The 144179-nt window shown below is 39.8% G+C and overlaps 1 protein-coding gene across 1 annotated transcript; it reads left to right on the top strand.

Annotated features, from left to right (window-relative positions):
- Positions 1-38615: 38615 nt before the first annotated feature.
- On the top strand, positions 38616-119976 carry GPR139 (G protein-coupled receptor 139). The gene is made up of 2 exons (XM_063428860.1): positions 38616-38727; positions 118839-119976. The coding sequence occupies exons 1-2, from the start codon at positions 38616-38618 to the stop codon at positions 119771-119773; spliced, it is 1047 nt and encodes a 348-aa protein (XP_063284930.1). The 3' UTR covers positions 119774-119976.
- The last annotated feature ends 24203 nt before the right edge of the window (positions 119977-144179 follow it).

Genomic DNA, 144179 nt, shown 5'->3' with positions numbered 1-144179 from the left:
TCAAAGGAAATCTAGAAGCACCATACCCCCTACTGAGTGCTATAGTGGTTATGGTGCAACAATGTAACTAGTCAAAGTGTTTAGTAACAACCTAACTTTTTACCTGGGGTCTAAAAAAAAAGGTACACCTCCCCATCTTCTCTCTGTGGGAAGGAGAGCTGTAAACTTCTGCTAGGAGCTTTAATTATCTTTCCTGAGCTAATTCTTGCAGTGCAGGGCTAGCTCGTTGGCTGAGATGGTCAGATAATCATTGTCAACCAATGAACAAAGTCCATCACTACTTAGCTAAATGAAGAGAGTTTCTGGTAGACAGAATGTAGACAGGGCATTTAATGGGAGAGCAGTCATGGGGGGCTGTGTGGCAGTACGTTTCAAGCGATAGAACATGGAGAATCAGTCAGGAAAAGTGGTCTGCTTTCTGACGAAATATAAGTCCAACTTTTTTAGAATATTAAAATAAAAATAACTGAAATTTCTAAAACAATACACAAAGCATAGAAATGTTTACTTGTTTTGTGCTTAGTTAATATAATTTTATTTTTTCCAAATAACGGAGCTACTATAATGTGCTTTGCGGTGTGAAGAGAAGGAAAATAAATTTGCAGTGACTTTATGTTACACTAAAATGATTGGTATCTAGAGCAGTCATTCATTCTGTTCTTGAAAAGCAGATGTATTAGTATTCATGCCTTCCTGACCTGATGGCACAAGCAGAATATTGAGATTTGTGGGGAAAAAATGCTTTTGAGAACCATATTACAGGAGTTGTAGTGATGAAACAGGTTAGCTAGTAAATATGACTGACTAATACTATCAGTTATAAAGTCAAACTTGAAATCTAGACAAGCTTCAGTAATTTATCATTATAGTGAATACAGGCTGTTTGGAGGAGGAAGTTTTTAACAGTAATTTGTTTAGAAAACTTTTTGTCATTTTCAGATAACATTTGAACCTTTAAACCATATATAGAAATGAAATATATATATATATATTTTTTTTAAATTAGACATTTTATCACGTAAGGGTCAAGTAGGTAAATTACTAAGAGTTTAGATTAAAAAGGAATTATATGCAAATTTATACGATGTGATTTTATTTCCCTATGTCATTAATGTATGCAGATATGATATGATCTAAACAGAAAAATGTAATCTTAAAAACTAGTCTGCAAATTCTTACATACAGACTAGGGAAAACAAACCTTTGCGGTCACTAGTCCTGTGCTTGTCCACCACTAGAGGGCATGTTGATAATATTCTTTTCATATAAATACTTGCTGCTGATAATTCATTGCTGTGTGCTCCCACATTATAAATCATCTTAATGTCTCATGTCTCGATCAGGTGGTCAATAGGAGCTATGCAGACTTGATCACTGCTCTTAGTCTTTTATTGTTGTTGATGTTGACACATGATTTGTGCTAGCAATCAGGTTGTGTCCTCAAGTACTTATTATATTTTTTTATTTCTACTCTTTGTTATGCATCTCTCCACAAATATCTGCAAATCGTATTTCTTGAGAGACTATGCTGTGATTGCCGTGCTAAAGAATAACAGTTGTACATATGCTATCTTCTAAAATCAGTAGGTATCTCATGGTGGCCTTTCTGGAATTTCTTCTGCCTAGGATAAGTCCAAACTGTTCTTTAATGTTCTTCATTCCAGGTGGTCGAATATCAACTTGCAGAGGTCCTGTACGTTTTCAAGCAGTTCTGTTTTGCCTCTTGTGTTCATAGATTTAAGGTAATTGGTTTTAACAATACATATTAACCCCTTAAGGACCGGACTGTTTTTGCGATGTTGTACATTTGCGACCAGGAATCTTTTTGACACTTTTGTGGTGTTTGTGTTTAGCTGTAGTTTTCCGCTCTCTCATTTACTGTTCCCATACAAATTATATATAGTTTTTTTCAGGACAATAGGGGCTTTCTTTACATACCATTATTTATATAATCTCATGTAATTTAATTTTAAAAAAAAAATAAAAAAAATATGATGAAAAATTGAAAAAAATACATGTTTTTTTACTTTTATGTGAAAAATCTTTTACTCATCTACAAAAGCGAATGAAAAAACTGCTAAATAGATTCAAAATGTTGTCCTGAGTTTAAAAATACCCAGTTTTGACATGCTTTTTGCTATTCTTTTGCATGTTATAGGGCTATAAGTACAAGTAGGATATTGCGGTTTCAAAACATACATTTTTAAAATGTATCAATAGTGACATTGTAACACTATTATCTGTCATAAATCTCTGAATACCACCCCACATGTACATATTTTTTTTAAAGTAGACAACCCAGGGTATTCAATATGGGGTATGTCCAGACTTTTTTAGTAGCCACTTAGTCGCAAACACTGGCCAAAGTTAGCGTTCATATTTGTTTGTGTGTGAAAAAAGTAAAAAACTAAATTGAACGCTAATTTTGGCCAGTGTTTGTGACTAAGTGGCTACTAAAAAAGACTGGACATACACCATTTGCAATACATTGGGTTGTCTTCTTTTGCAAATGGTATGCCATCATGGGGGTAATTCTCATTCCTCGGCTACCATAAGCTCTCAAAGGCAACGTAACCAACCTGGCCATTTTCAATGTAAAAATATTTGACCCATATATTTGACCCTGTAACTTTCAAAAACGCTATAAAACCTGTACATGGGGGGTACTGTTATACTCAGGAGACAAATATTAGTGTTTCAAAACTGGAAAATGTATCACAACAATTATATCATCAGTAAAAGTGCTGTTTGTGTGTGAAAATTTTTGAAAAAGTCACTTTCACTGACAACATCATCGCTGTCATATGATTTACTGTTTTGAATCACTAATATTTGTGTTCAGCGAAGTCTCCCGAGTAAAACAGTACCCCCCATGTACAGGTTTTAGGGTGTCGTAGAACGTTACAGGGTAAAATACAGTGCTAACAAATTAAATTCTCTGGACTTTCGACCTGGGTTGGCAGGCAGGTCCCTTAAATTGCAATCAATAAAATTACTTAATTATGTAAAAATATTACATGAATACACATGTAGAATTTAAATATATATACATATTTATATATTTGAAGTCTACGTGTATATTTATATAATTATTTATGTAATTTTGTATATGGACATATGTATATTTCGTATTCTTTTTATTTATTTATATATACATAGATATATATACAATTTCATTCTAAGTGTATTTTGATATAAATATATATATATATTAATATCAAAATACAGTTAGAATAACATTTCATGTAGAAAAATATATTTTTTTTAATTTTTATTATTATTTTTAAATGTTTTTATTTAATTTAAATTACTTATTATTTGTATTTTATAATAATATATATATATACAATATATATAGTTATTATATATATTATATATATACACGTGTGTAATTTAATTATAAGTGTATTTTTATATTAATATATGTACATATTAATATAAAAATACACTTAGTATGACATTATATATATGATATATAGACATATATTATATAGGTATAATATATGTCTATATATCATATATATATACACATATATCATTATTATTTTTATTTATTAACTTTAACTTTTATTTTTTTTAGGATTTTACACATGCAGGGATACTGCCTGTCAGCACAGACAGTCCCCCTGCAGGCAGACACATGGACACCTATTGTGACCATGTGGTCGCCCTGTTGGGCGATCACATGGCCACAGGGGTCCTAATCTGCCATGGGGAGACTGTCTGGGCTGCAGGCAGTCTCCCCACACCGGGACCAACGCCGATCGCCGCCGGGGGAACGACGGCGATCGGGTAAGTACATTGGACCGTTAGGACGGTTCAGGACCGTCAGCGGTCGGCAACGCAAAAATGCCGATGACGGTCCTGAACCGTCCTGCGTCCTTAAGGGGTTAATTGGGAAAAGGCATGGAAAAGTCCTTTAACATTTTGCTCCAAACAGCAAAATATTATAGAAAGTTATAGGAAGCAAGTCCTAAAGTGTACAAAACAAGTTTGATTAATATGCAAGCCTAGCTAGCAGCATAGGGCAAGATCAGGTGTATTCAGACCTTTCCTGACTACAGGACTACATTCGGAGCTTCGCCACATCTCCTGCAACTAGATATTGAAAGTGGAAAGATGTGTTAAGAAAACCGAGGGCAGAACAAACATTCTGAAGGGTTCAGAGACGTATTATGCACAGTCACAATTTACAATAAGAACTACAAATAAGAACAAGCAAAATGTAGAATTGAGAACATCTAAAATATTCCTCTGGTGGCATGTCATGTGTCTCTATAGAATATGCCAAAGTTATTGGAGGATGTCTAAGTAATCCTTAGCTGTGACAATCCATTTGGTCACCGATCAATCAAAATAGCTAATCTTATTGACCTTTAATTACAATGAATAATGCTTCTCTTTTAACATAAAACATACAACAAACAAACAAACAAATAAATAAATACACAAACCATTATTCACAGGGCAAACATGTGGCTTAAAGGACCACCGTAGTCACCCAACCACTTTATCTCAATTAAGAGGTCTGGTCCTGTCACATTATTCACTTAGCAAATTTGATACTTAAAGGACCACTTCATCTCAGTTAAGGGGTCTGGTGTTGTCATTTTAACCATGCAATGTAAAACATTGCAGCTTTTTTAGCAGCTGCAATGTTTACCTTGCAGTGTAAAATCCACCTCTACTGTCTGTCTGTCTGACAGCCTTTAGAGGCTCTTCCTCTGCCATACCAAGCCAAACTCAGTCTGGGAATTGGAGGAGCCCAGTGTTTGGCTGCGCATGCTTAGTTCCATTGCATCTTCCCCTTTAAACATAGATTTAGGGTGGTCTGATCATCGGTGCGAGCAGTGGAATACCTGCGGTGCTTTGGACCCACAGCGGTGAAAATGGCTTGTCAAACGTTGCAACCGACTGTTACCCAACTTTTTCTTGACTCCTGCACCCTGCAACATCATAGGGAAGCGGACAGATAAATTCAAAACCCACTCAGGCAAAGGTACTATGAAGATTGGGGATCTCTTCTTAGTGTGGCCTACACCTAAAATGGCAGCAATAACAGACTCCCAGGCTACTTCCTCGACGGAGGAAACTCTGGATGCCCCAGACAAAATACCGGAGGCTGAGGATCCCTTCTCTGCACTGTGAATCTCGTCAATCAATGGGAGACCTAGGGGCTCCAGCTACTAAAAGGTGATATCCTGGGCTTGCTAAAAAATATATGTACCCTATTTCTCACTGATATTGCATTGCTTGGGGAGGCAGCAACAGCCATCACAGATAGGGTGAGGTTCATCGTAGAAGACATCTCCTCTCTGGCGCAACCCCCAATGTGCACAGGTAAAAGGTTAATTTGTTCTGTTCAACAAGAATAAACACTCGAATTAAAAGTAGGATATGTCAAACTGACAATTTAATATTAAAACCTTTAATTAAATTCTGGACTCACTTTAAAAATCAAGTAGATTTAAAAGACAAAATCTTACCGGCATTACCATTTACAAATTTAAATAGATGCATCGATAATCTGGATATAAGGGAGTGGGCACGATAGGGCATTAAGACAATTTCAGATCGGGGCGGAGCCTGACCGAGCAAGGAAATGGCAGCATAATCCCTGAGCTCTGCCAAGGCCTAGCCTCAATCAATAGCCATCACGAGCACCTGAGCCCCCTGACACCCCAAAAACCTCCTATCACCCACCCCAATACCTCCACTCACCCCCTCAATGGGCGGAGGCAAGAAAACGCGAAACTCTGCGGTCGCACCAATCTTCCAACAGAAGGCCGGGAAGGCCCAAGCGCCATCTCTGGAACACTCACCGTCTGACTCCGACTCCGAGATGAGCAGCCAAATGGTCTCGGACCGAGCAGAGGCACCACTAACCCGGCGGGACATGCGAGGGTTCCTCACCGACTTCCGAAAATCGGTCGCAGAGGAGCTGGACAAGAAGTTGGGCCCGATCATGGAGGGAATGGCGGACCTGACAGCCCGCACGCAGGCCACAGAATCTAAAATGGCGGAGGCAATGGAAACCGTGCAGGCGCACGGCGGGGTGCTACAGGACCTCCGCGAGCAACTGCGCTCCCTAGAGGAATCAAATGAAGACCTCAACAACAGGACCAGAAGGAACAATATTAGGGTGAGAACCAAACCGGAGACTGTATCCACTGAGCTTCTTACCAAGACCCTCACAGAGGTGTTTCAGAACCTCCTGCCAGAGGCCTCAACCGCTGACCTGCTCATGGACCGGGCACACCGGGCGCTGAGAGCCCCCAGCACCAACATAGCCACCCCAAGAGACGTGATAGTGCGGCTCCACTTTTATCATATAAAGGAGCGCATTATGAGGGCAGCAAGAGAGACCCCCATAGAGGTGGAAGGCGTCCCGGTCCAGCTATACCAAGACCTGGTGCCGACCACCCTGAAAAGAAGACGGGACCTGCGCCCCCTCACGCAACACCTCACCCAGCATGGCCTCAGGTACGCTTGGGGCCATCCGTTCAAACTCATCGTCCGCAGGGAGGGCAGGTTCCACTCCATCTCGCACGCTGCGGAAATCCCCACCCTCCTGGACCACCTGGGCCTGCCACAACTCCCTGAGCCTCTCCAATCTGCCCCGGGCCTTCCAGCATCACAAGCAGCAAACCGCAACCTACCGGCTAGACACAGAGACAACCTGCAGAACCACACAGGCCTGACGCCGCATGCAACTAAAACCAAGCCATTGACGCAGCGGGAGCACCGACCGGACACTGCACCAGCACTCGAACCACACACCTAACCAGGCCACAGACCGACTCCACTCCGCTTGCTTGATCCTCAACAGAGAGCACCCGCCAGAAGGTACCCCATGACCATGGACACCACTACAGCGACGGAGAATACACCCTGCAAACCTGACTACAGCACTCGCCCCCCCACGGAACCGGAGAACCCCAGAGTCCCTGCCATCATGGGAAGATTTAACATCGTGCAGGATGGAGAGTCAACATGGACTGACCAACCGGACACTCTCTCCTTACAAACAATGGTCTCAGGGCTGCAAGTATTAATAGGGAGTCACATTTACACGCACAACACTTGCAGCAACAAAATACCCTCGAGGGACATGGACAGCGGGAGGGGGGAGCAGCGTGGGGGAGGGAGGGGGAAGCGGGAGAGGAGGAGAGGGGGGAGCGGAAGAGGGAGGGTGGGGGGAGCGGGAGAGGGAGGGAGGGGGGATGAGGGGGTAGCGGGGATGGGGGGACGGACGGAGGGGGTGGCAGTCAAGAACACAGGGGACAAGGCACACCTAACAGCCACACACACCACGGGGGACATAGGACACTGCAACTGGCCCACCATCATCTGGGGTGCCAACTACACCTGACAGTGCACGGACCCCCGATAAGCTCCACGGCAACACCCAAGCACAGGTAGGCGCCCCTACATACCTCAAGCCCCACTAGACAGACCACGCCTTTAGAGGGGACCACTGACACCACAGCAAAGGGCCGAGCAAACTGCCTAACGGACCTGGGACCACACCATGGGGACCCCGGGGAAAGGCAACAGGGAGACACCCCCACACGGAGACCATAGGCAACAGGCGGGGAAGACCCCACCAGGGACCCAAATAGAAGGACCGAAACTTGCAAGCCACCAACGCCCAATACCCTCAAGACTGGTGACCACAGATCCCCTTGTCCCAGCAACCTTCACGGCCCATACTACTCACAGAGACGGGCCCAGTCCAGACGCAGGCTGACTAGACATACTCCACATAGCCCGACCTCAACCACACCAAAGGGACACTAGGGGATGAACACGCTGACCCCACACACACGCCCCAGAGGGACCATAGACGGCCCTGAGACACCAACAGACCAATACACAACCAGCTCCTGCCCCAAGGACGGGACCCACACACGCCCGGCGCATCGCTGACACACTACGGCACACCTGGCAACCATGGTCATAAGAGCAGGTGACCGGTTGACAACCCACCCACCATACTCTCATCCCACCCACGAATTGCATAGACACGCGACATGGGACCGAGAGACCACGCACCCTGACACAGATACCAACATGACCACTTGACACCGGCAGGCCTCACAACCACGGGCGTAGTCCCATCCAATGGCTCCCAAAGGCCCCAGACCACAATAACAAAGATAGAGATGCACAGGATCCCACAATGGGCAGACACAGGACCCCGGCCGAATAGCAAATGCAGACAAACATACATAGGGCCCAAAACCTGCCCTCACACGGCCACTCACATGATTAAGAACGCCATCACTAACGGGCCAGGGGGACACCATGAGGTTGCGACACACCGACTGGGCTGACACAGCGGACTCTTACCAGCACAGGCACAATCGAGGAGCCTAACACTTAAGCAGGTTGGACTGGAACCAACGCAACGACACCACCAAGGATCTGACCATAGATAGGGGGTACCACAGAGTGGCAAGACTGTCAAGCAGCAGACCACTGATAGCGAGCACATACAGATATATACAAAGCGGGACCGGACAGAAAAACTAATACACCCCAGGTACCACAAGATTACCAAACACCACAGCCTACCTACAGGAGAACACATGACATACACTGTGACCCGTTGGTTGCTCACGCATGCTTCAACACTTATAGTTCTTTGTTTATATCACAAATGCTATGAAAAGATATTTCTCAATGATGTTATAACAATGTTACGCATACAATGTTGAAAAGTTGCCAATGTAAAGCCTCCATGTTACGCGTTACCAAATGATGCACTTACATCCTCCAAAGTTTGTGGGACAGACGCAGGACAACCACCATAACCGGAGGACGTAATCTTTCACACACCCCCCCCCCAAACCACAACACACAACACACAGAACGACAACAGGCACGTGGCTGCCCCCACACGACACCCCTCCCACACACGATGGATCACCACACACCCACCTAAGACAACATCGCGGATGAACACACCACATGCTCCACACGGAACAAGGCAGGGCATACCGCCAAAGCGCAGGCGGGGGAGCGCCGCTCCCAGGCGGGCCCACCGCTAAGGGGCGGGCTTGCCCCCCGTCAAGCACCAGTCACACAGGAGACTAACATCACACCACGCATGGCAGCCACAATTACCACGGACTCACACCCCCTCCCCATCCCACCCCAAACCTCCATCTAGAGCTCAGCCAACATAGCCCCGATTTAGGCAGGCCGATGGCAGGACCTGCCACGACTTGCCAACAACCTTCCCTTAGGACTTATAAATTCTACTCCCACTACGCGGATAGGAGATCGAGCCCTCCCGCCGACCAGACGACTGGCCAGATTGATAAGTCCAGTTATCCCCCACCACACTCTCAGCAACTGCCCCCCGGCCCGCCGCGCCCGCGCACCCCAGGTCCCACAAACTACAACCCCTCCCCGCTACTCATCCGCCCAGCCCCGAATACCGCCAACCCCCACCCGGCAGACAAAGACTTCACCTTTTACTCCCACATGCACCGGTCATATTCGCGCATAGATTGCTTTCTCGTCTCGCAGGCAATCCAGCCCTGGACTACCCACACACACATCGCAAACATAACATGGTCGGACCATGCGGAGATCACGTTAGACCTCCAAATCCCGCGACTATCCCGCCCATGGCATTGGCGCCTCAACCCGTGGATCCTCCGGGACAAAGAAACAGTACACACCATAACCGATCACCTCAAAACCTACTTCGACATAAACGTCACGGACGACATGGCACCGGCGACAGTGTGGGCAGCCCACAAAGTGACAATCCGAGGCCAACTGATAGCAATCGCCACAGCCCACAAAAATCGACGCCTCAAGGACCTCACGGAATCGCTAGCCAGCCTAACGAAGCTGGAAACACTACACAAACAGAACCCTTCTGACAAACTGCTAACGCAGCTCACCTCCATACGAGAGCACCTTCGTCGGCTCTCCACAGCAGATGTAGCACGAAACCTTATGTGGACCAAGCAACGCTTTTACGAAAAGGGGAACAAGGCGGACTCCCTCCTGGCACACTGTCTTAAAAAACAACAGGACAACAAAAGAATCTCCAAGATCAGAACCAGCAAGCGGGAGATTACGAACAACCCAGACAAAATAGCCCAATAATTCCTACAATATTACACAAAATTATACAACCACCCCGACCCACCACCACCAACAGGGGAAACAACCCAAAGGGAACGAATCTCATCCTTCCTGCAACCACTTAATCTGCCCACCCTACCCGCACAGGCACAGGCACTGCTAGAATCACCCATAGAGGGTGAAGAACTCGCCCAGGTTCTTAAAACGCTAAAACCAATGAAGAGTCCAGTTCCAGACGGCTTCACCGCCCTCTACTATAAAACATTCCAGGCGACACTTATACTACACCTGTGCAAAACTTTTAACTCCCTACTCCAGGGCCAACATCTCCCTCCGGACATGCTCACAGCCGACATCTGCCTCCTGCCTAAACCAGGCAAAGAACAACAAGAACCAGGTCACTATCGGCCCATCTCACTCCTGAACACGGATCTGAAAATCCTCACAAAAGCACTGGCCAACCGTCTCAACGCATACCTCCCCAAGCTGATACACCCAGACCAGGTCGGTTTCATCCCAAAACGACAGGCAGCGGACAACACCAGGAGAGCTTTCAACACAATCTGGTATATCCAGAATCGGAACATCCCGGCGGTAATGCTCTCGCTGGATGCAGAGAAGGCATTCGATCGCCTTCTCTGGCCATACATGTTCCAAATATTAACACACCTAAAATTGCCGACCGGATTTCTGAATGTTCTGGTGGCAATCTACAACCGCCCCACAGGGAAACTTCTCCTACCCAATATTGAGGCCCAAACTTTCACCATCACAAATGGGACCAGGCAGGGCTGCCCTCTCATCTTTGCAATCTCGTTGGAACCACTCATACAGGCCATACACAACCACCCTGATATTCTGGGCATCCAAATTAGACGAGAGGAGTACGCGGTGGCGGCGTATGCGGACGACGTCCTCCTGACCCTTGCGGACCCGATACCATCCTTGCACGCCACTCTGGACGTGATATCCGAATACTCCAGCTTCTCCGGGTATAAAATTAACCTGACAAAGTCCGTCCTCATGCCCATGGCAATGAACGCACAGCAAATCCACCTCCTTCGGCACTCGTTCCCCTTCAAAATCGCCACGACACACCTCACATACCTGGGCACCTGACTGTCCCCTAAATTGGACGATACATACGACCTCAACTACAAACCACTGCTGACAACAGCTCACCTGGACCTCCAACGTTGGGTCAACTTAGGGATCTCTTGGCTGTGCAGAGTTACAACCATCAAACACTACACTACCACGCTTCCTATATCTCTTTCAAACACTACCCATCCCCATACAGAAAAAAGATTTCAGAGACCTCCAGGCCGCCATCGACAAATTTATATGGAGGGGCAAAAAAACACGCATCCGCAGGGTGACCATGTACGTCCCCAAAACTAGCGGGGGCCTCGGGCTACCCAACTTCCAGCAATACTACAACGCGGCCCAATTGGCCCACATACAACAATGGCACGCCCCCCCAAGCACCAAAAGATGGGTAGACCTGGAGCATGACATCATGGGATGGGATCAGCCATCATCATATATGTGGGTGCCCCCTGCACCGCCCGCTTCTCCCACCCACCTCCCCAGCAATCACCCACACGCTAGCCCTCTGGGACAAACTCAACCCTAAATATGAGCTGTCCTCATTCATCTCCCCGGTAACGCCTATATACCGTAACAAACTCTTCCCGCCAGGGATGGTAGCAAAGCACGTCCGCGCATTCGACCAAAGGGACATCTCCAGACTACTCCATCTATACCACCAAGGAGACATCATTGACTACAAAGACCTCCCAGACAGCGAAACACTAACAACTGCAGACTATTTTCGCTACATACAGCTTATGACAGCCAATGATCAAACAAGCGCGAACCTCACCCCCGATGCCATTTGAGAAGAGGTGCTTCGACGCACCCCTACGCTCAGGACAAATCTCTGGATTATATACCACCCTGACAATAAACACCTCCCACATTAATCTCACCTATATCGCCGCTTGGGAACGAGACCTTGGGCCACCGGAGGAATCGAGCGACTGGGCAGAAATCTGGGAGGCAACGAACTCCCTGATAGTATGCGTGACTCATAAGGAACAAGCATACAAAACGCTATTCCGCTGGTACTTGACACCGCACAGACTCCACAAAATGGGCCAAAAACCCGACAATCTATGCTGGAAACTATGCGGCGAAACAGGTTCCTACCTACACTGCTGGTGGAACTGCCCTAAAATTAAACCACTCTGGACAGAAATCAGCAGCCTCATAGAACATATTCTCGACAAGCCCTACACGGCGCAGCCGTGGACGATGCTACTTAACAAACCGCTAGACTCCCTCACCAGGAAACAAATTAGCCGCCAGAATAACACTGGCAGCCCAAAGGGCGATTGCGGAGTGGTGGGCAGACCACCAAACCCCCACAACCCCAACCATCATCAACAAGATCAAAGAAACCCGGGACCTGGACGAACTAACCGCACAGATACACGATTCATACAAACCGTTCCACCGAACCTGGGACCTCTGGGACATGAACTACCGAAGCTGACCACAATCGCAGTGTCCTAACCACACCATTTAACAGGAGAATACACTCGAACCATCACATTGATAAATTGATGACTTGATTGGGGAGCATACACCAGAATAACCAACAGGCACTTTCCACACCCTCCCTCCCCTCCAGCCCCACAAACCCCACCAATCCTCCAACACCCTACCCCACTACACACCCCCTCCCAAAGGGGACCCGGCGGGCGCGGGGGGACAGCCGGGGGGGACAATATCCACGTCCCCACCACCCGACCCTCCCCAGACGTTAGAGAGGGAGGAGCGCCCGGAGGAGAAGGGGTCAAGACAGGAGCAATCCCACACCAGTCTCTGACCCTAACCCACGGATTGCCACTGCTCCGCGGACTGAAACAGACCGAAGGGCGCTACCCATCCAAGACGGACACCCGCCTAGAGACAAGACACTGGACCATTAGGACCCCAACATAGAGTAGCCTCACAGAGCAAACACTGCAACCAACACGGTAACAGACCGCCAAGGCCCGACACCAGGACCTGAGGCGATATACCAAACCGAACGAGGACGGAACGCACCCCCGAGGACATTTGGCCTCTACCCTTTGCCCCCGGCCAAACAACCGAAACCCGAAGGAGGGCGCATACAGAGAAAACACCCCTTCCCCCGCACTTCACACCACCAAGCCCAGACCATCCCAACGGAGCCACCCTCTCCCAACCCCCCCAATGCACACTCACGCCAACATCGGATCACAAAATCACAACGGCTTGCCCTCGAGATCAGTACACGGCACAGACCGAACTTAAGAGGCCCCTACACACAACGGGAGACAGGAAGCTCACCACATAGAAAAACCTAGGGCCCAACCGGCAATCTGACACGCAAGCGACAATAGACACTGATCTACAAAATCTGAAACAGATAAGCAACTTAAACACAAAACCACAACAGAACGAACGCAGAGGGACAGTTGGAACCCCCCTCCAGCTCTCCCAGACAAACCTATCCCCCCCGCCCCCACTCACCAAACCACATAGGCGACAAACACAGCACACTGATCACAGGGCGACCATAACCGAATTGAAAAGGTTGGCAGCAAAGCCCACCAAACGTAACCCACACCCACCACTGAAACCACCCCTCCACTCCCTTCTTCTCTTCTGTACCCCCTCTCCTCCCAAACCCAACATGAAATGGAAAAGCAAACATCAAAAATAAAGAAGCCTGAAAACAGGGGAGTAGAAAACACACCTCTACCCCTCCTCCCACCCAACAGACCTCATGACCGCGCATCTCAGTTCACCCCTACCCGATATAAAAATTGTGCAAAGGGACATACATGTTGGACACGAGATATATCCTGAACCGTATGTAAACAGAAGCTAGCAACACTACTACTATTGGGAACACAGCGACTATGCTAAGGGAACCACTGTATATGATGTACTAACATGTTGTCTATCTGTATGTTACATTATCTATGCACCATTGAAAATAAAGAATTTATAAAAAAAAAGACAATTTCAGATCTATTCAGATAGTCAAATATGTCCTTTGCTGATTTACGGAGTGCATTTGGGCTCTCTGTAACACAGAATTTTAACTTTATTAGAATAAAAAGCTTTCTATATAGCTCTATATATTATCTGAATGGGACATCTTCAGTCTTCAAATTAAATGAGGTAATTAAAAATGATATATCTGCAAAGTTATTAACTAAATGTGTAGATATTATAAGAATGGCTAAAATTCTGATTCTTCCCCCTGCTAATTGCAGATGGGAAAATGACTTACATATTAAAATTGATATGAAAGAGTGGAATGCGGCTTTACAATCCGTATATTCTTCAGTTCATTGTTTAAATATAATGAGGCACATTAGAAACTGGTGAATAGGTGGTATTTGACCCCTGCCAAATAAGGTAAATTCTCTAATTCTGATACTCAGAAATGTTGGAGGTGCGGATCAGAAGGGGCAGATGAAATACATATATGGTGGAATTGCATCCTGATTAGGAGAGCTTGGGATCAGATTTTAGTAGAAATTCACACGCTATTGGGTATCATACAACATTGGACACCTAAAACAATATTGTTACATCTAAAACTACCCCAAATATCAAAAGAGAAGAAATGTTTTTTGATTCATGCATTTATGGCTTTTAAAATATCCATAGCCAGAAATTGGAAAAAGACAACAATAGATACCTGGCCGCAAGTTAAGGAGGTTATTAGATTCCAATGCAAAATGGAAAGAGGCATTGTCTCGCAATTTTGTATTAGTCTGTATGGATACAAAAATTGGGACAAATGGATTAAGATTCTCGATATGCCCACTATAGATTGTGTCTGAATATCGCCACTACCTTTCGTCTCACGTCACCAAATGAAGCTGACTCCTTTCTCAAGAGCTTAGGTCTGGATATACTGTATTCCAGTGACATCCCCAACATTGTCCCCTTTGTGCTTCGCTCCGCAACAGATACAGGCTGAGGCAGAAGCAACAGGACTAAGCCATACATCTACTCAAAGGAGTACACGATTACCATATACGCATGATTACAGTTTGTGTGTTTTTTTCCGTTTTTTTTTATGTTTTTCTTACTATAAGCTATTATTTCACTGTTATAATAGCCTATTTATGGCCTGTCTCCAGATATTTACTGCTCAGATGGGCTGCTCATCCCCCCTCCCCCCTCCCCTTATCACTCAGGGGTTATTGGGTGCTTTAATTGCTTACACTCCAGACCTAGTAGTTTAATGTACACCTTTATTTGAGTGTATTGGTATTACCGTACATACTACCCTTTCCTTATGAGTCCATAGTTTACATTTTTTATGCACATTTTGTTTTTAATGGTACCTAGGCTGTCATGTATTTTTAAAAACCACTTGACCTCAACTAGTAGGGCCTCCTCTCCCCACAGTATGATTACCGTAACACACTGTCACACCAATGGCCCGTTGCCTAGCTCATCAGGACTGCCTGGAATACCTCACACATATCTATCATATATATAAAGAACCCTCGCTCCATCCATTCCTATCGATGTTTGCCGTGCTTTGATGTTTTCCGATGATTAATATTGTCTATTTTATGGTATATTACATGTTGAAGCGAGACAAAAATAAAGAATTAAAAACAAAACAAAACATAGATTTAGATAATAATTGAATACTTCATTATAAAAAACGTATTACTTTGCGTTACTTCAAGTAGGAATATTTTTTGAAGATACCAATTGAATTCAATAGCATAATATCACTCTCTAGTCAGTGAATTTGTTATGTTTTTTCTTCTTACTGTGTATGACATTTTCTATTGCCAAAAGAGAAATTAGAGAGTGATGTGTCACTAGTGCAGATCACTTAAATATAAGCCCCAGAGGTTCTACTGAGGATTTTTCTTCTTAAATTGTTCTCAGAAGTTAGCAAATCGTTACTTTTTGAAAAAGAAAAGGTTTAAATTTTGTTAAAATGGGTGCATTGTGAATAGTTCGAAACCTACCCTTTGTATAAGATTCAAATGGGAAAGCATGTGATTTTAATCCTGACATCGAATGCATTTGGGCGATTGTTGCAGATTCACTCAGGGAGACCGAATTGCAACTGAATTTGGCTTTAGTAAATATGAGAATTGCCATTGCAGTTGGAATTTGGTAATTTTGTCTGTTTTGTTTGTTGAAACTGAATGCAATATATTACATGATAAAATGTAATATATATGAGAAAGGATACATAACAATTATCTCTATATTATGGGAGAATAATGCCATGGAGGTACCAAAGGTCAAATATATCAAGAAACCTTAATATTGTATTATTTTTTTTTACATACGCTTTTTAAGACAGATCTGTTACCTGTTCAAGCAGTTTAACCCCTTAAGGACCAAACTTGTGCAATAAAAGGGATTCATGACATGTCACATGTGTCATGTGTCCTTAAGGGGTTAAATAGATGGTTAACGAAAAACTATAGGGTCAGGAACACAAACATGTATTCCTTACCCTCTAGTGTTAAAAATACTATCTAGCCCCCCTGGCCACCCCATTGCCCCTCTAAATATTGTAAAATCTTACCTTTATTTCAGTATGCTGGTACTGTCTCTGCCCCTGATTTGCCTCCTTGGCCGAGATCATCAGAAGTCCATTCTGCTGGTCATAGCTCTGATCCTGATCTGCCTCCTTGGCTGACATCATCAGAAGTGATGATCTCAGCCAATCACAATGCTTTCCCATTCTGATTATCTCAGCCAAGGGGGAGCGGTGGAGGTGAGGTCAAATGCCACCCTAGCCAATCAGCATCTCCTTATAGACATGTATTTAATGTATGCATCTTTATTAGGAAAGTTCACTGTCTCTCATAAACCAATACTTAAACTATCACATCAATATAATGGCACTTATGGAAACAGACAATCTGATTTGTAAACAAACCTCAGGGTCAACTCAGACATTTTACCCATACATCTTCAAAATTAACAACATTTCATCACCCCAAATACGTACTCCACTCTTTATCCCCTCTAGGAATCATCCCAAATTTCATCTTGGTTTTCTCGACCTCTTGGGGAAGGTCGCCTCTCCATCAGGCATCGACCTGAAAAGTTTAGGAATTTCAACCAGGACACAGAGAATTTGATTTAAAAATACTTAAATTGTGTTAAATCTCAATTGTATATAGTTTCAATGTTGTTATAAATATGCATCAACTATACCGAAGTTAAACGAAGACGACCCCTGTTGAAAGACAAGTCTACAAGAACTTTCTACCTACCATAATCTTCAATACCTTAAGAACTTTGTGAAACACACATTGTTATTACTTTCTGTTGTCATTTGCTTTTCCTGCATTGTCTAATAGTGTACAACATCATTATTGTTCGCTACTTCTAACCGATGTTTAAATATGTATAATATATAAAACAATAAAAAGATAATAATAAAAAAAAAGTTCACTGTCTCCATGCAGAGGGTGGATACTCTGAATGTCAGTCACACTGTGCAGCACTACCCTAGGAAACACCTATAGTAGCCATCTAAGGATTGGCTACTGGAGGTGACCCTAGGCTGTAATGTAAACACTGCCTTTTCCTTGACAATATAGTGTTTACTGCAAAAAGCCTGCAGCGACTGACTATACTCACCAGAACAATTACCTTAAGTTACAGTTGTTCTGGTGACTATAGTGTCCCTTTAATGTAAGGGTAGTGTAAGAATTAATGTTTAGTGTTAGTGTAAAGCAGGTGTTAATGTGTAGTGTAAAGAGTTAATATTTGATAGTGTTGTGTATTCGGGTAAGGTAGGAGTAAATGTGTAGTTTAGTGCAGCGGGTTGGGGTTATGGAAGGGTTAATGTGTAGTTTAGTGCAGTGGGTTGGGGTTATGGAAGGGTTAATGTGTAGTTTAGTGCAGTGGGTTGGGGTTATGGAAGGGTTAATGTGTAGTTTAGTGCAGTGGGTTGGGGTTATGGAAGGGTTAATGTGCAGTTTAGTGCAGTGGGTTGGGGTTATGGAAGGGTTAATGTGTAGTTTAGTGCAGTGGGTTGGGGTTATGGAAGGGTTAATGTGTAGTTTAGTGCAGTGGGTTGGGGTTATGGAAGGGTTAATGTGTAGTTTAGTGCAGTGGGTTGGGGTTATGGAAGGGTTAATGTGTAGTTTAGTGCAGTGGGTTGTGGTTATGGAAGGGTTAATGTGTAGTTTAGTGCAGTGGGTTGGGGTTATGGAAGGGTTAATGTGTAGCTTAGTGCAGTGGGTTGGAGTTATGGAAGGGTTAATGTGTAGTTTAGTGCAGTGGGTTGGGGTTATGAAAGGGTTAATGTGTAGTTTAGTGCAGTGGGTTGGGGTTATGGAAGGGTTAATGTGTAGTTTAGTGCAGTGGGTTGGGGTTATGGAAGGGTTAATGTGTAGTTTAGTGCAGTGGTTTGGGGTTATGGAAGGGTTAATGTATATAGGATTTAAAGGAAGACTTTACTTTAACGGCAGCATTGGTTTATATCTGTCCCAGTGTTGTCTGTGATTAGTGGGAATGACTGTCCTGGGCTACAATTTCAGATACTGCACATGAGTATAAGTCCCATTTATCTCAGGCAGACTTGGACAAGTATATCCTCTAGAAGGAAATACCTAGCATTGAAAATGGCTATTTATGAATACTACTGCCTGGCTAGATTCCAGCATGTTTTTATTAACAGATTCTGAGCTTTTTGTGCTGCTGTGCTGATAGTCCAAAATGTGCAGTCATAAATAACTTGTACTTCAAACAAATTATAAAATCTAAGTCCTGAAGAAACAGCTTTTGAGCTATTTATTCTATTTGCCGCTACACACCATTTAATCTTGTTTCCTCAGGCATAAATGTGTAGAGGTATACTTGGCTGAAAAACAAAAAGTTAACAGTGCACATAAAAAGTCCTTATATGTCATAACGGTTCGTTGTCATTGAACTTGCGCTGACAGAACACAATAAATGGCAAATCAATGCAGCTATGTGATTGGTTGGGGGAAAAAAAAAACACCCAATCACATTACCTCTCCTGACCAAGAGTACAACAGTCCTCGAATGCTAGAATGATATATTTTAATGGGAGGGCACTACATCCACAAACCTGCAGCTTTTCATTTGACTTTTAAATAATAGCTGAGCTATGTATGGACGCAAACAATCCTTTATCTGACTGTTTACATCCAGTAGTCATTTGAGTCACCAGAAGACCCAGGGTAAATAATATTCTGGGAATAGCGCCTGATCATTTTAGCCTCGGCCATGGAACAATAAAACGATCAGACGCTATTCCCAGAATATTACTATGCCCCCTGACTTCTTATTGCCTGATCATTTATTGCACTAAACCCCTGATCTAATGAGGCATCCTGCCCTGTTCAACATCGTGAACTTATAGACTTACGTATTTGGGAAGCAACAACCTCTTTAAAAAATTCTACTCCACAATATGTAGGCCTGTCATTTTAGGGCGCTTGGGATCTGATAGCCCAATGCAAAGCCAATGAGTGATGTTCCAATTCCTTAGAGCTGACTAATTATGCCTGGAAGGTGTATACCCAAGAAATTTGACTTTTTTTCCACCAAAAGATCATGACATAGCAGCTTAGCCACTCATCAGCATCTCCAGATAGCAATAGGGGAGGGAGAAAGGTGCAAAACAAATCATGGCACTGAATTATATATGTATGATACAAAATGGCAGACAAAACATTTTTTGTAACATACATATATTATTAGTCTTACCATGAGATTAGGTTTATTATGTTTTTTTTTTGTTTTGTTTTTTTAGCAGAAACTAACATGTTGCTGCCCTTTATTGATCAGCCTCTACTGAGATCCAATGAATAAACTGGAGTAAATTAAATTAGTATCTTATCCTCTGGGCTTCAATAATGAGGGGGTTGGTGGATGTGGGCTAAAGCTTGACATATTCGTCAGGTATGTGTAGTCATCATAGTCAGCCCACAGTGAAATATAAATTGAAAAGTAATAATAAGAGGAGATGTAAAGAGGGTGTGATATGCAAGGGTGTTTGGTAGTCAAGGGAGGTGAAAAAATGTGTAGGAGGACTGTATGTGTATTCCTTTGGACCATCACACAATTATAATTACCTTTCTATGTAAGCCTCCTAGAAATTGCAAATGTAAAAAATGATGCTAGAATTGTAATGTAAAGCAGAAATAATGTATTTACAAGCTTTTTTAAATATAAATTGCATGTTGTTTACAGTGATTGCATAAATGTGTCTCCTTTCCAAAGGGAAAAAAAATGGGAACAAAAAAAATCTTTGAAATGATATATATTACAAATTTCCTATTTCAACTCTCTGTATGCCAAAGCAATCTGTTGCTTTGTCTGCAGTGGTAATAATATATTACTATAATTACCACATGATATGAAACTCAATACATTGCTTAATTCTTTGATGCTTTGTTCAGTAACATTTCACTCAACAAACTGTAAAATTGACAATCATGAGATGAAAGTTATGAGAATTTCAATATATCATTATTTATATTTTGGTTTGTTTCAGCCCTTGAGTAATCATATTTTAAAGGAATTGAACATAAAATATTAATGATTGAAACAGATCTGTCACCTGGGGTGTTCTCAGGAATGTAATTAATTATTAAAACTCATTATTAGTTGAGTTTGTTATTATTTTTATTATTATTATTTTTTAAGGTGCACTTCATGCAAAGCATCTTCAGTGCTTCAGTAGAAACACCTTCTCTAGAGGCTCATATTATATGTTTTTGAAAACCCAACATCACAGCTCTGGGCAAGTGTAATGGGTGGGAAAGATGGTTATGCAGAGAAAATTTAAAAAAATAATGATGGTGGTGTCCTGATTGACACTGGAGACATGTGCTCTTGCTGGGCTCTATCTGTCCTCTAAATATGCTCACTATCCTATATGATAGAAGGTTGAAGCTAGACTTACACATGCCAGTAAAATTTGGCTCAGCCATTTGTCCAAAAATAGAAAAATGTGGTACAGAGTTTACAATTCGGAAACCAAATCAGAAGACCCCCCTGGACCACCCCAATACAATAAAACTGCACATTTTAGAGTGTCCTTTTATTGTGGCTAGCCTAAGGCACATCTTTGCAATAATCATGCTGTCAAATCAGCATCTTGATATGCTACACCTGTGAGGTGGATGGATTATCTCAGCAAAGGAGACGTGCTCACTAACACAGATTTAGACAGATTTGTGAACAATATTTGAGAGAAATAGGCCTTTTGTGTACATAGAAAAAGTCTTAGATCTTTGAGTTCAGCTCATGAAAAATGTGGGCAAAAACAAAAGTGTTGCGTTTATAATTTTGTTAGGCATGTGCAGTTCGTTTTGTTCCGATGTACATTCGGACGAATTTCATGCATTTCGGACATTCGGATGTTTAGGAATGTCCGAAGTACCGAAGTTCGGTAGTTCAGAAGTGCCGAACCGAATCGAATTACCGAAGTTCCGAATTGCCGAATTTCTGACGTGCCAAAGTTCAGAAGTGCTTCGGATTTCTGAAAAGTGACAAAATAAGAGAGAGGGGGGGAAAATTACATGTATGATGACAGGAATCTTGACCAATAAGCTAATTCCAGTGCTGCCATCCCTGGTGGTCCTAGTGGTGAGTGAACTCTAGCCTGTGGGGCTAGAGTTCCCTCTTGCGAGATCTGAGCGAGATCTCACGAGATCTTACCCCGGCAATGCTCCAACCTTGCAAGAGGAACCCGGCAGAGTTGCCAATGTTCCGAATTGCCAAAGTTCCGAATTGCCAAAGTTCGGTAATTCGGTAGGGTCGAACCAAACCGAATGCCATTGGTTCGAATTTCTGAAGCAGAATCATTTTTTTACTTACCCGAATTTCCGAACCAAAACGAATTTTTTGCCCATGCACATACCTAAATTTTGTTCAGTGTATATATAGATTTGATTTACTGATCCTCCATTTTTTCCCAATATTGATCTGTGAATAAAATCAACATTTAGTGACTGTCCCTTACTCATCAATCATTTTTTCCCCCATCAGTCATCATTTTTTTTGTCACCACTGGCAGAATCCAGAATTACAAGTTTCAGGTGGTCTGCAATTCAGAAACATTTTGGCTTGGAGCTCTGGAGTTTGGCCATTACTTCAAAGCAGCTCTCCTGGCCACCCTGCATTGATTGCTGCCCTTGCTGCCCTGTGGCAGGAGAACACAACTATGACCTACTTTCTCCATAAACCCACTATTGTACCTGCTGAATTCGGATGACTGCAACAGCACCGAGCAGCCTCACTTTGGAGGCCATCTCTGATGTCCCTAGTGTACCCAGAGCACCATATCCCAGTGGCCCAAGATTCTGTCTCTGAATTTATAAGCTTTTACAAGATTTTTATACCAACTTGGAAACATGACCTACCTCACCACACACAATACTTCAACTTGAAAGGCATAGTTGGTTTTGCCAGTTAACTAATTAGAGGGTTATAACTTTAAGTGCTGGACTATCACTATACATTATATATTTTGGCTCCCAGCATTAGTTTTCTTACAAATTCTTCTTCTAACTGCACCTATTGACTGCCTTCTATCTGGCTTTCTCAGGTGCTGCTGCCAACCAAAACAGTACTAGACATATCGATAAACTGCCTTACCATTAAATTTTCAGCATAAAGGCTTGTGCGAAGATTTACATCAAGTGAGTGAGTGTGCTACCTCCCTGGAGAGAGAGAACCAGCATACACAGTTCTGGTTGACAAGCCCTGAATATATATCTATATCCCAGCTGGCCTTTCTTCAGAGGCTACATGACAATTTGGAGAACAAGGACAGTGTAGTGATATTACAGAAAAGATGCAGGTGTAAAAATAAATTCCTCACTAGATTTTACAACCACGTTTTGGAACGTCCTCCTGCCTTTCTGTTTGACACTAGAAAAGCCCCAAGAGGCCTCAGACCTGAGTCAGAATTCAGCACACCTAGATACATGACTCATTTTCTTCTCAGGTGTCCACTAAAGGAAGAGACCAGGGTAATTAGCTAATTCAGACTCTTTTTTTGAAGCACAGGATCTTTCACAGCGCCCACACTAGCAATCGTTGACAGATATGTCACGAGACACAGGCTGTCTTCTTCACCCACTCCTCTTTTTTCCCAAGGTCTTGAGAGAGGACCAGGGATTGGTCCAAAACATTGATGGTACATAAACAAAAGGTTTTTGCAATTTTATTAATCAAGACCTGCGAGTGCCCACTATTTCTGGATATATTTGAAGGTTATAGATTACTTTATATACTTGAGAAAATAAAAACATAAAATTGTTTTTAGTGGATGTATATATTATTTATTTGTGTGACTATTGTAATCCATTTAATAAATAGGTGTGTAAGTATTATAACATACTCATAGCAAAGCTAGGCAGATAGCTACATGATTATAGCTCAGTTTGCAGGATCTTAAGCTCCCATTTCAACAGTACCATTCTGTTATTTAATGGTAAGATCAGAAGCACAGGATCTTCTTAAAATCTAAATTGACTCATTCTGGTTAAATACTACATTATTCCATTTGACTTCCCATTTAATATTGTACATCACGTACAACATTATTTTTACAGGCAACCATTTCTGTCTCTAAAGAAGATCATTAAAGTGGAAGTCTAGGCTAGACATTCCTCATTATTTTTGTATGTATTGTATAGATATTACATTTAAAAATGCATATATAGGGGGCTAGGCATGACCACTATGTTGAGAGGACACAGTGGGCTTGAGCTCCCGACATAACTTATTGTTTAACTGCTTTTCAGCCTGTTCAGTTATATCTGGCATCTCTTGGGCAACATTAATACTGATTCTGGGCCCAAATACGAGTATCGTGGTACAGCTGCATCTTTAATCCGGTTATGGCCTGGTGCATCTCCTCCGTGGGGGAAGTGGCCGATCTCCCTGACCGGGACTGCACAGGCTTTCCTGTGAGCACTAGAACACCATTCTCCTCCCTCTGGGCTGGTGGGGTTTATCCCGATTCCCACTGGTGAGTTGCAGTGATCTTGGCAGGCTGGGGCCTAACAGTCAATATGGCCACCTCACCAGGACCTCCATATACAGAATTCTCAATGCGACTAGCTACTTATGTGCACAATTTCCTCCTGGCTTTTGATAATCTCTGAGCAATTTTGGGCAAAGCTTCATAACAATGAACTTACCTGTACTTTTGCAGGCTGAGCCACAGCACTCTAAAGCAATCCTCCAATCGATATTGCCAGTTCTGAGAGAGCGAGGAATGAAAGCAAGTCTGGCTTGCAGATGGACTCTCTGATGTGGCCTTCTTGTGCCATAGGGTGATTACTAGCTAGTGACATATTTGTGTATTCTTAGCATTCACTCTTTTCGCATTTTCTCACCTTTTTGTTAGTACCCAGTGGCACTTTAATTTATTTTGTTTGAGCTTTTTTGATTTAGCCTGCTCCCAATAACCTAAAAAGTGCAGATGCATATTGCTTCACTCATGTGTACCTACTCTGACACACTATTACTAGTACAATTTTCTATAAAAATACAAAACAATCAATCCCAAAATAGGATAGTGTGGCGAAACCGACCTCGCCACGTGTCCTTGGAGGGGGCTGATTGCCCGCCTCTTGCCTTTGGACTATGGACCAGACTTTATGGGAATGTGATACCCCAGATAGCCATACCATGGAGCCTATTCATATAATGAAAGACTATGGGAAAGACTTTAGCTCCATGGCAATTGTACTGTGTGAGTAGGATCTGCGCGCTATTCGGTAGTTTTGTGCGTGCAGATCCCAGCTATCTGGGGATAGGTGAAATGTCTGTGTGTTATGTGTAAATGTGACTTTATGTATTTTAAAGTGTTTTATGTTGTTTTGCAACCATGTGGTTAATGGAGTCTGCCTTTAGTCCTGGGTAATTGGATTACTTCTCCAATTAACTCCAGGGCAGAAGGGAGGAAACCAGGGTGCATTGTGGGGATGTTTTTCTGCCAGCCAGAAAGGAACAAAAGATACTTTTAGTAACTTTTGAACCCCTGGTCGGATTCATGCCATTTTTTAATATGTTGTTCCCCTAAATGGATTGATTGTGGATATGTATTTTTATGTGAATGTGATGTATGGTTTTAAAGTTATGAAAGTTGTGTAAAAGTATATTTTACACTGTATGCATAATGGGATTATGTGTTACACTAAGGGGAGGGGATGTGTGGGAGGTAACATCTATGTCATTGGTTCTTTTATGCCTCCCCCTGGGTGTGGCCTGTATGTGTGAGTTGGAAATAAAAGCCAGGCTGGATGAGCCAGTCCAGAGTTCCTGTTTTACCCTCAAAGTGATGTGTCGTCTCATTATTGGGGGGAAGGATTTATTGCATGCTGTTCCAGTTGACTGCTAGGAGTACAAGCCTATTCGTATGGTTCCTATTCAATGGTCTACAGCGTTCATATGCTTGGGAGAATTTAAAAGGTTTCTCGGATTCGGTGATTATGGTGTCTTCCAGAGTGCTTGGAGTCCTCAGGAAGCACTAGGAGCATCCATTAACGGAGGTACCAAGTCAGGGTGCCAGGTGATCCGTTACAGATAGAATATGAGTGGATTGGCACTTGATAACACTTTAATGCAGCTACCCCCAGTGTCTAAAATCACTCACAAGATACGAAAAACACATATACATCAAAGAAGAACCTATGCACCTCCCATTTCTTCTTTGATGACCATATTCTATGTTTAACTTAGCACTCAACATGATATGTACCATATTTTTCCATGTATAAGATGCCCCCATGTATAAGACAACCCCTATTTTTTGAGCCCAAAATTAAGAAATAAATATTTTAAACATCTATAGCACTGAAGTCCAATTTGGCCTATCAGGATCTGTCAGTCCCAGGCACCCTCACACTCTGGTAGGTCGCTCCCCGAGGTCAGGACACATCCGGCCATTGGTTCCCTGGACCACCGTCCTGCTGTTGGTGGCATCGATGCCCTCTGCCCCGTGGTACCCTACCCCTATGGGGAATGTGGACGTGGTCCAGAGTGATGCGAGGAAGCATGCGGTTGCACAAGATCTCCCAGACCTGTGCACACAATTGATCAAATTCACAGAGAAGCGCTTACTCTGCTTCAAGCATGTCAGCAGTTTGTAGAGGTGTACGACACAGCCTATGCCCACAGGAACCTGGCAGTAGCAAACAGTCAGCTGAGTGTTCTGTCAGCAAGTAGCCAAGTTTTGTTCCCAAATTGCGCTGAATAACTACATAAGTATTTGGCTTAATAATTAGATTTTTGAAGGAGCTCCATACACATGCGACTAGCTTGGTTGGCTGTCAGGCGTGCACAAGTTTTGTTTTTTTTAACCTTTTTTTAACCCCTGCAGTGACATTCCGCGTATAAGATAATCCCAAATTTTACATAACAAAAATATAGAAAAAAAACATAGTCTTATACACAGAAAAATATGGTATGTCTTTGGCTACAATGAACACATGCACAACAAAAATAAAGAAAAAAATGTGTGTAAACAATCATGATAATAGATTAAAAAAAAAAAAAAAGGTAAATACATTTGAAGTTGATGCGTATTCAATACATTTCCAGGATTTGCACAGCCCAGACAAGGAAGGATATTGTACTGTTCAGACAATGAAATGGTTTGTTGATGAGGATACGCCAGTACTTATTCATAACAGTGTTCAATGTGCTGACATTATCCAATTAACTCAGTTGACATTCTCAGCCAATGAATTTCATACAAAGACCAACAGAATTGATGTCCCAAGTGCAGAAGTAGGGACTTTGACGATATTTATAATGGAATAAGTAGCCAGACCAATGACACTTGAAGGATGCAGGTGAGTGTCAAACTGATGGCAAATGGCTTGGCTATTTGTCATGGCGTGGCACAAGAAAATACTGACACGTTAATCATTGCAATGCAATGTAGTGGTTATTGTACTTTAATTTCTGTCCATCGGGTGTTTACGAGAAAAGTAGGGGTTTCTGGAAATTGTAGATTAGTTATGATCTTTGTAGTTGATTAAGAATATAGAATATAAGATAAATGAGATATAACTAGAAGTAGCTGAATAAGAATTAGTATAGAGGGCTTTATATCTAGTATGCAAGTGAAAGACTGAGAGCAATTTAGAGGGGATGGAAACGGCGTGAGTAATGAAAGGAGAAATTAAATTAGGATGGGTGGTGTGGGAGCTTATAATTGAAAGCAGGAGAAGTCGAAATGGCTCCTGGAGATTTAGCAGAAAGGATTGCAATATAAAACAGAGATAAGTAAAACCAAATGAGGTAAGTGGGTGATGCAAAAATAAAAAGAAGATAAACGGTATTGAAATAAGAAAAGGAGAATGAAAAAGTTGTTTGGACAATTTCATATCTTTTACTATGAAAATATAATATATAATATTACACTAACAAGGACAAATGAGCAATTAGTGGCATTTTCTTATTACCACACATGATTAAATAACTGTAGGCTACAAATAAATATATTACCTTTTGTTAAAAACCTAAAAAATGTACTTTTTACCAAAAAAAAAGGAAACATTTTTTTTTTTATAAAGACAAGTGAGCATAGGCATAGTGTGTTCAGAACAGAACAATTGGCAATACAATGAATCGCAATTCACGTAATGGTTCATTTATTTACAAAAAATAATAATGCTCAGGTGTGAACTAAGCATCAGAAGTTACAATAAATGCCGATATCCTGTGCTGAGCATGGGCGATCTTCCTTTTTTCTTCTTCAACAAATGATGCGGCCTCTCAATGACAATTTCTCGAAAACCCACTGCACTCTGAGATAACGAGATCCTTTACACTCTGTAACCACAGACACGGATATCAGACGCAACTCAATTATATGAGAAAAGAACAAGAGATTTAGGAGTTAAATATAGATTTTACCATTTGAAATTTTCAAGTGGTTTTTATTCAGTGACGTTTCATATATTTTCAGTTCAATTTTCAGTACAATCAAATTGTTTCTAGTACATAAGGTTATTGAAGAAACTGCATGGAACTATTAACATCAACAATTACTTATGTTGGTGTACTTTGTAAATAATGCACGTTTTTTTAGTTCAACATACTCTAACAATATCAAATATACTCTAACAATATCTCAGTCCAGGTTTATACTGCAATGCCTGTCTGATATACAGAGAGTGTAGGGCCCATTTCTCCTTCATCTTCCTCAGTTCTCTTCCTCTTTCCCATCCACTGATCTCACCTCCTTTCTTTGACTTCTTTTGTTACTTAAAGAAGCCAAATGCATCACATAACTCCAGTGTGCATAAACTAGTGGGCTCCACCATGCTCAGCCCCTTGTCCAGGTCATTTTGTAACTTGGTTTTCACCACCTTCCCAACTACCCAGAATGGTGCTTTTTGGAGGGAAGCACCGAACCCTTAAGCCCACAAACCGCTCCCTGAAACCACCAGGAAGCTCCCCTTCCTTGCCAGGATATAAGTCACGTTAATTCACAGAAGAATATGGCTCCGACCACATGGAACTCTTTGAAGCGTTCGGACAATACCCCATGCATCCGGGCACTATTTTCACAGATTGGGCACCTGTGGAGATACCTTGATGTTTAATGTTTTTTTGGGGGGGTATTTTTGTATTGCGCTCTCTGTATCTGGGAGATAATTAGGTTACCAAGGATCAACTTAATTATCTCTCAGACACAGAGATGTCTGGGCAGGCTTAAAAGTTCCTGAATAAAGACCCCATGCTGGAGGTCTGGGTATAAATGTGTGTGCTTCTGTCTAATAGAACTAGTTGTTGTACCCTTCATAAAGTCTCGACTAATGTTTGGGTATCTGAGAGTTATAATTCATTACTTAATTGCGGGATCTGGGAAAGACTACGGCAGAGGTACCACTCTGGGTATAGGTGCTCCATTACACTTCCTATGGCACCTATTCTCACGAACTCAGGTAAATCTGACAGCAGTTCACTTAATTAGTGTTCACACCATGAAGGAAGGTTGTCCAACAGAAGTTTGTGTGTGTTTTGGGGGGTTCAGGTTTAATGACATATTAATTCCTCTGTCTGTATCTACTTTTATTCTTGATCTCTTTACATCTCTGTATGATTCAAGAGTTCATTTGTTTATATTATATGATATATATGTTATATATTACTGTTTTTTAGGGAGTAATTTTGGAATAAAACCTATGTGAAAGCTGTTTTAGCTCAGTAAACAAGCTCTATGTCCCAGTTACAACTACCTTGTTCAACTATTTTTTTTTATTTTTTTTTTCTGTTAGCTAATGCATTGGCTTATTTATTAATCAAATTTACTTTCTAAAAATCTTTATTTAAAGTAACACTCCAAGCACCCTAACTAATAAATATGCAAAATGCTTGAATTGAAATTACTTTTGACTATGTGTTTATAGCAAATATAGTTTATGACATGATTAATGCATAATTTATGATATGATAAGCATACAATTGAAATCAATTTTTTGGTGTTAAGGACTTATCTGTTTGTGTTGATAGGCTGGGTACAATTACGAAATGTTTGGTACCTGACAGATTATTAATATGTAATGGTAATATCTCTTTGTAACGCCCAGCAATGTGGACTTAATTGATGATGCATAAAAGAAGAGGGTGTACACTGACGTGACAAACTCTGAAGAAGTCTATTCTATTGGGTGATACTGGTTAGTGATGTCAGTGGGGTGGAGTCATCACAAGGTCATCAATGATGGAACAGCGGCCACATTACATTAAATACATGGCCATTATTACTACAATTACTATTAATACTGCCCCAGGAAGCACCTCTAGTAGCCATCTGAGGAGTGGCCACTGGAGGTATCCCTAGGCTGTAATGTAAACACTGCATTTTCTCTGAAAATACAGTGTTTACTGCAAAAAGCCTTAAGGGAATGATTATACTCATCAGAACAAATACAATAAGCTGTAGTTGTTCTGGTGACTATAGTGTCCCTTTAACTACTACAGCCACTGTGGTTGTTATAATAGCAGAAGAGCCCTGGCATCCCCTCCCTATGGGGAAATGAGTCAAACCATTTAGGAACAGCTTGGCTATTTGGACTACTCTAAAGCCTGCATGGAGGTTCCATTAGCTCCACTGAGCTAACCCCGCAATACATTTGTTTAAAAAAAAAAAAAGCTTTGACTATAGACATTGATGGACTGCTAGGGCGCTCCAGCCACAATAACCACTATAGCAGTATGCAGTGGTGTTGGTGCTTTAAGTGTTCCTTTAATCATACAAGACTTATACAGTCCAGAACCTTCTTGAACTACCTTAGCTTTACTGACATCTACCACAATTACTGAAATTGGACTCCACGTGTTCAGTTCTTAAAACTGTATTTAGAGATATGTAGTTGTTATTAATACAGAGCAATTCCAGTTCAATTTTTTAAAAGTGGATTAAGCCATGTGGAAACTCACGGTATGTTCCTACTGATGACATGTAGAACGTTTCCTCGCCGTTGTGCTTCCATGCCTATTTCCCAAAGAATCGCAGATGAAACCAGTGTGACTAATTAGGATAATTTATCCCTTGCAGTTTTGTGACCTTGATATTTCATCAATACTCATCAAAGCTTTTTTTCTTCCTCCTTTGTAGGAGATGAATACTAGAACTCCATTAATTTAAATAACTCAGAGATTAAATAGAGGGGTGTGCTTCACTATAGCTTGTAGTTCCTCATCAAGTATTGTCATTAATTAAAGTCCTACATTTATGCATATATTTACTGTACATAGACTAAAACGAGTACACAGAAAGCAATCACAATATCACAATAATGATTAAACGTGTGTATGGCAGAAATTTAGATTCAGTCCCAAAAAAATTTAATTGGAAGGCCGTATTTCATCCATGTGATCTTTTCAGCTTTCATCCATGCAAATAATTCAGACACCAAAAGGGAGCAAAAATGAGCCTAAAACTATACTGCAAAAAATATATATAGTATTTATATGTATATATAGAGAGAGAGATTCAGGTCACATTTGGTCAGTACTCAGATTTTGAGTGTTTGGTTACTTTTGAGCATTTAGTTGCATATTTTAAGCGTTAAGTCTAGATGCTTGGTCCCTGGATTATTTCATTATTATTTATGTATTTGATTGATTGATTTTTTAGTGGCTATTCCCTAACAACAATCATCTTTTTGGAGGGCGACATGGGTGGAACTTCAGATCAAAAACTAAACTAACCACGCTGTTCATTGTCTGTTTCGGTTGTTACGTGATTCATTGAGTCAGAGTTACAGAATTTGGATATATTTGCACATGGCACATGGTCTCTCCCCCCCCCCCCCGTGTCCCTTAGTGCCATCTCCCATCACTTCCCTGTTGTGCCTCCTACCTCTTTGTAGCGTGGCCGGGCAGCACGGACCGCGGTACAGGAGCTTCTGTTTCCTGTACCTCACTGAGAGAGCACTTCCTTTCAGTACGGCCTGGTAGAGGAAGCTGTGGTCCATGCCACCCGGCCACGCCACAATGAGTGCAGTGTGCTTTCCTCCTGTCGGGTCACTCCAATCTTGCGCCCCCCCCCCCCAGGCCGGTGCACCCTAGGCGACTGTCTAAGTCACCTATAGGAAGCGCCGGCACTGGATAGATCGATAGCTAGATAGATAGATCGATAGCTAGATAGATAGATACAGGGCCGGTGCACAGATTTCTGTCGCTCTCGGCAAACAAAAATGTGCCACCCCCCCATCACAATGCCCCACCCATATGATCAGCCATATGAGCCAATGCCAGTGCTGCACACAGTGTATTTTCTCTGAAAAGGCAGTGTGTTTACACTAAAAGGCCTGCAGGGACAGGCTATAGACATCAGAACCACTACATTAAGCTGTAGTGGTTCTGGGGACTATAGTGTCCCTTTATTGTGAGGTAAATTAGGGATTAGTGCCACTAATAATATACTGGATTGCCTACTTACCACCAGACAAGGAAAAGAAGATGATGATGGGCTCAGGCTGCAGCCTGGCTCCACTGGATGCAGTGCTCACAAAAACAACGAAAAGCAAACCGCTCCATTTTTTGGGGCCCCTTACATAGACCACGGTCTGGGACCCCAGGGCCTGACCGTGAATATGCCTACAAGGCCTGCCCATGAGCCTGATGCATACAAGGCCCACCCATGAGTTCGCTCACATGGAGTGGAGTGTATGTGTGTAGGGGATGTGTTATTGTAGAGGATGTAATGTGTGTGTGTTTTTATGGAATGGAATGTATAGGGATACCAGTTTGTGTAAGGGATGTAGTGAGTGTGTATAGGGGATGCAGTGTGTGTTTGTTTGTTTGTGTGTGTGTGTGTGTGTGTGTGTGTGTGTGTGTGTGTGTGTGAATGAATCTGGAACGCATTGTGTGAATCTGTGTTTGTATGTGTAAGGGATGCAAGGTGTGTTTCTGTGTATGTAATGTAATGCAGTGTGTGTGTCTGTAGGGGGTGCATTGCATGTGTGTAAGTAATGCATTAAGAGAAGCAGTGTGTGTGTGTGTTTGTTTGTGAGGTATGCATTGTGTGTGTAAGGGATGCAATGTGTGTGTAATGGATGCATTGTGTGTTTCTGTTTGTGTATTGGCAGCATGGTGTGTTTCTGTGTGAGTGTAGGGATGCATTCTGTGCATGTGTGTTTCTGTGTATGTGTAAGGGTGCATTGTGTATGTGTGTAGTGTGGAAGAGAGGGTTTGTTGGGCAGGATAGGGGCTGAGAGGGGAGCAGCTCTTTATTTTTATTATTATTTTTATGTTGTTAATATAATTTTTTTGTATATATTAAGTTTTGTGTCTTGCACTCCCCTTTAGTGTATCTCTTACAATACCCTTGTGTGTGTCCTCTTTGTATGTCTCCTACATCCTCCCAACTCCTTTGCATGTCTTACTCCCCCGAGCCCCTTTGTGTCTTCCCAGCTCCAGGCCCCTCTGTGTGCCTCCCTCACATGAGATGCTGTGTCTCTCTCCTGAGCCCCTTTGTGTGTCTCTGTCTTCCCTACCAGCCCTTCTGTGCTTCTCATCACCCTTCCTCAGCCTCTCTTTGTGTCTTACACTCCCCCCATTCCTTAATGTTCTCTTCCACTTCCCCCATTCCTTAGTGGTCTAAACTCCACTTCTCCCCTTATACCTTAGTGGTCTCCTCCACCCCACCCCAGTATCCCTTTAGTGGTCTCCCCCCCCCCCATCTTGCCCTTAGTGGTCTCACCCCCCCCATCTTGCCCTTAGTGGTCTCCCCCCCCCCCCCAGTGTCTCTCAGTGGTCTCTCCTAGCCCCCAGTGTCCGTTAGTGGCCTCCCCCCATCTTTCCCTTAGTGGTCTATCCCCCCTTAGTGTCCCTTAGTGGTCTCCCCCCAGTGTCCCTTAGTGGTCTCCCCCCAGTGTCCCTTAGTGGTCTCTCCTCCACCCCCCAGTGTCCCTTAGTGGTCTCTTGTCCCCCCACAGTGTCCCTTAGTGCTCTTTTATCTCCCCACAGTGTCCCTTAGTGGTCCCTAAGTGGTATATATATATATATATATATATATATATATATATATATATATATATATATATATACTTATTTTGAGGGATTCTGGACCATAATTATCATAAGGAATATATATTAATTTATTCAAGAGCATTACTTTGCCATAGTAAACACTTGAGCAATATGGATTTTTTAGATTTAGATAAAAAAAGATTAATGCTTTTAAGTGTAGATTATGGTTTAGGGCCAGAGTTAGTTGTTTTAGGGTTGAGGATAGAGCTCCTTTAATTTAAGGGTAGCACCAAGATATACATGTGCCGGTCTGCCACCTATTCAACCCTTCTCAGGATGGTTACATATCAGGAGAAGAGCTAGGGAAACATAATTGTGATATCAACCATGGTTTTCTTTTTTATATCATTATTAGGAAAGAGATGAATTTAAAATTGTGACAATTGACAAAATATGTATGTCCCTCCCAGCTCTTCTCTTAGATTGGGGCCCTCTTCACTGTATGGTGTCAGGCATAATGTGGAATGACTAGAGCTGGATTAAGGCATCACTGGTACCAGTTTATGATTCATCCTGTCATTTATGCCCTGTATTTGCATCCTATAGTCTCATGGATTTAGTTTAATTATTTTACACTGGGTCGTTTGGACCAAAAAAATAAAAAGCACACAAACACATTAAAGTCTTAGTACTCCAACTGTTAGTGGACTGCAATTCCAAAAATTCTTTAATTTTCATAGATTGATAAACAATTGCAGTCTACTTTCACACGTCACGTTAGATTCTGATGATCTTTATCCGGGAGAAGTTTGGGTACAATGCAGGAGGGGACCCATCACTTCTTCTTATACAATGGTTACCGTGTTTCCCCGAAAATACACCCTACCCCGAAAATAAGCCCTAGCTGAATTTTCGGGGTGGGCTGCAATATAAGCCCTACCCCGGAAATAAGACCTAGGCATTGCACCTTTGCGGCCCGGCGGGACTTCCTTCTTCTATGAGGAGGAGGGGGAGGAGCGTTGCGGGCCGCAGCATCGCGCAACGTGATGACGACGCGCGCAGCGCCGTCAGTCTGCCTTCACGGATCTTCAGCGGAAGGATCCATTTCCGGGCGGTGAGGCACCCAGTGGTCGGACTCGGCGGGCAAGGAAGGCATCTTTGAAATGTGAGTGGATATTTTATGTCTGGGACTGAATTAATTAAAGGGGGTGGTGAATTAATTAAAGGGGGGGTTAATTAATTAAAGGAAGCGGTGAATTAATTAAAGGGGGGTGAATTAATTAAAGGGGGCTGGATTAATTAGAGGGGGGGTGGATTTATTAAAGGGGGTGGATTTATTAAAGGGGGGTGGATTAATTAAAGGGGGTGGATTAATTAAAGGGGGGTGGATTAATTAGAGGGGGTGGATTAATTTGAGGGGGTGGATTTATTAAAGGGGGGTGGATTAATTAGAGGGGGGGTGGATTAATTAGAGGGAGTGGATTAATTAGAGGGGTGGATTAATTAAAGGGGGGTGGATTAATTAGAGAGGGGGTGGATTAATTAGAGGGGGTGGATTAATTAAAGGGGGGTGGATTAATTAGAGAGGGGGTGGATTTATTAAAGGGGGGTGGATTAATTAGAGGGGGGTGGATTAATTAGAGGGAGTGGATTAATTAGAGGGGGTGGATTAATTAAAGGGGGTGGATTAATTAGAGAGGGGGTGAATTAATTAGAGGGGGTGGATTAATTAGAGGGGGGTGGATTAATTGAAGGGGGGGTTCAATGTACATACCGGTACCGTAAATAAATAAGCCCTACCCTGAAAATAAGCCCTAGTGTGTTTTTTGTGACTAAAATTAATATAAGGTCCGGTCTTATTTTCGGAGAAACATGTACTTGGGCTTCTGACCATGCCCCAAACGTTTCCCTGGGCCCTAGACATCTGCCCAAGATTGCTTTATTGATAGGTAATCCAACCACGTATACAATGTACAAATTCTATTACTTGCCATGTAGTATAGGGTATTGAAATATGAGCTGCCTTTTGCATTAACGAGTAGTTCCTGCAATGATTATATGTGTATTATGTATCACTCTTTCACAGAACACGTCTCAGTGTTACTTTATCTATACTTTTGGGAAGGTCTAAACTACATTTGAATCTTCCTTCCAAGTTCAACATTTTCTTTGAAAGTAGTTCCAGTGTTATGGGAACTGTACGCTCACCATAGCAACCTCTTTAATAAACCACTAAAAAGAGATATACGTTTCCTTGGTAACCATGCTAAGTCACATCGCATCTTGTCACTTCCTTTTCCAAGACGTAGGTATTCAATGGCCTTACGATGCTCCACCGGGGTGTAAATTATCTTTAACTTTATTTATAGACAAACTCTTTATATATTGTATCTGAATATATTGTAAAATGGTTATAATGGGTCTAACATTTTTTATCTTCTTCCATTACCATATACAAATGTAGTTTATAAAAAGACAAAATAATGCATCTATCAATAAATAGTTCTAAATTATAATTATATTTTTTATATATACAGATTATTATTTTTTTTACAATACTACATTAGTTTCTGAAATTATTTGCACCATATATAGATGAAGGAACTATTACTTAACCTACTATTTATTTAAATAGTATTTAGTTGTTCATTTACATTTGCATGACAGGAATGCTTAGGTAAGGTAATAGAAGACATGGTGAGACTGAGTTAAGTTTAAATGATGATGAAATGTTGGTAGGTGGGCAAATGTGATCATATGATAAATAGGTGTGTGACATTGATCAAGCCTTAATAAGTGACTGAGAAACCTGGAATATAGTAATATGTTTCTGAGGGGATAATATAGTGGTACTTGAGCAAGTAGGCTGGCATGTTTATAAGAAAGAAAGCCAAAATATTATAATGCTAATGACTTCAATGATACATAAGAAAAATTTAGAAGTGAGACAAGGAGAAATTAAAGAGAATAGCTGAATTTTAGGAATACAGGACTAGCGGTGAGACGGTAAGAAGGATATAAACGAGAGATAAAATAAGAGGTAAATAAGAAATAATATAACAAACAGATCTTGATTTTTATTCCAGATTAAGGCAGATACATACATCGTGGGTACATACATGTATATGCATGTATCAACGGGCGCTGCACTCTGGATTCCCGGTCTTGTATATTCCCTGGTGCAATCTCGAGTCACAATAAAATAGATGAGAGCACTCTGGGGTCCTTGTAGAAGGCATATCAATTGATTTCAGAGCAATCTACATGCAACAAAGTCACTGATCGATTCATCTTTCCTGTATCATTCCACACCCAGTCTAAAAAAGTGTCCTCTCTTATTGATAACAATTGGAACTTGTTGAAAAAGGACCCCTCATTGCCAGAAGGTTTCCATAAAGATCCAGTTATGAGTTACCGTAAAGGAAAAAACCTTCAGGACTATTTGGTACATACAGACCAATATAGTTTAATTCAATTTTGCTGCTTAAATTGCGCAGCGTGTAACTCTATGATAACTGGAAAACTCTTTTACCATCCCCGTACGGGAGAAACGTACCGAACTAGATATCGTATTACTTGTGCCACAGCCCATATGGTCTATCGTATTATGTGTCCATGTGGACTAACCTACATTGGGAAGACCTCCAATGATCTTCGAGAAGGCATGGCGGACACAGATCTGCAATACGATCAGCCTTGAATTCAGGTAGTACCAGTACATCAGTTGCTAGGCACTTCTTGGAAAATGGCCATACTCTACCGATGTTGCGGTTTATGTGGATTGATCATGTCCCCCAATCCCCGAGAGGAGAGGATAGAGACACATTATTGCTTAGAAGAGAAGCATATTGGATTTACCCACTGGGAACCATGGCACCCAGTAGCCTTAACGAGAAAAACCTGGTATACTGTTTTTTTACCTAAAAGATAATTGTCATTTAGTACGGACAATTGTATTTACAAATGACATAATTTTGTCTGTTTTGTCCTACTCCAATGCCTACGAGATATTGTAACATTAGATTTTAATACAAATATATTTGAAGTTATTAATTATGCAACACTGTATACTGTACATTGTATCCCCTTATTGTTGGTGGTTGTACTGATGCATTAAGGAAACATAGACAGTTCATACCGGTAAAACGTGATTGTCAACAGCCCAACGGGAAAGATGGGTAACCAGCAAAAGAGATTTGCTGGTATAATTATTATTGGAATCTATTAAGTTGGAAAAAGAAACTGACTTGGAAAATGGAGTAAATATTTAGAAGATGAAGAGAATAATTATACATACATAGGAACTTTGGGAAATGTGCAAAATAAATTAGAAAAATAGTAAAATAGAATGAGATAAAAAGTCTAGAAGAGAGAGAGAGAGAGAGAGAGAGAGAGAGAGAGAGAGTGTTTGTGTGTGTGTGTGTGTGTGAGTGTGTGTGTTAAAGCATAATGTTATGTGTATTAATCACCTAAAACCCTGATATTTCTTTGTCTCTAGAAAATGTTGGGGGAGGGGACTCAGTGGGTTATCCTCTGTCACCCATTTAACCATCCTTTTTGAAAAGTGATGTAGAGAGAGCATGTATAATCCCCTTCACTCCTCTGTATAGAGCACAATCACCGGTCTCTCTCCCTTTGAAGAGCTCCAGTCCCTCTGAATTGCAAGGAACTGCTCACTCATCCACATGTGAGCTTATAAGGTGGTGCGCTCAGCCAGCCCTTTTCTCCATCGAGTAAACCATGTAGCAAGCAGTGGAAGCAGTCACACTTTCTCTTAATTATTACAACAGCTACAGCAGCAGTAGCAGCAGCAGGTGGAGGGAGTCCTGGGATGCAGGATGCTCTGAGTCTGAAGGACAAAGCCTCTTGCTGGATGCACATCTTTGCCGAGAGAGGGACCAGAATCTTTCTATTCCTTGCATTTATGCTTTGAAGAAATAGGATTCCAGCAGCCGAGAAAAAGCAAGTAAATGGAGCATAATCACATATACAACAGTTCCCTTCTGTCTCTGAAGAATGGATGTGGGTTGGGATATGTACCAGTTATTTATTATAGTGTGCTGCTTTGCTTAGGATTGCCAGGTAAGTGCACCTCACACAAAGTCCTTATCAATGTAAATGTACAAGATATGGAATATTCTGTGTCAGATTCTGAGATAAAAAAAAAAAATGTGTCTGCTGTGTGTATATTTTATTATATAGATATATAAGTAAGTGTGTGTAGAAAGTGTGGGCACACACACCTTAATATTAAATGTGTGGGTTTCCTTGTGGTATTAACACTAGTGTGACAGTTTTCACTATAAGCAGATGAGCTGTGCATGTTTATAGATTTTACAAGATAAGAATCTAAGAGGCAAGGTCATAGACTGTAAGCTCTTTGGGCAAGTTGCCGGTCACTATGCTGCAAAGAGGATGTCTCTATATGATATAATTAATTTTAATATCTTGTTAATATCTAAAGTTCTAAATCACTGTCTCACATATCTGACTGTGTGCTTGACAAAACTGGATATCTTGATGTGTGTGGTGATCCAATTTGCAAATAAATAACTGGGAATGCCCATTACCCTACTGAAAAGTATTACTAGTGAATTGATGGATTTAAGTTAGAACTGCAGTGGTTGATTTATTTGATGTGGAAGACATCCAATTTTCACAACATTGTTGCTTTCACACAAGAATGTACATTAATATGTTAACATGTCATATTTCTGAATATTCCCAATACTCATTACAAAAAGATTAAAAGACAAAAAAAAAACTGCTTCTCACTTTGTGCTGTGTTCAATTTTCTGCCTCCATGCTCTGTGAATGATTATGGAGATGAATACAGAAAAAAACTCACCAACCTTGTTAAGGTTTGCAGAGATCCACTACAGCAGCAATTGAACCAATCTCATCTCAAGTCCAAATCTATCAGGCTTGCAGTGTTGCCATTGTAGGCTACTTTACCTCTATGCATTGATTATTTCACAAACAGAGGCTGAAGTTCACCTAAACCTGAACAGTTGCTAATGATGAGATAAGAAAAATAAAGACTTGTTCTAATAAATGCAGACATTCTCTAACAAAATAACAATCTCTGGGCTGAGTCAGATTATGTAGAATAATGTATTCATTTTAGAATCCTGAATATTTTTTCTTTTCTTACAAGCCTGTACATTCTCGTTTTCTCCAGGTTGTGTGTTGTTCTATTGAATCTGGGTTACAATGGGATATTAACCCAGAAAAATGCATTTTTGGTTCACTGTGTATAAGTATAGAGGATCACTGGGCACACATCTCAAAGCAACACTCCAAGCACCATAACCACTACACCACACTATACTGGTTATGGTACCAGGAGTGCCATGATGCTCTCCCAGGGTAAATAGTTAAACATTTTGCAAACCTGCATTCTGCTAGATGCTGGTCAACTCCTTTAGGAAAACCGGAAGCTCTCTGCATTGATACAGTGGTACAGTGTTACAGTGTTTGCTCATTGACTAAGAGTTCTCAGTTGATGCTTTCAGCCAGTGAGCAAGCTCTCAAAGTATAATATTAAAGGGATCTTATAGTGCCAGGAAAACTAACCCGTTTTCCTGGCACTATAGGGTCTTGAAGAGCCCCTCTCCCTTGGGCCCTCCTCCCTCGGGGCCCTCCTCCCACGGCGCTGGTGACCTCTCCTCCCCCGCCGACGTCAGCTCCCGAGTGGAGCTGAATGCGCATGCACGGCCAGAGGTGCGCGCGCATTCAAACCCGCCCATAGGAAAGCATTACTTAATGAGTGAGAGGCGGAAGCGGAAGCGTCCTCTAGTGGCCTCCACTAGTCAAAATGTAACCAGAAAGTAACCTGTTTAAATGTATCTTTTTTCACACAGTTTTCTGAATGGAGAGCGAGTGATAGGCTGGGAGGGTTTATTCAGGAAGCTTCAACAAAGAGAGTTCATGGTCAGAGTAATCGGGTGCCATCTTGAAAAGTTTGGGGATAAATTGATCATAAATAGTCTAACCCCTTACGGTAAAACAGTACTATGGTGCCAGGACCTCCTGGCACCATAACAACTTAAAAGCAATGAAGTTGTTATGGTGCCCAGAATGGTCCTTTAAAATGCACAGGAGAATTATTCAAGTATGAGCTTGCACATATCCAGGCCCAGCAGTATGCCATATAGGTGATGGAAGAACAACCAGTTTAGATCCAGCTAAAGCTAGTATTTTATCTACGTTAATGTAAGCCTGTGGTTTTATTCATTTGCATTTTTCCTAGCATAAGTTTTTTTCTGTGTTAACAGGATCTCACTCAGTTTCCATTTAAATCATATTAACAAATACATTTCTACTAGGGTGCCCAAAAGATAGATCCCCAGATGTTTTAAAACTACAGTTTCCGTGATGCTTTGTTATACACTAAAGGCCTAGAGGCATATAACGCATCATGGAAGTTGTAGTTCTACAACATTTGGTCACCAACCTTTTGGGCACCCCTGTGCTGGAATAATAAATATTCCATGTTAGGGCATGTAAAGAATAATTAACAAAAAAACTAAAACATTTTGCACATTTGTGAAGTTCTAAAATAAAATATATTGACGTTGCAAAACCCTAGTGATGGCGAACCTATGGCACGCCGGGCCCTCTCTGTGGGTTCGCCATTAATGCCAAAACGGCAGGTGCCTACTCTGCTTTCTTGTCGGGAGGACAGGAAGCAGGGGGAGGGATCTCGGAAGCAGCTCCCCTGTCCTCCCGCAAGCAAACTGTGTGGAGCATTGCTGTGTGTTACCATGGCAACGCTCCACCTAGCATTCTGCGCGCAGAAGGAGAGGAGAGCTGCAGGACCTGTCCTAGATACTTACCACCACCGGACCACCAGGGATGGCTGTGTCCCTGCCCCCTTCACCAAAGGTAAGAGGATGGGAGGCAGGGATACTGATTTAATATACTTTTTTTTTCAACCTCCCCTCACACAGAGCACCTCTACCCCCCCACACACAGCACCCTTATCCCCACACAGCACCCCTACCCCCCACACACAGCAACTCTACCCACAAACAGCACCCCTACCACCCCCACACACACAGCATCCCTACTCCCCAGACACACTTAGCATCCCTACCCCTACACATAGCACCCCTACCTCCACACACAGCACCCCTACCTCCACACACAGCACCCCTAACCCCGCCACACAGCACCCCTAACCCCCACACACTGCACCCCTGCCCCCCCCACACAGCACCCCTCTCACACACACACACACACACACACACACACACACCCCTTACACACAGCACTCGACACACACTCCACACTCTTACACACAAACACATACACTTCACCCCTCAATGCAGTATATGTGTGTGCATATTCAGCAGTGTGTGTATGTATTCAGCAGTTTGTGTGTATTCAGCAGTGTGTGTGTGTATTCAGCGGACTGTGTGTATGTTTTTGTGTGTGTATTTAGCGGACTGTGTGTATGTATTTAGCAGTCTGTGTGTGTGTATTTAGCAGTCAGTCTGTGTGTCGGTGTGAGTGTATTTAGCAGCCGGTGTGTGAATGTATTAAGCAGTCGATGTGTGTATGTATTCAGCAGTCTGTGTGTATGTATTGCATTTGTTGGAGATACTAATAAATATAAGCTTAATTTTATCTATTTATACCATTATAAAATTTGTATCATTGCACTCTCTGTTGTTGTGTTCTTCTTTTAAAACAAAAGATGTTAACTAGTTCGGAAAACTGTACGAGTTGTTTTTTCTAAACTTAAACCTCAGTATTCAGGTTTAATTGCCGTGTTGTCACTTTGGGGAAAAAAACGGTGGCATGTATTGCGATTTGGGCACTCGGGCTCAAAAGGTTCGCCATCACTGCCCTAGAAGTTGTTTAAAAAATGTTTTTTTTTGCTTTTTTTGTAACAGATGCATTCCTATTTTCAGTAATTGCTCTAGCACACCATCATAGAAAAGAATATTCAGCAGATTTATAATATTGTAATAAATGTATTGAGTAGGATACAAGGTAATAAACAGTCAACATTCTGTATGAAAATGTTGAAGTTATTTAGTGACACTTTATTATGACATTCTGGAAATCGATTCTCATTAAGCACTTTCCATGGGAGAGATCTGTTTTAATGGAACAAAGTCAGAACTTATCTGCCCCTAATGCCTATGGCATGTGTCACTCATATGACATCTTTGAAAATTAATTTTAGTAAAAATCCACCGTACTAGGTTTTAAGGTGACCCTCTAAGCACTATAACCACTGCAGCTAAATGGTGCAAATAGCCTGTCCCTGCTGTCTGACAATTGTAAACAATGTATTTTCTGAGAAAAAATTACATTTGTCCCTAAAGCCACTTCTAGTTGTTGTCACTCAGACAGTCACTACTCCCTTCCTGGCAGACACACTTAGCACCCCTACCCCCACACACAGCACCCCTACCTCCACACACAGCACCCCTACCCCCACACAAAGCACCCCTACCCCCCATACACAGCACCCCTACCCCCACACACAGCACCCCTACCACCCCACACACAGCACCCCTACTCCCTCACACACAGCACCCCTACCCCCCACACACAGCACCCCTACCGCCCCACACACAGCACCCCTACCCCCAAACACAGCACCCCTACCCCCAAACACAGCACCCCTACCCCCCACACACAGCACCCCTACCCCCCCACACACAGCACCCCTACCCCCACACACAGCACCCTTACCTCCACACACAGCACCACTACCCCCCACACACAGCACCCCTACCCCCACACACAGCACCCCTACCCCCCACACACAGCACCCCTACCCCCACACACACAGCACCCCTACCCCCCCCCACACAGCACCCCTACCCCCACACACACAGCACCCCTACCCCCACACACAGCACCCCTACCCCCACACACAGCACCCCTACCCCACCACACACAGCACCCCTACACCCCACACACAGCATCCCTACCCCCCACACACAGCACCCCTACCCCACCACACACAGCACCCCTACCCCCCACACACAGCACCCCTACCTCCACACATAGCACCCCTACCCCCACACACAGCACCCCTACCTCCACACACAGCACCCCTACCCCCCCCACACAGCACCCCTACCCCACCACACACAGCACCCCTACCCCCCACACACAGCACCCCTACCTCCACACATAGCACCCCTACCCCCACACACAGCACCCCTACCCCCCACACACAGCACCCCTACTCCCCCACACACAGCACCCCTACCCCCCCACACACAGCACCCCTACCCCCCACACACGCACCCCTAACCCCACACACACAGCACCCCTACCCCCACACACAGCACCCCTACCCCCACACACAGCACCCCTACCCCACCACACACAGAACCCCTACCTCCACACACAGCACCCCTACCTCCACACACAGCACCCCTACCTCCACACACAGCACCCCTACCCCCCACACACAGCACCCCTACCGCCCCACACACAGCACCCCTACCCCCCCACACACAGCACCCCTAACCCCACACACACAGCACCCCTAACCCCACACACACAGCACCCCTACCCCACACACACAGCACCCCTACCCCCCACTCACAGCACCCCTACCCCCACACACAGCACCCCTACCCCCCACACACAGCACCCCTACCCCCCCCCACACACAACACCCCTACCCCCCACACACGCAGCACCCCTCTCACACACACACACACTCCTTACACACAGCACTCCACACACTCTCCACACTCTTACACACTAACACATACACTTCACACCTCAATGCAGTATATGTGTGTGCATATTCAGCAGTCTTTATGTATTCAGCAGTGTGTGTATGTATTTAGCAGTCTGTGTGTGTGTATAGGACTGTGTGGCACATGTGTACTAGCCTGCCAATGCTTCTCTATGGAGAAGCATTTGATTGTCTGAGATCATCTGTAATGATGAGCTCAGCAAGGAGAGGTGAAACCAGCACACAAGAGAATAAAGTTATCTTCTTTATTTTACTTTTTGACCCTGAATCTAATTAGACAGGAACACATTCTAACGTTAGGAATGCATGTTTGTACATTACTAGTTGTTGTCACTCAGGCAGTCACTACTCCCTTCCTGGCAGACACACATAGCACCCCTACCCCCACACACAGCACCCCTACCTCCACACACAGCACCCCTACCCCCACACACAGCACCCCTACCCCCACACACAGCACCCCCTACCCTCCCACACACAACACCCCTACCCCCACACACAGCACCCCTACCTCCACACACAGCACCCCTAACCCCACACACAGCACCCCTACCCCCACACACAGCTCCCCTACCATCCCACACACAGCACCCCTACCCTCCCACACACTGCACCCCTACCCTCCCACACACAGCACCCCTACCCCACCACACACAGCACCCCTACCCCCCCACACACAGCACCCCTACCCCCCCCACACACAACACCCCTACCCCCCACACACGCAGCACCCCTCTCACACACACACACTCCTTACACACAGCACTCCACACACTCTCCACACTCTTACACACTAACACATACACTTCACCCCTCAATGCAGTATATGTGTGTGCATATTCAGCAGTCTTTATGTATTCAGCAGTGTGTATGTATGTATTTAGCAGTCTGTGTGTGTGTGTATAGGACTGTATGGCACATGTGTACTAGCCTGCCAATGCTTCTCTATGGAGAAGCATTTGATTGTCTGAGATCATCTGTAATGATGAGCTCAGCAAGGAGAGGTGAAACCAGCACACAAGAGAATAAAGTTAATCTTCTTTATTTTACTTTTTGACCCTGAATCTAATTAGACAGGAACACATTCTAACGTTAGGAATGCATGTTTGTACATTACTAACGTTAAAGTGTTCCTTTAATGGTTCAAATGCAATTTTCTGCATTATTTCTTCTAAACACCAAATATTCTCTCGGTGATTAAAAAGTCTAATCATACAACCTACATACATTAAGAAAGGACTTGTTTATTGAATTAATTATTTGGCATTCTATTCTGCTGGGAGTCTGAGTTAATGCAATATATTGCATAAAACATTAAGTGTCACGTAACAGTGGATCTAGAGCCTGAGGGGTATTAACAAATTGTTTAGTTGCTATGTGGTAGAAAAATATATTTTTATAGCTTGGTGTTACACAACACATACTCTTCACATTACTTATCAGTGATATATCAGTATAAGGATTCAGATACACCAAAACATATTGAACAAGATCACACGCTCGTACACACTCATACACGTATTATGGTTAGCCTCTGTAGCTTCTCTGTCCATTCTGTGTTATGTGTCCTCTCTCCTCCACATTTTCAAGTAAGCTTTGCCATCCCCTTCTCATATTAACTGACCTGTTCTGTTGGTAAGTACTATGGATGCTCCAGGAGGAAGTTGCGTGGTGTCACCTCTGTGCCACTAATCTCATAAAATGACTCTGATTTCTAATGTGCTTAATTAATTAGTTCTTGTAAGTGAATCTCTGGAAAATAGTGGAGAAATGATATCATTTTCTTTGGGCTTCACCTGAGGGTTGATTGCTATATTGTCCACTTACCCAGCTACTCCACAAGGTGACATGATTCTATACTTAGAAAATAGAAAAGAGGTCCATGCACTCCAACTGCTTCATAGAAACTTAGAAACATAGAAATGTAGAAACATAGAATGTGACGGCAGATAAGAACCATTCGGCCCATCTAGTCTGCCCAATATTTCAAAATACTTCTAATTAGTCCCTGGCCTTATCTTAAGTCTAGGATAGCCTTATGCCTATCCCACGCCATGGGATAGGCATATGCCTATCAGGCAAATTTATTGGAACAGTAGGTACACAGCAACGTTTTGACCCACAGCTGAGTCTTTGTCAAGCTTGGAATGCCTGGACCTTTTTTCCATTTTATGGGATCTACAATTGATGGTATTGTGCTGGACCATGGTCCAGTTTAGCACCCTCTGCTTTCTGTGGATTGAGTGCAGTTCCTATGAATATATTGCAAATGATTGTACACTCAGCCCAGATCCTTACTAATGTGACCTGAATGTTAGGTGAAGATCCTGTATATGATGTTTTGTTAAGGGCCTTATTAAAATGTTTTGTTTGAATTAGAGACAAAAATACAAACTCTCTGCAACTGAATGTGTATGTGAACACTATAAATGATAGTCCATAAAAAGAACTGCAGACAGGTTTCTTTTTATTATCATTAATATATAAAGTGCAGTATTAAAAACATTGACAAGGCTGTAAAATGAGAAAAAGTAGAGGTGTGTAAAGCTATAAATAACCTATTCCACATACATACAGTAATGTATTTATGGTTTCTGTTGTCCAAGGCCCAAGCAAATCTATGCAATCCACACAAATACATGCATGCATGCACTCTTTCAATTGTTTATTAGGATTCTAAAAATGTGTGTGCAGATTACTACGTATAGGTATAAATAAACGTGTGCAGAAGAATGAGTGTGATTTTGTTTTAAAGCTCATCTGTATGTGTAGTGACTGCAAATGTATGCATGAATATATGTTAAAATGTAATGTTTGTGCACTTTGTGCTTGCATATGGGTACACACTGTGCATGCCCTACAGCAGTCCTTGTTTTTGTGCGAAGTTACAGATTTCAGTCTCTCATCCCACAGTCCTGATTTTATGCTCTGGTGTCCCACATCTGAGGAAACTAGGCAACTAAGCTAGTCCAGCACAGGACGAGCGCACTATTAGATGTGCTCGCATTGTGCGGAGGTCACAAGGAACATGCAGAGAGTGTTTCAGTGGTGAGGCCCCTATCAACATTCCTGTAATCACCAGTGTTGCTACCACTGCACCACCGCTTATCATATCCTCATCAGACACCTTCTCTCCTGGCTAATTTCTTTCCCACACCCTCTTCACTGCCCTTCACACATGCTGTTGATGTGATCCTACACTTTTGTTTGACACAGTAGCTGCCTCTGGTTGTCCATTAATGATAAATAAGTCTTCTTGAGTTTTTAGCTTTGGCACCACTAGTGCTGGTGCTGATCGTCCTAGTATTGGAGGTGGCTAGATGAGTAATGAGGACACTGATCATATTGTGTCTCCTAGTGCTCTTAGACAAATGTATATGCTGGTGGAACTAATAAAGCTGAAGTAGAGTTAGGTGAAAATGCCTGCTGAAATGGAATTTGGAAGGAACTTGCACTGCTGCCTGGCCTTTGTGGTTTACTCTATCCACAGTCTTCTTAGGCATGTTAAGTACTTCCCGGTCCAGACTAAAGGCTACTTAGCCCTACCGAGAGCAGATATTGAGGACACTCTTTGAATTCCCTTCTCTCACTGACTACACAATGGACAAATGCCCAATGGAAATATCTACAATGCTGCTGCTACTCCAGAGTTCTTTTCTTTCTACTAATGCAGCTGTTGTTGGGGCGGTAGTGCTGCTAGTAGTAGTAGTGGGACTTACTGCGCCTTCATTCTTCCTTAACTTCTTTTTAAGAATTATATGGGTTTAGAAAAGGCAACATCTTGGACTGTGGTGGACCACAGTCTTATTCTTCTAAAAAAACATAGCAGGAATCATGGTGATTGTGGATCTGGCAGTAGATTAATTAGTGGTGAAATTCTCAGTAATACTTATCAATCTGTCACCTACAAGTTCAGATTCCCTCTTTGCTTAGAAAGGTGTACTGAGACTATTATCACTGCTAAAGGAGGTAGCCTACATATTTCATGCTACTGGGCCCACCTGGTTTTGATGCTTAAGCAGATGCTAATAATCCTTCTGCTGTTTATTTAGATATCTTAAGCAGACTTGCAGAAAATGGTCTGGAGATGACCACTTGACTCTTCTTGCTAGAAGGAGAATTAGAGGCAACAGTTCTTGTCCAACCTCCAGTCATTAGACAACTAGATGCAGACACAGACTGTGTGCTGGTAATGGTGGTGCATATGATTGTACTGGTGGATGACATTTGGGTGTGGAATATCAAGGTCAGAGAGCTGGCTTATCTAAATAGATAAGATAAGATATATAAGACATGACTACTAAAACATAGCTAACAAAATCAAGGAGTTTTACAATAGTTAAACAAGTAGGATCATATTTTTTTCCCAACCATAAGCAGTAGCCTAAAGGCAATGCACTGGAGGTGGTAGATGAATGTGTAATCAAGAAACAAGCTAAAAAAAGAAAGAAAAAAAGAGTTCTCAATTGAACTCAGAAACAGAACAAGTAGATGCACAGGCATATAATATATACCGTATATAAGACGAGTTTTTCTGCAATTTTTTTGTGCTGAAAAAGCCCCACTCGTCTTATACTCGAGTCAGTGTCTGTATTATTACATTGCCATAATACAGACCAGGACCGCCGGGCTAATTACAAGCCCGGCGGTCCTGTTGGGGGCTGGCAGCGACCTGTAACTTACCTTTCCTGCAGCTCCTGTCAGCTCCCTTCTCCTCCGTGCCGGTCAGCTCCCCTGTCAGCTCCCACTGTAAGTCTCGCGAGAGCCGCGGGGTCAGAGCGTTGCCACAGGTTACCGTGGCAACGCTCCCCGCGGCACTCACACCGCGAGACTTAGAAGAATAGTTGGTTTAACATTAAATCGTAATATTTAAACATAGCCAAGCAAGTCGTAATATTTAAACACAGCCTAGCCTATTAAAATGATTAAATACACAGGCAACAAAGCCTGAAGGGCGAAGCTTTTTTTCTGCTGAGACATATTGGTCAATTGATAAGCTGCAAGTGACTGCAAGGTACAGAATTGCATTTTGTCCAATATGTTCCTGGTCATAGTAGCAGTGATGCATTGCAGATATGAAACCCTCTCTGGACTTGCTAGAATATTAACAATAAAATATTGAACTACTCTGTGCTGAATTTCCTTTCAACATAATGAATTGCACTGGTAGAAATAATAGAGTTGCACGATAAGTTACTAGCATGTCGGTAGATTTTATTATAAAATATTCTGTTCTTTAAATTATCATATTCATCAAAAGTTTCTTAAACCAATTTCCAGTAAGAGTAAAATCTAAGTAAATTATGACAATCTTCAGCTAAAGGATTATTAAGCTAAAAATACTTTTAAAGCAACACGGGCACTTCTGAACTTGTGGACTACATCTCCCAGAATGCTTCTACAACCACAATATTGGCAAAGCATCTGGGGAGATGTAGTCCACAACATCTGTAGTGCCAAAGGTAACCTACCAGTGCTTTAAAGTACACATACACTGATTAGCCACAACATTAAAAACACCTGCCTAATATCATGTAGGTCCCCTCATGCTGCCTAAAGAGCCCTGATGCGTTGAGGCATGGATTCCACAAGACCTCTGAACATGTCCTGTTGTGTCTAGCATCAAACATTAGCAGCACATCCTTTAAGGCTTGCAAGTTGCGAGGTGGGGCCTCCATAGAGTAGATTTGTTGTCCCAGCAAATCTTACAGATACTTAATTGTATTGAGATCTGGGGAATTTAGAGGACAAGGTAATACCTTGAACTCTTTGTCATGGTCCTCAAACCATTCCTGAGCAGTTTTTGCAGTGTGACAGGGTGCATTATCCTGCTGAAAAAAGACACTGCCAACCGGGAACACCATTTCCATGAAGAGGTGTATGTGATCTGCAACAATATCTAGGTAGGTGATACATGTCAAAGTTACATCCACATGAATGCCAGGAACCATGTTTCCAAGCAGAACATCTCTTCCCCAGGTAAACGACACACACTCACCTGGCCATCTACCTGATCTAAAATAAAACATGATTCATCAGACTAGACATCCTTCTTCCATTTCTTCAAAGTCTTGTTCTAATGCTCATGTCTCACTTGAAGGTGCTTTCAGCGGTGGACAGTGATTATCCTGGGCACTCTGACTGGTCTGCAGCTATGCAACCCAAAACACAGCAAACTGCAATGTGCTGTGTGTTCTGACACCTTTCTAACAACAGTAGCTTTTGTATTTGTTTGGAACAGACGGGCTAGCCTTCACTTCTCATTTGCAGAAATGAGCCTTGGGATCCCATGACTCTAATGCCGGTTCCCCATTTTTCTTCCTTGCACCACTTTTGGTATGTACTGCCTCATACTTGAAACACTCCACAAGACTTGCCATTTTGGAGATGCTCTGAGGCTGTTGTCTAGCCATCACTATTTGGCCCTTGTCAAAGGCACTCAGATCTTTTCACTTGCCCATTTTTCTTGCTAACGACACATAATTCAAGAACTGACTGTTCACTTGCTACCTAATATACCCCACCCCTTGACAGGTGCCATTGCAATAATATTAACAATATTATTCACTTTACCAGTCATTGGCTTTAAAGGGACTCTCCAGCCAAGCCTCTTTACTCACCTGGTTCCAGCGCCGGGAGCCTCGTGAAGCTGCGCCCCCTATTTTGTCAAAATGACGAAATAGGCGGGCGCGAGCAGGGAGCAATCAGACGCTTCCATTTGGAAGCGTCATTGCTTCCTTGTGTGCATGCGCGACTTCGCCACACATGCGCACATACTTCAGAGGGCGGCATTCATGCCGCCCTCTGAAGTCCTGAGCGCACTACCGCGCATGCGCGCGGTGTGCGCGGCCGTGAGCTGCGTTGACTGACAGCTCAGCTCGCGGTCTTTGCCCGCCCCCCTCCTCTGCTGACAGGCTGGAGAGAGAAGGCGCGCACACAGTGCCTTCTCTCTCCTGCACACGTCAGACGTATTTTAATACGTCTGACGTGTACAGGGCCTTTTTAGGGCCCTGCATGATAGGAAGTCCCTCTGGTGGCCGTCTGAGTGACGGCCACTGGAGGTATTCCTATCAATCAATGTAAACACTGTATTTTCTCTGAAAATACAGTGTTTACATTAGATTGCCTGCAGGGAGCTATAGATAATACCTGAACAACTACATTAAGCTGTAGTTGTTCAGGTGACTATAGTGTCCCTTTAATATTGTATCTGATCAATGTAAAGTGTACATTAGAATAACTGATTTTGGTCAATATTAATTTCATTTTTGTTGCCAACCATCTGGTGACAAGGATTCCCTCAGTAAAATAGACCTAGCTGTGCTAAAGTAGTGGCTAAAAGTACTTTTGACAATTAATAAAATGGGTATATAATAGAAGTTAGAAGACTTTCTGAGTATCAGTAAAGACTGTGTTAGTGTTAGTAATAATGCTCTAAATGTTCTGAGAGGCTACTTTGGTTTGTGTACCTTAATATAGGATATCTATTGGAATCATTCTAGCAAGCACCAGATGAACCCTTGCCAAGAGGGCATTGCTATGTAGCAAAAAGACTAAGGGCATCAGCTCAAGAGTAAATTGCATGCCCCCTCCCACATTCATTGATTTAAACCCTTACAAAACCTCACCCTACATAATGTCCTGCCTCCAAACCCAAACATATTGAATGAACACATTTTGACACCAAATCTTTGAATTAATCAAGTGTATTATACTAACCGATATTTATAAACTCCATACGTGCAATATTAACTATGCAACTGTAACATTATCCCAAAAACATGCAGCAATAAACCTGTACTCACTGCATTAAAACCCAGCACAGCAATACCCTTACACTATTCTCTATTAACTCCAAATATGGGCCTTCATTTTTAATTTTTGAATAAGCTCATCAAATGATTTAATATTTTGAAAACGAAGAAAACTAAATATTGTAACATATTGTTTTTTTCATATGGGATATATTTTTTTATATTTTAATATTTTTTTTAAATATATTCTAAAAGCGTATCCAAAAACATTACATCATTTGAAATATACAAATATATTAAATAAAGATTTTTTTTTTTTTTAAAGTGGCACTGTCCCAAATTATATAATTGGAGCCGTTATTTCTCTCTCAATGTTGCAAAAATATCTGGTTCAACAATGAAAAGGTGACTAAATCACATGGGGCATTAGGGACACACTTGGGCCTCTAGCTTGAGTCAACCGCCTACCAACACTATCCCTGCCTGCCGAAATCCTGCATCCAATTAATTTACTTCCTAGCCTTGTATTTTACCTGCTGTTATCAGACCCCTGGCTTCCTACTGAACACAGCTGTCCACTCTTTGTCCAGATCCTGAGACCAGTTCTAAGTTAATCTCTGCCTACATTCCTTCATAACCATGACACTCCAGGATCTCATATGTCTCATGAAGTAGGCACAAAGTGCCACTTTTAGCATTTTATCGCATTTCACGGCGCTTGAAACTGCCTGGTCTTACTGATATTTACCGTGCATTATCTCTCCAAAAGGTCTGCAGTCTTTTCTGGTTCACCATCAGACGATTTATTCGTCTGCTTTAGCCGTTAAGCTAAGTCTCTGATGATTAATGATACTGTATTCCTAGTTTCTAGTTCAAATGATAGATAATGTTATGTGTCATCTTCAAATGCCATCACATTGGAATCAATGGAATCTGATAACCTTACCAAGTGGTCACAAGAATATGGAAGATAGCAATATTTATTTCTTTATTTAGTTAACAGCTTTTATATAGTGCTATTATCTAGAATGCTTTATATAATAAAAAAACATTGCTCACAAGTTAAGTTAAAGACAGAGGGATATATAATGAGACATACACGAGAGCTATGGTCTTTATCTAAAAATTGTATCCATGAGTTTATAATCTAAATGGACAATATGGATTTAGACCAAAGGCAGCAAAGGAGAAAATGTAGTTTCTAACTAAGAATATGAGGTACCATAGCTATTTTAGATTTAGGCCGTTTAGGGGGTAGTTAAAATGTATCAATCAAGAAATTGTAGGGGGACATAAAATATTCTTAAATAAACCATGTGACCTGTCAGTAACCAATGCTTTCATTTATTAACATCCAATAATTCGTATACAAATCCTCTGTGTCGTTAATAACTGATCAAATAATCACTCTTGTTTATTTTCATCAGAAGAATATTCAGGATGTTAGCTGTTTGATTGCAGTGACTTTTCTTGAATCTTAACAATAGAAACATAGAAACTTAGAAACATAGAATGTGACGGCAGATAAGAACCATTCGGCCCATCTAGTCTGCCCAATTTTCTAAATACTTTCATTAGTCCCTAGCCTTATCTTAAGTCTAGGAGAGCCTTATGCCTATCCCACGCATGCTTAAACTCCCTCACTTTGTTAACCTCTACCACTTCACAATGGTGAGTCCCACAATGTTTTTGTTATTAGAATGGACTCATTGACATATATATTTTAATTACACTATCCCATTACTTGGAGCATTACATGCAATTACTCACACTTTCTGGATGCAAAGAAAAATATTTTGAGGATAATTCTCACTACAGCTTCTTCGAAATCTATTGTTTGAGTCAAACAATTAGTCATTACAGCTAGGAAAATTGTCAAGTAAACTCTTGTATTTCTGCTGTTTCGTGGACCATCCATATGTGATGTAAAATTGTAGGAAATGCTCACTTAGTGATTGGACTGTGGTGAAGCAGCTTTGTTTGGTTGTTAGTCATTGAGCTTATCGAGAGGCAGTGATCCAGATACTTCATGAGCAATTACAAACTGATTGCTGTTGATGTGTTTGATTACGATAAGAAACCAAAACAACAGAATCCAAAGAAAACATGACAATTCAAAAAGCTTACATTTTGGTGGGTATCCGCTCCCTTCTTCGGGTGTTTTTGTTTTGTGCCTTTATAGAGAACCTAAACTATTTATTTTTCAGACTGATGCCACCCTAAAGGGTGCCCTTATCTAACAAACAGCAGGCTTTCCCTTCACGAGAGATCCAATAACCCCACATGATCATTTTGGTCTTGGTGTGTGTCTTTAAGGCACATTTATCTTAGGGAGCCCCATATGCAGCTTGTAAACAAACCAAAACAAGGCAAAACAAGAGAATACTGAGAACAGACAACATCTCAAATAACTTACCCTTCGGTGTGCCGCTGCTCAGTTATCAACCATTTCCACACACTGATCCCACCTTCAAAGGACAATGGAGGTCTGAAATACTGGCTGGCTTTCTCTGTACGAAAGGTGCAAAATAATGTTATCATTGGTACTGGGTGTCTTAGACCATCCTTTATCATATATGTTTTCCATAGTGTGTTTTATGAAGCCTACTATCAAGCTCAAGTTTTGATTTGTTGATTATAATTATGTGATGGCTTGTTTCAGGCTTTCTCCTTTTAAAGGGACACTGCAGTCACCAGAACCACTACAGCTTAATTTAGTGGTTCTGGTGTATACAGCATGTCCCTGCAGCCTTAGCACTTTAAACAAGAAAAGTGTGCAGCACCTATATTCAGTGTCTCCACGTTCTGCATGGACGTGCTAAAAGTTCCCCATAGAGGTGCATTGAGTCGATGCATTTCTATGAAGATATGCAGATTGGCTCAGCACAGCAGTTTGCCACGCATGTGCAATAGGCTCTGAATGCTTTCTTATAGGAAAGCATTGGGTTGGCTGAGATCATCAAAATTGATGATCTCGGCCATGGAGGTAGGACCAGGCGGGGCAAGGCATAGGCAATATGTTGAGTAAACTCCCCTTTCCACTACACACACAGTAAGGCCGGGCAGGGATCTAAACAGCCATACCAGCACTATAGTATCAGGAATATGTGTTTGTATTCTTGACACTATAGCGTTCCTTTAAGCTTTCTTTCGTTTTTTTACTTTTCAACACTGTTATAGGACTGTGATCAGATTTACATTCATACCTGTGGGGAATATGCTATTCAAGGTACCTCTTGCCCTTTTTTAATAAAGTTCCATTAATGAAGATTGTAGAGCCCATTAGTTGAGTTAAATTGAAATTTGACATAAGTCAAGCGGAATTCCAGTCTTCAATGTCCGATCAGTTGCATTGACCTTTATTAGGATTAATTGACGGGTAGCGGAGAGTTGTATGTAGTGATTATCTGACCATATAAATAGATTTTTTGATACAGCAGAGGTTTCCAGTTAAAAATGAATCACCTGGTGACTTTGTATTGAAGAATTAGTCATCTGGATTATTCTAGGATTAGCTTGTCACCTACAGCTACACATGTCAGAGATTTAGGTATATTATTGGCAGTGACCTGGAATTAAAGGTTGATTTTACACACATTGTTGCTTTTCTGTCTCCCTTGTGATTAAGTCTTGGACTGTATTATACTGAATAATTGATTGGAGTAGCCATTTCACTAATAAAAAAAAAAAACATGGTCTGCATTTGCATCCACCAAGACTTCAGAATTGTATAATAATTCTGATGTTTCAGTAACATAGAAACACAGAAACATAGAATGTGACGGCAGATAAGAACCATTCGGCCCATCTAGTCTGCCCAGTTTTCTAAATACTTTCATTAGTTCCTGGCCTTTTCTTATAGTTAGGATAGCCTTATGCCTATCCCATGCATGCTTAAACTCCTTTACTGTGTTAACCTCTACCACTTCAGCTGGAAGGCTATTCCATGCATCCACTACCCTCACAGTAAAGTAATACTTCCTGATATTATTTCTAAACCTTTGTCCCTCTAATTTAAGACTATGGGAAAAGTAAGGCTGGCAAAAGTAGCTGTCTGGTTCCTCGTTGATCTGGCTTTGTATAGAACAGATTTTTTAATGGTGACCTTGTAATATCGTATTCAAGTCTTAGTCCTTCAAACATCCTAAATTCTTAATTGGGGTGATGACTACTGTAATGCTGCTATATACTTTACTTGTATATGGTGTCAATATTTTTAGCTAGCCAGGTCGTTATCTGAGACCTCTAGACCACCTACGCCAAGTCTGTCTCTATAGCTCAAGATGTGCGTCTCTTAGGGGAGCGACATACCACAACCTTATAAACCTCATTGTGTTAAGCGTGTACCTTTGCTTTTTCCTTCCTTTCTTTTTTTCAAAAAATACTAATCACAACTTGTCAGATCCCCAATATATATATATATATATATATATATTTGTCAAACAAGTTGTGGTGACTTGAGAACTAATTTCTCGAATTAATATTGTTGGATAAGCTTTAAAATTTAGTTACCGTATATACTCGAGTATAAGCCGACCCGAATATAAGCCGAGGCCCCTAATTTTTCCCAAAAAAACTGGGAAAACTTATTGACTCGAGTATAAGACTAGGGTGGGAAATGCAGCAGCTACTGGTAAATTTCTAAATAAAATTAGATCCTAAAAAAAATATATTAATTGAATATTTATTTACAGTGTGTGTATAAAGAATGCAGTGTGTGTGTATGAGTACAGCGTGTGTATGAGTGCAGCGTGTGTATGAGTGCAGTGTGTGTGTGTATGAATGCAGTGTGTGTGTGTGTATGAATGCAGTGTGTGTGTGTATGAGTGCAGTGTGTGTGTATGAGTGCAGTGTGTGTATGAATGCAGTGTGTGCAGGGCCGGTGCAAGGATATTTGCCCCCCCCCCATATGTCCTGACCTCCCCTCCTCCTCCCTCAGTGGTCCTTACCTCCCCACCCCCGTGTTCCTTCACCCCCCTCCCCCAGTGGTCCTGACTCACCCCTCCCCTAGTGGTCCTTACCCTCCCCTCCCCTAGTGGTCCTTACTTCCCCCTCCCCTCCCCTAGTGGTCCTTACTTCCCCCTCCCCTCCCCTAGTGGTCCTTATCCCCCCCTCCCTCCCATAGTGGTCCTTATCCCCCCCTCCCTCCCATAGTGGTCCTTATCCCCCCCTCCCTCCCATAGTGGTCCTTATCCCACCCCCTCCCTCCCATAGTGGTCCTTATCCCACCCCCTCCCTCCCATAGTGGTCCTTATCCCCCCTCCCTTCCATAGTGGTCCTTATCCCCCCCCTCCCTCCCATAGTGGTCCTTATCCCCCCCCTCCCTCCCATAGCGGTCCTTATACCCCCCCTCCCTCCCATAGTGGTCCTTATCCCACCCTCTCCCTCCCATAGTGGTCCTTATACCCCCCCTCCCTCCCATAGCGGTCCTTATACCCCCCCTCCCTCCCATAGTGGTCCTTATCCCACCCCCTCCCTCCCATAGTGGTCCTTATCCCCCCCCCCCTCCCATAGTGGTCCTTATCCCCCCCTCCCTCCCATAGCGGTCCTTATACCCCCCCTCCCTCCCATAGCGGTCCTTATACCCCCCCTCCCTCCCATAGCGGTCCTTATACCCCCCCTCCCTCCCATAGTGGTCCTTATACCCCCCCCCCCTCCCACAGTGGTCCTTATACACCCTTTTTTTTATTTTATTATTATTTTTTATTATTATTTCTTATTTTATTTTTATTTATTTTTCGTCCCCCCTCCCTGCTTGATACATGGCAGGGAGGGGGGCTCTCCTTCCCTGGTGGTCCAGTGGTAGTTCAGTGGGGGAAAGAGGGGGGCTGGCAGAGCTGTACTTACCTGTTCTGCAGCTCCTGTCAGCTCTCTCCTCCTCTGCGCCGTCCGTGCAGCTCCCTCTGTCAGCTCCCAGTGTAAGTCTCGCGAGAGCCGCGGCTCTCGCGAGACTTACACTGGGAGCTGACCGAGGTGCTGAACGGACGGCGCAGAGGAGGAGAGAGCTGACAGGAGCTGCAGAACAGGTAAGTACAGCTCTGCCAGCCCCCCTCTCCCCCAGTCTGTATTATGGCAATGTAAATTGCCATAATACAGACCTTGACTCGAGTATAAGCCGAGTTGGGGTTTTTCAGCCCAAAAAATGGGCTGAAAAACTCGGCTTATACTCGAGTATATACGGTAATATATTTTGATAAACTTTTACAAGAATTTAATGTTATGAAAAATATTTTAATTGTTTATTTTTTTGATTTTTTTACATATTGATAGACTTTTTGATGCATGATATATTATTTGATAATTTAATATATCACAAATTAATTGTAAACATTTATCTGTTTGTTGCCAAGTCCTGTAGGTTCCAACTCAAAAACATAGCCCGCATCCGCCCCTTTCTTACGCAAGATGCTACCAAGGAGCTTGTCCATGCTCTAGTAATTTCCCGCATGGATTACTGTAACCCTCTCCTGATTGGTCTCCCCAAAAGCCGTACTGCCCCGCTACAGTCTGTAATGAATGCTGCAGCTAGACTGATTTTCCTATCCAGTCGGTCCTCTCACACCTCGCCCCTCTGCCAGTCCTTACATTGGCTCCCTGTATCCTATAGGAGTCAATTCAAAGTGCTAACCCATACATTTAAAGCACTGAACAATTCCAGCCCCTCTTATATCTCTTCACTGATCCAGAGGTATGCCCCTCCTCGTACCCTCCGCTCTGCCCGCGACCACCTCCTGACTGCTGCTCGCACCTGTACGGCCAACTCACGCTTGCAGGACCTCTCACGGGCGGCTCCTCTCCTATGGAATAACTTGCCTACTGCCATCAGACTCTCCCCTAGTCTTCAATCATTTAAGAAGGGCCTTAAAACCCATCTCTTCAGGAAAGCGTATGGCCTCCCAGAGTAATCTCTCCCTTACATACCTGTCTCTTGCTCTCCTATGGGATAGTGCTTTGCTCTCTCCTCCAGCTCTGCTTCACTCCTACCTGATATTTCCTATCCTAATGTTTCTAATACCCCACCTCCTATAGACTGTAAGCTCATTTGAGCAGGGTCCTCTTCAACCTATTATTCCTGTAAGTTTTCTTGTAATTGTCTTATTTATTGTTACATCCCCCCTCTCAAAATATTGTAAAGCGCTACGGAATCTGTTGGCGCTATATTAATGGCAATAATAATAATAATAATAATAATAATAATAATAATAATAAACCATTTGGAAAGTCAATCCAACAATATTAAATTGAGGCCTTAAATTGCTAGATTGTACGTACAGTTGGAAAAAATAGATGTTTTTTTTCCGATTTTTTTTTTTTTTTTTAGAATATTGTGAAACTCATTCTTTAAAAATCACCTCAACTCACTGTTTATTGATGAAACCCCACAAAACTTTTATTTTAAAATTTTGAGTTTTTTCTGGACTGCGGAAATTGTAGCCAATCAATGTTTCATTTATAGTTCATTAAAATTAAGACTTTTAAAGGTACCAGAGATTGTATACCCTGGGGGTGCATGAAATATACATCTGTCACCGGACAGACACTATATGCAGTATTAATAATAAAACGCAAAGTATCTTCCCAGATATAGAGAAGGATGGGTAAGACAGAAACAACAGAGGATCTAACACACAGGAGCAGTGATGAAGTGAACTGATCAAAGATAGCTAACAGTGAATCCAATTAAAATGCAAAGATGCAAAGGGTGAGAGGAAGCCTCTACAACCTCAGCTTAAATGTGCTATTTTCCAAAAATCTTTAGACAGATAGCATACGGATATGATGGGAGGGCGATAGGATAAGCTAGTTATCAATGCTAATTAAAATATAACGTTATGTCTTAAATGCTCGTGGTGTGCTATAAGTCTTATCATTTTCGACCTGCCTAAATATAAGGATGCCCAGAAATGACCGATAACCCGCAAACTGAAATGTGTACAAATAACCTAAATGCGTGAAAAGCCCTTGAATTAAATTGTCTTTTAAAGAAGAAATGGCAATGAAACACTGTCACTGCCCTTATAGCAGATTGTTTGTCAAAAAATGTATAATATTGGAACAGCTGATATTTTTTTTTTTACATCATATATTGGTCAGGGTTAAAGAACTATTGCTCCAGTCCTATCTTACTATCATAGCTGTAGGACTACTGTGATAGGCAGGTCCAAGAGCATTCTTGGTGGCCTAACTCTAGGAGCAAAAAAAAACTTTACCACTGATGAACTTATATCTATTCCTTACTCCTATAATACACTTCATTTAATTACAGACAGAGTACACAGAAGCAGAAATTAGCCATTTTTGCCAATTTATAAATTCTCTTGCTCCTGGTAAAAAATTAGGGATGTAGGAGATGCAGAACGTTATGGTATTCTGTTGTATTCAAATATTTCTGGGAGTTGTTTGCAATCAGCATCTGGTGGACAGAATTTAAGATCTATACAGGGTGGTCCAAAAGTAGGTAGGTTTACAGGTGAATCAATGAAATTCATCACAAAGTGGTGGTTACATTTCAGACATTTTAAATATCAGTGTGGCAGTTGAAAAGAATAGTGGAGGGCAGAAAAAATAAATATATTTTTCTTTTACTGTTATTGTGAATGATGACAATGAACTTGAGTAAAAGAAAAAAAAAGAGGATTCTGAAGCCAAACTGAGAGACTGAATATGCAGAGCGGCATATTCTTTTAAACTGCCACACTAATATTTTAATTCCTGAAATGTAACTGCTACATTGTAATGAATTGTATTGATACAATTGTATACCTCACTTTGGGCAATCCTGTATATATATTATATATATATGTGTTTTTCTCACCCCTCCTGGTTGGTATGTTTATTCCTCATTCTTGGCTCCTCTACCAGAAGCCTGGGAGTTACATAATAACAGATAGGGTTCTGTGCAGTATCTTAGCTGTTCCTAGAACTGCACTCTTCTGGACAATGATCTCAGATGTCCCACTTGGAATCTGTTGGACCCACTTCCCAAGCTTGGGAGTCACAGCCTCGAGTGCTCCTATCACAACTGGGACTAATACTGCCTTCACTTTCCACATCCTTTCTAGCTCATCTTTCACTCCATGGTATTTGTCCATCTTCTCATGTTCCTTCTTCCTAATCTTATAGTCACTTGGTATTGCCACGTCCACCATGACTGCAGTCTTCACTTCCTTGTCTACCCCCATGATGTCAGGTTGGTTGTCCAGTACTTGATTGTCTGTCTGGATCTGAAAGTCAAACAGGATATTAGCTCTGTTGTTCTCAACTACCCTTTGTGGTATCTCCCATCTGGACTTAAGCACGTCCAGCCCATATTCTGTGTAGATGTTTCGGTACACAACCCCAGCAATTTGGTTGGGTCTCTCAGTGTATACTAACATCTTGCAACTGGCCACTGTGTGCTGGATTTTCTCACAGGCCTCTTTGCACAATCTGCACCTTGGGTGTTGCCTGGTGTGGTCGACTCCCACTTCTGTTGATCTGGTGCCGAGTGCCTGTTCCTGTGCTGCTAGGATTATTGCCTCAGTGCTGTCTTTCAGACCTGCCTTTTACAACCACTGGTAGGATTTTGTCACGTGAGCCACATCCACTATCTGCTACTGGTACACCCCATGGAGAGGTTTGTCTTGCCATGGAACCACCTCCGTTTCTGCATCTTTTATCTGTTGAAGTCTCAGACATTCCATTGGCAGTCAATCTTTGGGAGCCTTCCTATATATAAATATAATGTATGATTACATTTGAGTGTTCCTTAAGCTGTTTAGATCACATATACATGAGGAAAACCCCCTGGCTGCCTGCTTATCAGCCAGGAGGTGTTACAAAGTGGATTTATTGAAGTGCTGATTTCTGTTGAACTCTGCATTTATTTAAAAAAAGCCAGAGGGAACAGCAATTATTTTGAAATGCACTTCAACGTGCCTTTTATGCCCCAAATTACTTTTGCACTTTTGAAAGAGCATCACGTTTCATCTTTACATTGCACTAGCAAATGTGTAGATTAAGAGAAAAATCCCTTAAGGACACATGACATGTGTGACATGTCATGATTCCCTTTTATTCCAGAAGTTTGGTCCTTAAGGGGTTAAAAGAGGCCATTCTCTCACTTCTAGGTCAAATCTGTTTTATAGACTCTATGCTAATGATTTGACTGACAAGGGAGAGCAGAAAATACCTCAAAAAGACATTCCTTCTACTTTCTCAAGTATAGTAACCAGAGTGCATGGGCTATGGAACCTCTCTAGCTTACACTGCTGGCACTGTGCAAGGAGTCAGTTCAGATGCCAGCATGCTGTCAATGAAGCCAGCATGTCGGCGTCACACAGGACGTTTGCACTGCTTGGTGAAGGGTCCCCAGCTAGGGCAAAGAACAGAAGACCCGAGGAGAAGCTGAGATTAAAGTTAAGGTGGGTGTCACATGGAGAGTAATATGCACGAAGCTCAGAAGAGGGAAGGGAGGTGAATATATTTCGATATTTTACATTGAATATATATTCAATGTATTTGGATCTAATTTAAGTTAAGTAAATTCATTAAAGGTTCACATTAAGGTCTAAATAGACAAAATGGAAAAACTCTCTACGTTAGCTGTGCTTATAGTTTAGCTACTCTGGCCATACATTTTAAATTCATTTTGAATTTGATTTTGATTCTCACTTTGGTAAATAACCCTGAATGTGTTTGTAAGTGTCCTTGAGAGAGAAAAAAATCCCCCAATATTAGACTGTGAATTGTGTAATCCTGATTATATAAATATTTAATAACAAATACAAGTTACTTTTTTTTATTTTGGATTAAATAAAATATTTTTATTTTAGCCAATTGTATTACATTGCTGGTCCACTGCAAGCCATAGCATACTCAACAGGAATAAATTTCTGTTCGATATGGCTAAATGTTCACTTGCAGTTGGCTTGTGGCTAGTGAAAATTTTGAGCCACGTGACAGTAAATATAAATGAAAGATTGTAAACCCGGGGCTGATGTTTTTTTTGTGCTAAATTACACCAAACGCTCTTGAAACATTGTATGCAGGTGGAAGGAACTATATTATATTGCCAGAGGATCTATTAACTCCTCTGAATCCTAGTTGTGATTTACTAAGCATGATTGGAATTGTAGTCTACAGCGGTACATATGATAGTAAGGCAGAGTGAGAAGGACCATTCCTGCACGTTGAACTTTTAAGTTGAATGAATATAATGTTTTGTTTTTTTTATTTTACCAATTTTACACATGCAGAAATTGTTGTTGCTTAATTAATTATAATTATTCTTAAAAATAAATTACAAGACTTGAGCAAGTCAAAGGATTCTGGCTGGCATAGACTACAATTCCCATTATGTTTAACCAACGATTGACTTCTTTCAGAGTTGTAACACAGACATTGTACATCGATGGAAGTTTAAATGTTTTTATTTATTTAAGGCTTTTGTTTATTTTTATTTTTTATCATTTTCTGGTTATGCATGCTGGGAATTATATTCTAGAGCATCTAGAACACCAGACACTTACTATTCCTGATTCCAGTGTTTTTCACTGGCCTTTGACACTCAAAGGGTTAAACCCATGCTGTTTTAGTTTTCACATATTAAAAGCTGAAGAGCCATCTGTATTATTTCCCTGATGTGATTGATTAGATGCCCCATGCTGATATTTTTTTAACCTTTCACAGATTCTGTTTGCCTGTTTGTTTCTTAGAGTATCTATTGCTCTATTCACTATGTGTTTACAGTGGGAATATTTAATCAAGGTTGTTAAAGTCTGTCTCCATCCAATCTTGGCCAAAGTCTGTAGGGTAACTATAGTAACCTGGGACAAGATTGATTATGCTAACCATGCATTTTAATCTTACCTCTGTACAATAACAGGAAATTCCTGTTGTTGAGACCAGCAGTTCAGGAGTTAAAGGACTTTAGAATATTGCAGGTAATTGGGCAAGCAAACTCTGCTTCTATTTCCAATGCAATAGTGTCATTGCTTTGATAGTTAAAGGGTTAAAGCTAGCAGTGGCATTTTGCTGTGTGTCTGAAATTGACAACCACCACCACATCCTAAACATATGTCCTAATATTCATCCCCCAGTACCAATAAAAACAAAATACATGAAGCTAACCAACATATAGAAAGCAGTTTTTTTTCTTATCTTGAGTAGTTTTTTTCTTTCTTAGGCAGAAAATCAATAGTAACAATATTGCAAACAAGAAAATCTCACACACGGATAATGCGTATCCCTGTGTGCTGTGGGTTCCAGATGTTTGTGATATCATCGAAAGGTGCTGCTACCTACCATATTTGGGCATGGACTTAAATTATAGGAGACCCTTGGTAAACTTAAAGGGTTCATTCCAGCAAGAAGACACTAGTTCCATGCTACTAATGTCCTTTCTGTGCACTAGACCATCAGCACTGGACCATCAATGGTGGCAACCTTACGCCAAAGTTCACCCATAGACCAGCCTTTGAGATGTTCTTCCCCATGTCCCTCCCCCTGCAGTGAGGGGGAGTTATGAACACTGAAGGAGGATTGGACTACAGAGAGAACATGTCTTTTGTCTTTCTATATTTTGTTGGTTTTTTTTGCATGGAGAGGCTCCTGCCTTCAAAGGTTACTATAACCAAAAGCACAGTTTTTTGCTTGGAGTAACCGAGCAACCCTTCAAGAGTACCACTCATCATCCTTGCTCATCATCTCTGCTCTATCGAAGAAAGAATTGTTCTATCAAATGCAATCCAATTCTGAAATTAAGACAATCCACATGTTGAGGAGCTCTGCCCTATGCCAACAATATATATGATATGATCTGGCCGTTATTTCAACTGTGTACGTACATCATTTGTGCAATTCTCCCCCATAATGACCATGAAATTCCGGGTGCTCTCATCGTAGGCTGAATATAGGCTGAAAAATGACTCAAGACCATTCAACCATTCCAAAATCTGTATTATAGTAGATAAAAAAAAAAAAAAAAACAGTTTGAAGCAGCGTCCAATTTTGCCACAAATTGGGGAAAATACAAACAAAAGTGGCAGTTTGATTTCGCTTTGTGTTAAACTGTTACTCCACATAACTATTATATCCTTGAATGTTCTGTTTGCCAAAAATGTCTTTCAGACATTCCAGGAAAAAAAAATCTTTCAAAGGCTCTTATAAAATAACATCTACGTGAAGAAAATTCTGCATAATTAGCGTTCTTGCTTTAAATAGCCTTTTCCTCAGCCAATGGGTGACTTGTCCTTTGTAGAGTCTAATAATGCATAGATTAATAAAGTGCTGTCTGGCATTGAAAATATTTGTATAGTGCTGTTATTATATCCCATTGGAGCAGCCTTTTCTTGGCATTTTATTGTTTGAAAGGTTTACAGCTCTGGATTTTTGCAAACATTAAAATATAGAAAGTTGTTAACCTGCATATATACACTGACATTGTCTTGCAGCTTTGTATGCCTTGCGGTATTGATGTTATCATTATCCATCTATTTTTATCAACTTCAGAATGAATACAGGATCAGCCACATAGATGAGATAAAAAATTGCACCCTTGACATTTAAACAGGCTCTGAAGTTGGTGCATTAACCAGCTGGTCTGTCTGAAAAAAGCCATCACCAAGGTTATATTTCAGCCTTATAGCCTCATAGCATTTATACGATGCTTCTAATAAGCAGGCCAATGTTCAAGTAAGGGTTTTCCCCAGTATGGCCCAAATTAGCCCTAAAGCACCTAAGTCACAGTAATCAGTAATTCTCCACTGATGACCAAAACTCTAGAGGGGGTGAAGAAGGTAAGATCCTCCCAGTTGCGATGGTGCAGCTTTTAAAATCATGTTTTACTGTTTAGGAAAGATGGGAAAAAAACTATACATATTTGTAAGGAGTTGATTATCATGTCCATTTAGCTTTTAAATCATTAAAATTTCAACATGAAAATACAAACATATAAGTGTAAAGGCTTGTATTGAATACATTATTTTTTGTGAGAAATTGAATATTTATATATATTAAAGGAACATTATAACGTTAGGAATACTAACATGTATTTCTTAGCTATATTGTTCTACTTGCTAATTAGATTTCTGGGCCCCCATATGCATTAATAAATGCAATTTACTTACCTCTTATCCTCTGTCATTTTATCCCCAGTTTTACCCTGCCTCTCTGGCTGAGATCATCCTTCTTGATGATCTCAGCCTCTCCAATGCTTCCCTATTAAGATGTAGTGGGTCTGGTGCTTAGCGTGTCCATTTAAAAAATGTAGTTAGGTGGGCCCTTAAGATCTATATATCATTCCACGAATAGATCTATATATCAATCCACGTATAGTCTCCCTAACTATAGTTATCATAGGTAGGCACATATTTGTTATGAACAGTTGTGCTCTTTTATTTATTTCATATGCCAATAATATTGCTTAAAGGGACATTATAGTCACCAGAACAACTACAGCTTAATGCAGTTCCCGTAGGTCTGGCATGAAGGGAGAGCTGCACTGTCCCTCTCCCCTCCTGCCTGTGTGTATAGTGGCCGCATGGTCTGACAAGAAATGTTTACTGTTAGAGCACTTCCTGTCAGACCGGGAACTGTGGCCAGTAAGGTACAGGAGGGGGGGGGGGGGGGAGAGAGGGTATGGGATACAGGGACGGGAGAGAGAGAAGGAATGGGATACAGGGAGGGGAAAGGGGAGAAATGGAGGGTATGGGACACAGGGAGGGGAGGGTGGAGAAATTTATTGTATGGGACACCTGGAGGGGAGGAGGGAGAAATGGGGGGTATGGGACACCTGGAGGGGAGTTTATCGAGAGGGAGAAATGGTACAGAGGGAGGGGAGGTGGGAGAGAAAGAGCAATGGCTCACAGGGAGGGGAGGGGGAGAGAAAAAACAATGGGACACAGGGAGGGGGAGAGAGGGAACAATGAGACACATGGTGGACAGAGAGAGAGGGCATGGGACACAGGAAGGGGAGAGAGATGGAGGTATGGGACACAGGGAAGGGAGGGGGAGAAATGGAGGGTATGGGACACCTGGGTGGGGGGGATAGAGAGAAATGGGACACAAGGAGGGAAAGAGGGAACAATGGGACACATGAAGGGGAGATAGGGGTGGTATGGGACACAGGGATGGAAGGGGGGGGAGAAATGGAGGATATGGGACACCTTCAGAGAAGGTGGGAGAAATGGGATACAGTGAGGGGAGGAGGGAGAGATGGAACAACGAATCACATGGAGGGGAGAGAGGGAGGGTATGGGACACAGGGAGTAGAGGAGGGGAGAGAGGAGGGAATGAGACACAGGGAGGGAAGGGTGGGAGAGATGAAGGATATTGGGCACAGGGAGGGGGGGGAGACATGAAGGATATGGGACATGGGGAGGGGAGGGGGTTCAGATGGGGGGTATGGGCCACAGGAAGGGGGATGAGAGGGAAAAATGGGACACCTTGAGGGGAGGGGAGAGGGAGGGAGCAATGGGACACATGGAGGGGAGGGCGAGAGAGGGAGGGTATGAGACACATGGAAAGGAGGGGAGGAGGGAGAGAGGGTTGGGATGCATGGAAGAGAGGGGGAGAGAGGGCAGAATTTGACACATGGAAGAGAGGGGGAAATTGAGGGAGGGTATGGGACACAGGGAGGGGAGAAGGAGAAATGGGCACATGGAGGGACTGGGAGGGAGGAGGGTATGAGAAACATGGAGGGGCTAAGGGCAGAGGGAATGGGAAATATGGAGGGGCTGTGGGACAGAGGGAATAAGACACACAGGGGGGGGGGCCTGGATGTGGGAATGAAACACAGAGGGGGGAGGGGGGCGAATGAGACACATGGGAGGGGGACTCCAGGGCAATTGGGGCGCAGTGGATTCTAGCAACGCCTCAGAATCCAAGCTCCTTATCCTGGCACTTGAAGCATCCTCTTTACTCTAAATTCCTGTTAAATTCAATAAAGTAATTTTCTCAGACGTCTCGCAGAATCTCTGTCCTTGAATAGTGTACTTGGCTGAAGCCAAACTTATTTATGTATCACCAGTTTTCTTAATAGTTTTAGCTTCCTAACTTGGTGACTTGCCACTAAGTGCATAAACCTGAATATTATCCTAAATATGCCTACACTGCATAATTGAAAATCATGAAAACTCAGTTAATGGCTTCTACAAAATAGACAAGTCAAATCATGATAATCAAGAAAAAAAAACCTGAAGGATTTCTTTATCCCTAATAATGTACTTTTCATGAGAACTCACAATGTATCCTGGATTGTATTGAGTTTTATTTTTCGTTTAAAAATTATATTTCTGTATACCTCCAAGAATTAAGCAAATATTTGTGTAGCAGATAACAAATATCTAATAAAACTATACAGGGATACACAGTGAACTAAATTGAACTGGCATATAAAAACATTTTCAAGGTTCCTAAAGGTCAGTAGTATTTCTTTGAGTCCATCGACCAAGAGATCAAACAGGTTCCAATACTTTCATCTTGTGATCATCAAATGACAGTCATCATCAACAGACGTAAATGTCATGTAGTAGGCCAAATAATTATGACATAACAAGATAACATAGTCTGTTCTTGGCTTTGTCCATGTTAGAAAAAATCAGTTTGGCCAGACCATTTTTTTCTGAAAAGAAATTTAGTTCTGGACCTCCGACACAGATTGTCATGTTCGAATATCATCTATGAAAAATGTTTTGGAAAACGACTTGCACAAACAAAAAAGGGCACCAAAATGGGGCCCAGCAGTTTATTGTAAAATGTATACATAATATAAATATTATAAATATATATTTTTCAGAATACTGATAGGTGCATTTTCCCACAATTTGGTTCACAGATCAAGTTAGAAATAGTGAACAATAAAGGGATAAAAAGTAGGAGTAGTAAAAAAAAAATAAAAAAAAATCAATATATATTATTATCATTATGTATATATAAACATTTATTTTTGTATTTATATATTAAATATATAATGTGTAAAAATGTAAATACAGATTGTTTCTACTGCTCCTCTATTTTGTACTGACCTCTATTGATCACTCCTCACTTGATCTGTAAATAAAATCAACTTTTAGTGCCTGTCCCCTAGCCATTAATCTTTTTTTCCCCCATCAATAATCTGTGTTTTTGGGCTCCATGAATAGAACTCCATGGATGAATACCAAAACAAAACGGGCATACGTGTTCATTGCACTAGTCGCTTACTCAGTTACACGTCTGGATGGCATTTTAAAGATACAGAATTTGGCTGAACTGCCAATCGCCTTAAATTCAGGCCCATTGCAATTCGGCTGAAATATAGTCTAGTCCGGGCTATATAGAGAGGATACTGTGATGAGTCTGTTGGTGCTCTTCCCACATTTTTTTTAATAAAACCATTTTGGGTCTCTCCCATGTATCTTCCCCTCCTTTTTTTTTAATTTGACAATTTTTATTAGTTTGTTTCCGGGGTACAGAATAGAAAGCAAGGGGAGGGGGAGGTTAATTTGCATAGCATAAATTTAAATATGGTGTTGACACCATGACAGCGTATATTATATTGCATTCCATCAGATACATTTCCTTTATTATGACTGACAGTGTCCTAGCAGTGCTATGTATCGTGCATTGAGTTATGCGCAAGTCTCCTGTTTTCTTTCTTTTCTACCTTTTGTGTGTTAAACCATTTTTAATGTGTTTTATATGTTTTAATTCTAAACAAGAGTCCCCGGCAGTCTATTCCCTCTGGGCTGTTTTGACTAATGGGGAAGTATTAGGAAGTAGGGGCTGGCTGTTGGTGGCCAGGGACTCTTAGGTTGTGTTAAACTGCTTGAAAATGATAAAACATTGAATAGAAGGACAGGCCAGGGAACGCCAAGCACCAAAACTAATTGTTAAATGGTTATAGTGACTACTTTGTCCCTTTAGATAACAAGATGTGGTGTGCAGATTATTACATAGTCTATGTTCCTACATATTTACTTTATTATAAACAGTACATACAGATTCACCTTTATATGACGACAGAGTACTAACTACTAGTGCATGCATGTTAGAGGCACCTCTACCTTCTTCATTAATCCATGGTCCACTACTGGCACATTACTCCATTAAAGGTGCTTTTGGCAGTGGATAGGGTTAATCATGGGCACTCTGACTGGTCTGCAACTATACAGCCCCATACGCAGCAGACTGTGATGCACTGTGTGTTCTGACACCTTTCTGTCATGGCCAGCATGACGTTTTTAAGCAATTTGAGCTACAGTAGCTCTTCTGTGTTGCCGGACCATATGGACTAGCCTTTGCTCCCCATGTGAATCAGTAAGTCTTGTGCCCCCATGATTTTGAAGAAACTTCACCAGTTGTCCTTCCTGGCACCACTTTTGGTAGGCACTAACCACTGCAAACGTGAAACACCCCGCAAGACTTCACATTTTGGAGATGCTCTGACCCAGTCGTCTAGCCATCACTATTTGAATTGTTTATTGTCAAATTCACTCAGATCTTTCCACTTGCCCATTTTTCCTACTTCCAACAGATGAAATACTAGAACTGACTGTTCATTTGCTGCCTAATATATCCCACCAGTTGATACGTTACATTGTAGCGATATAATAAATAGTATTCACTTCGCCTGTCAGTGGTCTTAATTTTGTGGCTGATTATTATATCTAGTACATTTTGTGTGTATCTAATTTTTTTATATATGTGTTTAAAACCTTTTTCTCCAAGCATAAAGCACCTTTGCTTCTTTAACTACCAGTCATTTTATAAACTGAAAACAATATTGGACACTTTTTCATTGCAATGAGACATAAATTGTTGGACAGGATTTGCACAATTAGGATCTATTGTCACATACTCACTCCTCTTGCCACAAGAGAAAATAGTTCTAAGAATGAAATTGCATTTAGTGCGAACAACACAAATCACTAAGAGCAATGCTTTTTTTTTGTTGCAGATACAATAGTCTGATGTTTCGAACAACAGAAACAAACACTGTGACAGCAGATAACAGTTCCCTAGAGCACATAGTCTGCCTATTTCTCCACTCTCTGTGTTTAATGCTTGCTTTTCCTTGTAGCTGTCTTTATATACTAAGTATATTTTAAATTCCCTGAAGTTATTATGCTGTCTAACATTTTGTGGGACTTCATCCAATAGATCTACAGCCCTTTCTGTAGTTCATCTTGGTTTTCAACCAAGGTTGACTGGTCCTGTATTTAAAGTTCAGCCTGTTTTCAAATGTCTCTGTCTATGAAATAATCCTTAACCCTTTCCATTCAAAAGTGCATATGCAAAGTAGCTTTAATTCTAATGTGAAATGCGAAATTAAATTTAGCCTATTAAGCTCAAATGGTGCTTTTTACCCTTCAGAGAAAAATACAAGTTTCCCTGCACAAACCTTTGCTTTGCGATCCTTTGTTTTATGGTGAGAAAAAAAAAGTAACGTTTTGGCCCAGAAGAGCCAGGTGGGCCCAAACGTTACTATTTTGTTTGCACCTTAAAACAAAGGATCACAAGAAAAAGGTTTGAGCTGGACAATTTGTATTTTTCATAGTATTCATTTGGGCTGTGTCTGTGCACCCTAGTTGGAACATTACCTTCATACTTTCTCTATTTATTCTTCAGAAAAACATAGTTCTCTGTTAGTGACCCTTCTGCCCTTATCTCTCTAGATATTGGTCCATCTATCTCTTTTTCTATCCCTTTTTCTATCCCTCTCGTATCTCTAGAGAGGTACTGTAAATGGAAACCTCTATCACGCTCTACATCAACTTTAGTAGGTCAAACTTTACGGCTGCATACTAACAGCCAGGGGGTCTGAGCAGAGGGAGCTCATTATATGCATATTTTAAAGGCTGATAATATTGTACGTGGTCATTGTTTCTGACCTTTCTTGTCATACCTACTGTGTGTGAAATATGTAGCTTATATAAGAAAATACCCCTTAAGGTTAATTTATTTTTATTTATTTTTTTATATATTTTTATTTCTTCAAAAGTTTTTTTCATATTACAATTATCAAAATACATACAATTCCTCTAAAACCGATCTATACATCAATAGATATGTTTCCATTCAGAAAAACAACATTACTAATATAAACCAGATTTGGATAGCCATATCCATAGATAACATAAGTAGCAGGATAGAGGTATAATAAAAAAATGATTCATACCATACACACACACACACACCGCCCGGAGGAACCAAGCCTGTACTATCCCGTTATTCCTATCCTTCATTAATAGGTACAGTATTGCTGGTGTTCTTCCAGAGTCAAACACACTGCGGGGCATCCCAGACACTCTATATTATAAAATGTTGTTTTTAGCAATAAATTTGTCAACTATTATTTCCCATTTGCTAGATTTCTTCAGACCAATAGAGTTACCTTGTGTAGCGGAGCTGCAATAGTAAAATCCACGATCTACTCTGGTACAATAGGTAATCCACAGTCAAGCGCTGAAAAGTAAGGCAATATCCCAAATCCCCCAGTAACCGGACGAAACACAGTTCTGGGAGTAAACTGAGGTCTTTATTCACAGCTTCCAGTATTTATGCAAGTCCCCATGCAAGGGGTTTCCTTACTGACATAGCAGGGGTATTACAGTAGGGGACTACATGGGGGACTTAACGTTTGGAGCATTTCTCCCATCAGGCACTGCTGCTTGAGAGGGACACTCCCACTGAAATACACCGTTAAGTGGATTATCCCTCCGTGCAGCAGAACCGGCAATTCACATGAAAATCTATAACTTCCATAATATTCACTTTATTTGCACGGACGGATGTTCGGTAGATAGCTGGGGTCTGAGTGCACATTTCGTGAAGGGATCGCTCAGATCCCAGCTAAAACAACCGAACGCCGCACGAAATACACTTTATTACTAAAGTCATCTGAAAGTACCGAACACCGATGGGGAACCACAATAGGGGAAGACCGGAGCTCCCGAACGGCCTGGAAGTACAGTGGTGTTCGTGCCGTCGAGTAGCTGTTTTCAGTTCCAGGCACTCGACGACAAGACACCACTGGGGAGACAAAGGATCCAAGATGGCCAACCGCCGCGTGGTCGGTAGTCAAACGACGGCCACCCAGGAAAGCACTTAACTACCGATTGCAACAATGTTGTAATCTGTTAATTGGTGCCACACGACCCTCAGTGTGTAGGCTTGGGTTCGGTACTTAATTTGTTTCACGAACAGCCGGTAAAGTAAACCCAGGACATACTTGAAAACGAGAGAAATCTCAATGTATCTTTCCTGGTAAAATATTTTAGAAATAAATAAATAAAATAAAAATAAAAGTTGCTGTTTGTGAAACAACCAGGTAAATGCTAGTGGCTTTCGGCTGCCTGCATACGAATGCTATAGGAATACAGGTAATCATACGGTTCAATACAGAAAGCAAATTACATTTAAACACAATATGGCAGCAGTGTGTAGGACAACCTTTAGAGCCACAGTTCTATCATCTGAAGTGGCTAGGTTTTGCCAAACCTTGGATTATTCCCATTTCCATTGGTATATTGCTTGTTTTTTAATTTCACTCCACTCTAGTACTTTATTACTTTTCCAATATCTGGCTAAAACTATCTTAACTGCCATTAAAATATGTATTATCAGCATACATTTCTCAGTAGGCATAGAAGGCCATCCCAGATGTAACAGGAAACTTTGTGGTGTAAAGGGTATATATATATCTGACACGTATTATGAATCTGCTGGTATACCTTCTTCCATATATTACTTAAAAATTTACAATGCCACCAGATATGGAGATAATCTCCTTTCCCTTCCTCACATCACCAGCAAGCAGGATTCTGATCTTTATACATTTTGTACAATTTTTCTGGGACCATATACCATCTGTTTAGGAGTTTATAGAAATTCTCTACTATATTCAAGCAATGTATCGATTTATTGACTTTAACTATCGCATTTATCATATCTTGCTCAGAGATCGCGATATGTAAATCTTTTTCCCACTTAATCTTAGATTTCCAGACAGAGAGCTTCTGAGAATCCTTTAAAAATTCATAACATCTGGAAATATGACCTTCAATTCTATATGTTCCCATGATCTTTTTAAGATTACTAATATTTTTATTAAGCTGGATATCCAGGAATTTTGCCAGATAAAACTTAATTCTTAAATATGTAAATATCTCCTTACTATCAATCCCAAACTCTGATTGCAACTGGTTAAATGGCTTAATTTCCTTTACATCAATAATCTGTTGAATATACATAATTCAATTTTGTGTCCATCCACTGATATTAATATCGTCAACATTACTTTTAATCACCTCTATAGGTAGAAATGGAAATAATCTGTGTTCTATTTAAAAATGTTTCTTAATTTTATTCCAGTATCTCCAAATACTATCAATAATTATCGAATTTTCTGGACGAACTGGATTATTTTTATTTTCCTTCCTCCTTGATGTCAAGAACAGAGCAGATAGGCTGTTTGTCTCTACTAATGATTGCTCTATTTGATACCAGGCTTGATCTTTTCGATCTATATTTAAAGTGTTAACAGTATGTGCCAGCATACATGCATTATGATATTCTATTATATTTGGGGCAGCAAGACCCCCATCTTTTCTTTTCTTAGATAATAGCTGTAAGCTTATTCTCGTTTTTTTTTTTCCCTTCCAAATAAATTTAGAAAAAGCTGCCTGTATCATTTTTAACCAGGGATTTGGAACTTGTATAGGTAACATTCTAAAAAGATAATTTAATTTAGGCAAAATATATGAGCGGATGGTATTTATATGCCCTATCCAAGAAATCTCTCTACTAACCCATTCTTTTAAGATCGTATTTGTATTTTTTATAAGAGGGAGAAAATTAACCTCAATGACTTTATTTATGTTTCTTGGTATTTTGATGCCAAAAAACAAAATATGTCCCTTAGCCCAGACAAAGTCGTAAGATATTTTAATAAAGTCCTTTTCTTCACAAGATAAATTAGTTGTCATTATTGTAGTCTTATTAGTGTTTATTTTATAGTTTTAAAATTCACTATATTGGCCTAGTAATCTTATCAATTCCGGCAGCGATGATCTGGGATTCGTCAACATAAGCATAACGTCATCAGCGCAGGGACGTTTTAGACGCGAGGCAAACAAGGCATTTGCCTTGGGCGGCATTTTCCAGGGGGCGGCAAAAAACGCCGCCCCCAAATGCCCAGGGCAAATACCTTGTTAGCCTTGCGGCTAACTGACATGCTGGGCTGCCGGTCAGGCTGCTGGGCTGGTTGCTGGGCGGGCGGCTGGTGAGGGAGCACTTCCACTGAGCGGTCTGCTCAGCTCCCTCGCGCGCCGCAGAGTGAGGCTGGGAGCCGGAATATGACGTCATCTTCTGGCTCCCAGCCTCACTCTGCAGCGCGCGAGGGAGCTGAGCAGAGTGCTCAGAGGAAGTGCTCCCTCGCCAACCGCCCAGCAGCCCGCACGCCAGCGCCGCCCGCCAGCGCCGCCCACCAAGCAGCCAGGGAGAAAGAGACCCCCCCCCAGCATTCCCAAAGGTAAGGAGGCTGGGGGGGGGTAAATAAAAAGAGTTATTTACATTAAATTATCTAGCCTGAAAAGCAAATGTTTCTAAATCATGTCTGTTTTATTGTGAACACATGCTAGACTTTCATATTCAATTTGAACAGGCCTAGTGAGTGTACTGGACCCAGATGACACTGGGGTGGGGTGGCAACTGCATAGCAGCCATCTTGTTGCATTTCCAAGCTTTAGTAGTGTCTGCTAGTGAGTGAGTGTGTGTCAGTGTGTGTGTCTGTTAGTGTGAGTGTGTGAGTGTGTCTGTTAGTGTGTCTGTTAGTGAGTGTGTGTGTCTGTTAGTGTGAGTGTGTGTGTCTGTTAGTGTGAGTGTGTTTGCCTGTGAGTGTGTGTGTCTGCTAGTGAGTGAGTGTGTCTGTTAGTGAGTGTGTGCGTCTGTGAGTGTGTGTGTCTGTTAGTGTGAGTGTGTTTGCCTGTGAGTGTGTTTGCCTGTGAGTGTGTTTGCCTGTGAGTGTGTGTGTCTGCTAGTGAGTGAGTGTGTCTGTTAGTGTGTCTGTTAGTGAGTGTGTGTGTATGTTAGTGTGAGTGTGTGTGTCTGTTAGTGTGAGTGTGTTTGCCTGTGAGTGTGTTTGCCTGTGAGTGTGTGTCTGCTAGTGAGTGTGTGTTTGTCTGTTAGTGTGAGTGTTTCTGTTAGCGAGTGTGTGTTTCTGTTAGCTAGTGTATGCATAACTGTCAGTGAATGTGTGTGTGTATTTAGAAGGCGGGGTGGGGGGGGTGCCTGAGTTTTGCCCTGCCTAGGGCAGCACAAAACCAGGATACAACACCGCATTAGCATATAGATTAATCTTGTGTTCTAAATTATTAAACCAAAAACCCTCAATCTTCCCATTTTGCCTTATGTCTTCTGCGAGGGGCTCGATGGTTAAAACATAAAGTAACGGGGAAAAGGGGCAACCCTGCCTGGTGCCATTCTTAATATTAAACCAATCTGCCTCTATTCCTGGGCCTATTGTCCTAGCCGAGGGAGCAGTGTATAACGCCATAATGGCATCATAGACTGCTCCCACTATACCATACGACTTCAGTGCGTTTCCCAAAAAATCCCATCTGACCCTGTCAAACGCTTTCTCAGCATCCAATGACAGTGTCAGAAGGGAAACGTTTTTCCTGATCGCAACATCGTGAATATCCAATATTCTTCTAAAGCCACCTGAGGCTACTCTGCCATAAATAAATCCAGTGCAACTTCATCATGAAAAGGATTCCCAATCCTAATAAATTTAAATTTACCTAGTAGTAAATAATTATTACTATCATTGATTCTATTAACTTATATTCCTCTTAATACTTTGCCTTACAGTGAGCTTTTATCACCAAACCAACATGCTAATTATATATCGTGATTCACTCATAAATCGCAAAAAAGTAATACAATTTCAATTATTAACCTCTTAAACCTTTCCCATTTAAGTATAGTAATTGTTCAATCTAAATACAAATCAAAGGGTAACATCTTACTAATTCCAATTATCTCCATAATTAAACCATTCTTTCCAACAAGTTTATAACACTCCCAGATGACCTTCCAAGAGATATAATTATTGCCTGTTACTCTTATTCCTTTAGAGAAAAAATTGGAAAAGCAGCAAGACAAACAGAAAGAGATCAAGGCAAATTTAACAATATAAAAGTTTTCCCGGATTTGTCTTTTCAGACAAGAAAAGCGAGGAAACAATTTTTACCAGCTACCTTGCGTTTGAGGGGAAAAAAAAAATATATCGATGGGGCTTCCCAACCAAACTTATAGTTACCAAAGATGGGACTATGCACATATTTGACCCTTAAGGTTAATTTCAAGATCAAGATCCATTATTATTATTATTATTGAAGCTGTACAAGAAGAAAGAAAGAAATCCTAATACACCAGTGAAATTAAGAAAATGAAGAAACTCTAAGGCATTACCTTGGATGTGGACTGTCATTCGGATAGGTTGTGTTTTCCATATTTAACTAATATGTGTTTACGAGGTGTGAAAAAATAAAATTCAATGTAGAAATTCATACCTCTTTATCATACAACTGGGTATGTACATTTTAGCTCCATGTGTTATTTTTTTATCTGGAAATCAGCATAGAGAATGCATCCACAGAGGTGAAATGAGGCAATATATTCTTTCTTAACTATATAAAATTAGTAATATACATTGAAGGCATTTGTATATAACAAATTACAATTAACTAAAGTTAACTGAAATATTAACATAACAAGAACTGTGAAAGGGGTTATGATTAGTTTACTACTGGTACAAGTATTTTTGTTTAAAAATAAAACTAAGCTGGAAAAAAGAACATTTTCTGTTTGAAGTGGAGATCTTATTGTGACCACATTTATACAAGTCTGTTGGCAACTCACCAGAGTGTTGCGTGTTCAGCCACCAGAGCGCGGCTTTAGGTAACAAGGCTGACAAGGGTAAAAGTATCAGATCTAGATGTAACTAAATTAAATAATTATTTAATTAATATGGACCTCTGCTTCTCGTCCGTCTGAACAAATACGTCAAGCTTTTAGTTAATTGGTTTTGTTCTTAAAGTTCTTTTAGTACTATGATTCATGACTTGTTGAGATATTTTATTCTAATTATGTTTTAAGGCTGAGTGCTAATTATCATTGTATTGTTTCTAGGTGACCTTACATAATCAATGTATCCAGCTTTAAAAGGTTTGTTGACTAAGCCTCGGACAGATCAGAGATTTTCTACAATTTAGATATTTAGCAATTTAGATATTTCCATAATGTCACACAATTTCTATCTCACAAGGTGTTTTGTTCCTGAACTTTTTGCCAAAGGAACTTTCCAAAAGTCAATGTAGAAATCTATGAAATTTTACCAAAGTTTATCCAATTTATGCATGATACCTTTGGCCTATCTTGTTCTCCTGTTCCAAGTCTCAATTAAAGACAATGAAAATAACCCATAGTGAGTTCTACACCTACACGTGTTGTAAGGAAAGCAACAAACGACCAGATCTTTATGAGAAAAATACAATTTGATACTTAATTTAAGCACATCAATAATACAATTTTATTTTATTTCGAAACGTTCGACATATCACACTAGGCAAAAAAAATAAGGTTCAATAGAAAATCAAAAGTATTGTTATAAAATAAGTTATGATGATATAAAATTCCAATATTTCTTATCAGTTAAAAAAATAAATTGTTATCTTTGTTATGTCAAGTTTGCTTGGCTATCTGTCTATGCTATATGCTGAAACCGTAAACTGCAGATAAAGATAAGAGAAAAATCGGTATCCTGCTTAAAAATGAAAACCCAAAACCTTTGACAGCTGAAGAAACTGTTGACAGCGATGGCAAAAATATGAATCATTTGAAAACTCTTTCAACTTTTAAACATACTGGGAAAATCTGCTGAAAGACCATTATAGTGTAATGCACATTATTTAATTCCAGGGGTCATTAGTTCATACTGATGATGTGCATCTTGGTTCATCTTTTGTTTTGGTAGTCAAATGTATTTTGGATGTGGATATTTTGTGGATTTATTACAGGAATGACTGGGAAATTATATAAGTGTTCCATGACATTATAAAAACCCTTTATGTCCTTTATATTTTATATATGAAGTTAAAGTTGCTTCCTGCGATGCAATGCTTAGCAGGTAGTAGGCTGAGCTATTTTTATGTACTGGAGGAAAGGCAAATGCTAAATAAATAGATATAAAGATAAAATAAAGTAAAATAAAAAAAACTTGCCTTATACTAGGGCTGTCCAACCTGCGGCCCCCCAGATGTTGCTGAACTACAACTCCCATGATTCCCTGGCCATCTGTTTAATTGAAAGAATCATGGGAGTTGTAGTTCAGCAACATCTGGGGGGCCGCAGGTTGGACAGGCCTGCCTTATACCACTTCATTCACTTGCACCAATAAAGTGAAAACCTATTCATTATTGTAATCAGACCAGTTCAACCAGACATGAAGACAGTCAAGAAACAATATGCCAAGCATGTCTCATCTGCATGAGTAATATTGCAAATCTAGACAGTGGCTTCTGCTAAATTATTATTCTATTTGGAGTAGAACACATACTAAGCAAGGGAACCACATCTAAATTATCATATAAACTTAGAATGAACCTTAAAAATAAATAAAGGAAAGAAAATGTTTTTTTAAGAGGACACCTTGTTCTTTGAGACAGTGCCACCTTTGGAATACTTCATCATCTACTTGTATATGGTTAATATATACCCCGCACATTCTCACATTTTCTCAAAATGTCTTTGTCTGTACCCAATAAATAATATAATTTGCAGCGGTTTAGGAAGTGGCATTTTTACTTCTCATTTCTCGGTTCAGCACCATGGACAGCAACTGAAATAGTAGAGCTTTTAGATTTAAAAGGACACTCCAGACCCCTAAAGCACTTAGCTTGCTGACATGCATTATGTTTGAACAGTGTGTGCTCTTTTTTTCATTTTACAAAAGTGCATATTTCAATAGAAATTTACAGTTCTATAAATTAACCTTGTTACACCCTCCAGGCTGTCAATCAAACAACCAGCCCTTTTACTTCCTGGTTTGGTTATCTCAGAGGAACTAAACTCAAGAGGCAGCAATTGCTCAGAGTGCCTGCCTTGCAAAGACTTCTCATTGAGCTGCATTGGGAAGTCTGTAATTTGACAGTAACAGAAAGTCTGGGCAGGGTTAGAAGCACTTCAGACAAGAAAAAAATGTATGATTAAATGCATGAACGTTTTCATTAGAGATATATACTAAATGGTGTTGTTGTGACATTGTATTAAAGGGACATGCCAACCACCATAACCACTACAGCCTTCACACTCAGGGCAGGCAATGTATTCAGATGTAAATCACACCTTGGCTTTTTCAAAAGCACACTCCAGCCTGGATCAGCCCAGCACTTACAATACTTATGGTTGCCTGTCACTAATACACCTCACACTTAGTGAAACCAACGTACCCTATGCATAACCAGCATAAATGGGTATAATAAATGTATAATTGTTTCTGTGCTATTATGCTAAATTATTCAGAATGTTTGAGTTTTGGTAAATCAAATTACTTTATTATATATTTAAAATATTTATTTTATAGGCTTCTTTTGTTAAACATTCCTTGTACTAAACTGCATAGTCACAAAATATTTTAATTGTCACAATTGGATATTTTTTATTATCTATTCTACTACTGTATCTTTTTTCATATATGAAATAATGAAAAGGTGAAAAGAAATATGTAATTTCTGTGTTTTGGGAGCAGTACATTTCTAAAATCGTTCTTCATTATCCAACTAAAGGTTTTTATGATGGAACCTGGGAAATCATTAAACATGAAACACATCTGCCTGGCCTATCATATTTCATATTTGTTGAAAGTTCTCTCCAGAATACAATCCTTACATAACAAAGGTACATTTTGTCAAATTGCATAATCAACCTGGAGCGATGCCTATCTATAAACTGTTTATCTTTTTGTCATGTTCTAAAGGTGCTCATTATGACAGAACTTTCAGATAGACCTGACTGTGAAACATGGCATAAAAAGGTGTATTGTAAAAAAATACATTTTGTTCCTCTCCAAAGTAAGTTGTTAAAGAGAACAAAGCTCTAGAAATACATAATTCTAGTATGGAACCCAGGGATTGAACATAATGAATGTTCTAATGATACAGGTCCTAAAAGATGTGAAATCAGCAGAAATGTTCATTAGACCATAATGATTTGATTTAAAAACAGATTACAGAAGAGTGTTAACTTGCGTGTACCCGGTATACATTAAAAAAAAAATAGGATTTGAGTTTAAAAGTAATTTTTACTAGGGGTCAAATTAAGCTGCAGAAGATTTTTAAGAGCAGTTGTTATCGGACTTTCAAGAATTATATAATGCCACAAACAAAAATAAGCTTCCCTTATTCTTCCTTTGGATTAAAAAATAAATAAAATAAAACAATGGGGTTTTACATGCAATAATATCAGCAAACATGTCTGCAGAATAAGTTGACTTATATAGAATATATTTACTAACAGACAATAATGCATATTTTCGATTCTCGGTTGTTCTCTTAGATGCCTCCAGTAAGGTTTCCATTACTACAGCTGATACTCCTTTTATACTCAAATGTTCAAACTCTATGCCATCAATCTCTGTTTGTTTTTATTTGGATGTAGAACCAGTGAATGCATCAACAACTCTCGAAATACAAAGATTCCCCTAGGATCCCATACTGATAGAGTCTTCATTAGAGGAAGCTAGAGATATCTGGGTCAACTCAGGATAATGGCTATTTGTTTCACCTGGTCCTGGAGAATCTGACACAGATTTTTCTGATCAAAAAGGAGCTGCCGCTACGACTGCTCACCCTTCATCTGGGCTGGGCGCTCACCAGGAGGAACAACTCCATAGCCTGCCATACACCCAGGGAGAGGTTTGGGATCTAACAGAACCCTGGGCCCACGATCCTGCTGATGGGATCAATGGCACATGGGCACGGGCACCTACTAAGGCCTCAGGCCGAAGACAGGCAGTTCCTGGGAGCAGCGACACCACGGCACTGGAGCAAACAAGCCGACCTCACCACCGGAGAAGACATGTCGGCAGACTGGAATGGACCTCCGACATGGCAGAGATACTCAAGGCTAACATCCCGAGTCATAACAGACAAACCTCCGGCAACCGAGCGACATTCATACCCTGCGGAGTGGGCTGAGTTTATCAATAGACACTACCGGACGTGCCAGCTCTTGCCTGGCGACCTAATGGGCACCAGCTAGGACTTGGGCCGAATACACTTGTTGCTGCCTATTGGTAGCTCCATGGGTTCTTGCACCCGGAACAAAGCACACCATTACCTCAGTTGCATAGCTTAGCACAATCCCATGGGGTTTCCTGATACGCGAGTAATAAGCTATATCACTGTATAAATCAACAGCTAGCTTAACTAGTTTACTTATGCCTCCCTTGTATTATGTGAGCACGGTGTATCCAAATGCCCTAACACATCATTGCATAATTGCCATATCTTCACTGCTAATACTGTGCGCCTTACTATTAGACATGCTTACTACTATATACCTTGATCTTTGTTAGTTCTCACAGGTCAGCTTTAGCCTGTACTGTTCAGCATGTATGTTCAAATATAATAACTGAACTCTCATAGTTGCTTAGATTAGGAGACTCTAAATCAAAATATACCAAGATTAGGCCCTGTAACTCACTGCATAGGACCTACTTAACGTTCAGACTAATGACTAGCAAAACCATGCATATATGAAGAGCGCCTAGACAAAGCAAACCTCATTAAACAACAACTATATAGTCAGCTTAGCAGCAAAGTTTATCTTGTTTAACCACAAATCTGGTTAGTTGTTTATTATGTTACTTAAAGCTTATAGCCTATGCTAGTAAGCACGGTATTAGTTTAAGAGCGAAGCTCACCCTCTGTACTCAAATACCCGTTAACAATGCATTTGATAGATGATAACACAAATGACCTATTAGCAACGAACATAAGTATTAGCTACAACTATAAAAAAATTAAATAAATGTTTTTGTTAAGTGACTTTCAAAATATAAAAAATGAGGCATCGATAATTGGGAAATGTATTTAATAATGTCTTCGATGTATGTACCAACCCTATTCTGTAGACAACTCATGCACTTCCCTTTTTCCATTCAGTATCCTGCTTTTATGCCTTAAAGGAACACTATAGTCACCTAAATTACTTTAGCTAAATAAAGCAGTTTTAGTGTATAGATCATTCCCCTGCAATTTCACTGCTCAATTCACTGTCATTTAGGAGTTAAATCACTTTGTTTCTGTTTATGCAGCCCTAGCCACACCTCCCCTGGCTATGATTGACAGAGCCTGCATGAAAAACAAACTGGTTTCACTTTCATTCAGATGTAATTTACCTTAAATAATTGTATCTTAATCTCTAAATTGAACTTTAATCACATACAGGAGGCTCTTGCAGGGTCTAGCAAGCTATTAACATAGCAGGGGATAAGAAAATCTTAATTAAACAGAACTTTCAATAAAGAAAGCCTATATAGGGCTCTCTTTACAGGAAGTGTTTAGGAAGGCTGTGCAAGTCACATGCAGGGAGGTGTGACCAGGGTTCATAAACAAAGGGATTTAACTCCTAAATGGCAGAGGATTGAGCAGTGAGGCTGCAGGGGCATGTTCTATACACCAAAACTGCTTCATTAAGCTAAAGTTGTTTAGGTGACTATACTGTCCCTTTAATAAAAGAAAGATTGACAAAAGGAAGAAAAACATATGCTAGCTGAAAATTCAACCAGCTTGACCCATGTCTCTCAATCTTATTCTAGTATTAAAATGTCTCAAGAAATAGATATGTTGATCTGGTAGTTCTTCCAAATTGCCATCATGTCCACTTGAGATTCCCATCTATCCTTTTGCTTTGATCCAGTTTATGTTTATTGAGAACATTTGCAATAGTATAGTCTTCCTGGAAGATAACCTGTTCTTTCCGGGGGTGCATCTGTGCCCAGAAAATGATTAAGTCTACTGAACACTGGATATGCAGCACTATTTTAGGCACCAGTTTAAAAAAAATATTAAGCGAAAGGAAAAAGGCAAAGGTGGGCTACAAGAAAGGGGGATGGACAATTTTGGTTAAAGAAAGATGCATGTGTTTACTTTTTTTAAAAATTTTTTTGTAGATTTGTCTCAAAGGGTGTATGTTATTCCTATACAAATATGTAAGGGGCCAGTGCAAAAACTTGCTGATAACTTGTTCAGTTACATGACTGTACATAGGAAAACTTCCTTTTGAAACTTGAAGCAAGGATTCTATACAGTGAGAATAATAAAGATGTGAAATGATCTGCCTGAAGAGGTCATTTTATCAGATTCTGTGGAGTTGTTTACAAGCGGACTGGTACTTTGTCAGTAAGATTGTTTTGGGTGTCAGCAAATAGATACATTTTGGATCTGATTCCTACATGACTGAAGCTTAGTCTTACATGCTACTGGTAAGACTAAGTGTGTGATCAGACATATCTATCAGAAGATGTTCCATATATATTGGGATTGTAGAACCCTTATCTATGCCTGAAAAGTAAACATGATCTCTCATCTTCTGTGTTAGGTTCATGAAGGGAATTGGGAAAAGTATCCATTTATTTCTGCTCAGATTTAAAAGCTTTTAAGCACCAAGTTCATTCTGTCTCTGTGTCCCACTCAATGGAGAAAGGAGTAATTCATAAATTAGTTAAACCAGCTGAGGTAACACACTAAAACTGGGAAATAACATGTGTATCATTAACTATTTCTTTCATTGATGTGAGACCCCAGACAACTTTTATTCGGAATGATTTTAAAGATTGTTGCTTTCATTTGCCATTTGCTTGTACTTTGATGATTCAAGTCTGCTCTAATTGATCCTCAGTTAGAATTAATTAAAATTGATCATCTTATGGTTGTTACTCAAGGATAGCAGTTTATGGATGCTTGCCGGGCACTGTTGTCCTTTGATAAACCTCTGGTGTAGTAGATTTTTATAAACGTGCTCGTCTTACTAAAAACACCAACCTGAAATTGTGATTTTATCTTTAATTGACATAGAACAGAGGTTTCCCCATCCAGGGCCAGATTAAGAGCCCATTGGGCCTGGTGCTGGCAATTATGATGGGCCTAATTACAGAATCTTATGGACAGAAAACACAAAAACCTCAGAAGAGTCATGTATCTGGTGGAGGTGGTGCTGGAGGTAAACTCACAGGATAACACAATAAGAAAACACATACCCTATGCTAATGTCTCGCTTTCATCATTAAAGTAAATCCATACCCCCTAACAGCAGTGTCTGGTAAAACGGGATTTCAGTGAGCTGGGTAAAAAAGCCAAAAAGGGGGGCGTGTCTGCACAAATGAATTAGAAGGTTAGCCAGGTGTAAAAGCATGACAGACTGCCTGCCAATCATGCAGGATGACCAACCAAGGGCATACTGTGCAGACATAACCCTGAGCATGGCATAAATGTGCCTAATGCTACGCTAGCACTGCGCTTTTTAAGGACTGTCCCCTAGCACTCACTGGTCCACTCTTCTCCTAACCTTCTTACTAGCAGGCAGAAGCTCTAGTTTTACAGTCAGGGACAGAGAAAAAGTGTATGTAGTGAGTGTATAAGAAATGGAACATGCCACAGAGTTAGAGAGACTGAAGCTGGAAGAGCATTTGCATAGTGCGTAAAGTCAGCTGTACCTTAACTAATTTCATTGTCAGCCAGGCCCCACCAGTTTTGCTCCCCTAAATCCCTCTTAAGTTTCCATACTTACCGTATTTATCGGCATATAACACGCACCGGCGTATAACACGCACCTCATTTTAAGAAGGAAATTCCAGGAAATTTCCCCCCCTCCCATAGTATTCCCCCCCTCATCCCATAGTGTTCCCCCCCCTTTCCATAGTATTCTCCACCCCCTCCCATAGTGTTCCCCCCTCATCCCATAGTGTCCCCCCCTTTCCATAGTATTCTCCCCCCCCCTCCCATAGTATTCTCCCTCCCCTTTCCATAGTATTCTCCCCCCTCCCATAGTGTCCCCTTGTGCACTTTCCCTCCCCTTGTCCCATAATTACTTACCTGTCTTGAAGCGTGGGCCGGCTTCACAGCGCACACCGCGGTACTGGAACTTCAATTTCAGGTTCCGGTTTCCGGCGGGACTGAAAGGAAGTGTGCACACTTCCTTTCAGTCCCGCCGGAAACCGGAACCTGAAATTTAAGTTCCAGTACCGCGGTGCGCGCTGAACACCGGCCCACGCTTCAAGACAGGTAAGTAAATATGGTATATCGGCGTATAACACGCACACATCATTTCCACCTTATTTTCAGGGAGAAAAAGTGCATGTTATACGCCGATAAATACGGTAAGTAAGAGCATGTGTAGAGTAGTTAAATAATATATATATATATATATATTTATTGTCACTGGGCCTACTACATAGGCATGGGCCTGGAGCTGCAGCTTCATCAGCCCCTATGTTAATCCGGCCCTGCCCCATCCCCATATGTCTTCTGTGCTCAAGCTGGCCAGACAGCAGACTGACATGGCTGCCAGGTAACGTTGTGTCTGTAATTGAAAGTTAAAGGAACACTTGAAGCACCTAATCACTTAAACTCAGTGTACTGGTTATGGTGCCCACAGTGCCCTGACATTTTTAAAGGATTTACTTCTTACACAAGGTCATTCAGGGCCTCCACTACTAAGTCAGAAAGTCTGAAGCTTAACTCTCTCGAGCTAAGACCTGCAGTGCATGGCTAGCGTGCTGGCTGACAACACTAGCTTATCACTTTTAGGCGTGACCCAAACTCTGCACCACAGGACTTATCTTAGACAGAGAGCATCTGGCTCTAATAATGGAGGTGGGGAGCAGTGTCCAGCGGACCCCAATGTACAAAGTCAAACTCTTTAAATACAATTTAAGCACAGTAGTTACAATAGGTGTACTAGAACCACTACAGTGAGCTGTGGTGGTTGTGGTGCTTAAATTGTTTCTTTAAAATAATGAGGGACCTGTAGCATGGCAATACAGAGCAGTACAGCTAAACTCTCTGTTGCAGACATAAGTAATTCTAATAATAACACTGCATAAAGCATGTGTATTTGTGTTTATATATTCCATGCATTCTGTCTTTCTCAAAAACCCATCCATGTTATTAGTTGACCAACCTTTGATTCTAAAGATCCCTCTACTGTAGAGCATGTTTGTCCATGGCCAATATTAAAGGGCCACAGACTCCCCAAGTCTTCTATTTAAAGGGTCACTCCAGACCCCAAACAACTTTAGCTTGCTGAAAAGCTTTATGTGTGAAGAGTGTGTCCTCTTTTTTTCATTTTGCAAAAAGTGCCGATTTCAATAGAGCACCTGACTTACAAAGACTTCTCATTGAGCTGTATTGCGAAGTCTGTGATTGGATAGTCACAGTGGAATGTTCCTTTAAAGCTTTAGTCTGATAAAAGAGTCTCCAAATTAACTCAACAATAAAGTGTTAAAGAAATGCTGCAACTTTAGCAAGACAAAAGTCCTTTACTGGAATCCGATAGATTTGGCAAAGAATGACTCAGAGATCATTTTTAACTGGGTAGCATGAATTGGAAACATTGACCTCTCTCTCTCTCTCTCTCTCTCTCTCTCTCTCTCTCTCTCTCTCTCTCTCTCTCTCTCTCTCTCTCTCTCTCTCTCTCTCTCTCTCTCTCTCTCTCTCTCTCTCTCTCTATATATATATATATATATATATATATATATATTTATATATATATATATATATATATATATACACTTTTACTTTTATATACTTTTATGACAACAGTAAGAGTAGCTGTTTAATTAATGTTCAACTTAACATAATCAGTTAATTAAAATATTCTGGTTATCTGCACTACAGTGCCAGAGTAAAATAAATGTATTTAGCTATTCTACATAATAGCTTTTATTTCATTTGTATTCTTCAAAATAGTCTCCACTGTTATATAGTTTTCTCATTTCATTTTTGTTATCTTTTAATGGTTTCTCATTCTTCACATTTTTTTTGTTTTCTTTTTTCTTTTGAGTCCTGACTTGAGTGTTAGTGCATCACTTTACTACCTTAACATTAGGGATTAACATTTGCTTTAATGCAGGGTATCTGTTTTGTCTTAAGCTAGTTACAGAAGGGCACTTCAGTGGAGAGCTGTAATTTATAAGGATAATGTCTTAACACACATTTAAGGACTAATTGCAATCTTTAATATGAACTTGAAATCCAATCATAATTCCCACTCCCCAAATAATATACAAGTACTAGATGATTGTATATAGTACATTTATCAGTTTTATATAGATTTGTGCGAAGTATTGAAATTTGGTTGTGCCAATCTAGTTTTTATGAAAATAACAATGTTTTCGGCTATATATCTGTTCGGCTCGGCCGAATTTCGGTAATGGAAAGCTGATTCAGGAAACGATTCAGACAAACTAAAATGGTGTGAAAACGGGTCAATCAGTGTACTGCAAATTAAATAGATAATGTTAATATTATGTATATATTTTGCAATACTCTGATAGGAGCATTTTCCCATCATTCGGTTCACAGATCTAGTAGGACAAAGTAACCAATAGAGAAAAAAGTTGGAAAAGTATATTTATATACAAAACAGGTATCAATAAGCACTCAATATCAATCGAAAGCTAGCAGCATTTCACCATTAAGGGGTTCCCTCACCCTTGCGAAGTATATAGTAAAAGTAAAGTATAGGAGGTGATTAGCGCATAAAGTAGATATACATACGGTACAGATGCAGTTTCTAGTATATAAATCTATGAATATAAAGCAAGAGTCAAATAATGGTGCAGTACAATAGGTGGTATTGGAAAGAGTATAGATGGGCAAAGTGCCCACTCACACTTTTTAGAGCTGTCTCATCTCTATTGAGAAGGCCTGGATGGAAAAATCCCCATCTATGGATATATGTGGAGGGTCTTTTGAGCTTGATTTCAGAGTTTTTGCAGGCATCATGTAAAAAAACAAAAAATAACAAGATAAATTCCAATGGTATGGTATATACAGACAAATGATATAGTAGGAGAAAAATATAGGAGAAAAATATCCTATTTATGTAACACAGAGCAATGTCCTGGTCTGGTGTGAAGGGCGTGAGGTGGACATTGCTCTGGGTTATGTAAGTAGGACATTCTCCTACTATATCATTTGTCTGCATATACCATACCATTGGAATTTCTCTTGTTTTTTTGTTTTGTTTTTTTTACATGATGACTGCAAAACTCTGAAATCTAGCTTAACCCCTTAAGGACCAAACTTCTGGAATAAAAGGGAATCATGACGTGTCACACATGTCATGTGTCCTTAAGGGGTTAAAAGACCCTCCACATATATCCATAGATGGGGATTATTCGATCCAGGCCTTCTCAATAGAGCTAAAATAGCTCTACAATGTGTGAGTGTGCACTTTGTCCATCTATATTCTCTCCAATACCACCTATTGTACTACACTATTATTTGACTCTTATTTTATATTCATAGATTTATATACTAGAAACTGCATCTGTACCGTATATAGGGAAGATAATAGAATATTGGGGTACCGGAGACAGTCATAAACTACTCAAGCCTTATCCTTGTGGTTTGTTAAAAGTCTTGAGCAATTCAATGGCATGATTTTCTGTGATCTCGGTAATATAAGTGTACATTAGTAAACCATAGCAGAAAAGAAAATTCCTCTGGTATTTTGACATATTATCATGCATATTAATGTTGCAGGTACTACGTTTGAATGACACATTTGTAGATATACAATTGAATTGTTTGGTGTTACTCTTGTCATCAAAAGGGTATGTTACATAATATACAGGACATTTTATGTGATGGCTCTATAAATGTATATGGTGTGATGACTTAATGCTTTGGTCACTGGACATAATGCTGCAGTATATAATTTGTTTATTGGTTGACATAGCAACTAACACAGACCATTGATCCGCCCTCTGTTAGAATATCTCAGTTTGGTGGAAGATACATTATTTAATGTAAGGCACACTTCCTGTATACATCTTCTTTGTGTATCCTTCAGCTGGTGAACCGATGCTGTTTGCTGTGTAGGACCATGTCCCTTTATGAGTTGCTTTCATTGGTCTATGCTGGAGTCTTTCAATGTAACATGGGCATCAGTGAGGAAATCATCTGCCTCTACCGCGTTGAGCTCATAATCTTCAGCAATTAATTGCTTAGTATGATGGACGCTTAAATTAGGGGGCATGCTTCTTTTAGTATGTCACGACCCCTTGACCCTTTCTCCTCTTCCCCTCTGTTAAAGTTGGGTGGCTCTAATGTGGGAGGAGGCCATAGAAAGACTTCCCTATATAATGATGAGGACTTTTTGAGTTATGTTTAGCCCCAGACAAAGGCACATGTTGAGTGCCAAAATGTGCATTGGGCATTTTGCTTCTTTCTTTGTCAGCTGTATGTAGAATTTTCTAGAGATTTCCTGGTTTATAGGGGGTCTTGGCCCACCATTTCCTGGGCCCTGAGATATCTTAGTGTGGTTATCAGAAGAACTGCAGAACTGCACTTATAGCAGCATGATAGTGGTATGAAATGTAGCCACAAGCTTTCCCCTTTGGCATAGCATCCCTCTATTCTCTCTAATTAACATTAATACTCATTCCTTCGTAGATCCTATAAATTTGTCAGCTTTATATTCTTATTTACTTATCTTAATTTATTGATTATTGATCACAAGAATCACTTCTGCATAAGGGAGTTTTTTCATGATTGTGTTTCTTTGTGTTACCTCTGGTCAGAGGAGCTAATTTGTTACACTATACTTTCATGGCAAACTGTACATAGTAGCATCTCTACTTGTTCTGGTAACCTGTGATCCCTATTCGAATCAGATTATATCATTTTTCTGAGAGAACTATTAGTTTTCATTTATATTGGAAACTACAGTAAGGCTTTTGACACTGTTGCACATAGAAGGCTTATCAACAAACTACAATCTTTGAGTTTGGATTCCAATATTGTTGAATGGGTAAGGCAGTGGCTGAGTGACAGGCAACAGAGGGTTGTAGTCAATGGAGTATATTCGAAGCTTGGGCTTGTCACCAGTGGGGTACCTCAGGGATCTGTACTTGGACCCATTCTCTTTAATATTTTTATTAGAGATATTGCAGAAGGTCTTGATGGTAAGGTGTGTCTTTTTGCGGATGATACTAAGATATGTAACAGGGTTGATGTTCCAGGAGGGATAAGCCAAATGGAAAATGATTTAGGTAAACTAGAAAAATGGTCAGAGTTGTGGCAACTGACATTTAATGTGGATAAGTGCAAGATAATGCATCTTGGACGTAAAAACCCAAGGGCAGCGTACAGAATATTTGATAGAGTCCTAACCTCAACATCTGAGGAAAGGGATTTAGGGGTGATTATTTCTGATGACTTAAAGGTAGGCAGACAATGTAATAGAGCAGCATGAAATGCTAGCAGAATGCTTGGTTGTATAGGGAGAGGTATTAGCAGTAGAAAGAGGGAAGTGCTCATGCCATTGTACAGAACACTGGTGAGACCTCACTTGGAGTACTGTACACAGTACTGGAGACCCTATCTTCAGAAGGATATTGATACCTTAGAGAGAGTTCAAAGAAGGGCTACTAAACTGGTTCATGGATTGCAGGATAAAACTTACCAGGAAAGGTTAAAGGATCTTAACATGTATAGCATGGAGGAAAGACGAGACAGGGGGGATATGATAGAAACATTTAAATACATAAAGGGAATCAACACAGTAAAGGAGGAGACTATATTTAAAAGAAGAAAAACTACCACAACAAGAGGACATAGTCTTAAATTAGAGGGACAAAGGTTTAAAAATAATATCAGGAAGTATTACTTTACTGAGAGGGTAGTGGATGCATGGAATAGCCTTCCAGCTGAAGTGGTAGAGGTTAACACAGTAAAGGAGTTTAAGCATGCGTGGGATAGGAATAAGGCTATCCTAACTATAAGATAAGGCCAGGGACTAATGAAAGTATTTAGAAAACTGGGCAGACTAGATGGGCCGAATGGTTCTTATCTGCCGTCACATTCTATGTTTCTATGTTTCTACAAATGTCTCAATGTCATCGTTTCTGTTAATTGTTTCCCTCCAAGTAAGGACTTACATAGGTCATTTCCACTGACGCAGTATTGGGCTGCATGAGAATTGGGAGTTGGGGAATTATCTGTATATTTAATTTATTTATTTTCATTCTTCCTTACTTCCTTAATTATGGGGATACATTTAATATTATCCTACATACTAATAAGTACTCACAAAAAGACTTCTTCTCACACACATTATTTTCACTGTATTTCATTGTGTTATTGACTAATAAAGTTATTGATACTTTGAGTTTGTATGAAGGGATTAATCTCTTAGTACTCCCTAGGTAGAGAACATTTTATTTTTAATAAAGAAAAAAAGTTTGAGAAAGGCCCAACAAAGTGGGAATTTCCCAAGAAATTACCATTAATTGAAGCCACTATTTCAAGGTAAAATGCAAACTTTATTAATTGAAATAAAACTCATATAAATTAGATTAGGGTTACCCCCTGTTGATATTATTTGAAGTAACCAATTTTGGAGATTCCTACATATAATTTATGTGTAGGAATCTCCTTTATTTTTATTCAAACTTTTTATTTTCAGGTTAGACCCATATATAAGGTATCCCTGTGGCCACGGCCACACAGATCCCCTTTTTTGGAGACCTTGTCTTTTTCTGAATTTACAAATATGCACAAAGACAAAAATAAGACATGTACACATGTGCCAACACATATACATCTGCAAACACATACAGACTTACACAAATACACACGGACCTACGTGCACCCAACTTCCAGAGCTCTCTGTTTCTGGAAGATATATATTTTAGTGTTTCGTTCATAGCTCAATAAGTAGCTGTGATTGAATTTATAATATAATGATACCTCACTGCAATTTTGCTCTAAGAAATGGAGCATGACTGACTGTCTTATCACTTTCTGTAGCTTTCGGTGACCTTCTCTATGTCCTCCCTATTTCACTATACCAGCATATTTATGTGCTCACACAGGATGCATTAATCATATTTCCTGGAAATAATGGAGCTTTTAAAAAAAGCATGGCGTGCTTAATAACTTTGAAAGAGCTGATTTATAAACAAAAATATTGACTCTTTTCTAAAAGCCTGCAAAAATTACTGGGTTCCGATTCATATGAAAGGAGGTAGTTTGTATTTTACAGTATATTTCAACTCCTTAATGGAATAACATCTGAGCCAGCTTTTAATTTTAAACATATAAATTCTTAAAAGGTAAAATAAATAAATAAAATGTGAAAATAGTTCTTTAGAGTCGATTTAATGAGAGGCAATTTATGTTTACAAGCAACGGATATTTCTTGGCTTGTTGAGCAATTAACCCATTTTTTTATTTTTTATAGTATAACATCTATTTGAAACATGGAGCACCTACCTAGGACATAAACATAGGGCAAAAGAGTAGTTATGTGCCTAGCTTGCTATAAAACAAAACAAAAAAAAATAATTAAATTTATGTAAATTTACTCTGTGTTTTTCATTTAGTTTCTATCGCTTACAGAAATATTTGAGGAGGTTAACATTTTTTAGTTTATTTGGTATAATTTATCATGTAAAATTTTCTATAGGGTCTTGAATATTATCATAGGAACATAAATACCATATCAAGTGTAAAAAAGAAATAAAAATATTCAGATACCCTGTTTGAGGGTATTATTAAGAAACCTGGTAACAATTTGGGAATGCAATTTCTTCAGAGTTTCAACAGAACAACAAATAAAATACCTATTTTGGTATAAGCCTGCAAAGAAGACTTTATGTATGCTTCAGGTCCTCCTTTGTCATCCATACCTAACTGCAAGAATGCCGTCATGAAGTTTAACCTACAAATGTTGCTGTTCGGTATAGGAGGGAGGAAACCACAATTTAAAAGTCCACTGCAGACATGTAGAGAAGTTGAGTGACAGACTGGCAAATAAATGTGTTTTTTTTGCAGGAGAAATCCAACAGTGCAACAAAGAGTAAAGTACTTTGTATTTTATACTATCTTGATGTGTTTCAACCATCTGTTTTGTTTAATTAGCGAAAAAATCCTGAGCACATGTCACTGCTGGCGGCAGCAATAGGATATTCCCAGGGTATACTCTACAAAGTGCTTTACAAATGTGAATGCAACATAAAAAAGTGTATCTCCATCAGAATGTTACAATTACTTCCAACTTCATAAAGATTAGGATCAATTCAGACTTGGTTTTACATATTTCAGGAAATAGAGAATTTAGTGTGCTACCTCCAAAATGTCGCCGCAAAAGCATCCTGAAATATTTTAGCTTAGTGAATGTGCTTTTATGTTTATGTAATATGTACAATAAATTAATAGTTACTATCGTTAACAGTTTTAGAAATCTGTGCCCTACTTTTCTCCTTAGGTATTATTTAATTAAAGTTCTCTTCGAATGTAAAATATACCAAAACTGAAAGCTAAATGTATCTGGATTCTTCAAATTTATTTCAGGAAAGAATTTTAAGGAATGATACAATCCCCACTTCCAAAAATGTAATTAAAAACTAGACTTGTGCATGGCACAAAAATTTGCTTCGGTCAAAGCATTTTCCCCGAAAATGAAATTTCGTTCGGGACCTTTGACATTCATTTGACGGTTCAAATCTCGACCGTGCAAACTATTTGGGAAAACAGACAAATAAAACAGAGGGCAAACATTGGCCAATCAGTGTATTGCAAAATATAACCATAATGTATAAACATGCATTTTCCCATTCTTTAGATCAAGTGAGAAAAAGTAAGTAATAGAGGGTACAAGGAGATGAGAAGTAATAAATCTATATTTGCATACATGTATTAAATATATAATAGATAAATATATAAACCTAGATATTTTTTTACTGCTCCTCTTTTTCCCTCTATTGATCACTTTTCACTTGAATTACAGATAAAATCAGCATTTAGTGTGTGTCCCCTGTCCTAGCCATCAATCATATTTTTTTCCCATCGATCATCATCATCATCATCAATAACCCAATCAGACCAAATTCAGACGAATTGCAGTTTTTAAATAAATTAATCTCCATGCCTAACTCACAGTCCCACTCACAGTTCTGCATACAATGGAATGCACAGCCTTCTCCTGACCCACCAAATGTCCATGTTCACAACCACAGCATTTATAAGCCACTGTGTGTAGGGACAAAGTAATAGAAGACCTTCTTAAACCAATGCATAGTTCATTACGGTGCTTAGAGTGAACCTTTAATGATTAGCACAATGCTAATTACATGTAAATGTTATGATTGCTAAAACAATGGCATTGTTATTACCCTTGAGTACTTCATTGTTTACAGTTTTAATGAATACATTTGTGAATTCAACTGTTTTATAGAACACTCAGATGCTTTCATAGTGACATATTTTGGTAAAAAAGACAGTTGTAAATATATCTTTGAAAACATATCAATTCATTTACATAAGTTGGAAGCATTGAAACTGGAACTAATATATATATATATATATTTTAAATCACAGTGGGAACAATATTATGCCAGAACTCTTTGGATTTGACTAAAATTTGTCTTCAATGAATTAACCCCTTAAGGACCAAACTTCTGGAATAAAAGGGAATTTTGACATGTCACACATGTTATGTGTCCTTAAGGGGCTAAGGAGATTTTACTAAACACATTGTTATGATTGCTGGAAATCAAATTGTAAAATATCAATGTTATAGCTTTTTGTGATGCATAAAATGTTGAAATTTTGTTATGAACTCATCACCAGTTAGGGTTTAGTAAAAAAGAAAAAAAAGAAAAACCCTAGTTGCTTAGTTGCGTAAAAGGGTAGTTAATATGTTATGCTTCTCATACCCTAAGAAAGTCTTATAAATAAACATTTTGTTATTCTAATATTCATAGTGACCAGAGATGAGCCACTAACAGTCAGTACATGGGTGTACATGTATATACATTAACTCTTGTGCCAATACAAGAGTGAAGAATGTTGGTTTTTCTGATGTACATAAATGTTACTGTGTGTAAATTGTAAGGGTGTTCTGTTTTAGAGAACAGTCAATAAACTCTTCAACCGATCAATGCAATATTGAATACTTACAATCTCAATTAGGTATTGGAAAGTTAAATGGATTACAACCCAGTCATCAGTCTAAACCTTAAAATCTATAGTGGAATAAACCATCATTTATTTTGAGACCTTAACCAACAGTTACAAATAGTTTTATTTACACCATTATAGGCCTCCCACTATCAATTTCAAGATGCTGTGCATTTTTTACTATATACTTGTAATGTTAATTTTTAAATACTTTGGCAAGATGAGAGTTTGTTCAAGATGAAAACGCTAGTGCAGGCATAGGCAACCTTAGGAACTCCAGATGTTTTGGACTACACCTCCCATGATGCTTTGTCAGCATTATGTGTGTAATAGCATTATGGGGGATGTAGTCCACAACATCTAGATTGCCGAAGGTTGCCTATCCCTGCGCTATTGAGTAAACAAAACATAAATGTATAGGGTTAACCCCTTTACTAAAAAATATATTTATGCTAAAAAAAATGATTGAGCAACATTTACTTGAAATATGGGACAAATAGTTGGCTTAGAAACTTGTAAAAATAAAAAAATAAAAAAATTATTTTTTTTCACGCAGTGATTGTTTAATTATTTATTCATTCATACATTACAGAAATATTAAATGTGAATAAACAATTTTAGAAGTAAAATTACTTATCTTATATGATTTATATTGTTTATTTTATGATTTATATTTTAATATATCCCACAGGGTCATTATTATAAGAGTACAGTATTTGTGTCAAAAGGGGGAAAAAAAACACAATTCCCTCCATTTGGGTATTTTGCGTGGAACTTATTGGCATCTCATAAAATGAAAGAAAAAAAAGAAAATAATTAAAATAAAAGCTTCTGCACAGTAAAAAAAAAAAAATAGAAGAAGCAATATGCAAAATCCCACTGCACTATGAAGGGAACTGACCAGAAATTGGTTTCTCCACTAGGTAAACACCTGTGCTAGAGTGGATGTTGAAGGGACACCCCAGTACCCTAATGCATTTCAGCTAGCATGGTTAAGTGCATGTCGCTGCAGGCTTCTTTTATAAAAGTTTTTTTTTTTTTTTTACATGAAGTTTTCCTATAAGCAAATACCTTTAAACACTATCTTCTATATCTATCTATCTATCTATCTATCTTTCTATCTTTCTATCTACAATTGAACAAGATGCAAGGAAAGGCATATAACTAGCTGAGAGGAGGCTATCCTAATTTTGTTATATGCTTTCTGGGGATTTGGCCCACATTCCACTGTAATTGCCCTCTGGAGGTTTACAAGTCCAGAGAAGCGTGATTCAATTATAAAACACCTACTCACACCTGTGCATTGACTATCATCTATCATACCGCAGTCAAATAGTCAGGTTTCTGTAAGGAAGAGAAAGAAAAAAAAAAGGTAACATCCTAAAAAGAATTAAATAAATGAAAAACATATACTTGAAATCAACTATTATATTATGCTATTTATAAAACCAAAAGTGTGCTTTTGTTGTAAATGCTTAATGCAAATACAAAATGGCACAAGAAAAAAAAAAATTACTTTCTTAAATCATATGAATATGATCTGAAAATGAAAATGTGCTGTTGAAGTGTGACACATACATATTTAGATAAAGTAAGAGTACATTTGATCCCGGTACAATGCAGTGTGAAAAATAAATAAGTATAGAAAACATAGTTTGGTTGTCATGGAAAGGTATAGATAGCTGGGGGTGGGATAAAAGAGGCCAGTAGCTAGCACACAAAGTAAAAATAGAAAAGAAAAAAAAAAGATAAATGAATGGATGTATAAATAACATATATTGATTAAAGTATTATTTAATCTTGAACATTTATTGAGAAAATATATATTTTCTGATGTAATTTGTGGCATGGCAGTTATCAGGTATTGCATATTATATTATGTCCTTTGTATTACAATCCTTCCAAAAGATTCAGAATAATTGCAGATGATCCTAGCTTCAGTGAAGAGATAATCTTAATTTTAATAATGACAGGAGGCAAATACTTGCTTTACTTTCTTTACCGCATCTCCATAGCAGCAAACCATCTAAACATTATCCAATCAGAAACAAGAAAAAAAACAGGATATAAAATGCCTATCCGCAGGAAGGACCGCTGATTTCTTTGATGGACATAACAATAACAATGTATAAAGAAAAAGAATGTAGAGGACACAGGAACAAGGAAATTGTTGAAGTCAGAAAAATGTGTTTAATGCAGCAACAGGTGGAAATAGCACCTGCAGAAAAATGTTAAACTGAAAAAAAAAAAAAGAGAAAAGTATGTGAGGGAAAGTTAACTCTCAATTATTGAAAACAATCTATTGAGCAAACTGCACAATACACATGACTAGTCGTATAACATTGATAAAACATAAACATGATATTAAATATACTATGCATAAATATACCAACATAAAAGCATAACTCTATTGAATAAGTCCTACCAAAGGTGAAAAAACTTGGTAAAGAAAACAAAACATGTAAAGAATAGAACAACAAAAACAGGGTCAGGAAAGGTGGGAAATATTCGACTCCTGTCAATATTAAAATTAAGATTATTTCTTCATTAAAAATAGGATGATCTGCAGTGGTGGCAGTCTGTGCCGTATTTGCAGGTGCTTCTATTGATATTACGCGTTTGACGGATTGGTCTCGTGAATCAACACCTTCCCGTGTGTTTTTTATTTTGCGTTAAAATAGTAATATGATGCCTCCTGTCATGTTGTAAAATTTTAAAACATGTAGTACATATATAAAAACATATCAAAATATCCTGCATTTTGAAATGTGTAAAGACTGCTATTATGTTTGGACAGTGTGGCGAAACCAAGCTCGCCACTGGGCCCTGGAGAAGCCTGTTTGCTCGCCTCCTACCTGCTGACTATTGTCAGGGTACCTGCGGTCTCTACCTCCGAAAGAGGTAGAGACTTAGCTGTTCCTCCATCCAGATGGCCTGATGGCTCCCTTTCCCACGGTCTATCCGGTCATGCAAGGCCGGCCGCGAGGGAGTGACTGCCTTTTACAGCATCTAGGCAGGAAGTTGTCATCAGGACACTCCTCCGGAACGACCTGTCACTCAATTGCTGCAGGACCAATCAGGACGCCTCGGAGGCGTGGTTACTGCTCTGAACAGGGTATTTAACAGAGCTTCTTTCATTAGCTCATTGCCCTGTCGTGGTTCTAGCTTGTTCTAGTCACTCAGTGCTTGTGTATTCTATTATCCCTTTTGGTTTTGACCCGGCTTGTTTACCTTACTCTGCTTATCTCTGTTACCCTTGATTCGGCTTGTCTCTCGCTTACCTGTCTTCTGTTACCCTCGACCTCGGCTTGTCTTTGACCATTCTATACTGTACTACTTACGTTAGTCCGGCCATTCTAAGGTCCGGTATACGTATCTGGCTACTGTTTGTACTCTGCGTGTTGGATCCCAGTCCCGATTGAGACATTACGACAGGGCCAATGGATCCTGCGAGTACAAACAGTCAGCTTGCCTCTCCTGATCCTAGGTTTGAAGCCATGGATCACAGAATGGATCAGATGGCGCTTGCGCTACAGGCTCTATTATCTCGTGCCAATAACCCACCAGAGGAGATACGTAATACCCCTGTTTCTCCTGTCGGTTCAGGTCTAGAGGTAGCCACAGTGGGTGCTTCTTCTCGCATTACCCCCCCAATACGCTATGGTGGGGCTCCTGAGAAGTGTCGTGGTTTCTTAAACCAAATTAGTATCCATTTTGAATTGCAACCTCGCTCTTATCCTACAGATAGGGCAAAGGTAGGATTTATTATCACCCTACTTATTGAGAAAGCTCTGAGATGGGCCAACCCATTATGGGAGAACGATAACCCATTAGTTTATAACTATAACGCCTTTGTAGCTGCTTTTAGAAGAACATTTGACCCTCCAGGTAGAAAGGTTAATGCAGCCAGATTACTGTTGCATCTGAGACAGGAGAACCAAACACTGGTGGATTATGCACTAGAGTTCAGGTCTCTGGCGTCACAGGTCAAGTGGAATGAGCAGGCGTATATGGATGTATTTTTGAATGGCTTATCTGAAGTAATCCTTGATGAGGTTGCTACCAGAGAACTCCCTGAGAATTTAGAGGATTTAATTTCGTTCATCTCTCGTATAGATGAACGTTTAAGAGAGAGACAGAACACTCGAGAGAGGAACCGGAGACCTTCTTTTAGGTTAGCCCCCGCTTTTCCAAGTCCTGACTCCACGGTATCTTTGCTTCCTAAACCTATGCAGATAGGGTATACCCGCCTCTCTGAGGAGGAAAGACAGTACAGGAGAAGAGAGGGTTTGTGTATGTATTGTGGAGCTAAGGGTCATTTACTCTCGAACTGTTCTAACCGCCCGGGAAACGCTCGCACCTAAGTCTCTCTAGAGGACAGGCCTTGGGTGTTGCTATTTTGTCCTCTACTCCTAATTATAAAGATCACAGGCTTCTGCTACCAGTTTCCTTAACTTGCAGGGAGGGAAGTAGTAAGGGCTATGGCTTTGATAGATTCCGGTGCTGCTGAGAATTTTATCGACCAAGCCTTTGCTAGTAAAAACAATTTCCCATCCCAGCTAAGGGAGACACCCTTGGCCGTTGAGGCCATAGATGGTAGACCACTACTAGACCCTGTTATCTTTCGTGAGACCATACCCATTGAGTTAAATGTTGGTATCCTACACGTGGAGAATTTATCTCTTCTGCTCATTTCGTCTCCTTCCGTTCCCATAGTTCTGGGGTACCCATGGTTGAAAGAACATAACCCTATTATTGATTGGGAGTTAGGGGAGATACTCTCGTGGGGCCAGGGCTGCCAGGATCGATGTTTGTGCAAGGTTTCTCCATTAGCTAATATTAACATACAGGAGAATCCTACTCAGTCCACAGAAAGACAAATACCAGACCTTTACCTAGACTTAAGGGCAGTGTTTGACAAGAAGAATGCCGATTCTTTGCCGCCACACAGGTCATTTGACTGTAAAATTAAGCTTCTACCCGGGACTATGCCTCCGAGGGGCCATGTATATCCTTTGTCTGTTCAGGAAAACTCGGTTCTAGAGGAGTATATTCAGGAGAATTTAGAAAAGGGATTCATAAGGAGGTCTTCTTCTCCGGCCGGGGCGGGGTTCTTTTTCATTAAGAAGAAGGATGGCACGCTGAGACCTTGTATCGATTACAGAGGCTTGAATAAAATAACTGTCAGAAATGCCTATCCTATCCCACTGATTACCGAGTTATTTGATCGTCTTAAGGGCTCCAAAATCTTCACCAAGTTAGATCTCAGAGGGGCTTACAATTTGGTGAGAATCCAGCAAGGTCACGAGTGGATGACGGCATTCAATACCCGGTATGGCCATTACGAATACACTGTTATGCCATTTGGACTATGCAATGCTCCTGCAGTATTTCAAGAGTTGATTAATGAGGTACTTAGGGAGTTTCAGCATGGTTGTGTTATTGTTTACCTGGACGACATACTAATACACTCTAAGGAGATTGAGACTCACCATAGACAGGTCAGAAAGGTGTTACACAAACTTCTGTAACATGGTCTATACTGCAAATTGGAAAAGTGCAGTTTTGATCAGTCTCAGGTAGACTTTCTTGGGTACGTGATTTCTGGGGAAGGTTTTAAAATGGGTCCTGGTGAACTCAAATCTATTTTAGACTGGCCTTTGCCCAAAGGACTCAAGGCTATCCAAAGGTTTATTGGGTTTTCCAACTACTATAGGCGCTTCATTAAGGGTTACTCCTCTATCATTGCGCCTATTACCAATATGACCAAACAAGGGGCTGATACTAAGTTCTGGTCTGAGGAAGCTCTTGGTGCTTTTAAGACTCTCAAGGACCTTTTTGCCTCAGCTCCCATTCTAGTTCATCCTGATACGACTCTGCCTTTCTTGCTCGAGGTCGATGCTTCTGAGACAGGAGTTGGGGCTGTTCTGTCTCAAAGGTTAGGGGTGGATAAACCGTTACACCCTTGTGGTTTCTTCTCTAAAAATATTTCTGGGCCTGAGAGCAGATATGACATCGGGGAGAGGGAACTGTTAGCGGTCATTAAGGCTTTAAAGGAGTGGAGACATTTACTGGAAGGGACACTACACCCTGTTACTATCCTAACGGATCATAAGAACTTGTCTTATATTGGGGAGGCTAAGCGCTTGTCCGCCAGGCAGGCTCGCTGGGCTTTGTTCCTCACTCACTTTAATTATGTACTTACGTATAGACCTGGTTCTAAGAACTCTAAAGCCGATGCTTTGTCTCGTCAATATGAACCATCCACTATAACTGAACCACTTCTGTCCTCCATAGTTCCTAAGGGGAATATCATCGCGAACACGAATCTCAGGATTCACTCTCCATTGCTTTCTGAGATCATGAAGTTTCAGCATTTGGCACCCAAACAGACTCCTGGGGATCGACACTTCGTTCCTGCCGCTCTCCAACTGGAGGTGCTACGCTGTCTCCATAACAGCAAGGTGGCTGGGCATCCTGGCATCCGCAAGACCTATGCGCTGGTCTCTAAAGATTTTTGGTGGCCTGACTTACGCAAGGATATTAAAGAATTCATCGGGACATGTGAAGTTTGTACCAAGACCAAGCTACCCCATTCGCTTCCATGCGGATTTCTGCACCCTTTAGAGGTTCCTGAAAAGCCTTGGTCCTGCCTGGCAATGGACTTCATTGTTGATTTGCCTATCTCTAAAAAGCAGACTGTCATCCTCACTGTGGTAGACAGATTTACTAAAATGGCTCACTTCATTCCCTTACCTAAACTCCCATCTTCGCCCGAATTAGCGGAGATATTCGCCAGGGAGATTTTCCGTTTGCATGGGATACCTTCCCAAATTGTCTCTGACAGAGGCTCCCAATTTGTTTTCCGTTTTTGGAGATCATTCTGCTCCCAACTAGGCATCAAATTGAATTTCTCCTCTGCCTATCATCCTCAGTCCAATGGAGCTGCTGAACGCACTAACCAAAAAGTTGAACAATATTTACGTTGTTTCGTTTCAGAACACCAGGACGATTGGGTCGGTTTGATTCCTTGGGCGGAGTTTGCACATAACAATCTCATTTGTGATTCTACGCATTCTAGCCCTTTTTTCTTGAATTATGGCTTTCATCCTTCCATCCTTCCTTCGGATTCTTCTTCTCAAGGGATACCGTCGGTGGATGTTCATGTTGCCAATTTAAGAGAGTTGTGGGATCAAACTCGACAAATCCTTCTGCACAATTCTATGCTGGTTAAAAAACACGCTGACAAACGTAGAAGGGCAGCACCGGTGTTTGTTCCAGGCGATAGAGTATGGTTAAGTACTAGAAACATTCGGTTAAAAGTGCCGTCCATGAAGTTTGCTCCTCGATATATTGGACCTTACAGGGTACTGTCTCAAATTAACCCAGTTGCGTATCATTTAGCGTTGCCTAATGCCTTACGCATTCCTAATTCATTTCATGTTTCCTTGCTAAAACCATTAATATGTAACAGGTTCTCCTCCACGATCGCCCCTCCCCGCTCAGTTCAGGTGGAGGGTCAGGAGGAGTATGAGGTCAATTCCATCGTTGATTCTCGAATCTCCCGGGGGAAACTGCAATATCTGGTCGATTGGAAGGGTTATGGTCCTGAGGAGAGAAGTTGGGTACCTCAGGAGGAGGTGCATGCTCCCCGTCTCCGCAGGGCGTTTCACTCTCGATTCCCTTCTCGCCCTGGTGTATTCCGCCCGGTGGGCGTATCTGAGAGGGGGGGTACTGTCAGGGTACCTGCGGTCTCTACCTCCGAAAGAGGTAGAGACTTAGCTGTTCCTCCATCCAGACGGCCTGATGGCTCCCTTTCCCACGGTCTATCCGGTCATGCAAGGCCGGCCGCGAGGGAGTGACTGCCTTTTACAGCATCTAGGCAGGAAGTTGTCATCAGGACACTCCTCCGGAACAACCTGTCACTCAATTGCTGCAGGACCAATCAGGACGCCTCGGAGGCGTGGTTACTGCTCTGAACAGGGTATTTAACAGAGCTTCTTTCATTATCTCATTGCCCTGTCGTGGTTCTAGCTTGTTCTAGTCACTCAGTGCTTGTGTATTCTATTATCCCTTTTGGTTTTGACCCGGCTTGTTTGCTCTACTCTGCTTATCTCTGTTACCCTTGATTCGGCTTGTCTCTCGCTTACCTGTCTTCTGTTACCCTCGACCTCGGCTTGTCTTTGACCATTCTATACTGTACTACTTACGTTAGTCCGGCCATTCTAAGGTCCGGTATACGTATCTGGCTACTGTTTGTACTCTGCGTGTTGGATCCCTGTCCCGATCCTGACAACTATGGCCCCTGGATTATTTGGGGCATATTGTATTTTATTGTGCGACTGCTGGCCCTTTAAGTACAGTGAATGGTATTTTATTGTACTGCTGCTGGCTCTTTAAGAACTGTCTGGGGACATATTGAGACTTCGGGTAACAATACCCTTTAAGACTATGGCCCCTGAAAAGGAATGGACTTTTATTGGGTGTGTATGGCCCTTTAAGAACCGTCTGGGGACATCTTGTAACTTTGGTGAACAATGCCCCTTTAAGACTATGTCCCCAGACCTGTAAAATAACTTGTTCCTGGCTTTCTCCCACTTGGTTCAGTAAATAGGGCTTACTGAACCAAGTACCACACAGGCGGACCACCCAGAAGTTAAAGTATGCAGGCAATTTACCTCCCAGGCTTTGAGGTTACCGGAGGTTAATTGCACGTGGCGGCGGCCATCTTTGTTCAGTCGAATGCGGTCAGCGGTGTATGCTAAAGATTCTGTGGAACTAAAATCGGCTACACATTTTACCGAACACCGCTGACCCTTACCTTCTTCCATACTGAACTTGCAGCTCCAGAGACTAAGTCCCGTTCGAAATGGGACTTAGTCGTTTTTTCGCATGAAATTGACCGGCCGCACAGCCCAAATCTATGGAACTGTTTTGGGCAGGAAAATGTGCTTGCGGTCGGTCATAAAGGGACCTCCAGCTAACTTTTGATCCACTGGAGGGATTTGTCTGATTTTTGGAAGGGTGTATGTTTAAAGTGTGCTGATTCTAAATATGTGGTTTTTGGGAAGATTGGATGTATGGATTTAAAGTTATAGCACATGTATAAAAACTGTAGTTTTCCTGGCTGTAATAATTATGTTAACTGGTTATCTGAGGGGAGGGGATGTGTGGGTTGTACCATGTATGTGATTGGTTATTTTATGCCTCCCCCTGGGTGTGGCCTGTAAGTGTACAAGTGTAATAAAAGCCAGGCTGTATGAGCCAGTCCAGAGTTCCTGTTTTACCCTCAAAGTGATGTGTCGTCTCATTATTGGGGGAAGGATTTATTGCATGCTGTTCCAGTTGACTGCTAGGAGTACAAGCCTATTCGTATGGTTCCTATTCAATGGTCTACAGCATTCATATGCTTGGGAGAATTTAAAGGTTTCTCGGATTCGGTGATTTTGGTGTCTGCCAGAGTGCTTGGAGTCCTCAGGAAGCACTAGGAGCATCCATTAATGGAGGTACCAAGTCGGGGTGCCAGGCGATCCGTTACAGACAGTATATCTGTTTAAATAAGGAATTAAGGTTGTGTATTTATCTACTGTAAATCATAGAACAAATCATGTGTGGCAGTGACAGCAAGTGTAAATTGCATTAAAATGCAAAGCTGATAATTTATTATGCATATGGATCTAGAAAATGTAACAGAGCCTTCCCCCACTCCAATTCTGTACTGTCCCTACGCCCTCTGGAATTCTGATGTGGAAACTATCAACGTCTGTGACACTATAGCACGTAGCTGCAAGTGACATTGTAAGTGACTGTATATGAGCAGTATTAGACCAAAATAGGACAGAAATGAACAATTTACATGCATGGCAGTTGTATAGGCTATATATGATTGACAAACATTCCAACTATCCCAGATCCTGTTACACAGTCCTGATTTATGGCTTTCATGCCTCCGTTATAGATTTTTTCCCTGATGTTCTGAAGCTATTCCTAGCAAGCACAGTGCGACCGCATCAGTAGACTTACTTGCACTGTGCTGAATGGTGTCAGGACTCTAGGGCTATGCACAGAGCATTTAAGCAGCACTCGTTGCATAGTCTGCACTGAGATGGAAGGCCAGCAGATTATGAGTCAGTCTGAAGTGTATCACGTTAGCCTGATACCCCACTTCTTTGGGAGATCTCACTTTCCAGGGCATTACCAGTGATTCGCCCATAGGCTCTCCCAAGCCGTGTCCTGTTTTCATACCTCCCAATGTTGCAAGTTATGGATTGGTGGGGAATCTTTCTAGTGCATAACATGTCCATGGGGCAGGGAGAGAAACAACCTAACAGACGAAGACTACTGCACAAAGTCTAAAATCTACTCCCACATTCCCCTGTTACTAATCATTTAAACAACAATACAATTCTCCTAACTAGTTATACCTAATGCATATTTTTTCACTGGGCAAGAGAGAAACATAATATACTAAAATTAGCTTAATCGGGTATTTAAAAACCCCCCTTCCCCCCCCAAAAAATATAAATCTATCATATGCTGCTTAGAACTGTATTTAAAAAAATATAAATTATAAATAGCAATAGTGTCTAGTTTCGCTAAATAAATCTGCTAAAATGCCACCAAAATATGATGTTTAGTTTGTGTGACTTTTTTGTAGATTGTAAAGAAAATTTGAAATAAACAATAAGTGAATATTTATTTCAATTGTTCAATAGTTTTGCTCTTGGTTGTACTGAAAAAATACAGTTAACTTTTTTGAGACTGATCAATTATCTGCACATTCTGCAGTTTTCTAATCTTCCCATAAATTTTCATTTGGCTTGCGATCTTTAACGGGGCCCTTTATGAAAATTAACGATCATCTGGCTTTTGTCCTCAAAGTCAATGTCCTGCTGATGTGTGCATTTTATTCTCAGTTTCTCAGTACTGTCTGACCCACACTGGCATCCCCTAAGAATTATCTTGTACTTTGTACTATCCATTCTCATTTGAAACCTGATGATCTTTACAATTCCTACATTAGGGAAACATCCTGTAATGTAAAGATAATTGCTTTACACCTTCTTTTAAAAAAATAATAAAATATGTAAATAAGTTAAAAAGTGCATTAAATTGAAACATATATATATATATATCAGTATTGCTTTTTGTTATAACAGTGCTATTAAGTTAGATATGATTTTGTATATTACTGTCTTGTTATTAAATCAGGTTATTGTATCAATAAATATAGTTATTCTCCTTCATACTTGTGTGAGGCTACTCTTCCTCTGGTCTGGTTTCCCAATCTCTCAGTGCCCACTCGTGTGGACTCTACCACCAACGATATTTATCCAGAGCAAGTTAATGATCTGAAATTAATATTTTAGGATACATCTAATCATATATTTCATTTATCCTTACATATTTCACCTTTATACTTTCACTTGTTATTGCTGTTTTCCATCCATTGGCTATTTATTTACAATTTTCACCCCGAGGGAAGGCACCCATCAAAATATCCAAAAATGGGGATTGTATTGTCTATACTATTTTATTTTGAGCTTGGAATGTTGAGATTGCAGTCAGCTTGTTTATAGAAGTATTATATGTATGTATGTATGTATGATGCATGGTTCTATTGAGGTGCTATTGGTCTATACTAGGAACAGCTGTGTATTATTTTTGGCCTGTTTAATTTGTTTGAACAAGTAATACGTGTGTTGATCTGCTTACTTTGTTTTTAGGTGTCTCCTGGTTTACAGCGCTTACTTTGTTTTGTATTTATTTATTTTGTAGTTGTTACAACAGATCACTCATGGAGTTATCTCATGACAGACACAAGGGAACCTTAGACCATCCAGATGTTTTGGACTACATATCCCATACTGCTCTTACAGCCATAATGCTGGCAAAGTATCGAGGTAGATTTAGTCTCCACAATGGTCTGGACACGGCTGGCCCACCTTCATGGCTGAGATCATTAATCTTTACAATCTCAGCCAATTCAGTGCTTTCCCACAGGAAAGGTCTAAGTGACTACCACTAGAGGTGTTACTAGGTAACAATGTAAACACTAAATAAAAATCTGATATCTAAGTATAGAATATACAGGAAAAAGAGGGAATAAGACCATAAATAGAAAGCTCTGAAACTGGGAAAAATAGGGATTCACCAGAAACCTATAAAGACAGTATATATCAATGTGTAAACTATAAAAATAGCAACAAATATCCAGGAGCTTTCAAAGAGAGTGGATGTGGTAATAAAACTTAGTTTAAAAATACACTGAAGTTTAGTGGATATAAAATACGAAATACATACAGATCTCTTAGGTGTTCAATATAAGAAATTATATGTATGACATAAGAATCCTTGAACCTGGAAGGAGGGAATATCCCAGGGCAAGTTGGCCCCTTGCCAAATGTTCTACCTTTATAACAATAAAAGGTAGTAGCAAAAAAATAGTTAAAAGTGTTATATCTGTACCAATTGACAGAAAAAATTGCAATATATGTTACAATCTAGCAAAGCCAGTACATGGAACCCTCTGACAAGGCAGCATTTACATTGCTGAGTCTGCAGGGACATGCTATAGAAACCAGAACAACTACATTAAGCTTTAGTGTTTCTGGTGACTATAGTGTCCCTTTAATGAAACTATCGCGATCCAATAAACTGTTCCCTAGCAGGCAGTTTAGTTGTGGATTGCACTACAGAGAATTTAAGAATGACAAATAAATCTCAAGACTTTCAGAAGTTCTCTTAACCCCTTAAGGACACATGACGTGTGTGACATGTCATGATTCCCTTTTATTCCAGAAGTTTGGTCCTTAAGGGGTTAAAAAACGTGTTTTTTTTCATATAACCATATCAACTTTTTATGGATCCTACCCTTAGCTTTCCATACACGTATCTTCGTCCCAATCTCATTTTAACCTTGCTCTCCAACTATACGTCTATTGCATAGAAACAAACTGCCTTTTAATTATGTGCAGTATAACCCTAAGAGGTAAGTTATAATATGATCTCTTAGCACCTACCAGCCAATCCTCATATTTTGTTAAATCTTGCACTCTCGCATAGGAAGTAGTATCTCATTTATGTAACGGAACATTCCAACCACCATAACCACTACAGCGTATTGTTATGGTAATAGTGCTAAGAATGTCCTGGTGTCCATCTTGTTTGTCTACTTACCATGGGAGGGTGCTTGTACACTTCTGGTACCATAACCACCACAGTATGCTGCAGTAGTTATGGTGCTCTGAGAATTCCCTTTTAGAGAAACAAAGTTGCTGTCCATTTTCTTTAACCAAAAATAAAAACCGCATCTTATTGTCAAGGATTCTAGTTTTTGACGTATGCATATTTTTTATTTTCTCTAATATACATTTTGAAAGAGCAATCATTTCTATGTGCAGAACATATTTTCACAAGCCTCTTAACATTATGATCTGTATTCATCTTGCAGGGGCAATAATAACAACATAGAAGCCATAAAGTGACTTAAACATTAATGCAAATGTCGCCCGGGAAGAGAAGACTGGAATTTGTTCAAAAGAGGCATTACGTTTAAAAGGTTGAACAGAAGCTGGTACAAATGAAGGCAGCAATACACTTAACTTGTCAGCAAAGCCCGATTGACATTTTAATTTGGTAGGGTTGGCTGAAATAGATATTACCAGGGTCAACCACTTTAAAGAAATTCAACACAATGATCGATAGTGAGTTATGAGCTAAAATAACCATATTTCTTATACTATTCTGCATTTTTTTTCAAGATTTCCCTTAAATCATAAGCGTTTAAATTATGAACTTCATATTTTTCACATCCAAGGACACGCGAAGCTGAACTATCAGTGCTGACTCTGGATAATTTTCTGGACTAGATCATTTGTTTCAATTACTTTTCACGATAATTAAAAAAAAAAATAGATTAATTTGGGAAAAATAATTTAGCAAGCTGCTAAAGCATAGTCATTTAAAAAAAAATTCTCAAAAAATTATCTTGGAAGGATGTTTTAGGCATGGTTAACAATAAGGAATCAAATATAAATTTGAGATAACCTAAACGTCTTTCTGAGGTCGAATGACTTTCATACACATGTTGTTCATACATCAATCTCTTTTGAAACCATGCACGTTATTTCTCTTACTTAAAGATATATTTTGGTCATAAATTGACTTGTTATTTTAAATGTATTTCATTTTTCTAAATTATTCCAACTCACTTAGTTAAAGAAAATTTGTTCTATGGTTCCACTTTTTTTCATCACACTTGTAATTGAATAAAATAAAATACAATTTAACTTTTAAACATCGCAAAGCCCAATAGATGAAAAATAAACCTTAAGGGTTATTCACTAAGGTGAGAATTCAAATAAAATGTTTTATTTATATTTTACATTTAAGGCCAGAGTAGCCAAACTGAAAGCATAGCTGACGTAGAGAATTTTTCGCAATTTGCCTTTTTTTGAGCGTAAAGGCTTACAACAACTAAAAAACAGTGTTTTCATGCGTTTTTTTGTAAGTGTAGGTGTTTGTGAGGGGTTCCGCCCCCACTCCCCAAATTAATAAAAAAATAATTAAAAGAAGTATAAAACTCAACTCCATTCTATTGCCAAACCCAATATCTTTCTTCTGCACTATGCTTGAAACAAAGTATTGTTTTGCTGTACCTTCAGTTTTGGAGCGGTCCTCCAATAGAGTGTTATATTATCTTGTATAAAAGAGAGAAACAGGAAACACATGGGGTTTTATTCAATCAACATCAAATTGTAGTGATGAAAAAATATTATTATATTTTTTGTATATTTTGTTGTTGTGGGTTGTTATATGCTGTGAAACAAAAGAGATGGTTAAAGTGGGTGAAGATCCCATGAAAAATGGCCTAAAGTACATTTTCCACAGCACTTACTTGGCAGGAAATTAAAAGTTAAATTAGTAAAAACAAAATATCAATATTCTTGACAGGTCTTCATTATCTGCAGACTTAAACTGAATTTTGAAATTTCACTATACGAATGTAAAAAAAAATCTCAGAGGATGAAGACTATAGATCTACTTGGTTGGAGAAATGTCCCCATAGAACCCCAGCTTGAATCTACTTTTTTCTAGGCCTTGTTAGCTCCTTCCTTCTGGCCCAATGGGGAGAGGTGTTCTTGCTTCTTGTGGTCTCCTATCCTTTTCCAACTTCCTACCTCCCTGGCCCTCTCTTTTCTCCTCTATTTCTATGCTTTTCCTCCTTATATAACCTTACAGCTCTTCTATGTCATCACTCCTGGAGCTGCATTACTTGTTTGATGAATGTTCTGCCCTTTTTTGTCTTGCTCGATAATGTTATATTGAAAACTTTTCAATAAAAATGTTATTACAAAAAAAACAATTTCAGAGGATGAGGTGGCAGACCACAATTGATGGACCTGTACTGAGCTCCATATCAAAACAATATACACTGCTCAAAAAAATAAAGGGAACACTTAAACAACACAATGTAACTCCAAGTCAATCACACTTCTGTGAAATCAAACTGTCCACTTAGGAAGCAACACTGAGTGACAATCAGTTTCACATGCTGTTGTGCAAATGGGATAGACAACAGGTGGAAATTATAGGCAATTAGCAAGACACCCCCAATAAAGAAGTGGTTCTGCAGGTGGTGACCACAGACCACTTCTCAGTTCCTATGCTTCCTGGCTGATGTTTTTGTCACTTTTAAATGCTGGCAGTGCTTTCACTCTAGTGGTAGCATGAGACGGAGTCTACAACCCACACAAGTGGCTCAGGTAGTACAGCTCATCCAGGATGGCACATCAATGCGAGCTGTGGCAAGAAGGTTTGCTGTGTCTGTCAGCGTAGTGTCCAGAGCATGGAGGCGCTACCTGGAGACAGGCCAGTACATCAGGAGACGTGGAGGAGGCCGTAGGAGGGCAACAACCCAGCAGCAGGACCGCTACCTCCGCCTTTGTGCAAGGAGGAACAGGAGGAACACCAAGATTGTCATATTCGCCACTGGCGCCCTGCGTCTTCACAGATGAAAGCAGGTTCACACTGAGCACATGTGACAGACGTGACAAAGTCTAGAGATGCCGTGGAGAATGTTCTGCTACCTGCAACATCCTCCAGCATGACCGGTTTGGCAGTGGGTCAGTAATGGTGTGGGGTGGCATTTATTTGGGGGGCCGCACAGCCCTCCATGTGCTCGTCAGAGGTAGCCTGACTGCCTTTAGGTACCGAGATGAGATCCTCAGACCCCTTGTGAGACCATATGCTGGTGCGGTTGGCCCTGGGTTCCTCCTAATGCACATGAATCCAATTGAGCACATCTGGGACATCATGTCTCGCTCCATCCACCAACATCACGTTTCACCACAGACTGTCCAGGAGTTGGCAGATGCTTTAGTCCAGGTCTGGGAGGAGCCCCTCAGGAGACCATCCACCACCTCATCAGGAGACTGCACAGGCGTTGTAGGCAGGTCACTTAGGCACGTGGAGGCCACACACACTACTGAGCCTCATTTTGACTTGCTTTAAGGACATTACATCAAAGTTGGATCAGCCTGTAGTGTGTTTTTCCACTTTAATTTTGAGTGTGACTCCAAATCCAGACCTCCATGGGTTGAAAAATGTGATTGCCATTTTTTTAATTTTGTGTGATTTTGTTGTCAGCACATTCAACTATGTAAAGAACAAAGTATTTCAGAAGAATATTTAATTCATTCAGATCTACGATGTGTTATTTTTGTGTTCCCTTTATTTTTTTTGAGCAGAGTAAACCAACCAGTGTAAATCTCTAAAGGGGAATTTCTCACCTAATCCATGTTTGCTGCTCTCTACCACCCCCATCCCCCCAAAACAGGCTTAAGAATTGACTTTCAATGTGGGGAATTAAGTTTATAGTCCTAAATCCATTTTTGAGCAAGACCACATACTTCAATGAGAATCAGGAGCATACCTTTTTCTCACACATCCTGCAACACAAAAGCATGGTGCAGACTGTTCAGTTCCATCTTCATTCAACTCTGATCTTAACGCATTGAATAGTCCATGCTCTATGGTAATTCAGCATGACAGAACGGAATTCCAACTCACCTATACTTCTAACTGTGGAATCAGGTCTTAATTCTAGCACTATCAGGCTACCAACATTTGTACCTCACCATCAATCACCTAACTGGAACCCTGCCAAAATGCCTCTGTTTGTTCTGACGTCACCTAAGAAAGATGTACATTGGACAGCTATCAATTCCTAGCCCTCACCTTTCCACTTAGGCCAGGGATAGGCAACCTTTGGCACTCAAGCTGATTTGGACTACACCTCCCATAATGCTTTCCCAGAATGTTGCCTGTAAGAGGATTATGGGAGATGTAGCCCACAACATCTGCCTACCCTTGTCTCTAGTTTTTCTCATTTACAAGTGATATAGAGTTTACTGTATGTGGTGGGTTACTCCTCTGCGATATAGCCTTTTATAATTTTTCTTAGTCCAAGATAATCTGTGCTAATTATCTACTGGTATATCCATAATGTCTTTAAGCTTTGCCCTACTATTGTTATTTTTCTTTAAATGTTTTAAAACTCTTATTTCACATTTAACCCTTTATATTATTGGTTGTCTCATATTTGCTTTTTTAAATTAAAAGGCAAATCTTGAACTATTTTTCAATACAAACGTGGAACGTGCAGAAAAATAATATTAATAAGTTATTCAAGCACCCATACCTCTAGGTACTAAACTCTCTCAATGTTATTAAAGCCAAAAGTAGATTCACAAAATATTGAATTTAAGGATGCTTGTAAAGCTGGGTTTCTGCAACATGTAGTTTTAAAGAAAAAAAAAATTATATATATATATATATATATATATATATATATATATATACACAAAGTCAGGAGGGCTGCACTCACCTAAACATGCATATATTACAGGGTGCTACTGGGACCAAAATACAAACCAGTGCACTCGCTTATCAACTAAACAGTGATTTTAAATCCTAAATAGTACTATTTAAAAACACCTCACCTAGGTAAAAAATAATGGGGGTTTGGTTACATTATATGATCATACATTGCATAAGCCTGCCAACTGCATCAAAGTACCCCAATCTTGGCAGGCAAGAATGGGGTACCTGCCAAGAATGGGGTACTTTGATGCAGTTGGCAGGCTTTTGCAATGTATGATCATATAATGTAACCAAATCCCCATTATTTTTTTACCTATGTGAGGTGTTTTTAAATAATACTATTTAGGATTTGAAATCACTGTTTAGTTGATAATTGAGAAGTAGACCTGAATAGGTCAAAGGAGAAAGGGCGCCCCCTAGTGCATAACTATACATATGTACAATGAATTATAAAACGTAACCTTTAATGGTGGCTGTAGTAAAAAAAACCCTAGTGGAGAGTTTTTGAAAGAAGAAAATAATAATAAACTTAAAATAGGAGGATAAGTGTCTAGATGGGGATAAATATCCTAAGGGTGTCACCTAAAGGATGTAGAGCTCAATAAAGCTAGAGATCCCCCCAACCTGTATATTCTGTCTCACAAAAGCAATCCTTCATGGAATTGCAAAAATAAAAATGAACTTAAACCAATTCTGTAGTCACTATGTACAGTCCCTGTGTGGTGCTTGCTTGCAACAACAAATATATGTACACATAGGAAAAGGCTGTAACAAAAAATAGTGACAGAAGGGGTTTTGTCAACTGTGTGATCAAAGGCTAGTCTAAGTACAGCAGATAGATGGATACACTGTAGCAATCTGCATAACATCTATTGCAATACTGTTGCTGGAGGACGGAAACAAAAGTGGGAGGAGAAAACTTGAGATCTAGTGGTCAGTTCTAAACAGAGATAAACCAGCGATGAGAATTGCGAGATCTGACGAAAAGTTAAACAAAAATCCCCGTCACCCACGATTCCCCCGTCCCCTTATCTAAATCATACGAAGGTCCATTGCCCAAAAACTGACTAGCTGATCTTACAGAGAGACTATACTGGTCGGTTGCCAAACTTGAACTATCCTACCTACTGCTACCTAACACGTGTTTCGGCGCTGCAAAACGCGCCTTCGTCTGAGGCTAAACAGTGGGTCAAAGCAACGGGAGCTCCTTAAATAGCCCACTACACTTAGTTCATGCTGGGGATGTGTGCACAGCGTTCGCGCCAAAATTGGTCGATCGCAAGTAAACCCCGCCCCTAGTGATGATTCCTGCTTTGATTGGTGGATGTCTGGACCGTGTGTCTGTTAACCATGTACACGCCGGTATCATCTGGCCGTTAAGTTAGACACAGCATATCCAGACGGATACTTGCAGGGTATGAAAAAAAAACCCAGTTTAGTTGATAATTGCACTGGTTTGTATATTAGATATATATATATATATATATATATATATATATATATATATATATATATATATATATATATATTTCCACTAATAGCACAGATTAATTTAAAGAAAAACCAAAACTAAAAAAGATTTCACAGAAAAGCAAAATATAGTAGCTTTGTAAAAATAAAGATCATTGATAGAAACCTCAGGCTCATATTTACGTGTCAGCCGTTTGTTGAAAATATTTTCTTCTTATATATATATTTGAGAAAATGTTTACATAACAAAATGTAAGATTTTGTAGCTAAATTATATTAGGCCAAATGGAGGAAACTTGGCAAACCGGATTTCTACATGGGCAATGTATAATGTAGGACCCGTAGGTGTTTCTTTGTTAATCTATCTTTTTGTTACCTACGACTGCTGATTTTCAGAGTTGTACTATTAATACCGCCATTTATTCACCAAGTTCCTGCCATTAACATCCTTTCAATTACTATAACCTTCTGAATTCCAATGGTTCTAAAATAACCCCTTGTTCATTTCAAAATACCACAGGGATGTTAAAATGTGCTTTGTATGTGAGATGCGCATAGCTTTATATTCAAATGGAAATGATTCTAAATAGAACTTGTACAAAATGATGCTTGAGTGGTATCATCAGTTGTAATTAGAGATGTCCCAAACAGTTCGCTGGCGAACATAGCTTGTTCGCGGTCGCCGTGGCGGGCGAACATATGCGATGTTCGGTCCGCCCCCTATTCGTCATGGAGGTGGGAGGGTCTGGGAGGGAGGGTCTGCTGCTGATTGGCTGGAATGTGTCTGCTGACTTTGAGGTACAGGGTCAAAGTTTACTCAATGATGACGATTAGGGGGCGGTCCAAACGTCGCATATGTTCGCCTGCCGCGGTGACCGCGAACAAGCTATGTTCGCCGGCGAATAGTTCCCGGCGAACTGTTCGGGACATCTCTAGTTGTAATGTATTATTGGCCTGAAGCATCACTCATTTGCACTAAAAGAGAGAAGGAGTAAGATCCCATAGTTTTGCACCCCATTCATTCTACAGATAGGAATGGTTAATGGGGCCAAAGCAGATTTATTGTTCTAGATTCCCTGTCTAAAATATTTTATGGTTAATCTTGCTCTGCAGAGAAGACTGATGCGCCCTAGGTGCCCAAGAAAAAAAGCTAAGTCTGCAATCCAGTATTTCTGAGAAATATGAGAACAGTAACATTTAGCATATTTTGGATTTGGGTATGATATCGACTCAATAAAGGCATAGTGTAAAGGAACAGTTTTATTGTAGCCAAGCATTTTTTTGATAGATCGAATCAAGTGAGATATATGTTTTTCAAAAGTGTTGCCTTTCAAATGTTTTAGCCCTAACTTCAAAATCTATTTTATTGTTTGCATTAATACATCTGCCCATAGCACCATGACTTCTACTAAGAAATGTATTAAATAAAACAGATGTAGTTAGTGGGCATCGATGGCTCTCTGGTAATAAGTAGGTATGCTCACAGCTTTCTGTATTCTAACATTGATTGGAAAATAAATTGGTTGACCCAGAAATAATTGAAATGCATTAAAAAAATGTATCCCCCATTTATCACTGACAACAGAATAACAGGTACATCATGGAAGACGCATCTTCTTTCTACTAAACAAAACCTTTCATCTTACAATAGATATATATGCTATGAGAAGACTTAGAAAACTGATAAAATCTAGATTTCTTTAAAAAATAATGAATATAGAGATTTGTAAAAGTGTCCACATTCTAGAGCAATGTGTCAGTTGAAATTTTTTTTTTTTTAATTTGGTTTATTTTTGAATATATTTCTTTAGTATTTTCACATGTTGGATGTCTAGCATTCTATATATAAGACCAAGAGGATGAGCTGATTATTGTTTGCTAATGTATCCAGTTGATCAGCAACACTAATGTGAGCCTAGAATAAGGGTCATTGAGCTGAGCTTTAAAAATATAGATTTCAAATAGACAAAATAGAAAACAATAAGTAAAATTATATGTATGTGATATTAAAGGAAACCTATCTTTCAGAGCGATCACATGGCTCATGGGGTCCTATTTAGCCGAGGGGGGACTGTCTGGGCTGTCAGACAGTCCCCCCAAATGGAGAGGAAGACCAATCACTGGGGGTGTTTATTAGTTATATACATTTTTTATTAATTTCCTTTTTTTTTTTTTACTTTTTTATCTTCACTGTGTGCCTCGACCCCTTGAGGCACTCAGCAGAGAGGCAGAGCATCAGAAGCCTGTCTGATGGCTTCTAATGCTCTGACTCACTGCCGGGCGCCATGTGGAGCAACCTAGAAGTGAATGCTCCAGGGGAGCGATCACCCGGCGGCCCGGCATTCACAAGAGGTATTGCAGGATGCCTTGAAATCGAGGCATAGGCATCGCTGCAATACCCTTAGAGCGTTTGGAAGCGATCACGATCGCTTCCAGCGTTCATATTTGCCGGGTATATTTACAGGGTACGTCAGCGGTCGTTAACGACTGTTTTTTGTCTGACGTACCCTGTACGTCCGCGGTCACTAAGGGATTAATATACCATCTGACTTAGCTTTGAATTCCTGACATGCCAGATTTTAGTGAATTACCCTGAAGGGCAATGTGACTGAAAAAAATAAAACTGTTTGCGAATTCTTGATAGAAAAATCGTTAACTATTGGATTGTTCATAAAGTTCATATGTGACTGTTCAACTATATGGTAACATAGCTAGCTTGCGTTACTTCGTTACAAGTATTTAGCGGGACAATGCACAGAAAACTTACTGCTAAGCAACCAAATGGTTCTTGATTGGCCACATTAATAACCTGGTTAATAAACATTTCTGAATTCAACAGGACATTTATTTAATATGTTAAAGAAAAGACTGTTGGGAAAAAGGAACAAAAAGGTTGTAGCAAAGTACAAGTTTCAAGCTTCGGCCACTCATGAACAAAATATAAAATCTATCTACCTAACTGTTCTACATGAAGAGGATTATTTGAAATTCTTTCCTAGTTCTCCAAATGTAACTTAATGTGTACTCTTTGGTTTTTCTTAATTGCCATTTTGTAATTAACACGTTCAGCTGTGAGAAGGAGTTTTAACCTACTGTTTATAACTTTTGATTTTTGTTTCTTTACAGCCAACATCCTGACCGTAATCATACTATCACAGTTAGTGGCTCGCAGGCAGAAATCCTCCTATAACTATCTCCTGGCTTTGGCGGCGGCTGACATAATGGTTCTCTTCTTCATCGTCTTTGTTGATTTCTTGCTGGAAGATTTTATCTTGAACAAGCAGATGCCTCAGATACTCAATAAAGTCATTGAAGTCTTGGAGTTTTCTTCCATCCATACATCAATTTGGATTACTGTCCCTTTGACGATCGATAGATACATAGCAGTATGCCATCCATTGAAATATCACACTGTATCGTTTCCTGCACGTACACGGAAAGTTATCGTAAGTGTTTATATCACATGTTTTTTGACTAGTATCCCATACTACTGGTGGCCAAATATTTGGATTGAGGATTACACAAGCACATCAGTTCATCATATCCTCATTTGGATCCATTGTTTTACGGTTTACCTTGTGCCCTGTTCTATATTCTTTATCCTAAACTCAATTATTGTGTACAAGCTAAGAAGAAAAAGCAATTTTCGATTAAGAGGATACTCCACTGGGAAAACCACTGCCATTTTGTTTACAATTACATCTATTTTTGCCATTCTTTGGGCACCAAGAATTATCATGATACTTTATCACCTTTATGTATCTCCAATTGATAACAGCTGGCTAGTTCATATTGTGACAGATGTTGCTAACATGCTAGCCTTGTTGAACACTGCAATTAATTTCTTCCTATACTGTTTTATAAGCAAAAGGTTTCGTACAATGGCAGCTGGGACATTGAAGGCATTTTTCAAGTGCCAGAAACAGCCAGTTCAGTTTTACACCAACTATAATTTTTCTATAACCAGTAGCCCATGGATTTCACCTGCTAATTCTCATTGTATTAAAATGTTTGTTTACCAATATGATAAAAACGGAAAGCCGGTGAAGATCTCACCTTGAAATTTAGGTACTGAATGATTTGGGTATCAATTCATTTATAATGTTTGAGGATTACATTTGAATGTAGGTATTTTTTGAAGGTCGACTGATTGAAGGGTGTTGAAGACTGAAAGTGCAAGTGGTTAGTAAGAGCAATGACAAGAATGGTGTCATAGGCCATACGCTAATTGTCCTCTAGAAGTCGAATGTTTCTCAGCAGAAATATCATGACAGCTCTTCAGCTTGAGTTTTTACTGCAGAATAACTTTGAATTGATATTTAGAAGGAGTAGTGCAATATAGAGTTCTTAAAAAAAAAAAAAACTCATTAAAGACACTCAATGGTGCTTAGTTAAACCAATAATATCTATTATAGATAGCAGCTATTGTAATTCTTCTAAACCTTTACAGAAGTGTATATTTTGGAGTTTAACGACGTTTGACATTTAACTTAAAATAGTACGGTATGGCTAATAGATCAAACAGCTTGAAGAAATGTCTGTGTATTTGTCAAAAAAAAATAATAATATTTTTCTTTTAGAAATATTGTACAGTCGCTTATGATGCGAAATGTAAAATGTGGGTGGTTTTTATGTGTATGGTGTGATTTACTTATTTCTACTAATTAGCTCTCTCTGCAAAAAAAAATGAATGAGAATCTCTGCAACAGAATCATGATTGTACATTAAGTGCTTTGAATAATACATGAACATATTGTTTAAATCAAAATGACCTTTATGCAAGCATAATTATTAATTGTAGCATAATGCCTGCATTATTTCCTCTGGGGACTCTTCGTTACTCTTTTAACTGATCAATATATTGAGCGTCAGCCTGGTGTCAAACCGTACTGACGAGTTGACACATTGAAGGGTTTATTTACTGAAAAAATTGAGTTGTGATAAGTTAATTGATGACTTGAAAGTATATAGGCTGAAAGTTAGAGAAATATATATATATATATGGATTTTTTTAAAATGTTACTATGTTGGTGGTAATTTTGCACTCAGTTCACAACTCCCCGAAAATATCCCGACATTGGGTCATGAAATGTTGAATTCTGACCATATGCCTTAACAACAAGGTCAGACTATGAATTCTCAGATGGAGATAACGCAAACAAGCACAAAACAATGCTTAAATGAAGGCTACGTGAGATATTATTATTCTTGCAAATTCTTTGAATTTCATGGCTCCAATAAAGCCATACATCACACATTTACAAATGGAGCAAGGGAAACTATTGCATTGATACCTTTATTCCTTTTTATAAAAGAGTATGAAAGAATGTGTGTGGGAGGGTGTGCATGCACATGTATGTGTGTGCGCGCAATGTGCACATGTGACTTTTAACTTGAGAAAGTTTTGAAATGTTTCAAAAATTAGTGTTCGAAAAAAACATGTATGATATTTCCATACTTTTCCAGACAGAGCAACAAATACATTTACACTGATGGTTTCTATAGCTTATACCTTAAATCTGTCACAGATTTTCACTATTATGTTTACTTATCCCCTATATATAACATATGTTTTAGGACCTGAAAAATAAAATTAAATATAGAATTCCCCACTACTGTATTTACCTCTATCCTGGATATGAGTGCCGCTTTTTTTTTTGGCTCATTCTAAACCATTGTTCCAAAAGATACAATAGAGAGGGGGGAGGGAGGACAGAAAAATTGTGCTCTGCATGGATTGTAATGGATTGTGGTGTTATTAAATCTTTACTTTTAAAAAGAAAACTGAACATCACATGAAAGAAAGGTTTATAAAAGTGATTTTTGATTATTTATTCAATGGTGTAATTTTCAGAGAACTGATGGCTCCTTTTAAGTATTCTATAATCAGCAGTGGCAGTATAGTTATAACACATTATTGCCACTGTAAATTACAGAATACTGAATCAGAGACCAAAAGAAAATGCCCACTCCATCTTCTGGTTAACCCCTTAACGACACAACTTCTAGAATAAAAGGGAATCATGACGGAATATATGCGTCATCTGTCTTTAAGGGGTTAAATAAGACTAATAATGCTTCCTCGTAATTACACCATAAGTTATTTCAATTCGGTGGTCTTCCAAAAGAAAAAGGGGTTGTAAATGTAAATCAAAGCATGGCGGTTTATTTAATAAGCATTAGGTGGGACTTGCTTAGTAGAGTGCGAATTTTTACCACGTAATTTCAACAAGAATCCAGCCCTCGGTATTGTTTTGAGTTAACTCCTGTCTTGACACCTTTAGGACAAAACATTGGAGATTGATAAAAAAGATCGGTAGCTTAGCTCAGTCCAAGAAACACTTGGCGACGCAACATCGAGGCAGACATCACAAGGATGGGCTACACCTGGAGTCAACTAGAAAGAATGGCCCAGGACAAAAGTCTCTGGAGATCTTCCTTTGGTGGCCCATACCCCGGGAGGGGTGGAGGGCATAAGTAAGTAAGTGAGCTCAGAATTTGAAAGACTGTTGGCACCCCAACTTCAATGTCCAAGCCACAGTTTGAAAACCAAATCAGCAAGCTCAATAGATTTTATTCTGGAAAAGTAAGGAAATATTCATATAGATTTTTCAGAATGTAGTTATATTGTGATTTTATATAGGAGAATCTTAAGAATGTATGTTACTATTATGTTAATAATTGCTGTTTTTAGACTATTTGCTGAAAACCAAATCAGTAAAATGCACTTGATAGCTGGCACTTTCAAAACAAACATGTTGTTTGTGTTCAAAACAAACAAATATAAATCTTTTCTTAGGACTTTGAACAATCTAGATATACTGAAGTGCATTTTCCTGCCATTATTACCTGCAGCTGTTCCATACAAAGGTATTGAAATACCAACTGCAATAATAAATTGTGCAAAAATATCAGCCCACCGAGCGAATATTGTTAGTGACATCCTTACTGAATAACACAAATGTCATATTTTGTATCAAACAATTTTTGAGAGACTATCAAAAAACAGTGAATTGTGGTGAACTGAATATCAACTCTCAAAATTTAGGTTGCTTGAGTATATAGTTGTGAAGCAACTATTTTAACCCAAATTTAGCAAATTTAAGTTTCGTTTCACCACAATGCTTTTTAAGGTCTAGACCAGTGATCTCAAAGTCAATTGAAATTGAGGACGCTGGCTAAGTCAGGGGGGCAGCAGATCCATAATTCTGCTGCATGCACATGAGTATACACTGCCATATATAGAGACTGACACAGCTACGCACACTCCCTTAAAAACAGACACACACAGCTACACACAGCCACACACAAACATAAAATCATGCTACAATGCGCACAGACAGCTATTTTATCTGCTACATACATATCCTACTACCCAATGCCCTACACAGTTACACACATATATAATGTGCGTCCTCCGGCGCCTGTAGTGTGACCAAGCTCTCAATGGAGGCTTTGAATTTTCATTGTGTGTCAACCTCATCATTTAAGTTCTGGTAACTACAGATCTTTGCTATATGAATACCAGATCTTTTCTATTGATGCTGGAAGGAGAACAATGTGCCATTTTAACACTGTTCCCCAACTGGCCAGCCTCCTCAACCTCAGCAAATAACAGTACAATCACCACCCAGGCCACCAGCAGCCAAGGACATGGAGAAGTATGCCCAGAACATGTGCAAATCTTTTTTATTTAAGCCTAGGAGGCCACATTTAGGTATTAAGGGAGCCATAAAGGCACAGTGGGCCTATACTTTGAGACCGCTGGTCTAAACTCATATTTGATACTATCGTGTGTATGTTGCCATCAAAGCCTCTAACAACCCTTGTCTACTGATATATATGATGATTTATTTGTATGTTTGAGAACATTAGTGTGTATATATACAAATGTAAATAGTTTATTCAATTCTACTAAGTGCAATATAGCTTCGCACTATTACATTTTCAATTTTCTTTCATGGAAAAATGTGGCTAATGAAAGCATATGTTTTACTGTAGCTGTTTGAATTTAGCATTGGAATGTTAAGAAATTACTAAATATGTAGAAGTTCATGGTTGCAAAAAATTTTTTTTTTTTTACAAATTATTTAAAAAAAATAATTTATAGCTTCTATATAAAACTTATATAAAGTGTTTCAATTCTGTGTTTACTTGAACTCTACCATTTTGAGAACTTGTTTTTTTTTTTTTTTTACCTGTCGTAACTTTTTCTGTTTCAGGGAAATGTAGGGCTTTAATCAATATTAGATGTTAGATATGCTTGAAATAAATAAAATAGGGAAATAAAAGAAACAACGTCCTGCTGCATAATAAAATAGGAGAAAATAATATTGTATTATTTACCATGACAAAACAGGAGGGATTGGTATGGTTACTGTGGAGACTGCTCCTAACATTGCTCCAAAATGGCACTTGTTTTGTCTGAATTTTTTGAGTTGGCACATGAAAAAAATATTTAAAGAGACCCTTTAAGCACCATAAGCAAACATCATAACAGCATGCAGTAGTGGTTATGTTGTGCGGAGTGCCCTGTTAAGGTATTAGGAATACCTGTAAAAAATATATATATATAATTTTTTTTAAACTAAAGCGTTAATAAAGGTATGACTAAATACTAAGGAACCAGAATGTAAAAATATAGAATTGTTTCATATAATATAATATAATATAATATTATATTATATAGTATAATATAATAAATATAATGCCATAGCGGACACAAAGAATGTAAGTATTTAATCTCTTTCTCCAGACTATTCCTTAGTTTAACTTAAAGGGACATTTGAGATTAGAGTTGATCCCCTTTTTAATGCAATGTGAATAAAGCATTAACACATATATGCAAAAACATAAAAAAAAAACGTAAAAATAAAAATAAAAATTAAAAACACTTTTTAAATATTGTCACTGCAAACAATCTTTGTTGTTGTTCCTCACCTCAGAAACAAGAAGGCCAATCAGTGCTCTCTCATACAAAAGTAATAATGGAAAACATGTTCTTAAGTGATTATCTATGGAAAATTCTTGGGCATGCACAGTATCAAAAGGAAAACACTTGCATTGATAATTGCCATGAAAAGGTTTGCATCAGATCTCCACATGCAAATATAATGACTTTGCTTCTGCCTTCGGTAATCCATTTCCCTCTGGAAACGACAGCAGAAGGAAAAAAAAAAACGGAATTATGCAGGTTTTACCTGTATAATTTATATTTTTATGAAAATCTTCACACATCCAATCATGAATAATAAGCAAGCTGAATACGTATACATTGAGATTTGATATGTTTGAATGATGTTCCTTTAACGCTTCAGAGTGTAATATTCACAAGTGGAGAGCAAAGTCCAAAAAAGTAAATTTGCAATGTGCGGACTTACAGCAGCAGGCAAGTTAGGTTGAGCAATATTTGGTCACATGACAGTAAAATCTGATCAAACATGGCTACTAAGCCAAATATAAAAATTGAAATTTTCTCTCTCTAAAAAACAAAAGTCAATATATATCATCAACCCCTTAACCCCTTAAGGACACATGACATGTGTGACATGTCATGATTCCCTTTTATTCCAGAAGTTTGGTCCTTAAGGGGTTAAAAAAACAAAACGAATACAATTTTATTAAATATAATAAACATTTAAACAAATTAAAAGTGAAAATTTGAGGACAGTTACACTTTAATCTGTGATAAGATTTTATCCTACTTCTGAATTTGTCTTAAGTTAATTGTTAAAACTTGAACTCTTAAAATTACTATAAATATCCAAAACACATCTGGTCTCCGGTGATGTCATTGGAGGGGGCCGGCTGACTCTGCTGCCATGTTGTAGCCCAGGCAGGGACCAGATAAAGTCGAAGCACTTGCCTTGCTGCCCACATTATAGTTATTTTGTGACACGATTTAGCAGATTATATCATGCCCACAAAAAAGTTAGTGTGCACATGCCTAAACTATTTCATGGGCATAATCTACTAAATTTTGAAGCTTTTTTTGCCTAAAGTCTGCATTTCAGAAATTTTGATATTCGTTTTTAATAAGCTTTGGTGTTTACCCTACATGTTGTGAATCATTTTAGGTCATAGGCTCTGATGACGCACATACAGAAATTTATCTTAAAAATAGACCACTTGATATATAATGATGGGTTAATTTTAACGGAAAAATAACAAATGACTATCTATGTTATTGTAACAATCCCGTCCGTACAGACTCTACGATGACTCAATATTCCTCTATAGAACTGGTGATGCTAAATCAGAGTAGAAAATGGCATGCCTTTATTGTGTTTACACACAAAAGATTGTCATTTAATAGCCTTCATGGCGGATGTAAAGAATATCCTTTGAAAACTTTCCAAAAGGTTCTATTCAATCAACAGCAAGTTGCTTTGATGTGTGAACTAACTTGCAACCTTTAGGGCAAATCTGCAAAATTAGCTAAACGTTTGTATGGCCCCATAATGTCCTGTGTCATGGTCAGATATCTTTTGTTTGACAGTACATGGCAATGATAGAATGTGATGATTATTTTCATTATTAATATTATTATTTATATAGTGCCAACACATTCTGCAGTGCTTAATAATTATAAAATGGGAATATCTGAAAAGTAATCAACACACAAACTTTTGTTGTCTTTTTTTTTTTTAACCTAGATATTTACTACTAGTTTAAGTGTAAATGTTTACCATTTACTGTTTTTTTTTTTGACAATTAGAGGAGAACCTAATAGCTCCTGGCTGCTAATGTCAAACGTGACAATACATTTTTTGGAATCTCTTTGAACGAGCAAAAAAAAATTGTTTCTAAAGTGGAAATTAGCCATTTTTGTAGAAATGTTGTCCGTAGAGAAGAGATAATATATTTATGCATTTAATGATATGGTACATTATTTTTCATTGTGCTTCTTGCATTGATAAGGTATACAGGCTACACATAGTATTTTACTCTTGGAGAAGACTGTGATGTAAAGCGCTTAGACTTTATTTTATATATTTAACCAGATAAACAGGCTTTCTCAAAGACAGAGGTGCACATTTCTATGAAAGTGACAGCACCACACATGGCAAAATATAAAGGTATGATGAAGTTGGGACAGGAGGATAGAGCTAGCTTATGGATGGACCAGAGGTAGGCAATCTTTGAAAATCAAAATGTTGTGAACTACATTTTACAGCCATAATGTTAGCAAAGCATCAGGGGATATGTAGTCCACAACATCTGGAGTGTCAACGGTTGACTACCTTTCGGATAGACCAATGATTCAATCTGAGTCATTGGTAATATCTGTAACTATAAACAGATTATAAAAATACCCCAGGCTCTTGTACTTGCAACAAAAAACCAGGAACTAGTAAACAGTAATGATCTATAGAGAAGCCTATGAACCCCCGTTTAACGAAACACACATAAGGCAATCACTGCGGTCCTGACCGAGATCGAGACTACATGATGGAACGCAGAACGGCAGTTGACAGTGAAATGCATTCCAAACAACAGATGAGAGACTGTATTCTTGCAGCAAGACATCACTACCAGCTTTTCCTTGTGGATGCCAGCATATCACCAGGACTGTGTTAAAAGAGTATTTTCATTCAGGGTTCCTTGATATGCATTCTCGATCTTAGCATTTTGTGAGTGTTTTTAATTCATTATTATAATACATTTCTGTGTTTACTGAGAGCACTATAGTTAAATTTTTCTTTTTAGATGCACTTTATTATCCACTCTTCCCTTAGGATCATATTTGTAGGTTGACCCTGGGAATATCCCTTTGGAAGTTTTTGGCAACTTTGTACTTAACAATGTGCAATTACACAAACATACATACCAGAATATCAAGCAATTGTGGGTTTTTATATAACTGAAGTATTTGCACACTTTTAGCATTTTAGCCTGATTGCTACAGTATCCCTATTATTGCAACAGTGTGATGAACCCACCAATCAGTGGATATATGTGTGTATGGGTTGTTTCATGAACGTTATACCCTACTATGGAAGTTAAGATAGTTCCAGAGATCTATTGTTTTTTCTTTTCTTCTGTTTGTTTATTTCGGATCAGCATATTTGATTCTTTCAAGTTTTATTTCTCTATTTCAACTCTATTGATCATTACTATTTACTAGCTAGTTTAATTCTCAGTAACACAGTCTGGGTTATTTTTATTATTGATATTAATTTTGAGGGTTTGATATGGAATCCCTTTACACCATCTTTTAGAGCAGTATATAGTATAGATATCTCTCACTCTCCAGCCTTATTTTTTTTAGAGGTTTGCTCTCTGTCGCCAAATGTTTCCATAAAAAGATTATGTACCCCCCCCAACTCTACGATTATGGCATACAACTAAAATTGTCTGGACAGATTTTGGACATTTGGAAAATAGGCATTGTAGCAGGCTCTCCTTTGGGTGCTAAAAGCAGGCCACCAACCCAGGGACTAGTTATTTGGGAGACCCTTGGGTGCAGGCCCATATTTGATAATGGACAGGAAGATATTGGCACTACGGAGCACCTACAATTCACTTAAATGTTTAGCAGTTCCATTATATTACCAGCCCCTAGATTGACTACCATTCCAATCACACTGTTAGCTCATTCCACTTTAATAAGCTCTTTGAACAATGGCAGGAGATTTTTAAAACCATGCATTTCTGCTTTCTACATTTTTGACCCAATCTCTTTGTTCTGATCGTTCTTTCTTTTCCCACTAAAATCAGTACTGTTGGGAGGCCTGCTTTTTCACTTGGTTTATGTTTTATTTCATATGAAAGGGTCTAATATTTTCAATATCTGACCCCAATTAAAATATAATGTGAAACCACAAACTGCTGTGGATTGAAGATAGAACTGAAGAAATAAGGATAAAACAGGCAAATTAGAAAATGAACTCAAAAAGGGTTATACACCAAAGCAAGCATTATACTGAATTAATATCAGAATGGCAAAATTGAGTCAAACAAAGCTGATTTGGTTACATTTTTCAACTCGGCTAACCTGACATTTAACCTGAATTTTCTAATTTGGATTGTAATGTTTTAAGGTCAGCTATTTTGAACTTAAATTTCAATTCATTTGGAAGCCAATTTGAATCTGACTTTAGTGACTAATGCTATGAGTTGGAGAATTTTCAAAATCAGCTATTTATACCTATATTTTACCATTTGGTTTTTATTTCACCACGAGTGACTGCTTAATGAAAAAAAAAAAAAAATTATCATTGCTTAAAGCTAATACATTTTAAAATGTGAATCTATACATAAAAAATCATGCCTCCCTAATTATCTAAAATCCAAATTATCCAAATAATTTAATATTTTTGAATAAACTTTTTTAAATATTCTTTTTCAAAATATTAACATATCTAAAATATATTTAAAAAATATATATAACATATAAAAATATATCATGTTTAAAAATATATCACTATATCAAAACGTATCAAAATATTACAAAATGTCATTATTTTTCATAATACTATAACATTTTAAAAGGTTTATTCAAATATATTAAAACATGTGAAAAGCTTATCCAACAATGTTAAATCTAGGCCTATACTTGCTGCCACTGTCCAATTTTTGGGCTTCTTTTTCTGTGCTGATTTGATTCACTGATGCCAACAATACTGGGGAACTGACAAAAGGGGGCTCACCTATTGTGGTCATGCCCATGGACATACCTTTCTCTGGGTGGTCCTGCCATCTTTCTGGGTGGAACTGCACATTTTGGGCATCATAAATGATGCAAGTGGCATGATTGGCAGGCCCCCCATATGGACTAAAACAATATTTATAATAAATAAAATGTGTATCCTCCTCCACAGTCCCTAATTACATAGGCACTATAGTAATAAACTACTAGTGCCTACCTAAACCACTAGCCCTGATGAAAATTGTTAAAATCATAATGAACATGTGAGAAATTAAAGTGCTACCAAAAAACGGTGGTAAATTAAAAGAAAGAAAAGCCTGACGTGTGTTTCAGAGTATAAACACGACATCATCAGGGGCAAAAAAAATAAAAAATGAGATGGCAAACTGACCAATCAAATACAACGCTCTGAGTTGTGAGTTATGTGGGTATATATAATATATACACGTGGATTATCACATATTATGTTTTTTGTATGAGTGAGACACTACAAAATTGGCTTCCCATGGCCTTGCAATTGCTAAGGGTAGCCATGCATTGCAGATATTACATTTAGAAGTGAATTAAGCAACTTTTGGTGCACCACCTTCACGGAACCCTAACTCCAGTCAATCTCAGGAAGTCAATAGGCTGAGGATTACGTGAGTCAGAGTCTATAGCTCCTAAAGTACTGAGGAGTCAATAATTTTCCTGTCCCCAGCTACAACCCACACTGAATCGGATGGTTTTCAACTCATTTTAATTAGACAATGATTATGTGAAGCTAATAATTGCCTGTAAAACCATTCATTTAAAAATAATTATAATCTTTAAAGGAGGATCGTGATTCAAGTCATTATTTTTAAATATCCGAGTTATATTACTGAAAGTTTTAGAAATTTTTATAAAATAACTTAAATAATAATAGTTTTCAACCTCACACAAACCAAAATAATTAAGTGTAAATTATAATGAAATGCAAATTCAAGGGCATTATCTTTCATACAGCGGTTCCAATTATTTTTTTTTACTATAATGTTTTCACTAGACAGAATGATTGCGAATATTTGCAAAATATCTTGAGCATATTCACGAAACAGCAAATTACAATGAAATGAAGACTGTCAGCGCTAGTTACTAAAGTCCGAATTTCCAGAAATTCAAAGTGAATTGAAAATGTAGACCAAAATAGTCTAACGGAAACTATAACTGGCTTGGAAAAAAAAAAGTACAGTTCTGCTAGTGTGGAATAATATTTTAGGTTCACTTTGAATTTCCTACAATTCACACATTGGTACATCTGGAAAAAAAATATTTTAACTTAGCTCAGGGTCATTTACTAAATTGGGAATTATTGGCAAATCTATGTGAAATCAAAGTGAATTTCAAATGTTAGACAAAAATAGCTGAACTGGAAGCATAGCTGATTAGACAATTTGTTTCATATCAGTTATTTTATTACATTTGAAATTCACATTGCATTCACTTTAAATACCAATAACAATTCTCACTTTAAAGGGACAGTATAGTCAGCAGTGTAACTACAGCTTATTGCATTTGTTCTGGTGAGTAGACTCATTCACTTCAGGCTTTTTGCAGTAAACGCTGTCATTTAAGAGGAAATGCAGTATTTACATTACAGCCTTGGGATACCTCCACTGGCCACTCCTCAGATGGCTGCAAGAGGTGCTTCCTGGGGCAGTGCTGCATAGTGAGCAGCACTGCCATTCAGTGTTTCCACCCACTGAACATTCCTCATAGAATGCATAGATTCAATGCATCTCTCCGAAGAGCTGCTGATTGGCCAGGGCTATATTTGGCTTGTGCTGGCTCTGCCCCTGATCTGCCTCCTTGACAGACTCAGCCAATCTTAGATTAGCTTTTGTTCAACACTTCTGATGGTGTCAGCCAAGCAGGCAGATCAGGGGCAGAGCCAGCAGTAGCAGACTGTAATACAAGTAATGTTTTGCTATATGTAGTGGGGTTAGGGGAGCCAGATAGTGGTGTTCACACTATACTGTCAGTAATACATGTTTGTATACCTGACTCTATAGTGTTCCTTTAATGTATAAAACTGAGCTGTCGATACAACTGGGTTTTGCCATTTCTATTTTAATTTGCTATAATTTGGACGTTTCTGCTGAATTCACAAAATTTAGGACAAACAGCAGGACGAAACACATAATCTATTTCTGCTTTATTGCCTGCTTTTCATGAAGTGCTGATAAGGTGTGGTGCTTAAATCACCTAATACAGTAGATCTGCATTGCAGTTGCATATACTGCTAAGGTCAAATCTCACCTGCATTCCCGTACTTGGACATTCCACTTGCTGTAGATGTTCCACCTCTTCTGAGAGCATCAGTACAAATGATCTCAGACCAAACCAGTTATTCACATACAAAAGCGTTGAAGATCTATGCATGTCTGTGAGAACCATCATCTGTATTGATGCTGCTAGAAAAGGTGGAGCATCTCCTGCGACGAGTGGAGAGTGTCCCAGCGCTGGATTGAAGGTGAGTTTAAAGGTATTTTGTTTTGCTTGTTTTTTTGTTTGTTTTTTAACTATAATGACCTGAGATTAAAGTAGTAAAGGGACACAACTAACTTAAACAACATAGTCTCTTTATTGCGAAGGTTGGAGAGTTCATTCGATTTTAAGGTGTGTAGATATACTATTTTCATCTAGCTCAGAAGCATGACAATCTATGAAACGTCAATGCAGAAAAACTTCTTAGTTATTGAGATTGGTTGGAAAATATTGATTTGTTTGCAGTATGGAAAATCTGTTTTCAAGGAATACATTACACAAATATATAGAGATTTTTTAAAATGCAATTCTATGGTGAGCTCTTCGTTAAGAGGAATGAACAAAGAACAAGTAGTCATCTTTAGTAACAGAATGAGTTTTTTTTTAATGAAAGGAACACTCCAATCACCATCACCACTTCAGTCTGCAGTAGTGGCTATTGTACCGGAAGTGCCCTGGCACTGTCCCAGTGTGATGTGTGAAACCATTTTAGAACAGTTTGGCAACTTACCTGGATCCTTTGGGTGCTCTCTCCATATACAGTTTACTCCTGCAGGAGTAGCAGTAAGTGCCTCTGCAGCCTATGCCAGCCATTACAGGACTGCACTCAATCTCCTGCATGGAGAATCTGGAAGATGGGACGGAGAATTCTGAAACGGCGCCATGGCACTCATTCCACAATATCCACTACAGTATGTTGTAGTGGTTATGGTATATCAACTTTCCTTTAAGAACAATGAAGGTATGTCATTCATTGTGTGAAAATGTTGTTCTATTAAAATATAAAATATGTATTTGAAGCTCCAGTAAAGCCTGGACTTTCTTTTTAGGCAGCTATGGGCAAATCCCTCAAACTCCTGATCTCTAATGCAGCCTGTGTTCTAAACAGTTAGATACGCTATCTTTGGTAAGAGAAATAATGATGTAGTTGCTCTTATGATTAAAATAGGAACCGCAAAGAAAAGGCAGGACATGGCAACACTAATTCAGTGCTAAACCATTCAAATACAGTTTGAAACTACAAGGCAGCGGACTTCGCGCACCATAATCACTTACTAAGATTATTATGTTGTCCAGAGTCCTCCTTGGGTAACTTTAATATTTTTTTCAGTGTAAATTATAAATTTCATGTCTAATACTTTGGAGAACTCAAACTATGAGGAAAAATATAAACTTTCTTTTTTTTTCTCCTTATTTGTTAATTTCTTGTGGTCATGTAATATAAGCACTGATTTCAAAAACCTCATTGACATAAAAGCAAAAAAACGCTTCTATATATTTTAATCACTCCCTTTTATGGATTAATACATTGGCCAAACCATTGCTTTGAGTAGATGGCAATAGCATTAAGCAGGCAAGAAAAAAACAATTGATCTGGAACTGCAGCATGCTCTAAAGCTGATTTTAGTGGATCTAAGGGACATTTTACTGAAACACAAGCTCCTGATTGTCTTTGAGTCATTTAAAAGCTGCTGTTTGATATTTTATTCAATTACTGTATGCCTTATTTTAAAGTATTTAGAATGTTATTCATCCCCGAATGAAATGAACTAACTTGTTTTTACTGCCCAACTTATATTACGTAATAAAAAAAAGAGAGAAAAAAAAAAAAACAACAAATAATTGTCTTGTTTGCTTTGATATTAAATCTTTTTTTTCCGTTGGTAAACGTGTCCTTCCTACAACAAATGGCATCTGGAATGTGATGAAAAAAGTGTCTTATCAGTTGCTTTTAATCTATGCTTGTAACAGAGGATAAAACACAAGCCTTATCGGTTATTTTGTTACCTAATATCTTTCTGCTCAAGCAATAGCAACAAAAGAAGAGCGTCAATGCGGTATTCCAGTGAATAGTACGCCTAAATAGAGCAGAGAAGAAAAGGATACAGTTGGCAGATAATGGATGGTGCTTTATTTGAGTATAAAAGAAATAGAGTGGTGGGGGGTGGGGGAGCAATTCAAATTTAAACATAAGCAGGTGATGTTGTTCAAGTTCAGATGTCAAGCTAGTTTACGGTGGAGGGATAGACAATATCAAGATGAAGAGTCAATCAGGCTCGGTTTTTGGACGGGCTGTGGGAAGCATGAAAAAATATTGTCATGTATAACAGTATATAGTAAAGATGTAAAACATATAAAAAAAAAGGAGAAATGTCCTATCTGTTGAAACAAACAGAGAACGGGGGAGTTATCTCCAGAAAACTGGTAAAAGAGTCAACTTAAAAACTCTTATGATGAAAATTGTAGTGGATGTACAAGGATAAACCTTGTACATTTATTACAATGTAAAACATATAGCTGCAATAATCCTATCCATCCAATTTAGCTCATTTGTAAAATAATTTTCCTAATCTGCAGAGAGCAATTGTGAGAGCCACCAAGAACCACTTATATTACTAACTGTAGGCCTAACGGTCCCAAGTAGTATTCACATAACATTATACTGCAGACACCCTCTGCAAACCCTTTGAAATCAAGTCCACCACTAAGTGCCCCCTGTTGAAAGCCAGCAATGTGGCTCCATGCAGAAGAGGTCAGGATAAAGACTGGAGAAGAAGTCAACAATGGGAGTCTTGTGCAATGGGCTTTGCTCAGTTATGAGCCAGAAAAGAGTGTGGATAAAAAAACGAGAACAATTGTAAAGTGCAAACTTACAGTACAAGAGCAAACACCTGGGTGGAATCCCCAAACCCACAACAAAGCAATATAAAATCATACATACATAAGGTGGAGCAAGTAAAACTGTAGTTGTAGCAATAAATCTAGAACAGTACACAATAAATAGGAAGCTAGTGTAGTATTGCAAGAACAGTAATTATATACAAGGATAATTGTAGCAGTAGCACTCACATGTGTAGAGCCAAAAACATATGGCTTAGATGGTAACTACGATGGAATTATCAGTAGGATATCCCCAGTCCTTTTTTTCTCCTTGGTATTATACAGCTACAATGAAAGGAGAAAGCACATAGCGTGATATAGTATAGATTACAGGTATGCTGCACAAGTAATGCTCTCATGTAGTTCCAGATAATGAAATGCCCATCAATAATGGATATGAAGAAACCTTGGGTCTTGATCAAGGATAAATCTTTGTTATTAACTAATAAATATTCAAAATAAAAACAAAATAAGAAATATAAAATAGTCCAAAGAAAATTGGTTTGTCACAGTGTCCAAAACGAGTTTCAACCCAAAGTCAGGACTTGCTTAGTTGGTGTAAGCCTCAACATTCTTCTTCTTTCCTTTTAAAGGCCTGCTAATGGGTTCCTTCCGGTTCTTCCCTCTTGTCCCTGGAACGCACTGTGTGTTCCAACTACAGTCCACGTATCCTCCATACATCCTGAGTCCAATGTGTATAAATAAACATTTATAAATTTACTATAAATGTGGTCAGATTATATTGTTGGGCACACCTCTCAACTAAGGCAATTTCTTCAGCCTCCCCCGCTCAAACCCACCCACTAATCCAGTCCAGACCACTTGACTAATGACAGCAACAGAACATTATTATGTAAGAGCATAATTACACTGATAGGCTAGAAGAACAAAAATATCATATTTACTTGCTTTTTTCAGCCTGCAGAGTGAGGCCACTATCTTATTCACAGCTAAAATATTTGAATGAGATAGTTGTCTCAAAGTGATGCATGCCCCTTTAATATAGGTCTATAATTTATCTGTGAATCTAACTGCCCAGTCAATCACTATAACTTTCAGTCCAAGATGGTGGTATTTCTCCATGTTGGCTAGCCTTTGCTCTTCATCTGCATCAATGAGCCTTGGGCACCATTGACCCTGACATCAGTTCACCAATTGTCCTTAATTGCACCACTTTTGGTATGTACTAACCACTGCATACTAGGAACACCCCATGACTTGCCATTTTGGAGATGCTCTGACCCAGTCGTCTAGCCATCACTATTGGGCCCTTTTCAAAGTCACTCAGATCTTTTGGCAATGACATCGGCAGGACCTGTCATTCTCTCCACGCTAACATTTTTGTATTTCTTCTGTGTATGCTCTGTTTTAAATTGAGGTGAGCTTTCTGTTTTTAAAAAAGTGCAATGTGCAATAAGAAATTATCACAATCTAGTTCAACAGCCAAGATCCTTCACTTTATTCTATGATCTTAAATGTATCACTTAACATCCGTTGCTGACTGATAGTGAGTAATTTTCTCCGTCAGGAAGTTCCCCCTGCAATGGTCTTTCGTATCAATTTGCAACTCTCTCTATTTCTCATCACATTCCCAAACCAGCTGGTGAGGAGCCCCAATGAACGAGACAAGACAATGTAAGGTTCACAGTGACTTCTAACATTTAATAGGCTGTGTAACAAGTTACATTCAAGAGGAAACAGGTTGGTCGTATAAACATTATCCAATAATAACATAATTCATCAATCTTATCTCAACATATCTTACACACCTCACTATATTCCACACACACACCCTTCATAACCTACACAAATACACACTACATTCCTTTTCCACATCTCACTATATTCCATACACCCACTACATAACCTACACAAAAACACAGTACATCCTAATCCCACCTCACACTAATTTCCTTACACACACTGCATAACCCACACACTACATAGCTATTCATTAAAGCTCTTTTTAAAGGGGCACTCTAGGCACCACAGCCACTACCGCTTAATGTAGTGGTTCTGGAGCAAATAGATTGACCCCGTAGGCTCAGCAGTTTAAGCACTGCCGTTTCTGTAACCAAGCATGTCAATGGATATAAATGGTCTCATGAGGTTGCCTCAGTAAATGATAGCTTTATTTTTGATAAAGTAAGCTACAATTCTCATTTGGAACTGATTCTGTTTAAGTTCACTACCTACTTGCATTTGTTAATTGCGTTTAAGTATTGTTAGGTCTTTCTTCTAAGTTACTATCAATAAAGACATTATTTAAATACGGCTTTGATTAAAAAAAAAATTGTATCAGGACAAGTAGGTTGTCACAGAGAACAAGTAGATTGGGCAAACACTTTAGTCCCTGGACAAGTAGTTTTTTTTTTATTTCAACACACCTGCAATGTCTTCAAATCCTAAGGGCCTAACGCATTATGTGCAGTGCATGCGTATTAGGTTCTCCCTCAGCGCTGACATCGGAGGAGGCAGAGACAGAGCCATAAGGTGACTGAAACAAAAGGTTATCTAACCAATTGAGTACTGTCACAGTGGGGGGAGCGCAAAGGAGGAAGGGCAGAGGAACACTCTTAGTGTAAGGAATTGTATTCCTAACACTATAGTGTTCATTTAACTGTTTAATTTGGTTATCACATCAGCTCTGCTGTTTTACAATTTTGAAACACAGCCTTGTGTAATGTCAAAATGAAGGTCACACTCTCCAAGAATCTCCCACCTCTTTATGCATGCTAATACGTGAATTAATATATACCAGATGGGACATAAAGACAATTTAATGATTCCGGAGTTTGTTAATGTATTACAAGGAATTAATCTGGTTTACATATACAACGCTGCCTGTCAGTCTTTTAAAGTAGGACCCTGGGAAGCATTACAATAAAATTCATGTCTGGCATTTAGATTTGATTTTAACGTAGCCAATTAGAAAATAATTAATAAGCATAGGTTGTATTAAAACAATTAAATCACTGGCCTACAGAGGTCGTGTGATGATGACATCACATCAATTCTCGTGAGTCACTAGAGTAGATGTGGTGGGAATGTCAAAAAGACCTGCATAGTTCCTTTTCCCATTGCCATAAATAAAGAGAACACTCTTCACACAGTAATAGAGGAAAGAAATGTCTTTAACCGAGACTGTGCAAGTACGAAGAAACACATATTGATTTGCTAAAGCCTATTAGGTTTTTTTTTGGCTTTCAGTAAAACTATCCCAAAAATGCTCTTTACTAACTTTCATAACGTAGTAAAGGGTTCAGGTTAGGGTACGAGCACAACGTAGGAAATAGAAATCGACACACCATTTGGTATTCACTAAATGGCTTTGCAGGTTCAAGAGCTTAAAAAATATTTTAATAGCATAAATTCTATACTTAGTGAAACAAGGCACAATGTCTCACTAGGTGAACTACTCCAGTAACATTAGTCTTTTCAATAACAGAGCTGAAAGCAGTCCTCTTGCATTGAAAGTAAACGTCAAGGAAGTTATGCATACTGAGCCTGAAAGTTATATGTTGAACATGTAATATGAGAGAGCCCAACAACTGTCTCTCCATTAATACAATTAAATAAATCGTAAAATATGCAAAAATTAAAAAGCTCAGCTCTCCTGGATCATTTAATAGAAGCATGATAATACATCTCCTAGGAGACTGAAAAGGCCATTTAATGGGACAATATTATATTAGGCCAAGAAGACCTGAGCATCCCCTTGTCTCTTGTCCTAGCCATAACAATGCAGGACACAGTAGACTGTGCATATCCTGGGCCCTCAACAAGGCCATAATAATATGCGGACAAGGAGTCCCCCACATCACAGTAGAGAACGAAGAGAGACCACACGCTAAGTTTGGCTTTTCCTCAGTTACCAATTTTGAAATGGGGAGACACTATCAGTTTTCACTCTCTTATGACATGCTAAGGTCTCATAGAATTGTACAGTCCCGTGCCCATTTTTGTTTTGCCAGCATGTTTAGAACTGAAACTTTTAACCAAGATGAAGCCAAAAAAAGAAAACTTTTTGGGGCTTTTGTCTCAAATGAGCGAAAATTAATGTTCAAGAGCATTTTTGTTTTGTGCATAGATAAATATAACCTTAGTTAGTTCTAATAAATATGTAAATGGCTTTAAATAATATCTTGCCAAAAACAAAGCAGGGGAAAATCAGTACCATTTACTACTGATTGGACATCCCATGAAAGCATACAAAAATATGATCTTCTCTCTTTCTTATGTGAACTTTACATGGGTTCTATAGCCTGGGATCTATGCTATGTAATACATTGTATAGATAATGCATTACAAATATTCAAAACAATCCACCTGAAATCTTAGCATGCTTTTTTTTTCTTCTTTTTCTTCTCAAGATCTGCCCTGCTTGTGTTCTCGAAGGAGGAGACAGGCCTATGATTGAATGAGTGATCAGAGGTTAGAGCAGACCAGTGACTATGGTAAATTTGACAGGCTAAAGTATTTCTTTAGAGAGTCTTGTACCTCTTCTTTGGTGCTCCTCTGTCATGGTGACCAGTGGCAAGTTCGCCATACAGCACAACCTAGGTGATGATCTTCCGTCCTGGAGACATGCCCTGACTAGCACAATTGCAACTTTACAAGTACAGCCACAATGTTCGAGAACTTCGATGTTGGTGATGAAGTCGTTCCAATGGATGTTAAGGATTGTGCAGAGGTAGTGCTGGTGAAATTGCTCAAGAAGTTGCAGGTGGTGGAGATAGGTAACCCAGAGCCATACAGGAGAGTGATCAATATGACAGCTCTGTACACACTGATCTTTGTGCCTCACTTCAGTTGCTTGTTTTTCCAGACTCTCTTACATGGACTGCCAAAACCTCTGTTTGAGTTTGCCAGCCTGCTATCTATCTCTTTATTGATCTTGGAGTCTAAGATGATGCACCCAAGGTAGCTGAACTGATGGACTGTCTTCAGCTCTGATTTACCAATGGTGATGCAGGGGTGATGGTAATCTTCTTGAGGTGCAGGCTGGTGGTGGACTTCTGTCTTCTTAAGGCTGCTTCTAATCCAAAGATCTCAGCAGCCTCTGTGAAGCAAGATGTAATTTGCTGCATGACTGTCATCATGTCGGATAAAATGGCAGCATCGTCAGCAAAAGGCAGCTCTCTGATAAGTTGTTCCACCACCTTGGTGTGGGCCCTTAGTCACCTCAGGTTAAATAGGCAGCCATCAATGCTGAAACAGATGTAGACACCGTCCTATTCATCAAGTTCTACAGTGGCCCTTTGAATCATCAAGCTGAAGAGGGATTGTGAAGACAGTTGGTAGAAGAATTGTTTTACACTTTTGCCTAGGGAAGGGTTTTGAGAGGTTGTTGTTGTCTGATTTGGCCTTGTTGATCTTTGTGTATCTGAATCGATCATATTGAGGACCTTAGAGGGACATGCCAGGCATTCCAAGATGTGCCACATATTTCTTCTGCTCACAGTGTTGAAAGCTTTGGTGAGGTTAACGAACGTCAAGTACAATCCCTTGTTCTGTTCCCGACAATTATCTTTGAGTTGTCTAAGAACATATACTATGTCAGTGGTGCTCCTTCTATCTCTGAAGCCACATTGGCACTCTGGAAAAAGTTATTCTGCAATGGTAGGTACCACTCTGTTTACAGGGGTACCCTTGCAAGGATTTTTCCTGTGACAGAGAGCAGTGTTATCACCCAATAGTTGGGTCAGACTTTTCTCCCTTGTTCTTATACAGGGTGATTATTATTGTGCCACGGAGGTCCTGTGGTAGTTTGCCTTGTTCCCAGCAGCAAACAAAGAAATCATGAAGTTTAGTGTGCAATGCAATGCCACTTTTCAGCTGCTTAATAGCCTTCAAGAGTGGAAATCATGTCCAACTCTGTCTTTTTGGCTGTTGTGGAATGCAATGTAGTGCAGAAACTTGGACCATGTGGTTGGTGTTGAAGAGAGACTGGAAATGTTCCAACCACCGATTCAGGAAGGATGCCTTCTCTGTGAGGAATGTTTGTCCGTTTGCACTGCGCATAGATCTCTGTACCTGGTGTGAAGGGCTCTACACTTCCTTCAGAGCTTCATAAAACCCACTTTTCTCTCTGCATTTTCTTTTTCTCTTTTCTCTCTGAGTTCTCTCTGCAAGGTTTGAAGTGGAGACATAGCTTGCATCTAACAAGGCAGTTGTCCGTATGATACACTGCGCATGCATTACTCGAGTGAGTAGGAGTTCTCAAATGTCTCTTTATAATCTATAAGGTGCCAATGTTTGGACCAAGGGTGCATCCAAGTTGTCTTCAGACTATTTTTTTGATGGAATATGTAGTTGGTGATGACAAATTTCTGCTCTGCAGAAAACGCTAACAGAAGGAGCCCATTATCATTGCAGTTTCCAACACCATGTTTGCCAAGTACTCATTTACAGGCTTCTTAATCCATGCTTACACTGACATTGAAGTCACCAAGGATGATAATGTTGTTGTCCGCAGGGACGTTCTGCACAAGGTTGCGTAGTTCGTAGTTCTGTGTAGACCTTGTCCTGTTCAGCAGAACCTGCTTACAGAGTTAGAACGTACATGCTAAACAGTGCAAAATGCTGTTTGTATTGAATTTGGAGGTGCATAGAGATGATGCGATCTGAGTGACCCATTGGCAGATGAAATTCTTGATCATAAAGCCAACACCACTAGGGGTGACTTTCAGTCTCTTGCTTTCCTAACCAGTACAAGGTGTATCCAGTGCCAAAGTTCTTGAAGGCTGCCTACCTTAGGGAGGCAGACTTCCCTGAGAGTAATGATGTCGTCATTGAGCCTTGAGAATTCTTGGGCAACTAAAACGTAGCGTTGTTCAGGATGACTGATGTCTGCTGTTCTGATATGCAAATGTTAGTCCTAGCACAACTCGTGAGGCAGGTGTGTACCTTTTACTCATTTTGTTTTTCAATCGCATTTGAAGATGCCATTGACTGCGGTTAGTCAACTTGGGGGAAATGGAGATGAGCTTTGGTTAGACCATCTTTTCTAGGACCTTCTCTGAGTGGAGCAAGCTGTGTTATCCCTATATAAGGATACTTGGTCATTCATGGTGCTACTGAATAATGTCGTCATCTCTGGGGTCCACATCGGGTGACCTGTACACAGTGATCAGCTACATGCAGGATCGGCACTGGGGCTTCCAGTGTTATCTTCCACCTGCCAGTATGCCCCTTTCCCATCGGTGAAAGACGTGATGATAATATTGACCTAAGACATGGGCATGCCCTTCGAGCCTGTGCAATGGAGTTTTTAGGTGGAGGCAGTGTGCACAATACTGGCCCCACCCTTAGGACCTGTCTGACTTGGGTGGCCATTCTGACAATGATGCTACCACAGAAACACTCAAGCCCCTCCACCTCAGCAACGCCATGGAGAGGTCCTCTGAAGTAATAAGAGATAAACAGATACAACTTTTAAAAGTTGCTTCTCTTAGTGTTAATCCCTGTACATTGCATTGTCAACCTTCACCTATGACCAGTCTAGGTGGTAGCTTGGACAATCAGGAGCCTCTAATTTTAGCCTATAGAATATGAATACATTGTTTGACAAGTTTAACCCAGGATTAACATGTAGGGTTAGGGACCGACTAGCAGATTTAAAAGCTCTCTGTGTACAGGTTTCTGAGACATGTAGTTCAGTTATCAGCGTTCTACATGAATGCTGTTTCCTTGGCAACAATTCCCAAAAAGTGTGCTTTTTGATGGCATATGCAACTTATTACTGGACATTTCAGATTAAGGAAGAAGACAACTTCTTTTTTTTTTAAACTATACAAAATTTGCCGTGCAAAAAAGAGATCTTATTATGTAGACCACAAGCTACAAAATGCACAAAGGTTGTGTCAGTGCCTGAAGTGCCCCTCTAATTGCACGCAAATATGAAAGAATATATATATTTAGAAGCAAAAACCTAAGAGGTTATGGTGGGGGAAAATTGTTATCGAAAACCCCTTCCACCTAAAGTCTGTGGATAGTTAATACAATGTTAAACATAAACCTGCACACCAGTCAAGCCATAAGACTTGCTTTTTCCACAGAAATCACAAATCTGCAGTGATGTTACTACCGCAAAGGATTCTGGGTGGGCATATGCAAATTAGTTTAACAAAGAATCGCATTTTTGCCTCATTCCATTTTAAACATGGATTCCTTGGAGTCTGTGTTTGCTGTATAGCTTTAAAACACAACAGCTTTGAAACACAACTCAGGAAAAGATGCAAAGCCAGTGAACCACTCATGGACAGCTGTTTCAGTGTTAATGCAAATCATCAGCATGAGGTTGGCTACTGGTTTGCTATTAAGGCTTGGTAGTGAGATATATATATACAAGAAACTAAAATAAACACGAAAAGCCACTTAGAAATGCTGCTTTACTAAAAATATTTACATTGCTAACTTAGTTTGAAAGATTATTGCAAAAAGACGGTTTTCCCAGTCTGTGCTACAAAATAATAGAGCTAGTAACTAGAGATAGTCAGGCAGTCAGTTAATCAGGAAGGCACGCAGGCTATGAATGTATATTGGTGCTGGCAGTGCTTGTAGCCTGTGTAAGTGATGCGTGAGTAAGATCACATGATATAACCTATGTTTTACAGAATTAATTTACACGAATTGACTGTTATTTAAAATAATTATAATTATTCACTTAAACCGTATTAGTAGTAATAAAATGCTGGCATAAACTTCCTATAAAGCATAAGCTGTACCCGTGGATAGCCATGTAATGGAAAAAGTTACTATTGGCATTAGGCTGGCAGCAGACTTCCAAGCATCATAACCAATGCATCCTGATGTAGTGGTTATGGTGCTCAGAGTGCTATTCCAAAACTGTTTGACCACTCACATGGGGACCACCAGCCTCATCCTGTGCTCATTTTCTATTGGTTGAGCTCTCTCATTGCACTGCAGGGCTTAACAAAGTGCAGAACCTTCCCGATACCAAAGATGCAGCACAGAAACTTAAGTTGTCAAACCCTTCTTAAATGGTTTGATTACCTTTTCTGGGTAGGTGCTAGGGCACTCCTGACATCATATCCTCTATAGCAGACTGTAGTGGTTAAGGTTCTTAGAGAAAGGTTCCTTTAAGAAAAATAAAATACTGTATAGGGATATGTACCTTCAACTCCTACAACATTTGTGGTGGTGGAGAAGCAGAACAAGTGAAGGCCTCCTGAACATTAATAGCTAGCTGAGACCCATTGTAATCACTTGATTGGCTGAGGATGCTGAACTAAGCCACCCAAGCAGTCTCAGACAGTCAATGCTGTCCAGGTAGAATACAATTTACATTGATAATGCAACAGTGTTAATTGTGCATTATTAAGCTGTCTGAGATGGCGTCAGGTGCTAGTTGTTGAGTTTTTCTTTCAAACAGTTTGTATTAAACCAGAAGATGGCATCAGGGTACTACAGGCAACATCATCATTACAGCAAGCCAGAGTGGTAATGTTAAAGCCTGTAACATTTCTTTTTTTTGACACTCTTGGAAATCATGGGAGACAAGCAGACTTGACACTGCTGACTCCTTGCACCAAACCACCTCATTACCCTTCCTTCTCAATAACCACGCTATACACATTTAAAGTGGATACGAGAAACAGCCACAGCTTTATTAACAATCAGTC

Source organism: Pelobates fuscus, chromosome 8 (assembly GCF_036172605.1).
Source record: "Pelobates fuscus isolate aPelFus1 chromosome 8, aPelFus1.pri, whole genome shotgun sequence".
NCBI lineage: Eukaryota > Metazoa > Chordata > Amphibia > Anura > Pelobatidae > Pelobates > Pelobates fuscus.
Note: the sequence above shows the minus strand (reverse complement) of the source record. Positions and strands in the feature narration are given on the sequence as shown.

Excerpts from the sequence above, each read along its gene's own strand:
- GPR139 (XM_063428860.1), top strand. The coding sequence starts at position 38,616 with ATGGAGCATAATCACATATACAACAGTTCCCTTCTGTCTCTGAAGAAT. Across the intron at positions 38,728-118,838 it reads GCTTTGCTTAGGATTGCCAG|CCAACATCCTGACCGTAATC; the intron begins GTAAGTGCACCT and ends GTTTCTTTACAG.